The sequence below is a fragment of the Eretmochelys imbricata genome, chromosome 22 (assembly GCF_965152235.1).
Source record: "Eretmochelys imbricata isolate rEreImb1 chromosome 22, rEreImb1.hap1, whole genome shotgun sequence".
Taxonomy (NCBI): domain Eukaryota; kingdom Metazoa; phylum Chordata; order Testudines; family Cheloniidae; genus Eretmochelys; species Eretmochelys imbricata.
Genome location: NC_135593.1, coordinates 3420376 through 3539390, shown reverse-complemented (window position 1 = coordinate 3539390; position 119015 = coordinate 3420376). Strand labels below are relative to the sequence as shown.

Sequence of the window (119015 nt, the reverse complement as noted above, 5' to 3'; positions counted from 1 at the left end):
CACGCGGCTGGTGTGGAGCTCGGCGAGGGCTCTGCACTGCCCCATCTGCCTGGCCCTTGGTGAATGCTCCCCCTCAGTGTGTGGGGCAGGCTGGGGAATCCTTTTCCCATGGGATCGCAGCCCACGTTGGGGGAAGCGGCTACGGCCTTCCATCAGGGATGCTGTTGTCAATGACCAGGAGCCAGGCGTGTCTAGCAGGCACCGGGGGTGGGCTCAGTAGTAGCCGAGCGCTCGCCCTCAGGCCCACGGTGCCCCAAGAGTCTCCCTGGGCTTTGGGCATCCCAGACGTCGTGCCCGCCTGGTACAGAATGTGTTCAGCTTTCTATGCCTGGACTTCTGTCGCCCCCGCATCCATCGGCTGCAGAGCAACCCTGGTCGTCTCTCCCTTCCTGGGAATGGCAGAGCTGCTTGGCATGGGACTGTGGGCAGCAGGGCAGGGGGCCTGGCACTCCCCCACCGCCCCCGCAGCAGGGCTGCTGGACTCCGACATGCAGGCACCTGGAAAGGAATCACCTTTTACGCACAGCGAGCAGCAGGGGCCGAGCAGGCTCAGAGTGTCACTCCGCCATCCACAGGCAGACCAGGCCTGGCATGGGGACCCCAGCCCTGGGCAGAGCAACCCCTCCCGAGGGGACAAGGGGAATTTTCCTTCTTCACAAGGAGACCATTTGTACTGTGTTCCTGAGTCAAGGCCCAGTGGGGCTCAGAGGAAAGAAACCCGCTGGCCTGTTTGGGAGTCAGGCGCTGATGACAAGGGGCACTCTGAGCCCCTGGCGAACGAGCTTGTTTCCTTGCGAGATGGGCACGACGGCCGGGCTTGCCACGCAGGGCCATGGCATCTCCAGCTGGCACAGGGCAGGGGAGTGCCCAGAGGCAAATCTGCAGGTTGAGGGGCTGGAAGGGCCGGGTCTGTCCTATTACCTGCACAGAGCACTCAGCGACACACCAAGGGCAGCGGGGCCAGGAGACAGCCTCACCTCCCCTCCCCAGGCACCCCACCCGCTCCGGGATGATGGCCAGGAGCTGAGAGAGGCCTACCCGGGAACGGAAGGCCGCTGTGCAGGACGCACCAGAGCGTCGAGGATCCGGGCCAAAATGCACCTGGCACTGCGCCTGGCCTTGGATCAAACCTTCTCCTCTACCCCATCCAGACCCCATGGATTCAGGCATCGCTACCCCGTCACACACGTGTCCCAGTGCCCCTTGCCCTTCACTAGCCTGACCCCAGCTCCCACAGCACTGCCCAAAGCGGCCTTGCCTCACCCTCACCCCAAGGGGTGCCCATATCAGCCAGTCACCTCCCCCAGTATCCTGGGACTCAGAGCCAGCTCCCTCTGGGAGCTAATCACTGCACGCAGTCCAGTGCAGTGCCCCAGGGACGGACAGGCTCTGTGGGGAGTGGCAGTCCGGCTGGGGGCAATGTGGGGGGGCTGGGCTGTGGAGCGCCAGGGCAGGGACAAGGCCACCAGAGGCTTTGCAAGTCCAGGTTATTTTGTGTGGAGCTGGCATCCCTGAGCTGCACCCAGAGCGCGTTTCTGCTTGAACCAGTCCCTCGGGAGCCTGCCCGCCCCCAGCCCACGCTGCACAGGGCTGGGGAGAAGCGTCCCACAGGGCAGGTTATTCCAAAATTCACTAAAATTTGCACCTGCCTCCAGATCAGCTGGCCGGGCCAGTGTCCCAGCCCGGGGAGGCCTGGCCTGGCGGGCTCACTGGCTTGTTCCAGCGTGGCCACTCCTGAGGCCAGGCCGGCATGAGATGGGACAAGGCGCCAGTGATCACTAAGAGGAAGAGGCTAGCTTCTTTCCTGCCGCTGCCCTCGCTGTCAACCCCCAGCCCAGCGAGGCGAGGCTCCAGTGTGGCTGCCGGGGGCGGGGGGGGGGAGCAGGCTGCCCTGGAGCCGTCTCTCGCCGAGCATCTCACCTGCTCACTGAAGCATGCAGGTGTGTGAGGCTGGAGAGGTGGGGGAGGGGGGTGATGCTGGCAGGCCAGGTGCCAGCTCATGCCAAGGTCCCCATGTCTCTACTGGACACTGACAGATCCAGGGCTGGAATCACTGTAGCTCACATGGGGGTGAATACTGATCAAACAGGTCTGAGGATGATAAGGACATGTTTAGTGGTTGGCCTCTAGTGAATGCCTGGTAGTTGCAGCCTGCATTGATCTGTCTTCCACACAATTGGAGCGGGTGGAGGGTGAGCCTCAAGGAATCGCCATATCGGAGAGGCTGCTAATTAGTGTGACGAGCTGCTCTTCTGCGGAAGTTGTTGCACCCCCTCCTGAGGGAGGAGACCCAGCGATACCAGACAGGCTCTGGCGGGAGCCTACATCCGGATTGAGAAACGAAGCGCTCCCCATCCTGCTCTCCTCCCCGTAAAGATGAGGCATGCGAGTGGACTCCTCCACCAGCTGAGTTTGCAGCGGAGAGCACATGGCCGGAGGGGGATAAGCCGCCCAGACAAAAGGAACTAGGTATCTGTGCTGCTTGGACTTGGGGGCGGGAGAGGGAGGAAGGCGTTTCCTAGGCATAAGCAAGGGATCCCCAGTGCTTAGCCTGGGTTAGCCCTAAAGGACAATAGAACTTGCTGATTATAGACGCCTTTGTTACACTGTGAAAGCCAAGACTGTACCTCATTGGTGTGTCTCTATTCGCTTGCTTTAACCTTGTAAATAACTCTCTAGTTTTCTTCTCCTAGGTAATAAATCTTCATACAGTTTATTAGAGGATTGGCCACAAGCGTTGTCCTTGGTGTGAGACCTAACATGCAATCGGCCTGGGGCAAGTGGGTATCTGACTATTGCTGTGATTCTTGGTCGGAAGGGTCACCTGTCAGGGCGATACGTTCCCATGGGTGGCAAGCCGGAGCGGAGTACCCTAGGGCTGGCGGGGCTCCGTGTTCAGCCTGTCAGAGTGCTGGGGCAGTTTGTACTTGGGGCAGTTGGTTGGTTCGAAGTTCAGGGGTTCGTGCCCAGGGTTTTTATCAGTCTGCCCTGAGGGTGGCACTCACACTTGGGAGCGATATGGGGCAGAGGGCGTTTGGTAGCAGGAAGGAGCTGGGGCACTTATCCAAGGGGGTCGCCGGAGGGGGCTGTTTGGGGACTTTTTCCTGGGTTAGGTGGGGAACTCTCCTCCCTTTCCTAGCTGCTAGGAGAAGCGGGCTCCAGGACTATCTCCCTTCTCTCCTGGGGAGTCTCCCAGCGGTTTTTTCTCGGTGCTCCCTATGAGCCTTGGTGGCTCCCAGCCCCTGCTCTAGGGGTGAGTGGAGGGTGCTCCTGTGTCTGGCCGACTGGCTCCCCGCCTAGGCACTGTGTGCCCGCTGGTGTGTGTCACAGGGAGCTCTGCAGATGACTGCAGGAACCTGTTCCAGCCCCAGCGTGGGCGCAAGGCCTGGAGCCCGGGCTCTGGGACCCTGCCAGGAGGAAGGGACCCAGAGCTCAGGCTGCAGCCCGCGCCTGAACGTCTACACCACAATGAAACAGCCCCGCAGCCCGAGTCAGCTGGCAGGGGCCAGCCACAGGGTCTCAGTGTAGACGTGCCCTGAAGGGCCCAGGGACACTAAGGGCTCTGGCTGATTTCCTGGCCAAGTGCTGCCCAGGAGGGGGCGAGTCCAGGGCTACCCAGAGAGCGCAGTGCCCGAGCAGGCTAAGGCCACCCTCGGGCACCATGGTGCATGTGGCTGGCCCCAGGAGCGGCCCGGCAGGTGGGGCCTGGGCTCCCCTGGCTGGGGAGGATGCAGGGCTGCAATGCCAGGGCAGGCCGGCCCACCAGCGTCCCACTCGCCCCGTGCCAGGCAGCATGGGCACTAACACTTGCCGTTTGGCCCAGGCCCAGGGGCAGGGCGGGTCCGGGTCCTGTTCAGTGCTGCCTTCCCCTCTGGCTTCTCAGCGGCAGGAGTCCCCTCGGGCCTCTGGGAGTACTTGGCCTCCATCTCCTCCAGCCAGCCAGTGCCCCACTCCCAGGTGGGCAGGGGAAGGGGCTCTGCTCCAGCCCACGCCGCGCCCTCCCACCGCTCGGGAGGGGGAAGGAGCCCATCCAGCGGGGAGGCGGGCGGCGAGAAGTCTGTGGGAAAAAGCAACCCCCGAGTTACGCTGAGAGGCTCAGGGAGGGGGTGGGCGCGAGTCGGTGACCCCAGGGACCCCCGGGCTGGCCCCACGCCGCTCCCCACCATCACTAGGGGTGACCCTGGCGCAGCAGAAGGGCTGAGCAGCGCGGGACGAAGGGCCAGGCCATTCCCATGCCAGTGTTCAGCGGGTGGAGCAGAGATCAGAGCCCACTCCACGGGCTGCCAGGGCACGGGCTTCTCAGAGCAGGGACGGGCGGGACCCTGACGCCTGGCCACTGAACGGGGACAGACCTGTTCAGGTCTGGCCTCAGGGCCGCGCTCGCTCACGTGGCCCCCCCAGCCCAGGGCAGGTGGCCTCTCTCTGCTAGTGGTTTTTCCTTAAAAGTTGAGAAGTGGTGCGAGGGGCTGGCCTCATTTCCACCTCGCTGGACCGCGCGGGGCTGGTGTCCCATCCACGGTGCTGGGACCTCAGGCAGCCAGGCCTCTCCTCAGAGCCTGCTCCCTTTGCAGCTTCCTGCAGGGCCCCTGGTCTACAGCAGCCTCCTGCCCCCCGCCCCCGGTGTTGCGGACCCCTCTGGCTCCCATCCAGCCGCGCCCTGGGGCCAGCTCTGGCTCTGCCCACCAGGCACAGTGCAGGCCGAGTGGCAGCCGTGCTGGAGCAAGGCTGCGAGTGACGCACAGGGCTGGGGCTGCAGCGGGCGCTGGCGGCTGGAGGAGCGGCACCTTGGGCCAGCGAAGCTGTTTCAGTTGGACCAGGTGCAAGCAGCCCGGAGAGGAGCCAGCCCAGCTGGTTCCCGCTGGGCTCCTGGAGGACGGCTGCCTGTGGATGAGGTGTGAGTCGTGTACACGTGGGCGCCATAAGGCATGGCTGAGCTCAGCGCATCAAACACCCTGCAGAGCCCTCCCGCCCTCAGTGAGGGGCACGTGGGCGTCCGAGAGCCCCCGCCCTCAGTGAGGGGCACCCGGGCACCCGAGTCCCCGCCCTCAGTGAGGGGCACGTGGGCATCCGAGAGCCCCCACCCTCGGTGAGGGGAAGGTGGGTACCCAAGAACCCCCCGCCCTCGGTGAGGGGCACGTGGGCACCCGAGACCCCCCCTCAGTGAGGGGCACGTGGGCACTCGAGAGCCCCACCCTCAGTGAGGGGCACGTGGGCACTCGAGAGCCCCCCGCCCTCAGTGAGGGGCACGTGGGTACCCGAGAGCCCACCGCCCTCGGTGAGGGGCATGTGGACACCCGAGAGTCCCCCACCCTCGGTGAAGGGCACATGGGTACCTGAGAGCCCCCTGCCCTCGGTGAGGGGCATGTTGGTACCTGAGAGTCCCTCACCCCCAGTCGTCGGCAAGCAGGATCCAACCAGGGACCCCTAGAGCTTAATGCATGAGCCTCTACTGCGTGAGCTAAAAGCTAGCTGGCTGGTAGCTAAGGGTGTAGAGCAGACTCATTAATCCCTCTCTCTAAGTGGTCTTGGTGCCACCGGATGGGACAGAACCCCACACCCAGGAGCTGTGTGGGTCACACTAGCAGTGGGTTACTACATGAGCAGCTCTTCGGCTGGCCGGGCAGAGCCATGTGCTCTGGGAGGTGAGTCAATGCCGCTTGGGGCATCAGAACCAGCATTCCCAGCCCCTGAGAACCGACGTCCCTCAGGCGCCCGCCAAAGCTGGGCAGACAGAAACCTGCCCGCACTGGTCACGCAGGGCAGGGCACTGGCTGTAATGCAATGGGGAGGCTGTGTCTGAACAATCCCCCTGCCCTCCCCAGGGAAGTGCCCCTATTGTGGGGGCAAGCAGGGATCCCCCGGCTGCAGCTGCCAGCCACCGGGACGCTGATTTGCAGCATAGGGCCAGACAAGTGCAATGGCCACGCAGGTGTCTGCCCTGCCAGTGGGCGCGCGAGTCCTGGACCAGCCCAGCCCAACCTGCCCTGGCCAGCCTGGGGGTGTAAAATCAGGCCCCAGTGTCCTCTCTAAATTCAACCTCCCCGCAAAGAGGAGCGGCCGTGCTGGGTGCCGGCACACACAGCTGCACTGCTGGATCCGTGTGCCCGAGGCCCCATAGTGCAGGCAGGGGCTGAGGAGGAGGAGGGGATGCCAGCACAGCCCCGCGCTGACTGGAGGAGCAGGATCCCCTAGCCCTGTCAGCTCCAGGGTACGGATTTCATTCCAGACCTTGCTCTACTCTGCCGGCCGGCACAGAGGCTGGTGCTGGGGGGACGCCTTGGCCAGCTTGGCCCAGAAGCCGGGTTGCCCTCCCCACCCAGTGACTTTCCCAGGAGTTAGGTGCAGCGGTTCTTCAGAGCCCCCATTAATTAACATCTGCAGCCCCCTCTCCAGGGCAGGCCAAAGGTTTGATTGGCATTCTCGGTCCTAAGAGAAACAGAAAATTAACCTGCCCCTGCCCCCCTCCAGCTGCACCCAAGGCTTGGCGCAGACAGCAGGGCCTAGTGCAAGGGCTTTGAGGCCTCTCCCCCGGGCTCTGGGCACGGGCGGGATCCATGTACCTGGGCAGGCCTGCTCAGCCTCGCTCTGGCTCAGCCCGAAGCAGAAGCTGTCGACGGCCACGGCCAGGGCCCGGGCGAAGTTGGCGTCCACGAGAAAGGAGCCGTCGGAGGAGCTGACCAGGCTGCAGCGCGTGCTGGTGAAGTTCTCCTCGGAGACCGAGCCCCAGCCGTTGAGCAGGGAGCCGCCCAGTGAGCCCTCGGCCTCGCTGCGGCTGGACGAGGGCGTCCGGCAGTACCGGCGCAAGAAGGGCATGGACTGGCAGCCGCCCCCCTCCGCAGCGGGGTCGTCGTCCTCTTCGGGGGCAGGTCCCACCCCCAGCTCGGAACGCAGTGGGCCGCAGATGTAGCCGTAGGTGTGCGGGGGGGAGAAGGCCCAGGGGGCGGAGGAGGTGCTCTCCTGACGGTGCCTTTGGAGCGAGAACGTGGAGCTGGCATTGACGTGGGCAGTTGCCTTAGAAGGGAACTCGCAGCCCCAGGGCAGAGAAGGCAGGGCCTGGGCTCCCTGGGGGGCTCCGATCCCTGCCGCGGCAAAGCCTCGCTCCTGGGGGGGTTCACGGCCAGCCCTGCACTTCCCAGTGACACCCGGTCCAGGGTCCCACCCATGCTCCCCGGGGCCCATTCAGAGGCCAGGTTCCAGCCCGAGCCTATTGACATGTTCTCAGCCGTCCAACCTGCAGGGTGTGACCCCAGCTCGTGGAGCGTAGCCGTGACTGAAATGGGGGGACACCTCCACTAGAGCTGAGGGGCTGTGAAGCCTGCTGTAGCTCGATGCAATGGGGCTGTGTGCAGGGGGGTCTGATGGGGAGGGGTTCGAGTCCTGGCTGACGTCCCCTTAGAGCTGTATGGCTCCATGTACCAGCTGGTAGGTTTTGTTTTTCAATCACAGACACTGTTTAAATCCGGCCGGCCTTGTTTTCTAGCAGATCTGCGCTAGGAATTGTCTGGGGCAGGGCTCTGGCCTGTGCTGTGCAAGGGGGCCAGGCGAGACGACCACAGTGGTCCCTTCTGGCCCTGGCGTCTATGACATAAACCCATTAAAACACCCTGTTGAGCCTTACAGCGCTAAGGCTGCCCTGACCCCGCCCAGCTGGAGCACACAGGCTCATCCTTGCGCTGCGGGCAAACCCCTCCCCCTGCCCGTGGATCAGCGGGGGATTTGGCACCCTGGGCCAGGGGTTACACCCCCATTTGCTGTGCAGAGCAGGAATCCCAAGGCTAGCTCCACACCGGGGGCTTGGTGTGATCATTGCAACAGTTAACTCCCCGGCACCCTGCTGCCTAGTGACACCCTCAGCAGCGAGCCCAGGCTCCCCCTACAATGCAGGGGAGAGAGGGGCAGCTAAGTGAGGGATCCCCAAAAGCCAGCCAGCTGTGTGGGGAGCCGCTGAAGCCAGCCAGTGGGAGATGCTGAGGAGATGGGTGGTGTGTGTGTGTGTGTGTATGAGTGTGCAGGGGTGGGTGGGTGTGAAGGTAGGTGTGTGTTTGTGTGCAGGTGTGTGTGTGTGTTTGTGGTGGTGAGTGTGCAGGCATGTAGGTGTGTGCGTGAGTGTGTATGTGGGTGAGTGTGCAGGCAGCTGTGTGTTTGTGCAGGTGCGGTTCTGTGGGTGAGTGTGCACATGGGTGTGTGCATGCAGGGTGACTGTGCAGACGTGTGCAGGCAGGTGTGTGCTTGTGTGAGAGTACAGGTCTTTGTGCATGTGTAGCTATGTGAGTGTACAGGTGTGTGTGTGTGTTTGTGTGGGCGTGTGTGCAGGCAGGTGTATGTGAGTGGGTGAGTTTGAGACACGTGTGTGCTTGTGTGGGTGAGTGTGCAAGAAGGGTTGTGGGGGTGAGTGTGCAGGCAGGTGTGTGTGTGTGTGTGAGTGTGCAGGTGTGTGCGTGTGCAGGTGTCTGTGAGTGTGCAGGGGGTGTGCAGGGTGCTCGGCGAGTGTGCAGGCAGACATGCAGGGTGCTCGGCGAGTGTGCAAGGGGTGTGCAGGGTGCTCGGCGAGTGTGCAGGCAGACATGCAGGGTGCTCGGCGAGTGTGCAGGGGGTGTGCAGGGTGCTCGGCGAGTATGCGGGGGTGTGCAGGTGTCTGTGTGCGTGTGCGGGGTGTGTGCAGGTGTCTGTGTGCGTGTGCGGGGTGTGTGCAGGTGTCTGTGAGTGTGCAGGCAGACGTGCAGGGTGCTCGGCGAGTGTGCAGGCAGACGTGCAGGGTGCTCGGCGAGTGTGCGGGGGGTGTGCAGGGTGCTCGGCGAGTGTGCGGGCAGACGTGCAGGGTGCTCGGCGAGTGTGCGGGGGGTGTACAGGGTGCTCGGCGAGTGTGCAGGCAGACGTGCAGGGTGCTCGGCGAGTGTGCAGGCAGACGTGCAGGGTGCTCGGCGAGTGTGCGGGGGGTGTGCAGGGTGCTCGGCGAGTGTGCAGGGGACGTGCAGGGTGCTCGGCGAGTGTGCAGGCAGACGTGCAGGGTGCTCGGCGAGTGTGCAGGCAGACGTGCAGGGTGCTCGCCGAGTGTGCGGGGGGTGTGCAGGGTGCTCGGCGAGTGTGCAGGCAGACGTGCAGGGTGCTCGGCGAGTGTGCGGGGGGTGTACAGGGTGCTCGGCGAGTGTGCAGGCAGACGTGCAGGGTGCTCGGCGAGTGTGCAGGCAGACGTGCAGGGTGCTCGGCGAGTGTGCGGGGGGTGTGCAGGGTGCTCGGCGAGTGTGCAGGGGACGTGCAGGGTGCTCGGCGAGTGTGCAGGCAGACGTGCAGGGTGCTCGGCGAGTGTGCAGGCAGACGTGCAGGGTGCTCGGCGAGTGTGCGGGGGGTGTGCAGGGTGCTCGGCGAGTGTGCAGGCAGACGTGCAGGGTGCTCGGCGAGTGTGCAGGCAGACGTGCAGGGTGCTCGGCGAGTGTGCGGGGGGTGTGCAGGGTGCTCGGCGAGTGTGCAGGCAGACGTGCAGGGTGCTCGGCGAGTGTGCGGGGGGTGTGCAGGGTGCTCGGCGAGTGTGCGGGGGGTGTGCAGGGTGCTCGGCGAGTGTGCAGGCAGACGTGCAGGGTGCTCGGCGAGTGTGCAGGCAGACGTGCAGGGTGCTCGGCGGCTGCTGGTGCAGCCTGCTCAGTAGCACACGGGGAGGGTGTGGTACGAGGGGGGCGCGGCGAGAGGTTGTGCCCGGCCTCTGGGCCTTGCAGCAGGCTGGGGAGGGGATTCCCTGGTGTAGGCCCCAGGCAGTTGCCCAAGCCCTCTCCGGGCCTGGCTGAAGCGCCCTGCCGGAGCCCTTACCTCTGGCACTCGGCCTCCGCACTGAGCTCCAGGTACGCAGCCACCTGGTCGGGGCGTGAGCACGGCCTCCCCGTCGTCGCCGAGTGAGGGTGCGGGAGACGCAGCGGCGAGGCGGCGGTAGGGCAGCGGGGGTGAAGGCAGCCCCCCCCGGAGGGTGTTCTCCGCGCTCGGCTGCAGCTCTCCAGCCGGGAACGGCCTGGCTGCCTCCCCACCGTCTCTGCTCCTGTAGGCACAGACACCAGCCGCATGGGGAGCCTGCCATGCTGGGCCTCATGCCCTCGCCTGCCCTGCCTCCCCCAGGCCTGCTGAGCACTGGAGCCCCCCAGTGCCATTTCAGACCCATGGGCTCCCGCGGCAGTGAGAGGCTCCTCGCCCCGCAGCGGGAAGCCCAGGACTTGCGGCAAACCTCCAGGGGCCGCTGTCAGCTGGGTGTTGGACAAAGCCCTCCATCCTCCAAACACAGAAACACGGTACCCGTACTTCTGTCCCCGAGGCCGGCTAGCTCAGGGCACCTGTGGGCCCATTAGCCCGGCCTGCCAGCGCCTCCCGCCCCCCTACAGAGGGCACTGACCCTCATGCCTGGAGGGCCAGGAAGGAGGAACCGGGAGGTTCCTAACCGCATTTGACAAGTAGCAAAATGAATCCTCATGGGAAAGGAGAACCAACCTGTAGACAGCGAGGGGGGATTCCTGCCCCGCTCCGGAACTGACCCATAGACAGCGAGGGGGGATTCCCGCGCCGCTCCAGAACCGACCCATAGACAGCGAGGGGGGATTCCCGCCCCTCTCCGAAACTCATCTGTAGACAGCGAGTGGGGGATTCCCGCCCCACTCCGGAACCGACCCATAGACAGCGAGGGGGGATTCCCACCCCACTCCGAAACTCATCTGTAGATAGCGAATGGGGGATTCCTGCCCCGCTCCGGAACCGACCCATAGACAGCGAGGGGGGATTCCCACCCCGCTCCAGAACCAACCTATAAACAGTAAGGGGGGATTCCAGCCCCGCTCCGAAACTCATCTGTAGACAGCGAGTGGGGGATTCCCACCCTGCTCTGGAACTGAACTTTGCCATTTTAAGCAAAAGGAGGTAGAAGGCCTGGATTTCCACCTCCATGGCCCCTACACACACTGCCTGCACCAGCTTCAGGGCTGTGGGGGCAGCAGGTGACGTTCTAGGTGCTGCCGGAGGAGTGGGCATGGGGGGTGCTGGGCGCTAGACCGGCTGTGCTCTCCCCATCAGAGATTTGTGCTTGGTACTCGGTGGGGTGAGGTAACACTCAAGCACCAGGAAGGATCCCGTGAGTCAGACACCGCCACCTTTGGCTCTGAGCCCCCCACGGGCCCCATCCCCATCGGAATCCAGATGTCAGGGCCTGAGCCGGAATGAGGAGAGGGACTGGGTCTGTCTAGCACAGTCTGGCACTCGCCTGCTGCTTGTTGTCCACACCCAGCTGAGCAGCTGTGAGAGGAGGCAGGAAACAGGCGTCTCTCCGAAGCAGGTCAGGCGAACCCGCTGGAGGTGTGCATGACTCCTCCTCGGATTGATTTGCCTTTACACTCCCTCTGGCCACAGTCGGTGATTGGGCCTCAAGAGCATTTGTTAGGAAGAAACCCCAAGTGCAGGCAAACAAGTGGCTGCCCCTTTCGGCAGTGCCGGGCCCAGGGTGGCTGGGTCACAGAGTTCTGCCCTTCCGAGGGGTGCACTCCAGAGGGGCTGAAGGAGCTCTAAAGTGCAGTTCACCTGGCAGGCAAGGCGGGATGAACGGGCACTTAAAATAAAACCAGAAGGCCCTTACTCTGGCTGTACGCCCTGGCCCTGGGGGCTGTGCAGAGCGGGAAGAGCCAGAGGGGGGGGCAACGTGCCAGGTACGTGCAGTGAACCTCTGGACTGCAGCAGCTTCGGGGAGCTGAAGGTTTTCAGCACTTTGGCACCCTCTCCTAGGAAAAAAAACTTGAGAAAAATGATCAGCCAGCTATCCAGATCCCTGCCACCCACCCACCCGTCCCACCTGCCAATCACCACCTGGCCCCAGCCTCCGTCACCCACCCACCGAACCCCCCTGCCATCCCTCCCAGCCCACCCCCCAACCAACATCCCTCCAGCCCCACCAACCAACACCCCACCACCCCAACCAACCCAACAGACCCAATCCACCCACCCCAACAAGATACACTGGCTGGAAGCTGATGCTAGACAAATTCAAAAGAGCAAATTAACAGTGAAGGGTGATTAACCAATGGAACAATTTACCAGGAGTCATGGTGGATTCTCCATCAGGCAATTTTTAAATCAAGACTGGGTGTTTTTCTAAAAGATCTGCTCTAGTTTAAGCAAGAGAATCCAGGGAAGCCCTACGGCCTGTGCTGTACAGATCAGATAAATTGATCACAGCGGTCCCTTCAAATCTATGAATTCATCCACACAGCGACACTAACCAATTCCCTCCTCCCCCTGCCAACCTGTCCTGCGATGCATTCACCAGCTCCCAGCGAACCAACTCCACAGTTAATCCACCCACGTCCCTGAACCTACCAACCAACTCTCCAGCTGCCCAAACCTCCCAACCAGCACCAACCAACGCCCCAGTGCCTCAACCCTTCCATCAGCTCCCAATTAACCAGCTCCCCAGCCCCATCCTGAACGACTGACCACCAGCCCTTCACCAAGGCCTCTATTGCCTACTGGCCAACTGATCCTCACCCAGCCTTCACCACATCCCCAGGCCCAAAGAAACCAACTGACCCATCAGCCATGCCCCATCAACTTCACCAACTCCCCACCCAATGTCCCAGTCCACTTACCTGCAATCAACTCTTCACTCCCAAGAGACTGACCTACCTATAGTCACCAAACACCCAATTCCCACTCCACAAACCACTAACCTACCCACCGGCCCCAAGGCTACTAACCTACCCACAAGCTTCCTGACACCCATTAACCTACCCACCAGCTCCCCACAACCCACTAACCGACCCACCAGTCCCCTAGCCCACTTCCTACCCACCAGCCCCCAACCCACTAACCGACCCACCTGCTCCCAAGTAACCCCTTCATCCCCCAGTCAAGCCACCTCCTGACCCGGTTCCAGCAGCTCAGCTCCCCAGTGCCGCAGGCTGAAAGCCAGGTCAGCAGCCGAGCCAACGGACCCTCAGCCACCGCACACAGCTGACACGGAGGCTGTTCGGAGGTCTGGGGGCAGGCAGGCTACAAACTCTTATAACCTTTTCATTCGGGGCAATGGGAAGCCCAGGACTGGCCCCTGGCGGCCAGGAACTGTTGGCCTGTTGGTTGGGAGCCAGCTTGACGTGGGTCTCGCTCACACAGCCCTCTCCACAGGCTTATGGCTGGCGAGCTGCGCTAGGCCTCCTCCGACCTAGTGTGGGCCTTTCCCAGTGCCAATTTCCCGCTGGGACCCTCTCCGCTCCCACAGCACAGGATCTGCCCCACATGCCGGCAGCCTGCTCCCAGCACAGACACATGCAGAGGGTGGACGCAATACAAGGCGCCAACCCCGTGGGTGCACCGGGGTTCAAGCACCCACAGGAAAAGAAAGGGTGCTCAGCACCCACCAGCCAGAGCTATTTGGCAGGGCCACCGATCAGCTGTTTTGCGGCTGGCCGGTGGCGTTTGGGAGAGGGCAGACTGCCTCGGGGGCGGAGCCAGGGCAGGAAGAGGCGGATCAAGGGCAGGGCGGCAGGGGAGGGGCGAGAAGAGGGAGGGGCTCAGGGGAAGGGGCAGAGTGGGGCCAGGGACTCAGGGTGGCGCGGGGGTGCGCCACCCATGGGGAAAAATAAAAGTCAGTGCCTGTGGGTGCAACTTACTGCACAGGGGTGGGGTAACAGGCCCCCCAACCTCCTCCCTATGACGCACAGGTGGTCATGCCGCCCCTCCAAGAGCGGGCGGCAAAGCCCTCGGTGAGGTGGGGATCCGAATGGCCTCACATGCCGGGCGATTTGGAGGTTCTCAAAGCATATAAAGAAACGAGACAGCTGAGCTATGCCCAGAGTGGAGCCAACGGGCATTGGGGGAAGAGATTCTGAATCCCTGCTTGGGGGAGCCTCCTCCCTCTGAGGATTTGTATTCCCCCTCAGAGAGGCAGCATGGGCCAGTGGGTAGAGCGCTAGCCTGGCTCTTGGGAGCCCTGGGGTCAGCTCCCAGCTCTGCACAGACTGCCCTGGGGGAGCATTTCAAGCCCTCAGTTCCAGGGCCGGCCCACAAGATTTTGGCACCTGAGGCAGGGAGCTCAAATGACGCCCCCCCATACCCCCTCGCTTGGGCCAAAACTTTGAAAAGTCGCCATTCTGCCTTCTTCCCATTCTACTCCTCTCATGGTACTGCTCTGCTACCTACCCCAATAAAGGAGAACTAACAACTTAAAATGCCTTGTTCAAAAATGTTAAGTAACACTTAACTTTCAAACACCTGAACAGCAAATGTAACTTTCCTTGTCTGCAGAGTAAACACTGCCATTTGTATCTGTTTGAATAATTAAAGTGGGGCTTTCCAGTGCCTTCTTGGTTGCAAAGATTTGAACTGCTTCCTGCTGAAGGTCCACAGTCTGGGCCAGCTCCTGCTCTGTTGAGATGGTTGCAAGGCCGACCAGCCTCTCCCGTGTCACTGTGGAGCGTAGATGTGTTCTTATTAACTTCAGCTTGGAGAAGCTGCATTCTCCACTGGGAATTGTTACAGGAAGGGTTAGAAGTATGCGCAGAGCAACAAAAGCATTTGGAAAGAGGGTGGTTGTCTTATTTGTGCACATATATTCCAGAACAGCCTTGGAGTTGAACCTGCTGAAATATATCTTGAAAGGGCTCTCGGTTCTTCACCTAAATCACTCACATCAATATCGCGCATGTCATCATGTGTCAACACTGTCTCCAGTGCCCTGCATTGCTGGTGTCGGTCTTCTTCAGGTATAGTGAGGAGTTCTGGAATATCAGACAACATCCCAAATGTACTGCTGTGTTCCTTGAGCTGCAGGAAACGTTCTTCAACTGACTGTATTGCACAATCTAGCACCTGGTTAAAGAATTCAACTTTGAATTGTTGTTTGGGGTCTCTTATGGGATTATCCCATGCCTCCTAATCAAAATGCCGTCTTCTTCGGTGACTCTTGTATTCTTGAATGGGTGGGAAAATCGCTTCAGTGTGAAATTTCTCTGCCAACTTCTGTGCACTCTTCAGAACATTTTGAAATCCCTCATCTGACTGGTAAGACTGTAGGTATGACTATGCTTTGTCCAATTGTTCCATTGCTCCAGATATATCAAGGTCAACACCTTGGAGTATCTTGCTTACAATATTTATTTCAAACACTATGTCATGCCACAACACTAAGCCACACAGAAATTTGAAGTTATGTATGTTTCTGGTGATTCCATTTCCCTTTGCCACTGTTCTCCCATGAACAGTTCCTGTCACAGCATTATCCTCCATAATGGCAACTATGGCATCATCTATCTTCCCAATTTGGTGTTTGATAGGCTTTATCGCCTCCACTCGACTTTCCCATCGTGTGGCACTCAGTGGTTTCAGTGTCAGAGAGGATCTTCCCAGATGTTGCTTCAAAATTTGCCACGGATGAGTTGATGCAGAGAAAAATACAGAGATGCTTTGAATTACATTAAAAAATTCAGCAGCCTCACTAGAAGCTGATGCTGCATCGTTGACCACCAAGGTCAATGAATGAGAACTGAACAGGACAAAAAAAGCTTGAGGGGTTTAACTCTTGGATCCGTGTCTGCACTGCTCTGTTCTGTCCTCTCATGTTGGCACCATTACCGTAGCCCTGACCTCTCATTCAGCTGTCGCAATTCCCGTCTCTTCCAGCTTTTTAAGAAGCACATTTGTCATACCAGCTCCTGTAGTATCATCAATGTCAATAAATTCTAGAAAATGCTCTGACAGTCACCATTGCAGGGACATTGTCACTAGGTTCTGTTGTGGTTACAAAACGCTCCATTAAAGTCATTTGTTCCATATGACTGATGTCAGGTGCGCAGTCCAGAATAACAGAGTAAGATCTTGCTGACTTCAGATCTGCCCCAATCTTCTGTTTGACTTTTGTTGCCAGTGACTGTATAATCTCATTTTGAATTGTTTTTCCAAGGTAGTGGTGTGTGTACATTTCTTGGGTGGTGACTCTTCTTAGATGCTCCTGGAGTACAGCATCAAACTCAGCCATCAGCTCCACAGCCTTAAGGAAGTTTCCATTGTTTGGCACATACAGCTGATCTGAAGTGCCACGCAGGGCTAGGATTTGGGTAGCAAGCTTTCTCACAATGGCAAAGAGCCTTTTCAGAACATTTTGCCAGTAAAGAGACTCTGATCCAATCTTCTCTTGATGCTGATCATCTATGGTGGCCTTTAACCTTACTCTCATCTCAAGCTCTTTCCACCTATGGAATGCTCTCTGGTGATTTGCTGCCTTCTCATGGCATGCCAGATTTCTAGCCAGTTTTTTCCAGTCCTTTGTTCCTGTAGAACCCAATGTGGCTGGAACATTAGACTGGAAGAGTTTGCAACAAAACCAGTATGCAGCATTCTGGGTTTTTGAGTACATAAGCCATGGCCTCTTCACTTTGTCACCATTGGGGATTTCACACCAGTAATGTGTTGGATGGAAACTTCTATTTTCATTGTCTTTGGGGAACATGAAGTTTTTCACTTGCTGTGGCCCGTGCAGTACAAGGAAGTCCCTCGGGCTACTGCTCAAGTGGGTCCAGAGTCCTGGATCATCTAGACTTAAGGAACTAAACTCAGCAGCAGCTGTTTCTTGTGCCTCCACCATACTCTTCTCTGATCTGCACTTTTCCTCAGGACTGTGCATGGTTACATCCATTTGAGATGGAGATATGGATCCTGCAGCAGCTGCCAGGTCACCTGCACTCTGACTAACTGGAAGATCAGGCCTCTCCTCACCACTCACATCCTTACTGGGGCCGGAAGGCTCACGGTGAACATTTGTGCCTATGTATCTCAGGAGAGCTCCTTCCTGCTTAGATAGAAAAGCTTCCTTTGCTTTATTTCTTTTTCTGAGTGCTGCCCCAGAGGGGCATTTTCTTCTTTCACTCATGGCTGCTGTTCTGGGCCAGCTATAGTGGCTCTCAACACTCAGTTGAAGGGGACAAATAAGCAGGCTGGTAGCAGGGCCTGAGTGAGGGAAGGTATCAGCGTCTTAGGGCCTAACTGGCTCCTACTACTGCAGTTGACGGCCTTTTCTCCTCAAGTGGATCTCGGGAAGCAGCAGGACACAGGGAGCTCCCTGAGAAGCTGGGGTTAATCAGTCCAGGCTCCTGGGGGTGCTAGCGAGGGACATAAGAGGCTCCTCCCCCTCTCTCTCCCTGCAGCTCCTGCTGCTTTCTGTGATTCCTGCTCCCCTGTTCTCCTGCCTGCCTGTTCTGTCTCTTGCGCCCTCCTTCCTCCAGCCCAGCACTCCCCCATCTCTGTGCATCCAGAGCAGGGAGAATCGAGATGCACCAGCAGCAGACACCATTTTCTACACGCTGGGTCCTAGTGGCGCCCCCCCCCGCCCAGTCTGGCACCTGAGGCAGCCGCCTCGGTTCGCCTCATGGTGGGGCCAGCCCTGCTCAGGTCACTGGCTGGGACAGAATGTAGCCGATCGCGGTAACACCGGGCGAGGTTGGAGCAAGGGTTACATAAAACCTGTGGATGTGTTTGAGATATCCACACCCTCAACCCGCCAGCTAAACACCCTCCCTGCCAGGGATCGCTACGGCAGGGAGCGGGGGCTGAACCTCCCAGCCCACGTTTCTCTTGTGGGCCGTGGTGCCAGTGTGAGAGCAGCACTATACTGGCCTCGGCTGCAGGGGTCTCGTGGCGATGCGCAGCCCTGCGGCCATGGAGCCGGGCACAGCAGCCACGGTGGAAGGGGCGCTGACCTGCAAACCAGAGGCCATGTGCCAGCGGTTACTGTTACTATTTCTGTGCCCTTCACTGCCCTGATTCTGAGCCAAGGTTCCACATCTCACCAGTCGGACAGAGACGCCACCGGTCAGCTTGTCCATGGTCCCCGCAGGCAGAGCCGGGAGAAGCCAAGTCTTTAATATACCCGAGCCAAAGCCCGGCTGCTCTGCCACACAGCATTTCCGAAGGAGCATGTCACGTTAGGCACTTTTCTAACCTCCCGAACACAGCGTGGGCCTGGAGCACGCGACCACAGAGCGAGGGCGGTGCCTTTACTCCTCCCTCCAGGCGCGAGTGCAGCCAGCAGACGCTCGTGCTGTTCTGAGTTCAGCCCCACGCCGGGCCATCGGTACGTTTGGGTGGGGCGCCTGCTCGAAACCAGGGACACGCCCCATCCCCCTGCTGGCTCAGAAACCCTCGGGCCGTAGCTGCACCATGCAGGAACCGGCCCCCACAGGATAACAGCATGCTCGCTCCCCAGCCATCGCTCTGCAGCTGGAGTGGAGGAGAGGGCTGTGCTGTACTGCTAAAGGGGGGAAGGGAGGGGCAACTCCTGCCAATGACCCAGGTGGGGGTAAAAAATATTCCCCTTTGCATAACAGCTGGGTCAAGGCCCTGCTTTACTGCTGGAGGGGTTTTCCATCACACAGCACTGTGAGCTGATGGGACGTGGGATGTTGCATTAATGCTGGTTTTCCCATTGCATGTTTAGTGGTTGTAGCCTGGTTCCTGGGGCTGCGCTGGGGTGGGGGCAGACAGTGTTTGCGGCTGAAAGTGCCCAGGGGGGCATGCAGGGTGGGACAGCCCCTGCCCGGTGAGCCCCAGGAGGGACAGAAGCAGATTTAATACGTGTAGTGTTCTCTCAGTGGACTGGTTGTGCCTGCAGGGGAAGGGCTGCCTAAGGGCATTGCTGCCGGGCTATGAGCCTTTCCCCTGGAGGGCACGGCATTGAGTCCAGCCCAGCTCAGCAGGGCGCAGACTGTTCCCGGCCTGGGGGCCAGCCCCTCATCACAGGATTTCTCTTTGTTAAAAATATCATGATGTGGGGGTCAGTGTCTGATGTCTGGGGCCTGACTTGGGGTTTGGACCTTTTGGGGCTGAAACTGAGCTAGACCCAGCCTGGACCCATTAATCAGTCCCAGCCCCGCCTTGTCAGAGCAGGCGGGCCCAGCAGCCCAGCCCGCCCTGCCTTTGGGGGTGCAAGCCCCACTCCCAGCCACGGGGTGTGCCAAATGGGGGAGCAGCCCTGGTGAGCGGCTGGAGGGGCAGCGCCCAGCACAGTGCCCCCCCCCAGCCTCCTGGTCCCTGCCTGCAGCACGCGCCTGCAGCCACTCTGCATCCCCACGGCCGTGGGGCAGAGCTGGGGTGCAGCAGGATGAGCACTGGGCAGGGCAGGGCCGGGGGATTCTTATCCCGACCGAAGAGCCCAGCTGGCGGTTGTGTGTGGGGCGCTGGTGCCCCCTGCTGCCAACTCTCTAGTAACGCAAGCCCTGGCAGAACTCAGAGCCATTCCGGCTGGTCCTTCGGCTGGGCAGTGATGCCCTACGTGGCTGGGCAGTGAGATCTAGACATGCCCACCCTGGCTGGCTCAGTGCCACACGGAGAGCAGGAGAGGCAATGGGTTGCCAAACTGTTCACAGCAGCCCTGGCATGGGGACGGTCAGGAAGGGGGTAACAGACTCCAGCCCTGTCCCCAGGCACTTGCTGTCCCCCGGACAGGCCTGGAGCCCCAGGGATGTGGCTTACAGAATTCCCTCCTTTTCTCCTGCCAGTCTCCTCGTCTTGCCTAGGCCTGGCTGCTGCCAGCTCTGCCCTAGGCCAGCCCAGGCTGCCATCTCAGAGGTGCCTCTGGGTAGGGTGGCTCTGCTCAGTGTGGTCCCTGGTGTTGGAGGAAGCAGCTGGGGCAAGAGATGCTCCAAGGAAGGAATCCACCTCACTCAGTGACCAGGGTGTCCCACTGTCCCTCGCTGGGGCACGGGCTGTGGATGGCAGCACCTGGCCATGGTTCCCAGTGCAGATCCCCAGGCCATGCAGGCCCCACAAGGCTCCCTCACCTTCCCCTTGCCTGCCCCCAGCCTCCAGGAGAGTGGGGCCAGGGCGGCGGAGGGGGCCCAGCCCTGGGGGATAAGGTGGAGCAGGAGCATGTGGACGGTGAGGGGGCAAGTGTTGAGGGAGCAGGGCAGCTGGGGGAGCCCGAGTGCCTGGCAGTGTGAGGGGGTGGAGGGTGGGGTGTACTGAGGAGCAGGAGAGGGGTCTGGGGGTACCTGAGTGCAGAGATGGGGGGCCTGTGAGAGTCCCTAGGGAGCGGCAGAGGCGGCTGAGTTTCCAGGCCCCAGACAAGCCCAGCCTTTGTGTTCTCTGACCAGGCATGAGCCCCAATGGGGGCCAAGTAGGCTGGCCCCCCCATGTCTCCACCAGCCAGCGGGGAAGCGATGCCAGCAAATGGCTCCAGCCAGCCACAGTGTCTGGAGGGGGAAGGCCCTGGCTTCATGGCCAGAGGTTCATGGAAGACCAGGGAATATTACATCCCCCACCCCCCACCAGAGAGCTCCACAGGGTAACACAGCCCCCCCACCTAGAGACTCCCCCACTAACGCAGCCCCCCAAACACTCCCCAGCCCAAGAGCTCCAGAGGGTAACACAGATCCCCAGAAACACCCTTGCTAATGCAGCCCCCAACCCCCACTAACACAGACCCCCAGACCTCCCATTAACAAAGTGCCCAGATACTCCTGCCACTAACGGAGCCCTCCAGCACCACCTTCCCCCGCTAAGACAGCCTCACCCCGCAGAGAGCCACATAGGCTAGCAGCCCCCCAGTGCACCTCCCAGACTATGACAGGGCCCCATGGGTGAACCCAATCTCCCCCAAACTTCCCGCAGTGCTCCGCAAGGTCCCAAAGCACTCGCAGGCCTGCAGAGCACCCAGGAAATTCTCCTGAACACCCTGCTCCCTTCCAGCCCCCCAGCTACTGGGGAAGGGCAGCCTGGCCTGGTGCTGCAGCCCCAACGCTCTGGGACCAGGGCTGGAGGAAGGTCCATGGGGCAGGCTGCGGCTTTGCTCACCTTTGCTTGCATGGCGCTTTCCTGAGCTGCCAGTGCCGGGCACACTGCTAGGGCTGGTGGAGTACGCCGGGAGGCTGGGCGACAGCACGGGGGTGCTCTGTACCTGCTGTAGCTCTGGGGGAGAAGGAGAGGAGGGGTGAACCGTGGGACAGTTGAGGTGGGGGGGGATAACCAGAGCTGCACCTCTCCTCCGGGCCCCTCTCAGGCCAGACCAGCTCTCAGCTGGAGCCGTGCAGATGGGCGCGAACCCACTGAAGCCAGTGTCCAGCCTGCGACAGTGGCTGCTGCATTGGACTTGTCGCCGAGCGCGGAGGAGCCTGTGAGGAGGTTTTGGACCCAGTCCCCACTCGCATGCGAGCCCCTGACATCACTCTGCGACCGAGCCTGGGAATCCCGGCCTGCCCTGCTCTGCTCCCAGCACCACTGGGATGGGGGGGGGGGGTGCACGCTGCACCACAGTGATTCGCTTCCCAGGGCCCCCAGGCTGGGGGTACAGCTACACTGCAGAGACTGGTTTCAGAGTAACAGCCGTGTTAGTCTGTATCTGCAAAAAGAAGAGGAGGACTTGTGGCACCTTAGAGACTAACCAATTTATTTGAGCATGAGCTTTTGTGAGCTACAGCTCACTTCATCAGATGCATACTGTGGAAACTGACTACACCAGCACAGCTGTGCACCAGAGCTATCCTGGCAGAGCCGTGCCACGTAGATGCAGCCAGCATCGGCAGAAGAGAACATTAGCTATGTGTGTGACGCTGCCAGGCCAGGTGCCAGCTCATGCCAAGGCCCCCCCGGCCTCCCTGACAAAGGCACAGCTGGAAACCAGCCAGGCTCACCACTGTGTTTGTGTTGTTATAACATGCTAGCGTTACCATGTGTTCAGAGTTGGGACTTTATGACATACTTGTGAGTTGCTGCAGGTATTAATCTCACATATAATATCTGCATCCCACATTACAGGGCACCATTTAAGTATTTTCTTTGTAACTATAAAAGCATTTGCTATGAACCTGCAAAGCCCCGAGTCAGGAGGAAGCACGGCCAGGTGTGAAATACTCGTTTACCACAAGAGGTGTCACGTCCTGCACACACAAAAGGTCTACAGACACCAGACAAGCCATTGTGGGACATCACTGCACAAAAGACTTCGCTGATTGCTCCCCTCATGCCCCTGAAGAGGAGACGTGCTCGTCCCACCCCTTCGAACTCCGGGGGGAGGGAATAAAAGTGCCTGGCCAGAAGGAACTTTATGTCTATACTGCTTGAACTCTGCAGGGCAAAGACTGTGAAGCGTATGCAAGAGAGAGGCCATATAGAGCTTGCAGATTATAGAAGCTTCTGTTACCTTTTAGAACCTAAGACTGTAACTCATTTGTGGGTGTGTTTACTGCTTTAACCCTGTCAATAACTCTCATTCCTTTTTCTTATCCAATAAACCTTTAGTTAGTTTATTATAGGATTGGCTATAGGCGTTTTCTTGGGTTTCAGATCTGAGGTGTCATTGACCTCGGGTAACTGACTGGTCCTTTGGGACTAGAGGTAACCTGAGTGTTGTGGTTTGTGGTATAAGGGACCATCTTACACAAAAGCAAGATAGACTGGAGTGCCCAAGGGGACTGTCTGTGACGCCATGGTTTTGCTGTAACAGTGTCAGAGGAGTTCACACTTGTTACTGGGTTGGTGAATTCTAATTGTGGAACATACTACCAGTTTGGGGTTTGTGCCAGTTGCCCGGGGGTTGGCACTCATGGTGGTGAGCCACTCCACACAGCCTGACAATGTCAATGGAAGCCCTCTTCCGCCAGCATAGCTGTGTCTGCTCCGGGGGTTAGGTGGGCAGAGCTACCCGGGTCAGGGTGTGGTTGGTTCACACGCCTTACTGACGTAGCTATGCCAATGTCACTTTCAAGCCAATGAATCTGTCTACCCTGCAGCTGCAGGTGTGTTTGCAGAAAGGGCCGATCTAGCGAGATCAAGGCAAGCTTGGGTAACAGCAGCAGGGAAGCCATGGCAGCAGGGGGTAGCACAGGCTAGCCCTGCCCACCCAGGGCCCCGGGGACTTTCTGAAGCAGCGCTGCCTGATCTGCTGCAACTTGGCTGGGGCTGTTACCCGAGGGAGCTTTGATCTAGCTAGCTGGGGGGGGGGGGGGCAGGGTAGCTCAGTGGTTTGAGCATTGGCCTGCTAAACCCAGGGTCTTGAGTTCAATCCTTGAGTGGGCCATTTAGGGATCTGGGGCAAAACTTGGGGATTGGTCCTGCTTTGAGCAGGGGGTTGGACTAGATGCCCTCCTGAGGTCCCTTCCAACCCTGATATTCTATGATGAGCTCTGCCTATACTGCAATCGCACCACAGACATCCCCTTACACTGGTGCTGAGCAGGGCCACGCGGAGTCTTAGAGTCATGGATTTGAAGACCAGAAGGGATCATTGCGATTGTCTAGTAACTTGGCCAGCATAGAGATCACTGAATGTGTTTGCAACTCCATGATGAGCCAAATCTGGTGCGTGACAGGGCAGAATGCCAGTGAGGGACAGGTGTCTGTCGACAGCATCCAACCATCGTGTTGTAGGCCCTCCAGGGCGTCCTTTCCATCCAGCTCCAAGTCGAAGATGATTTTTGCAGGGAAGCTAGTAGGCATTCAGAGCAGATGACCATGTCCCCTAGAACACTGGGGCAACTGTCTGAGAGAGCGGGACCTGTGCAGCTAGGAAATGGCTCTCTTCATTCAACTTGAGTTTGAACTATTTGATATTTTTGATTATTCAGAGATGCTTCATCTGACTGGTGTCCAGCTTCTTTTCAGTCTTGTTTCAGTCCTTGTTTCGTGCATTGCTTAATTACAAATGTTATTTACCTTACAACATGTGACCATATCATCTCCCAAATGAGCGATGCAACACTGTTCAAACACAGCTAAGGTATTAATGGAGATCCAGGGCTTCTTAGCCATTTTAGGGGCCAAGGACAGTCATAGCAATATGACCACAAAGCTCTTATGGGAGTCAAAGCCATCGCCCTCAAGGAATCTTCTGCCAGGAACGACGTGGCTTCCTTCTATAAACACTTGTGGCACTCACCCCCAAGAAAGATCTTTCATTTGGTGTGGTCAACTCCAGTTCTGATCAGCTGCTCAATGCAGAGGTGGAGGGTACATGTCAGTCAGCTGGTAAATGCACTCTCAGCTTTGCTGGACCCTGACATTAAGGCTGCTGCTGAGTTGACCCATTCCATGCAAAACGATCCTGGTGAATCCACCAAAATCCACAGAGATGTAAAGACACATAAGGGAAACCAGGCAGCAAGAATCTGTGGCGTTCCTGTGGAACTGTTATCTGGGATCTGAAGCCCGTCCAGGTGGAGAGAGAATCAGTATACTTTGGCAATCTCAAACCTGTTTGAGATTTCAACTGCACAGCGGTTTCAAATGCTATCGAAATTTAGGTCAGAGCATTTGAATTCTGGTAACCCAATCATTGCTTTGCCAGTGCTCGTTAATCTAAGAAAGAAACGCGCAGAGACTAATTAGTGGTTGCTGTTGCCAGGCTTGGCAGACCAATAAGATCTGCAGTTGCTGATGGACGATTTCCAGCTATGAGAGATTAGGAACTCAATCATCTTCTTTGTTCAACCGTCCTTCCTCGACCAAGGAAATTGGTGAATTCGCTTACTATGAAACCAGGTGTCGGAAGTGCGGAAGCAATTTTTATAGTGGGGGTGCGGAAGGTGAAAACCATGTGTTTAGGTTGTTATTACTACTTCAAGCCAGGGGGTGCTGCAGCACCCCCAGCACGCTTAGTTCCAGCACCTAGGCTAGGTGTTCGTAGCAGCATGGGGCTGAAAGATCTAGGCTCAGCGCCCAGTCAAACACCAACTAGTGGGCTAGATGCCGTGGCACCTGGATGAGGGTCTCTGGGAAGTCAGAGCAGGTGATCCCGATGGACCTTAAATTCTCTGGATCTCTGTAGGGCTGGAGGGATGGGGTGTGACACTGCACCCCATATTCTTCATAGTGATATTATTATGACATGATTATGGCATAATTATGGTGCATTTTGTACCAGACGGGTCATGTGAGGTGCCATTGGAAAAGTTATGATTTGCTGAATATGATTATCCTATTTGTATACACATATCATTTTTGTATGTGAAGTTGTGAATATTGACTATGTATCTGTATTTCAATTGTGCTTACGCTGGGTGACACCCACAACTAGCCTTTCTGGTACAACAATGAAGAAGCCAGACAGTGCTGATGGCACATCAGCAAAGACAATGGACCCTGGAAGAACTTAACTTTCCTTTGAACATTCCAGACAGCCTGTAAGTAATGGCTGCTATAACTCAGAAAGGTATGCAAGGGCATGTAACCAGGCCACATGACTCTGGACTCCATCTTGGGATGTCTGTGTTTTTCCACAAACTGAGTTTGGGACAAAGGGTTCCTGACATATGCTAAAGCTCTATAAGGCAGGGAGTGACATAATCTGTTGTTCTTCACTCCCCACACAAGAGGACTCCTGAAAACACCTGCGGATAAAAGACTGAACTGGAGAAGTGCTGGACCCAGGGTAAAGGGATTTCTAGCCTGTGTATGAAAACCCTGGAGATTCCAAGCTGCAAAGTAAATGTAGCTTGTGCCTTAAGAATCTGCCAACCTGCTTGTATCATCAGCCTGGGTGAGAATTTGCTAATTCATATCCTATCTTTCTAGTGCTTAGTTTGCATTTTTGTTTATTTGCTAGGTGATCTGCTTTGATCTGTTTGCTATCACTTATAATCACTTAAAATCTATCTTTTTGTACTTAATACACTTGTTTTATGTTTTAATCTAAACCAGTAAGTTTGGAGTGAAGTGCTTGGGAATCTTAGCTCAAGGGGCGGGGGCTGTTGCATTTCCTCTCCACACTGAGGAAGGCGAACTCTATGAGCTTGCACTGTACAGTCCCCTGTGCAGCACAGACAGTATAATTTTGAGTTTATATTCCAGGGAGTGGGAGGGGCTCCTAGGCTGGGAAGCTGGTGGTTATTTTAGCTGTATCCTCTCTATTGTTGGTTCATGCAGTGGCTGGTCAGAGAGCCTGCATGTAACTGCAGCTGCCTGTGTCCCTACCTGTGTGAATGCTAGTGGAAGTGTAGGACCAGGAGCGGGTCTGCCGCTTGTCACAGCAGCACAGTGGGAGAGACATCCCAGGCTCGTGAGTCAGAGGGCTCAGGGTACCCAGCCCGAGGTGGCACCCCGGGGGGATCCCATCATACAGGGATCAGACTCCACTAACAATCCTGCACTAAGTGGCCAGGCCTGCTGTCCTGGGGTGAGGTGTTGGCTCCCCACAGCGTTTAGTGTCCCTGCTGCCCACTCAAGCGCAGGTGTCTGGGGCAGGGGCCAGAGTCACTCCCCAGTGCCGCCTCCCCCACCCCCACTGGGCTCGGCTACACTCGGCTTGGCTGGAATCCCCAGAGGCAGAGCAGCTGGGGCCCAAGCTGCAGACAGCGCCTGGGATGGAGGAGCGGCTACGCTGTCGCCCCCTGCCCCGTGCTCCAGCACGGCACAGCTCCCTGGGGCAGCTCAGGGAGGGAGCACTCACCGCACAGCTCGTGGCAAGTAAACAGGGTCCATTGGCTTTCTCTGACCTTCATGGCGCCGGTTTGTCCTAAACTCTGGAGATAATGAAATCCCAGCCTCCCTCAGCACCCCTCCCACAGTAGCTTCCCTCCCCCACATTGGCAGCCCCTCTGTAGGCAGTGAAGCTGCTGGGGTTAGCACGTGTTTCCCTTCCTGGGGTTTGCCAGGAGCTGGGGACTGGAGGCTGGACGCAAGGAGAGTGGTGGTGGTCGGCTCAGGCTGAGGGGGCGCAGGGCAGGGCTGTTGCTGAGGGCATGGGGGGTGTACGATGCCAGCAACCCTTTGCGCTGCCCAAGGGCTGTTCAGCCATTGGACTCAGAGCACAAAGGTGCAGGGGGGAAGGAGTGGGAGGGCTCCGGTCCCCACGGCTTAGCATGGGACAAGCCCAGACAGGGGCACACACAGAACCCAGCAGCCCTGGTTTTTGTGTCTGCCCCCTGCTGCTGGACTGGGCACCTCATCCCCTGCTGTCAGTGTGGTCCTGGCCCCCTCCTGTGCTCCCACAGCCAGTGCCGCAGCGAGCCAGACAGCACTTGCCAGGGCTCCCGCTGCTCCCCTCCTCCTGCACCCTCTCGTGCCGCTGGGCCAGTGTGCTGCCCCTCCCCTGACACCCTGCGGGGAGCCATGCTGGAGCTCACAGGGCTTGTCCCGGGTGCGGAACCCGACCCCGGCGTGAAGCCAGGACCAGGGCAAAGAATGAACATAGGCCATGGCCAACCACCGGGGCAGGGGAGCGCCCAGGTGAAGGTCCCCTCCATGGGCAGGCCCAGTCGGGCTGTGATGCCAGCAGAACAGCCACAGGGTTGCTCTGGGGAGAAGGCCCCTGCCCCGGCCCTGGGGGCAGGAGGGCGGGGCACTAGGGAATGCCAGGGGCACGGCACTGGGCTGTGGCCGGGCTGTTTGGTGGGGCTCATGCCCAGTGGGATGGCAGACACTGCAGCTGTTCCCTGTGCCCATTTTCTGGCCACGCTGAGGAAAGACTGATCTGGCTGGGGCCTACGGCAAGCTAAGGTCGATGGCGGTCCTGCCATCGGGGCTGGTGTCAGCACGTGCAGGGCGCAGCGTAGCAGGGCAGCACGTTGCCACGGGCTCAGCGGATCAGGAGGGAAACGCCAACCCTTCCCGCGGGGCTTGTGTGCCCGCATGGCACCCTGCAGCCCCTGAATGCAGGCCCAGGCACCCTGAGGTCAGAGCCCCTAGCTCCCAGCTGGGACTTCCTGCGGCCCTTACCTCTTTTGCTGCTGCCCTCCCAGGGACCCTGCAAGGTGAGCCTGGGGGGTCCGGGGCCCGCTGGCTTCCACAGCCCTCTCTTTTCGGTTCCCCCCGCACAGCCGCTCTCCATGCCGATGCTCTGCCTGTAACGGGGCCCGAGCCTGGGGTCGGTGGGTCGCCCGGGCTCCGCAGCTCTGCAGTGAGGGCCAGGGGTGCTGGGCACAGGGGGGCGGTGGAAGGTTTGCATGTGCTTGGCGGGAAGGTCGACATAGAGCATCCTGTACAGGCTGCTGCTGTCGGGCCCCCGGGGGACAGCCGGGATCTGGGAGCTCTGGCTCGGCCTGTCAAAGGACACGGCTGCAGAGGGAAAGGAGAGAGACACGGTGTATTAGTCCCCAGGCCCTCGAGGCTCCATGAGTCCCACCCACCCCCAGCGCTCCCCCGCCCCACGCGCCCCCAGACACACCCAGCCCCCAGCGCTCCCCCGCCCCACGCACCCGCAGACACACCCAGCCCGCAGCGCTCCCCCCGCCCCACGCACCCCCAGACACACCCAGCCCGCAGCGCTCCCCCCGCCCCACGCACCCCCAGACACACCCAGCCCGCAGCGCTCCCCCCGCCCCACGTACCCCCAGACACACCCAGCCCCCAGCGCTCCCCCCGCCCCACGCACCCCCAGACACACCCAGCCCGCAGCGCTCCCCCCGCCCCACGCACCCCCAGACACACCCAGCCCCCAGCGCTCCCCCGCCCCACGCACCCCCACACACACCCAGCCCGCAGAGCTCCCCCGCCCCACGCGCCCCCACACACACCCAGCCCGCAGCGCTCCCCCGCCCCACGCGCCCCCAGACACACCCAGCCCGCAGAGCTCCCCCGCCCCACGCGCCCCCAGACACACCCAGCCCGCAGCGCTCCCCCCGCCCCACGCACCCCCAGACACACCCAGCCCCCAGCGCTCCCCCGCCCCACGCGCCCCCAGACACACCCAGCCCCCAGCGCTCCCCCCGCCCCACGCACCCCCAGACACACCCAGCCCCCAGCGCTCCCCCCGCCCCACGCACCCCCAGACACACCCAGCCCCCAGCGCTCCCCCCGCCCCACGCACCCCCAGACACACCCAGCCCGCAGCGCTCCCCCGCCCCACGCACCCCCAGACACACCCAGCCCCCAGCGCTCCCCCCGCCCCACGCACCCCCAGACACACCCAGCCCCCAGCGCTCCCCCCGCCCCACGCACCCCCAGACACACCCAGCCCCCAGCGCTCCCCCGCCCCACGCACCCCCAGACACACCCAGCCCCCAGCGCTCCCCCCGCCCCAGCTGGCCCGCGGCTCCCGGGATCCCACCCAGGGAGCTCAGCGGGCCTCGGCTGGGGTGTGAAGATGTGACACAGCAGGGAGGGGGGAGTGTTGACCTGGGAATGTGCCCTGGGGATGGGAGACCTGAGAGCCTGTCACCTGAGCCAGGAGGGGGAGGTAACACCTCTGCCAGGAATGTGAACAGAGGCTGCAGAAGGGAACCTGCTGGGTGGGTTTAGTTTCAGTTTGGGGCTGGGTGCAGGAACGCAGGGAACCCCAGGGCTGGGGTCTAAGCTCCCTGCTCCCCCAGAAGGACTTGACTGTGGGGTCCTGGGTGTACCCACAACCTCTGTTTTGGACTGTGTTCCTGTTGTCCAATAAACCTTCTGTTTTACTGGCTGGCTGAGAGTCTCAGTGAATCCCAGGAAGAGGGGTGCAGGGCCTGGACTGCCCCACACTCCAGGACACCCGGCTCCCGGGATCCCGCACAGGGAGCTCAGCTGGCCCGCGGCTGGGTTTCGGGGATCCCGCACAGGGAGCTCAGCCGGTCCGCGGCCGGGTTCCCGGGATCCCGCACAGGGAGCTCAGCCGGTCCGCGGCCCGGCTCCCGGTATCCCGCACAGGGAGCTCAGCCGGCCCGCGGCCCAGCTCCCGGGATCCCATGCAGGGAGCTCAGCCGGTCCGCGGCCGGGTTCCCGGGATCCCGCACAGGGAGCTCAGCCGGTCCGCGGCCCGGCTCCCGGGATTCCGTGCAGGGAGCTCAGCCGGCCCGCGGCCGGGTTCCCGGGATCCCGCACAGGGAGGTCAGCCGGCCCGCGGCCCAGCTCCCGGGATCCCATGCAGGGAGCTCAGCCGGCCCGCGGCCCAGCTCCCGGGATCCCATGCAGGGAGCTCAGCTGGTCTGCGGCCGGGTTCCCGGGATCCCGCACAGGGAGCTCAGCCGGTCCGCGGCCCGGCTCCCGGGATCCCGCACAGGGAGCTCAGCCGGACTGCGGCCCAGCTCCCGGGATCCCGCACAGGGAGCTCAGCCGGCCCGCGGCCCAGCTCCCGGGATCCCATGCAGGGAGCTCAGCTGGTCCGCGGCCGGGTTCCCGGGATCCCGCACAGGGAGCTCAGCCGGTCCGCGGCCCGGCTCCCGGGATCCCGCACAGGGAGGTCAGCCGGCCCGCGGCCCAGCTCCCGGGATCCCATGCAGGGAGCTCAGCTGGTCCGCGGCCGGGTTCCCGGGATCCCGCACAGGGAACGTCACCTTCCCTGCAGAACGTCCTGACTTTGCCCTGAAGGTGCAGCGAGAGGTGTGGGCTGGTCAGCGCGGGAGCCTCTGTCCGGGCAGGGAACGGCCAGGAGCAGAGTGGCGCGGCAGGGACTCACTGGAGCAGTGGAAGTCCAGGCTGTCTTTGGTCTCGGCCCACAGGAGCTGGCTGCTCGACCTGCTGCTGCTGCTGCTGAAGGTCTTGGAGCAGGAGGTGGCTTTCCAGCTGTCAGCCAGCCACGGGGAGTCACTCACGTCCATCCTGGGGTTGGGGAGGGGAGGAGACGTACAGGTGAGGGCACCGGGAGGGGGCTTTGCTCTCACCGGCAGCAGCTCTGGAGAGCCCCGGCACTGCCGGCTGGGTGAGTCTGTGGCACCTTCCTCCTGTGTCTGCGTGGAGGGGGCTAGGGCAGGGCTAGTGCCCCGCTCCAGCCCTGGCCATGGGAAGGGAGCACTGTGACTGGGCCAGGCTCGTGGGCCAGCACCATTCCCTTTGTGCTCTCAGGCAGTGCAGAGGGAGTGGAAAAGGTTGGGAGTTCAATCCTTGAGGGGGCCATTTAGGGATCTGGGGCAAAAATTGGGGATTGGTCCTGCTTTGAGCAGGGGGTTGGACTAGGTGACCTCCTGAGGTCCCTTCCAACCTTGATATTCTATGACATTTCTATGAAAGATCCTCTGCATTCCCAGCATCGGGAGCCCTAGCAGGTCCAGCCTGCCTCCCCCGGCAGGGGTGTGTCAGGGTGGGCAGGGGGCAGGTTCTGGCTCCCTCCTGCTGGCAGGTGCTGCGTAGCACCCACACGAGCGGGGGATCTGTTGTAGGGGAAGGCCCCAGAGTGCTGTGTAACTCACAGCACCCTGGGCACCTGCCTCTCTCCAGGATCAGGAAGCACCAGGGGTGTTAGCTTGGCAGCCTCTCATCACAGAGCCATCACATGCCCCAGCAGAGACCAGCCGGCTCAGCTCCCCCTCCAGCCTGCCCTCATCCCCTTTGCCCACAGGACCATCACAGGGCACAGGTGGGGCTGGTAGGGGCTGCTGCAGACTGTAAGCTGTTTGGTGTCTTACAGAGGGCCATGTGTGGGGCCCAGGGCTGGGATAGCAGGGGGCTGGGGGTCAGGATTGAGGGGCTCTGGCACAGCTGAGTGTGAGGAGGAGCCCAGGGCTGGGGTACCAGGGGCTGCGGTTTGTGATTGAGGGGCATTGGCAGAGCTGTGTGTGGGGAGCCCAGGGCTGGGATAGCAGGGACTGTGGGTCGGGATTGAGGGGCTCTGGCAGAGCTGAGTGTGAGAAGAAGCCCAGGGCTGGGATAGCAGGGGGCTGTGTGTCGGGATTGAGGGGCTCTGGCAGAGCTGAGTGTGAGGGGGGGCCCAGGGCTGGGATAGCAGGGGGCTGCAGGTCAGGAATAAAGCAGGCATCTTCCCTGTCAGTGGGCCACCCTGGGGCTTGCTGAGCGGGGATACAGGCCAGCCCATGCCATGGGGGTTCGCAACCGTTTTCTCCAGGCCGTCACTCACCTGTGCTTGACAATGGTGTCTTCGCTGGCATATCGGCACAGACCTGGGAGCAAGGCAGGGAGGTTGTTAGTTGCACAGCAATGGCTCCTTGCAATGACCAGGGTGCAGACCATCCTGAGCTGCATGGCACCCGTTTGCTGCCCCTCTTGGCCACCTTTCTCATCAGGCCCCCATCTTCCCCTGCCTGAGTTTCATCTCATCCCCGCTGCTGATTGCAACCCGGTCTTGCCATCCTGGGGGCTCTGCCAGCTCCTCACCGGTCCCAGCACCAGTCTCTGGATAACCCCTGGGCATGCTCCCACAGCACTGAGATAGGGAACCCCTGGGGTTCACCCCAGACCACCCGGCATGGACCCTACTGATCTCCTGCACTGACGGGCCCCTTTCTGGGGCCATCCCCCAGGGTAGCGCTTGGGCAGAAATCAGAGCCGTCTAAGACCAATCCCCAGTGTAATGTCCAGCCTGTGGGGGGGCTGCAGGGCCCAGTGAGCGGGGGTGAGGTTGGGGAGCCCTGCTTTAGCTGGACTGGCCCAGGACCCTAAGGGCTGGGGTTTCTCAAACTCACCGAGCCCAGGCATACCGTGTCGTTCCAGGGCCCCTGCTGCCCCCCACCTCCATGCTAGAGACTGCTGGTAGACAGCTGGGCTCGCAGTTCCATAGCCCCAGTTTCACGCTCACCTTTGCCTGTGGCATGCTGCTGTTCTTGGCTGTAATGCCCGGCGTGGTGCTGGCACAGGTAGAGAGCCAGCACCATCAGCACGAGCCAGAGCAGCGAGCCCACACTAGCGATGAAGACAGGCTGGCGGATCACTGCCAGGATGTGGCTGACGGAGCGCACAGCCGGGGTCCTGGCCATCTTTCCCACCAGGGGCTCTGGGAAGGAAGGGGTGGATCAGAGGTGGAGGTGACAGGCGGAGCTCGTTCAACGCAGAGCGACGCCCCCGGGAGAGCTGACCTGCTCATCCGCCTGCCCACAGGACACCGAAAGGTTAATAGCAAAGGCCCAGCTGCAGCAGGAGATTGGGCCAGGCTCCAGTCCCTTTGCTACCATGGAGTCTGCTCCCCCCAGAAACACCTGGGCTGCCGCTCGGAGGGGCACCAGAGCCTCCTGCCTGCACAGTGCCAGGACTGGAGTCCACCCTCGGCACGGGCGTCGCTGCGGAGCCTGGCTGAGAGCTGGGATAATGCTGGGGGCAGGCGTCAGCTGGGAGGAGGAGAGACTGGCCCAGCTGGCAGAGGGAGCCAGCCTGAGGGGCTGGGAGGGTCCCAGCACACCCCCAGGGCCTGTGGGCTGGAGCCCTGCGAGCGGCACACCTGGCAGAAAGGGAGAAGGATGGGCCATGGCCAAGGTGACCCAATGAAAGGCAGGCAGAGCCGGGAACAGAACCGGATTCCAGACGGCCAGCTCTCGGCTCGAACCATCAGCCAACTTTCCCTCGTCCCAGCGGAAAGCCAGCCTAGCCCCCGCGGAAAGCCAGCACTGTGCTCACGTGAAATGAGTCAAATGCAGAGAAGAAAAATGTCCCTCCCAAGGGCTGGCTGAACCAGGGGTCCACTGGGCAGGCGTCAGAGAAGGGAAACAGGCCAAGGAGCGTGATCTCCGTGCTGCTCCCCAGAGGGTCCCTGCAGTCCAAGGGGTCACACACTTCCCTAAGCCTCCAGTCTGGCCAGCTGGCAACGGTGCCAAGGGTCCAGGTGACTGAACCCGGGTTTCTAAGGGAAGCAAGTGAGCGCAGCCAGCAGGCCAGTGTGCCAGCTTGGGGAGCCAGAACGTCAAAGGGAGGGCAAGCGAGCAAGCAATCTGTCTGTCCCAGCATCCCCAACTGGCTCTCTGATCACAGGGCTCCCCCGCTCCCCTTGGGCCCATCACGGGGCGCCTGAGGGTTTCCGGCTGGACAAAGAGCTCTACGAACAAAACATCATTTCTGACCTACGCTGCTGCATGTGGCATTGCTGGGCACCCCGAGCCCAGCTCCATTGAAGGCTGCCACCTGGATACAGTATTTAACCCCAGCCGGCAGCATGACCGTTTCCAGACTGTGCGTCCCTCCATCCACGGTCCTGTTGGAGCGATGGTGAGTTTCATTGCCCAGGTACCAGACCTGTAACACACCCAGACAGAGCTAACACGGCTGTGATAAACCCAGACCAAGAGACAGGACGCCTGTCATACACCCAGACACAGATACAATCAGATACACCTCCACTGCCCCAGGCCCCATGGACAGCTGTGACCCCCTAGATGAATAGATGACCTCCTGAGGTCCCTTCCAACCCTGATATTCTATGATTCTATGACCCCCACTTCCCTGGGCCCACAGACAGCTATGACTTCCACTGCCTCAGGCCTCATGGACAGATGTGACCCCCACGGCCCCAGGCCCCACAGACAGCTGTGATCTGCTCTGCCCTGGGCCCCCTGAATAGCTGTGATTCCCACTGCCCCAGGCCCCATGGATAGCTGTGACCCCCACTGCCCCGGGCCCCATGGATAGCTGTGACCTGCTCCACCCCAAGCCCCACAGATAACTGTGACTCCCACTGACCAAAGTCCCACAGACAGCTGTGACCCTCACTGCCCTGAGCCCCATGGACAGCTGTGACCCCCTCTGCCCCAGGCCCCATGGATAGCTGTGACCCCCACTGCCTCTGGCCCCACGGATAACTGTGACCTGCTCCACCCCGAGCCTCACAGATAACTGTGACTCCCACTGCCCCAAGCCCCATGGACAGCTGTGACCCACACCACCCTGGCCACATGGACAGCTGTGACCCCCACCACCCTGGCCACATGGAAGAGCTGTGACCTGCACTGCCCCAGGCCCCATGGACAGCTCTGACCCCCACCTCCGTGGCCCCATGGACAGTGTGACCCGCACTGCCCCAGGCCCCATGGACAGCTCTGACCCCCACCACCCTGGCCCCATGGACAGCTGTGACCCGCACTGCCCCAGGCCCCATGGACAGCTCTGACCCCCACCACCCTGGCCCCATGGACAGCTGTGACCCACAGTGCCCCAGGCCCCATGGACAGCTCTGACCCCCACCTCCGTGGTCCCATGGACAGCTGTGACCCGTACTGCCCCAGGCCCCACAAGAAGCCCCAGGAACTCCAAGCAAAAGCTGCTCCAAAGACACGACCGCATAGGCATGGAGGGGGCCTCAGCTGGTGCGGCTCCTCTGCCAGGCCCCCCAGGTCCTGTGTAAGGGGCATCGCTCACTGCAGCTCTGCCCAGCTGGCACACGGCCCCTAGGGGCTGCTCCCAGAGCAGAGCAGAGCAGCCCCCGAGATCCCTGCACAAACCAACACTGACTCCTGTGAATGCTCCTGAGAGTGACCGAGAGCCCGTGTCACTCTGGCAGGGTGCAGCCCAGCCCGGCAGCGCTCCCAGGGCACACGGCCCTGCCCCCCGGCACCCTTCTGGTTACCTCCCCACCTTCGGGCGAGATCCCTCCGCGAGCCGGAGCTCCCGCCAGGTTCCTACGAGCTGCAGCCTGGCCAAGCCAGGCCGATTTAGCTCTTTACCCTCCGTCCCCACTGTGAGTGCCGAGCACGTCAGTGTCGTGCGGGGCCTGAGCCGTCGCCCTGGCACATCCTCACCTTGTAGCCCCGGATGATGCCGTTATGTGCGGGGTGGGGAGGGGGGTCCCAGCTGATGAGCACGGTGCCATTCCCATCCTCCACTGCCGTGATGGTGACACGCTGAGGAGCTGCACTAGGCACTGAGGACAAGAGAGAACCACTGAAAACCGCCTTGGGCAGCCCGGGGCTGGGCTGCTCTCCAGACACGGAGCCTGGGGTCCCTAGAGCCAGGCCCCGCACTCCGAGCACTGGAGTGTGAGGGGGAGGGCAGCGGAGCTGTGGTCCCTGAGGTCTCCCACCAGCACCAAGATGCCCATCGGGGCTTCAGGCAGGTATCGCTAGAGAGGCAGGGCAGGTCATGGGGCCATGCACAGTGGGGGTGACTGCAGATGAAGGTACCGAGCTGGGCTCCTGGGGAGGGAACCTGGTGCCCAGGGGTCCTGTGAGATTGTGCATGGTGCTGCTCCTCCTCCCCCTCTTCCCTCCCTGTCCCCTCTAGCAGGACGGTGACAGACCCCAGCCTTGGCACTTCCCCACATGGCCCCACACATGGGCCCTGGACGGTGCAGCCTTGGGGTGCCAGGGCACACTGGGCACCTGCCGTGCCGTTCACCCAGGGGGTGCACAGCAGCTGACTGGGCAGGTTTCCGTCCGCTGCAGCGGGACCCCCTGCCCATGCTCCCCCTGGCAAGGCATGGGCCTTGTAAGGAGCAGCACCATGTAGAAGGGCCTGCAGGCAGCCACGCGCCAAGCCCTCAAACCCACCCAGCACGTCACTCACGGACTCCCTGCCAGGCCTGCAGCCTCTCTAGGTCCCCCATGAGACCTTGCTCTGCAGAGCAAGCTGAGTCAGGCCCTGGAGCTGGAGGGACTGGGGGTGCCTCGGGCTGTACCTTCCTCCGGGATCCAGAGATGCCTGATGTTGCTGTCCAGGCCATGGACCTTCCCAGCATAGGGCCGAACCTTGAACTCATACTTGTAGCCTCTCTTGAGGGCTGGGATGATGATGCTGTGCTCCCTGGGCACCTTCCGTTCAACCCAGTCCACGCTGACCGGCAGCAGGGAGCGGTACAGCACAGCATGTCCCTCAGTGTGCTGGGATGGGCGGATCACCTGAAAGGCAACCGTGGTCAGTGAGGGCACAGGACAGGCCAGCCGAGATCTGCCCAACCCCCCAGCCTGCCTGTGTCCAAGTCTCCTATTGTCCTTCTGCCCAGGATGGTGCTTGCCTTGGGCAAGAGGCTTGAGGACAGGCTGCCAGAGCTGCATCAGCAGGACTATGCGCTGGGAGAAGCCAGCTGAGAGAGCGGTTGCTATGGCAGAAAGCGCTGTATAAATGTTGATAGATGGGAGGGCGGGAGGACAGGCCAGTGGATGGATGAGTTGGTAGATGGGTGGCTGGGGGGATGGGAGGGTCAGAGGGTGGATGACTGGTTGGATTCAGTGGATGAGATGAACAGATGGGTGGGAGAGTCAGTGGATGGGTAAGTAGCTGTGGGTGGGATGGATGGGTGGTTAGATGGATGGGTTGTAGAGTCGGTGGGTGGGTAAGTAGCTGGGGATGGGATGGGTGGGTGGTTAGATGGATGGGTGGGAGGGAGAGTCGGTGGGTGGGTAAGTAGCTGGGGGTGGGATGGATGGGTGGTTAGATGGATGGGTGGGAGGGAGAGTCGGTGGGTGGGTAAGTAGCTGGGGGTTGGATGGATGGGTGGTTAGATGGATGGGTGGGAGGGAGAGTCGGTGGGTGGGTAAGTAGCTGGGGGTTGGATGGATGGGTGGTTAGATGGATGGGTGGGAGGGAGAGTCGGTGGGTGGGTAAGTAGCTGGGGGTGGGATGGATGGGTAGTTAGATGGATGGGTGGGAGGGAGAGTCGGTGGGTGGGTAAGTAGCTGTGGGTGGGATGGATGGGTAGTTAGATGGATGGGTTGTAGAGTCGGTGGGTGGGTAAGTAGCTGGGGGTGGGATGGATGGGTGGTTAGATGGATGGGTGGGAGGGAGAGTCGGTGGGTGGGTAAGTAGCTGGGGGTGGGATGGATGGGTGGTTAGATGGATGGGTGGGAGGGAGAGTCGGTGGGTGGGTAAGTAGCTGGGGGTGGGATGGAGGGGTAGTTAGATGGATGGGTGGGAGGGAGAGTCGGTGGGTGGGTAAGTAGCTGTGGGTGGGATGGAGGGGTAGTTAGATGGATGGGTGGGAGGGAGAGTCGGTGGGTGGGTAAGTAGCTGTGGGTGGGATGGATGGGTGGTTAGATGGATGGGTGGGAGGGAGAGTCGGTGGGTGGGTAAGTAGCTGGGGGTTGGATGGATGGGTAGTTAGATGGATGGGTTGTAGAGTCGGTGGGTGGGTAAGTAGCTGTGGGTGGGATGGGTGGGTGGTTAGATGGATAGGTGGGAGAGTCGGTGGGTGGGTAAGTAGTTGGGGGTGGGATGGGTGGTTAGATAGATGGGTGGGAGAGTCGGTGGGTGGGTAAGTAGCTGGGGATGGGATGGGTGGGTGGTTAGATGGATGGGTGGGAAGGAAAGTTGGTGGGTGGGTAAGTAGCTGGGGGTGGGATGGATTTGCAATGGTGTCTCACTCAGTTTCCAGGTGCCTGCCACCCCTGGGCAGCGCCGCTGCCAGACGCTGCCGAGCACAGGCCCAACTGTGTGGGGGAACATGCCAGTGGTGAGCCCGGGGGGTCTGCCTGGCCCTGCTGGAGAGGCCTTGCAGCACTTGGCTACCACCCTTCGGGCCTCGCAGCCTCTCGCTGGGGGGTCCTGTCCTTGTGTCCCTTTCACAGGCAGGTATCACAGCAGAGCCAAAGCCCCTCAGTCCTGCCTGCAACCTGCCCAATGGCCTGGACGGCATTCGTGCGTTACCCACGATCCCCTCTACGAGGGACGATGCTTTCAAGGCTGCTGTCCCCAGGCCGCTCTGCCGGTGGAGCTGGGGGATCCTGCCACTGCTCTCCAGTCAGCACTCCGCTCTCCTCGCTGAGCCTGTCCGTGCACACTGGGAATGGTGGGGGATCTGAGCAGCACTGGGGCAGGGCAAGGTCTAGCCCGGCCAGGCTGTCCAGGGGGACAGAGCTCAGTGGGGCCCTGCTGGAAGGGGCTGGGTGTGGGCAGCGCTTTCCCATTCACAGTCTGGGAGTGCAGGGGCAGCTCTCCATTCCCTCCTGCTCCTTCGGCACACGGTGTAATTCCTGGTGCCCTGGTGGGGTGCTGGGCTTGTCCTGGGTGACACATTCCCTGGACTTCTCCTCTGCTTTTGAACTCTGGGGCCGTTTGCGGGCCAGGGATCACTGTGCTGCGCCCATCCCTGCGAGGGGGGCTGCCAGATGGGCAGAAGCAGACCATGTTGCCTGCGACTGTCTCGGCTCCCTGCCCTGTGCAAATGCACTGCAGCATGGCGAGGTGCTCGCCCTTCCAGCACGGGGTTGGCTCGGACAGGCCCTGAGCTGCTTCGGGACCAGCACAAGCCCAGGCAGGGCCTGGGGTGAGAACAGGCAATGGGAACACAAAGGCTGTATGTTCCCCTGGCTGCCTCAGTTCCCACATACATTAAGCATTGGGAGCTGACACAAGGAATCCCCGTTTCCATACGAAGGCAACATGAGGATGTGAAAACATGAAGTCAGCACACCAGGGACAGACCCTGGGGGCCATCCAGACTCTGGAGATCAGCAGTGGATTTGGGGGGATATAAGGAGAAGGCAGAAGACCCCTTGTTATCCTGCACTGGGGAAGGAAAAAGGACAGAGCTCTTTACATTCACGAAGGCGGGATCCTGGCCAGGTTGGCTGGAGACACTGGGAGATTGCCTTGGAGAGAAAAACTACTTCATACAAGGGTTTGGCCAGGTACAGTTCAGCGGAGACTCTAGGAAGCGGGTTATACCTTTTGGTTTCTATGGAACCATTTCTGACTCTATGATCATTACTTATGAGTAAGGCTAAGTCTTTGTCACGGCTATTTTTAGTAAAAGTCAGGGACAGGTCACGGGCAATAAACAAAAATTCATGGAGCCAGTGACCTGTTCATGACTTTACTAAAAATAACCAGGGGGCAGGGCTAGATGGGGGGAGGAATGGAGTCCCGTGGGGGAGGGGACTGACAGGCTGAGCTCGGCTCTAGCAGCCACAGCAGGCGGGGGGGCGGGGGGGTGCAGCCACGGCAGCCACACAGCCCATGCTCCAGAGCTGGCTGCAGCTGCGGGACAGGGGCATGTGACCCCAACTACAGCCCCCGCCAGCCCTGGCCACAGCCGGATGGGCGTGCACAGCCCTGGAAAGGCACAAGGGGGGTGCGTGGCCCCGGCTGCAGCCCCTGTTGGAAGTCGCAGGGCTGAGGCACACGGCCCAGCCTCCACCAAGCCCAGGATGCCACAGGGCTAGGGCTCACAGCCCCAGCGGAAGCCGCAGGGCAGGGGCGCGTGACCCTGGCTGCAGCCCCCGGTGGACAGGGCAGGGGCCCAGTCCTGCCTCCTCCTCCTGAAGCGTGGACGTCACTGAGGTCCAGTAAAGTCACAGAATCCGCCTCACTTGTTAGCTCTTGAATCTGGGGTTTTGATGCTAAACTCATGACTGGGTCGCTATCAGTTGGCTGTGATGTTCCAAAGGCCCTGGCCCTGAGCTATAACAGTCCACCTGTGTGTACACCGTGCCCTGCAGACAGCCGGCCAGGAACGTCTGTGCGTGTCCAGTGGACACGGGCTGGGCACCACAGGGAGCACTCTGAGGACTCGCGGGTTTATAGATTCTCAGGGTGGGAAGGGACCTCAGGAGGTCATCTAGTCCCACCCCCTGCTCAAAGCAGGACCAATCCCCAAGTTTTGCCACAGACCCCTAAGTGGCCCCCTCAAGGATTGAGCTCACAACCCTGGGTTTCAGGCCAATGCTCAAACCACTGAGCTGTCCCGCCCCCCCAATTTTGGGGGGGGGGGGGAAAGGATCCCTTCTTTACCTGACCAGGGACGTGAACTCTGGACCCTCAGATTAAAAGTCTGACACTCTTCCAACTGAGCTAGCCAGGCAGGGTTGGTGCCTACCGCTCGCCCACACCAAGAGGGTGAGGCCGGGGAAGGCCTGTCAGCTAGGGCTTGTGGGGCCAGAGGCTGCTGCTTTCAGGGAGCCGAGCTAGAGCAGGCACAGACAAGCCCACTTCACACCCCCTGGGGAGTGCCACCCCCACCCCGCCCTCCCCTTCACCCCACGCGTCCCGGAGCCAGGCAGCGGGGCCGCCCAGGGCTCCCTGGCAGGCACTCCAGGCCGGGGTCCCAGTGCACTCAGCATTAGCGGAGACTGCTCACTGACCTTCCAGTGCAGGTAGACGGCGGACGAGGAGGGGAGCACGGTGCTGTTGTCCAGGTACAGCTGGACGTCCATCGTCTCCCGTGGGACGTCCTTCGGCCACTCCCTCTGCCCGGTGTCCAGGGGGTCTACGGGCAAGAAAGGGGCAAGCGTGGGGTTGGGGACATGGGCAACAGGAGCTCCCCAGAGCAATACCACTCACAGTGAGCACCTTTAGACGTTGCTCCCTCTCCCCTCTGACAACCCCGCCTACGGGCTGTTACCATGTGCTGGCAGCCCAGACACCCAGCTAATGGACACTGCAGGGCCCCCAGCCCGGACATCTCTAACGCACAGTCCCCCCTACACCGTGGGAGGGTCTCTCTCTTGTTCAGGGCGATGTCCAGCCCGTGGGGAAGGGGGTCTGTGACTCAGGGCCCCTCCCGGTCGGAGCTGTCCCACAGAGGTCAGGGCAGAGCGCCCACCAGAGGCGGAGCCGTCCCTGGCCTGGGGATCCGGGCAGTTACACAGATCAGAGGAGCTGGCTCTTTTGTCTCCCGAGCCAGCGGTGTACCATGGGCTGAGGCATGCTGGGCCCTTGGGCACCCGGCTGCCAGGGGGGCCATCTGGAGGGCTCGGGGCTTTCCCCCATGCGGGGCTGGTCTGGTCACTGCCACAGGCCTATCGGGTTACATGGTTTCAATGCCTGCTCACTGCTAGATTGTACCTCAGCCCTGTGGCCATCCGGGAGACTGGGGGGGCAGGCCCTCTCCCTGCATCCCTGAGCTGCCTGCTGGCTCTGGGAGAGGGCGGGTGCTGCTGGCCCATGACCCCCAGCAGGTGCGGGGAGTGGGGCTCACTGTACCCCTCCCCCTAGGCCAGCCAGCCCGCTGCGGAAAGGAGCACTGTGTTACGGGCATACGCCAGAAGCATGGGGCTGCCCACTGAAGCGGGGTTGCCGGCCTGACCCGCCTGCGCTGGGCAGGCTGGAGGCAGAGCCACCAGGGGAAGGCACGGTACAAACTCAGCGCGCTGAGAGTCCTGCTCTGCCCTGTGGCTGGGCACAACTCCAGCCCAGGCGAGGGCTCCCTGGCAGGGTGCGCAGGCCTGCAGGGATGGGGGGCAGGGCTGGAGGCCGGATGCCAGAGGGAACATCAGGGGAGCGCTATTTCGCTCCCTTCCCCTCACCAGCACTCGCTGGGATGGGCGGCAGTCCAGGATCCTGCAGCTGGGAGTGGCACTACCCAGGAGGGCCTAAGCAATGGGATTTCTGGGGCCAACCCCCCTCCTGTAGCCCAGGGTGAACGTGGCCCATCAGTGAGAAGGGCTCATCTGCTATTGTCTGTGCCCCAGGCCCTTGGCAGGTCTGGGAAGCCAGGCTAATGCTCGTCCAGCTCTTGGGGGCCTCCCTGCCTTCAGAGCCCCATGCCTGCCGGAGACACAGGGAACAGCCCTCAGGAAAGGCCAGTGGCAGGGTGACCAGGTGTCTGGTTATCGACCAGAACACCCAGTCGAAAGGGGATACTGGCGGCTCCGGTCAGCACCGCTGACTGGGCCACTGACCGTCCGGTTGGCAGTGCCGCGCAGCAGGGTTAAGGCAGGCTCCCTGCTAGCCTCTGTGCTGCGTGGATCCCGGGAAGCCGCTGGTATGTTTGTCTCCTCTCTGACTCCTATGCGTAGGGGCAGCCAGGGGGCTCTGCACAGTGCCCCTACCACAAGCGCTGCCTCCGCAGCTCCCAATGGGAGCTGCGGGGGTGGCACCTGTGGATGGGGCAGTGCGCAGGGCCACCTGGCTGTGCCTCCATGTAGGAGCCGCAGGGGGCATGCTGCTGCTACTGGGAGCTGCTTGAGGTAAGCGCCACCCGGAGCCTTCACCCCTGCCCCCCTCCCAGGCCCCAACCCCCTGCCCCAGCCCTGATCCTCCTCCCGCCCTCCAAACCTCTCGATCCCAGCCTAGAGCACCCTTCTGCACCCCAAACCCCTCATCCCCAGCCCTACCCCAGAGTCTGCACCCCCAGCCAGAGCCCTCACCCACCTTGCACCCCAACTCCCTGCCCCAGCCCAGAGCCCCCTCCCACACTCCGAACCCCTCAGTCCCAGCCTGAAGCCTCCTCCTGCACCCCAAACCCTTCATCCCTGGCCCCACCCCAGAGCCCACATCCCCAGCTGGAGCCTTCACCCCCCACACCCCAACCCCCTGAGCCAGCCTGGTTAAATGAGCTAGTGAGGGTGGGGAGAGTGAGCGACAGAGGGAGGGGGGATGGAGTGAGTGGGGGCAGGGCCTTGGAGAAGGGGCAGGGTATGGGCGGGCTTTGGAGGAGGGGTGGGGCAGGGGCGAGGCAAGGGTGCTCGGTTTTGTGTGAGTAGAAAGTTGACAACCCTAGCCAGAGGGGAGACCACAGGTCCCAGGAATCGAACAGGAAGCCGGGAATTGTGAACGGAGCCGAGCCGGGGGAGACTCTGCTGTAGCTTCAACCCCCTCCATGAAGCAAACCCCCAGAGAGGCAGAGCTGGAGGGGGCAGGGGCTGGTCCAGCCAAGAAGTGATGGGCCCAATCCTGCACACACTCAAGCAGCTGAGTCACTTGAGCCAGGTGAGGCACGCTTCCCAGGTGTGTCTGCAGGATCGGGCCCTGCCAAGGAAGAGGCAGGAGTTCCCAGCAGCCAAGGGCATTGTCTCCTGATGGAGCATCCGAGTGCTACTGTGCCCCGATCCCTGGGCCTGTGGTACCGCAAGGGTAAGAAGCACAGAAAGGGGTTTTCTTGGCGCTCATGTGGGGCGGTTTCAGGCAATTCAGGGCACTGGCCTGCCCCTCTCCAGATGCGGGGACCCCAGCCTGTCAAGTCTTGGGGAGAAGAGGAGAGAATCGCTCCAGGGCTGCTCGGAGAGGGCCAGAGCCGATGGGGCTGGTGGGTGGGTAGGGCAGGGACGTTACGTGTGCCCAGTTGCAGGTGACAGCTTTCTGCCTCCCCCGGTTCCCGGGGCACGCAGGAAGCAGGGTGTGCAGGGCACTACGGTCTCGCTGCTGCCCGTGGGCACGGACCAGTCCTGGCGTGCTGTGAAGGCTGCTTCATGGAGCATGGAGCTGCTTACCCTGCACAGTGAGCGAGGCCTGGGCCGAGATGGTGCCCACCTGGTTCTGGGCCGTGCAGATGTACCTGCCGGAGTCAAGCGTCGTCACATAATGAATCCGCAAGGTGTTCTCCTCATCCACCTCGTACCTGGGCGTGTAAGACAGAACAGCTGCTGTGAGCAGGGGTAGGGACTGGCGGCCACTCAGTGTTTGTGCCAAGCCCTGTCCTGGCTGGCCCTTAGGCCCCATCATAACGCACATGACTCATAACAACAATAAACCATGGGTGAGCAGGACATGGGCAGCAGGGCTCTGGGCCCCGGGCCCCAAACACAGGGGGCTCCCAGCTGCCTGGGCCCCTGGGCCGGAGCCTGGGATCTTGCATTTGCAGCGACCACTGAAATGTGGTTCCCTCTGCCCCCTCAGAGCCAGTGGAACTGCTATTCCAAGGGGTGGGAATTGCTCGTACTCATGACCAGCGGCCCCGGTAACAATACCAGGGTGTACCCCACTCTGTCCACCTCCAGGAGAACGGGAACAGGTGACAGGCTGGGTTTGCCTCCATTGATCCTGCTGGGTGCTGTATCGAACAGGCACACAGTTCCCCCTCTCTCCCGTGGCCTGTGCAGTGTTGTTAAGTGAGCCTGGCATCCTCTACCTACCTTGCAACAATGAGCTATGGGAATGAGTCGGTGCTTGGAGTGCCTCAGTGCCATGTATTCGGATACCAGGGAAAATGCTGACAGAGAGATCAGCCCCAAAGCTCAGAAGCTTCCGAATGTACACCACATACCTGCCCCAGGGCAGCTCGCCGGGCTCCTTCCGCCACCATACTTTGGGCATTGGGTCCCCCTGAACACCACAGCCCAGCTGGACGGTGCTGCCAAATTTGGCCACAATATCACTGGGTCTGCGAGTGAATGTTGGCTTTTCTGGGGAGGGAGAAGCAGAGATCTCAGTGACGCATCCCCGCCCTGCCGGGAGATGGAGCTCTGGGCTGCGAGAATTGGAGTCAGTGCCACGTGTTACAGGATCCAAGCCCCACAACCTCCTGTGCCCCCAGGAGGTCTCCACCCCCTACCATAGAGGTCCTCAAACTTTTGAGCGTCATGCCCCCCTTACCCTGTCCGTGCCCCCTCCCCTGCAGAGGTGGGGCTGGGAGTGGCGGGGGGAAGGACATGGACAGGGGTAAGGGGGCTGAGGCTGGAGCTGCAGCTAGGGCTGGGGCTGGGAGCGGGGCCGGGAATGGAGCCGCGGCCAGGGGCTGAGGCAGAGGGCGGGGTCGGGGCAGGGCTGGGAGCAGAGCAGCAGCTGGGCCATGGTGGGGGCAGGCAGCCGGGCCCCTGGCCAGGTTCCAAGCCGTGCCAAGGCTGGGAATGGGACCACGTGCGGGGCCGGGAGCCGAGGCTATGGCTGGGGATGGGGCCAGAGCAGAGCTGGGGAGGGAGGGTGGGGGTGGAAGTTGGGTGATGCTCCCTCCTCGCCCCCTGTGGGAACTGGCCCAGGCCTGCCATGCCCCCCCACCCATGTTCCTCCATGCCACCCTAGGGCGGAGCGCCCCACAGTTTGGAGACCTCTGCCCTACCAGCATGTGCAGCCCTCCGGGAATAAGGACAGCCAGAAAGGGGAAGGACGTGGCTCTCCACAGCCATTGCCTGCGTTGGGAGTTTGCGATAACTGGGTCTACAAATGTATCCTTACTGTGAGCGCAACTGTGAAAGGCAGAGAAAGCTGAGACGATGCGCGCGTACCCTGTAAGAACACAGGTTGAAGGGAACAGCCGCCAAAGGGAGACAGAGACTGAATGTGTCCAAACGAAAAGGCCCCTGACGTAACGCTAGCACTGTCCACAGAACCCACACCTCTAACACGGCCACCCCAACCTCAGCCACGCTGCCTTCCGCAACGCATGTGCCAAATCTGTGCGCTAAATTGGTTAGTCTCTAAGATGCCACAAGTCCTCCTTTTCCCTATGCACTGCAGTTAGCCTGCCTCCGACCACTACCTCCCAGGCCCTTCTCAGAGTCAGGATTCCTGAGCTCCGCCAGCCTACTGCTGTCCAGCAAATCGTTGTGTAACCCATTGAGAAAGTGTGTGCCAGGCCCCCCTCTAGCAGCAGGTCCACAACACACATGGCAACTGTTGCTGTAGCTCCCAGGGTGGGGTCAGTCCAAGGGGTTGCGTGTGCTACTGCTCTGGGTGATAAGCTTTGGCTTCAGCGTTTAGTTCACTGAGGGAGGAACCATCCTTAAAAATGGGTTTCGTAGTTTAAAACAGCCTGTCAATTGTGGTGTGCCAGAATGCAGGCGTTCCCCATTTCAGTCATTTCTCTCCCATTCAGTTGCCCGTTGCCAGGGCAGAAGGTGTGTGTGCGGGGGCTGGGAGAGGCCCTGTCCACACTGCTGTCGGTAAGCTTGGAAATGGTTTCCCATGTGGCTGAACTGGGAGGAAGTGACACAGCAACTCCGAGAGCCTGGAGAGGTTGGAGTTCAAACGGAGCCATTTCCTGGAAATCTGTAGCTAAGGCAGGAACTTTTCTCTAGGGAAAGCAATTTGGGAGGGAAGCCAGTCCAGTGAGTCTCTAAACCATGCACTGGCTTGTGGTTCTGCGTAGTTGTCACAAGAGTCCTGCTGCTTGAATCAGGCCCAGGGACTGTTTTTGGAAGCCTCTTATATTCTCCAGGACTCGGGGTGCAGGCTCCAAACCAGGAGCCATGGAGTGAAACTGCAAATGGAGCAAGCTCCCAGGGAGAGACCCATGTGTTCAGAGGGGCCAGGCTGCCCCCAGGAAGGGTTCTCAAAGGATGGAGACATTCTAGGTCAAGGAGGCTGGGCACCAAGGAGGGGCCTCAGGGCCGCCTGCCTCCTGCTCTCCCAGCACATCCTGGCCATTATGGCAGAGAACGCCAGGGACCACTTGGCTAGGAATCTCCTCCCCCAAGGGGAATGTCCCTTTCCATGCAGGGAGCCCCTGTCGCCAGGGATTCCCTGCAGCCGGCAGCACTCCTGGGCACTTGGCTTCACAAGCTCCAGGGAGCGTCGCCTGGGTCCCCGGCAGCCTGAACTGGTCCCCTCGCCCTGGGGAGCAGAATTCCTTGGGTGCTCTCCTCAAACCTCCTGCTGCCCTGAGAGGGGGAGCTGCTGTTAGGGTTGAGGAGAACCAGTCCCTCTCATGGGTGCTGACCTGCTATTAATGCCCCTCAGATGGTGACCACACTGGACATGCCGGGCACAGGCCATGTGGATCCAACCAGTGGTCTCATTGGTCAGAAATATGTCAACTGGCCAGTTTTCTGGCACCCCATGTGTGACAAAGTGGGGATTTTTCATAACGTTTTGTATGAATACTGTGTGTGCCTCAGTTTCCCCCGATGTGCTGCATGGTTAACTAGGTGAGGAGGAAAGGTTGTTTACTTTTTGCAGAGATCCAGGTGAGACTGACCCTGGTTGTCTGGGGCCTGAGCCCAGGGAGAGTTTCTGAAGACAACGGCCACTCCAATTCCCTGGATATTTGGCACCTAGCAACTAACGACCATGGATGGCTCAACCTCCTTAGGAAGCCAGTCGGGTGTGACCATCTGGAGAACAAAGGGCTAGGGGGGAGGCCGGTGACTTTGCTTGCCTGGAAACAAGGACAAAGGACTGAGGAGGGGCCAGGTGGGTTGTTAAAGGTGGACTGCTGGAAGTGTGTGTGGGGGAGTCGCTTCTGGACTGGGACTACAGAGCCTCAGAGGGGCTCTCGACTCTGCACTAACCCAGCTGGACTTTGCTGTCACTTCCCATTCGCTGTGTTAACTAAGGACGTCCTGCACTCTGTTCCTGCTGTCACACTGCTGGCTGGGTGTCACTCGTGTCAGGAAGCTGAGGGCGTATTGCTAACTTTGAGTGTGCAAGTCCTTCTCAGGTGGACTGGCTCCAGGAAGCTCATGGCATGAAGCTGGGGGGCTGAAAGCTCTGAGGTTCGGTCCCAGGAGGCAGGGAAGCCAAGGGGCTTACCCCAGTGAGAGAGTGACCCTAAGGGGGCTGACGCGCTGAAGGGGTCCTCCCAGGGACTGTCCCAGAGCTGTGGGTCCGTGACACCATAGCAGCTGCTTGGATATCAGCTGAGCACCAGGCCCAGTGGGCAAGGCCCAAGGAGGGGACTGTCTCCTCACCCAGGACAGACACCAGGGCCGGTTTGCTCTCTCGTTGTCCTGCCTGGTTGGAAGCCACACACACATACAGCCCTGCATCACTCCTCTCAGCGCGCACCATCAGGAGCTTCCCGCTGGAGACCTGCAAGGAGGGAGAGAGGGAGTCAGGGCCCCATGTCTCGCCTAGCCACAGCCAGCCCCAGTGCAGGAACTCGGCATGTGGGGGGAGCTTGGCTTGTGCCCCCATGCACTGGGCCAGCAACAAGAATGGCAGCACCCCACCAAGTCCAGTACAACGTAGAAATGGCTGAAAGAGTGAGAGAGTGCGTATCTGGGCTAGAGAGTGACAGGCCTGACTGCCCACACAGGGCCGAGGAGCTCCGTCCTAGCCCTGGGAAGAGGGGGCCAAAGCGGCTCTGTTCAAACCCTGGGACAAGAAGCTGGGGGCTGAGGCGACTCCACCCGTCTACAGGCAGCGAACACCGTGAGGCTTGGTGCTCTAGCATGCAACCATGCCCCCTGCACGGTGCTGGAGGTGGGGAGATAGGAAAAGCCTGTGGGCAGGGTAGGGTCTGAGGAGGGGGGAGAGTATGGCATTCAGTTTTGGGCCCCGCACTAAAAGAAAGGATGTGGACAAATTGAAGAGAGTCCAGCGGACGGCTACGAAAATGATCAGCGGGCTGGGGCACATGACTTACGAGGAGAGGCTGAGGGAACTGGGCGTTTTTAGTCTGCAGAAAAGCAGAGTGAGGAGGGATTTGATAGCAGCCTTCAACTACCTGAAGGGGGGTTCCAAAGAGGATGGAGCTCGGCTGTTCTCAGTGGTTGCAGATGACAGAACAAGGAGTAATGGTCTCAAGTTGCAGTGGGGGAGGTCTAGGTTGGATATCAGGAAACACTATTTCACTAGGAGGGTGGTGAAGCACTGGAATGGGTTACCTAGGGAGGTGGTGGAATCTCCATCCTGAGCGGTTTTTAAGGCCCGGTTTGACAAAGCCCTGGCTGGGATGATTTAGCTGGGGTTGGTCCTGCTTTGAGCAGAGGGTTGGACTAGATGACCTCCTGAGGTCTCTTCCAACCCTGATATTCTATGATTCTATGACCGAGCTTACCTCGTAATGGCCAGCTTTCTGGCTTATGGGGACCCCGTCCTTCTTCCAGGAGATGGTGGGCTCGGGATGCCCCCTCGGGGGCACACACTCTAACAGCACCTGCTCCCCCACCGTCACCAGCAGGTTGCTGGGCTGCAGCCGGAAATCTTCCCGCAGCGCTGCAAGGAGACCAAATATAAGCCAAACCACAGGGCAAGGCCTCCAGCCCTCCTGCTGCCCCGGCCTGAGAGGCAGAATCTGGCCCAGCGACTCCCCCGGCATTGAGCCCCTTTTCTCTTTTGGCACATCCGCCTGTTCCTGCCAGTGGGTAGAGCCTGTGGGGGAAGGGGCACATGGACTGCTCCTTGGACCCAGGCTGGGGCCTGCTGGGGCCCTCTCACACCTGGGATGGCTTCTGCTCCTCACTAGGATTTGCCCAGGGTTTTGTGAACATCTGGCTGAAAATCCATGAGCCAGAAATAGCAGAGCAGCGAATGGAAAGTGGCCCCGTCCCTCATGTCTATTCAGCCAGCTGCCCCATAGCCAAGCTAGGCCCCCTCCGGCCTCCTGCTCTTCCCTGAGCCCCTGCTGTCATGGTCCTGTACCAGGTAAGGACGGGCTATGGAGCTTCCTTCTGAGTGAGCCCCCCAACTGTGTTCAGCATCAGCCCCTCTGATGCTCTGCCCCATGGCTCAGGGGAGCTGAAATACGGTACGTCACAGACGGCGCAACCAAGTGGCTGAACAGTATTACACAGTTTAGCATGCCATTTACAGGATGAGGCTGTCTTTGAACTTCCCTATCAATCAGTCTGTTAAGCGTCTCTGAATCACACTGGTTTTCTTATTACACGACACAAACCCGTAACGACGTGGTCATCTGGCTGTCCAGTCATTACAAGAGGTGGCTGTGGTCAGTCCGGAATCATTGAGTCTTCCTTTCCTTGTTTTGCATCCGCCAGCTGCAGAGTTTGCTCTGTTGTTGATTGTGGGACCATGCAGGGGGAATGCAGGACCAGGCAGCCTTCGCTAAGGGTGCCAGAACCTTTGTAGAAGTGGGGAGCCACCAGCACTAGAACTGGGGGAGGCAGGGGACCATGCACCCCACTTTTAAACATGGGCATAGTTTGGGGGGCAGGAGGGAGGCGTTGCCCCCCAAAACTATACCTATATTAAAAAGTGTTGGGAGGTTATGGCCCCCCGCCGAGTTCGGCCTGCGTTGGCTTAGCCACGCCAGCCCCATCTCCAGCAAGCTCCTCTCATGCCTGTGCCTGGCGAGGAGGAGAAAGTGGACAGTGCTTCACCAGGCCAGCACGTCATACAACAAGCCAGGACTTTACCAAGGGCTTCATTAGTGTTGCTAATAAAAGCATCTCCCAACCCAGGTTTGCCTGTAGGAATATTTTAACCTGCAGACACCAAGAAAGGCCCTGGTCTGAGCTGTGGGAACCGGAGACTTAATGGAGCCTGATCGGTAACGAAGTGTTAATTGGAAAGGCTCTGGGCCTGCCCAGCAGAGAGGATTGCATTGCATCACTAATGAAATGTGGGTTATTGTGCTGGGCAACACTTGCAAGAGGAAATATTGTGGGGGAAGGGGGGACCCGCTGCGACAGTCCAGAGCTGCAGCTGCAGACAGCCAAAAATGCAGACAGTCCCCTTACATGGGGGTGCAAGCAGCAGACATGCAGTGAGGGAGCAGTGAGCTTGCGGCAGGGGAGCAGCGAGCAGGTGCGGCTCGTCTGGCCCAGAGCAGAGACTTTCCTCCAGGATTTCACCTGCCAGGTCCCGTGACGATGGGAATGTCCAGGTCACTTTACCCCATTGCAGGAAGCCAGGAGCCAGCTGATCTTCAACACATGACGGACAATGACCACCGTGATGCTGGAATCGGTGGGCGGGGATGGGAGGGCACCGGGTTTCAGTGAACCCATGACTGTGGGTGTGAGATGGGCGAGAGCTCGCCTTGCTGCTGCAGGCAGACACAGCGCCCTGCCCCGTGGGCCCAGGCAGATGCAGCCCCCGGCTAGCTACATTTTCAGAGACTGAGTTGGGGCTGGAAATCCCTTGGCCCTTTCAGAGGGTGGTTTATTCACCGCAAGGCTGATACCATTCTTAGACTGGCATTGAGCTCGCCGAATCGTTTCTACTGACCTGAGGAGGCTGCACTGTTTTGGTAATGAGGAGAGGAAACGGTTCGATAGCTTTCAACCCACACAGGATCGCTTTGGTTTTCAGGCATTTGCGAAAAGCCAGTGACCGGCTTCACAAACCAGCCGGAGGATGAGCCACCACCCTCCTAGGCACAAGGCTGGTGGTTAGCGCGCTCCCTGGACATGGTGAGCTTGGGGTCAATTCCTGCTTCCGCTGAGGTGGAGAAGTCTCTCCCACTTCAGGCCAGGCCCTAGCCCAGGCGTGGGCGAACTACATCCGGCCCTCCAGACATTTTAATCCAGCCCTCGAGGTTCCGCTGGGGAGTGGGGTCCGGGGCTTGCCCTGCTTGAGCTGGGGAGCAGGGTTGGGGGCTTGCCGCCCTCTGCATGGCTCCTGGAAGCAGTGACATGTCCCCACTCTGGCTCCTATGCATAGGGGCTGCCAGGGGGCTCCTCATGCTCCCTGCCTCCTACCTCCGCCCCGCCCCTGGGAACCACGGCCAAAGGGAGCTGCAGGGGCGGCGCCTGCGGACGGGGGCAGGGCACAGAGCTGCCTGGCCATGCCTTTGCAGAGGAGCTGGACATGCCGCTGCTTCTGGGAGCTGTTTGAGGTAAGCGCTGCCTGAAGCCTGCACCCCTGACCCCCTCCCACGGCCCAACCCCTTGCCCCAGCTCTGATCCCCCTCCTGCCCTCCGAACCCCTCAGTCCCAGCCTGGAGCACCCTCCTGTACCCCCAACCCCATCCCCACCCCAGAACCCGCACCCCCAGCCAGAGCGCTCACCCCCTCCCGCACCCCCAATTTCATGAGCATTCATAGCCCGCTACACAATTTCCATACCCAGATGTGGCCCTTGGGCCAAAAAGTTTGCCCACCCCTGCCCTAGCCTCTGGGCTACAGGGGCCTTCTTAGCCTTGCCACTTTTCATAAATAACGACAGCCTCATTGGAGCAGGGGCTTCAATCTGAGTCTCCCACAGCCAAGGTGAGCACCTGGCCTGCCTGCTCTTTTCCTGGCCAAAGGACTAGCCAGGGTATGTCATAGTAGCAAGCCATAGTCATTTATGATGACAATGAATACCCATGGCTCTTCCTCACTCCCCACCCGCTCTCTGCCCTTCCCACACCTGCGCAGGGTGGGGACTGTCAGGCACTACCCGTTAGCTCCCTCTGCAGTTGAATAGCCTAGGGCACAGTCCAGCCTTTAGACTAGAAGCTGCTCACGACAGCTACTGCTAGAGCCGGGTGACATCTCCCTGTTTTGCCACAAGTTTTTTCGATTTTTGTTTGGGGCCTGGTTTCAGTTGGAAATTTGGTTTGAAAGTCTCATTTTGATTTTTTGATTTTTAAGGGTGTTTCTATTTTAAATCTTGCCAGATTTTTCAAAAAGCAAGTGCGTAAAAGGTCAAAAAACACACAACATGGCCAAAATTGAAATGAAAAATTTAAAGAAACCAAGTTTTGAGTCGACCGAGTCGACTAAAGGAAAAAACAACGAAAACAAAAAACATTTCTGGTCAACTGAAAATGTCTTGGTCAATTTGAGACTCACTTTTTTTTGGTGTGTTTTCTGATTAAGTGAAAAAGATTGTTTTGGTTCAAGTCAAACCAGACTGGGGGGGTGGGATTTTTCATTTTGGCCTCTGTGATAAATGAAGGGTCGGAGATAGCTCCCTTTTATGGACCCAGCAAGCCAATTAGCTATAAAATCCCTCTTGGTAGCTGTTCTCTACTTGCTTTACCTGTAAAGGGTTAAAAAGTCTGACTGCATACATAGGTAAAAGGAAGTGAATGGGCACCTGGCCAAAAAAGCCAGTGGGAAGGCTAAAACTTTTTAAAATTAAAACAAGACTCCCCTTTTGTCTGTCTGTGGTTGTTCTCCGGAAAGAGGAGACACAGAGCAGCAATGCTGTAAAAAACTTTAAGCCAGGTATAAAAAAATCATCAAATCATACCTAGGAACTACTTACCTGAAACCCCAGATATGTAAGTAGATCAGGAAATGTCTAGAAAGTCGCAATTAGGTTTCTCTCTTTTATTTCTGTAAGGCTTGTGGACTCCTGTGTGCTAACCCCAGATGCTTTTGTTTTGTTTGTAACCATTAAGCTGGACCCCAAGCAAGCTATCTTGATGCTTAATTGTTTTTTTTTTTTAAATCTAGCAAAAAGCCTAAGTTCCAAATATATTTTCTTCTTTTTTGTTTTTAATAAAATTTACCTTTTTTAAGACCAGGATTGGGTTTTTGTGTCCTAGGAGGTCTGTGCCCATATTGTTTCATTAGCTGGCGGCAACAACTGATTGCCTTTGTTTTCTTTCTCTTCTCTTCCCCGGAGTGTGGGGTGAAAGGGCTTGAGGGTACCCCAGAAGGAGGAATTCCCAAGTGCGCCCTCCTGGGTCCAAAGGGGTTTTTTTTTCACTTGGGTGGTGGCAGCATCTACCCATCCAAGATCAAAGAGAAGCTGTAACCTTGGGAATTTAATACAAGCCTGGAGTGGCCAGTATTAATTTTTAGAATACTTGCGGGCCCCCACCTTCTACACTCGAAGTGCCAGAGTGGGGAATCAGCCTTGACAGCCCCTGAACCAAAAAATTCATTAGTCACTCAGCTCTACTTCCTACTAACCTGCAAAGAGTCCCCAACTCTGCGGGCACTGAGTGAATAACCATCATCCCCATGGCATGGGGGCCTTGGAAAGCTACCTTATAAATACTGGGAGAGTTGCCTGTGGATTTCAGCACATCCTTCCCAGTCCAGTTGCAATGAGCATCTCCCTGAGCTTTACTCAGGTTCCAGACAGAGAGACAACGTACCCAGACAGCAGTGCCTGGGCCAGAGGTCCAGATGCTGCAGGAAATTGGCTCCTTTGCCTTCCCATCCAGGCACAGACTAGATAAAGAGAAGTACCCTCCAGTCAATACATTCCTCTTCTCCAACCAAAGCCCAGTGCAAGGGCATACTTGGAAGGCCGTGCTTTAGGGAGCTGGCATGCAGGTGTCTCATAGCGGTGACATGGGGACCTCTCAACATATTTGTGTCACTCAGCCTAAGCAGGGGCTAAGAGGCTGCAGCTACCTACCACCCACAACTCTCAATTTCCAGCTTTCGCTTCATTTCTTGTGTGAAAACTCTTGATGGGCCCAACCTTACTTCAGTAGAAGTTGAGGGTGCTTCAGGTTAGGCCCCCTGTGGCTACCCCTGAGCAGGACATGGGAAATTGCTGTTGGCATTATTTATCCTCTTTCACTGGTGCGTCATGGGTTAATATTGTTTGTTCCCCAGCTGATATGTTTGGTTAAATCAAAGAGCGGGCAGGAAAGCGGTGGTCATTGTTAGCAGGCTCAGCAAAGCACTGAAAGCAAAGGTTGCCCGGTAAGCACGGCCATTTCCAGGCACTCAAGCCAGCGAGCAGCTCCCAACACCTTACCGGCAATATAGAGGGACGCATTCTTGCTGCTGGCTGTGCCCAAGTGGTTCGTGGCTACACAGGTGTACACCCCTTCGTCAGACTGGCCCTTCCGCTGGTTGAGGCGGAGGAAGAAGAGTGACCCATCGGGCAGAAGGGTGCGCTGGGAATAAACGTTGTCTTTGCTCGTTTCCACATACTCCCCATTGCGGTACCACTCAATAGAGGGTGCCGGACTCCCTGCCACACGGCAGTTCAGGGTGGCAGGCTGGTCCCAACGCACCACCAAGTCTGTTGGGTGATCAATGATGTAGGGCGGGAACTCCTCCGAATGGGACTTTGACCCTAGGGATAAAATGGCAGAACGTGACATCATCCAACTTCCCAACGCTCCCCCATCACGCGGCCACCCCACGTCACATCACTTGCCCACCAGCGGCAAGCCCTGGCCAGTCATTCTCTTACACCCTTTCTAAAGCCGCTCTTTGAGGGGTTTCCAGGGGCTAGACTGAGTGGGTTTAGATTCTGAGATCCCAGCAACCAAACGTCCCCCAACCCTCCTCCAGCTCAGCTCCAGCATTTCTGTGGGAGATGGCGGCTGCCTGAGCTAATCTCTGGTGACAAGCTGCCATTTCCGGGAGGGCCCCTGGAGGAGAGCAATTCCCACCATCTTCCCCCCAGCCCCTTCAGTCCTGCAGCAGCAGGATATTAATTATTAACAGTATTATTGTCTGCATTGCCATAGACCTCGGCACAGGAGCGGACTTTCTTCTTTCGGGGTGGGTGTTCCACCCCTGCTCCGCTCCAAGGCCCCGTCTCCATCCCGCCCCTTCCCCCCAGGCCCCACCCTCGCTCCGCCCCTTCCCGCTGCCGAACCGCGGATGGGAGGGGGGGCTGGTGGGTGCTGAGCACCCCCTAATTTTTTCCTGTGGGTGCTCCAGCCCCAGAGCACCCATGGAGTCGGTGCCTATGGACATAGGAGACCCAGCCATGGGCCTGAGCCCCATCGTACTAGGGGCTGTAGAAACAACGTAAAAAGACAGTCCCCACACCAAAGAACTTCCAAGCTAAGTCAGGCGCAGGATACCCCTCCCCAGGCACGCGCCGCTCGCATTCGCTGGACACTGGCCCAAGGGGCAGGGTTACAGCGCAACTGCCATCGATCCCTTCTCTTTGGCTCAGAGGGATAGAAGCACCACAGACAGGGTCATGACACATCCCCAAGACGATGGCAGGTTGTCATGGTGCCAGCTGGGATCTGCAAGCTCCGAACTTCCTAACACACTGGCCAAAAATGTCCGCTCTGGCGGGCAGGAGCTGGACCTTCCTGGCAGCCCAGAGAGTGCTGAGCGCTGCTGGACTGCCCAGGGTCCATAACAGCAACGGGTCCCGCCTGAGCCAATCTTCGTGAGAGCCTGGAATCATCTGCAAGGGGCAGATTTGGCTCCCAGTTCCATGGCTGTAAATCAGGGTTACTTGGCCCTGGAGGATCTACACCACCGATATCACTGAAACCAGGAGCTGCCCCACAGACTGTCATCGCCGGGGTTACGAGAACTAAGTTGGGATGCAGTGATGGGAATGGCTGAAGGATGTGAAGACCGCGGTTTGGGCAAGGAGTTGGGAGTCCCGACAGTAAGACTCAGTCACTGTGTTTTCCCCTGGACTCACATTTTGTGATAAATTATTCCTTTTTACTGTCAAGGACTGAAGGATTTTAATTCAGGGCACAAGAGACCAGGGCAGCTACTCTAAGTTCCTGATGTCAGTGGGAGTTGGGGTGTGCAAGGAAAGGGCCCTCAGGGACCCCATGAGCCCTGGGACAGTGAGCGCTGAGTGTGGTGCTCCTGGGTCACACCTCTTTAACTGGCTTAGAAGCCCTTTAGTTGCTCCCCCTCCCCACGGCTTCGATTGCAGAAGCCACCAGAACATGACCAAGCAACACTGCATATTAAAGCGGGACTGGGCAGCATCACGTGGGGTTAAGGTGCCCAACACTTCCCAACGTAAGACCCTGGTTTCATTTCTTTACAACTTCGTCAAACTCTAACCATTCAGGCTGAAACTTTCCATGCCAGCTGTCTGCCTCGGATGGAATTTGTAGGGAAACTTTCAACCAAACCATGGGGGATCCAAATCCGACGCTCCAGCCACGTAGAGCACGACTGCAGAGCAAGCAGGAAAAACACACTGGAGAGAAAATCCTGCTCTGACATCTTGCTGCCCTCCAGGGAAGAAGCGAGGGCCGCGGGCTCAGGGGTGTGTGCGCCGTGCCCTGTGTGTCCCTGGCAGGGTGGGGTGAGGAGGGAGCTCAGAGCTGCAGGGGCAAGGGAATCAGAGAGTTGGCACGCTGGCTGGGGGAACAAGCCCAAAGAGCAGCCTGAGCTCTTGGTCCCGTGAGCCCGCCACGCTGCACAGAGGACTCGGCCACAGCTCCAGGGGAAGGAGATGCCTGAAAGATGGCTGGGGGTGCTGGGGCGGTGTGTGGCCGACCAAGGTGACTGCTGCTGATACAGCCGAGAACGGTGTTGGAGCGAGTCCTGGGTGGGAGTTAAAACCCACCGTTGGCATGGGGAGTTCCCACCTGTCAGTGCTGTCTGTGGCCATCTCTAACACCGCCCCAGCTTCCCTCTGGCTGGTTTCCCTTTGCACGGAGGAGCCAGGCAGCAAAGCCTCTGTCTCCGTTCTCACTAGCACTAGGCCTGCTGGCCACTGCCACAGAAAAAAGAGCAACACACAAGAGGGCCGGTTCTCCCCTGCTTGAAATGAGCTACTGCCATGCAAGTCATACACACCAGTTCCTGGGCGGCCGGCGGCTGGCTGGCCCACTGGAGCAAAGCTGAGCCACACCAGCTGGGAGACCAGCCGCCCCAGCGCTGTTCAGACACGACCCCGCGGGCAGTGAGGCCAGGCCCCTGGCTGGGCTGACACTGGGGGGCGGGTCCAGTGTACGCGTTGGGGGATGGCAGGAAGACATGGCGATGCTGAACAGTGGGTCACCGCCCCTGGGGCTGCAGCTCTCACCTTGGGGAAAGCCAGCACTGCTGCAACCTTCCCCCTGCTCTACAGCGTCTGCCTCCTCTCGCACAGACCCAGGTGCAGCTTGCTGTCGCGTAGCCCCTACGTGGCAGAGAGGCGCAGGCCTGGGAGGGGGCTGAGGCTGGGGGGGCGGGGGGGGGAACGGCTGTCCTTTGCCCATTGCTGCTGGCCTCCTCTCTGAACTCTGGCAAGAAGCAGCTCGTCTCCCCGGTGCTGGCTGGGCAGCTGGAGGGCAGCCCCGCGTCCCAAGGCATGGGCTCCCCGGGGAGTAGCAGTATGCGAGGGAGCGCAGTGGATGAGGATGTTCAGCCAGCAGGTGGCGCTGTTCACGTCCATGGTCACAGCCCCACCCCTAAAGTTGAGCAGGTTTTTGCTCACTCCTTTAATGGGGTTTTGATTTTCCGCAGAATGGGGAGGCTGAAAAGCGTTCACAGTGGGCGAGAACAAACCCGCGTGAGCTGCCACTGCCCAGTGCTAGGGGCCTGGGGGCAGCAAGGTCTAGTGGACAGGGCCCAGCACAGGGGCCAGCAATGGCCTCCATTCCTGCCGCTGACACCTAACAACCCTGGAGGTGCTGCATGTCAATCCCCTTCCCCGGGGACTGCCAGGAAACTAGCACTCAGAAAGGCTAACAGAGTGACTCTGCCACCCCAGGAGCAGCCGTTAGCGCTCCAGGCCAATGCCGGAGCTCCTGGAGCACCAGCTCCTTCCTCCGCTCACAGCACCCATGGCCTCTCAGCCCCTCTCCTGCAGCCGACAGTGTCTGGTTCGCATGCAGTGGATGCGGCTTGCGGTGGGCTCCCTGGCCCGTGTGGCTGTCCTGGGGTCTGGGCTGGTGTCTGGGACAGTCGGGACATCACGGTGCTGTGGCTGGGACACTCAGTGGCCCAAATGCTGTCATGCACCACATACACCCCAAAAGCTATTGCAGAAGGAGAACAGACAGAGGCTTCGCGGCGAGCTGGGCTGGAGGGGGAGCCCGAGGCCTGGGGCTCGTGTAGTTCACTGGACAGACCCACACCCTCCCCGTCGGGCTGGCCTAGGGCTGTCATCTTCTCTCTGCAGGGCCCAAGCTCCGTGGAAGCAAAACTGCTCTGAAAATGGCAAGTCAAGTGGCAGGGAGTGGCCAGGACGGGGTTTGTGAACAGCGAGTCCTAGTCTCCAAATTGGAGCTGCATTCCTGAGCCGCTGTGCAGAGTCCCTGGCTGAAGGTGCTCTCCCCTGGGGGCTGGTCCCCGTCCCCCCCCCCCCCGCAGCTTTTCTCTCCTTCCCTCTTTGTCAGGGAACTTTTCCATGTGAATGTGTCTGCAGAAAGTGACCCGCCCTGGGAGCAGGGCTGCACAATCGCAGCATTGTCCTGCCTGGAGAACAACCCTGACAGGCAGTGAATGGCACACAGCCCCACAGAACCACAGCCCGGGGGGAGGCTCCAGAAAACAAAGCAGGGGCCATTGATCCCTGGGTGCGATCCCTCCCCAGGAGCACAGGCCCCTCCTGGCACAACGCAAGGACGCGTCCCGGACCCACCCCCTGGCGTCAGCCCAGCCAGGGCAGGGTTACAGCGAGGCTGGGGCCTGGCCTCACTGACCGCAGGGTCGAGTCTGAACAGCTCTGGGGCGGCTGTTGTCAGCAGGTCACCAGAGAGCTCGTTTCATGATGTACATGAACCCCTCACCAGAACCCATGTGGGGTGTCACAAACAATTACAACCCATCTCGGGACCCACACAGCTACATCTACTCTGACCTCCTGTGTGGCACAGGCCAGAGGCCTGCCCCAAATAATCCCTAGAGCGGAGCTTTTAGAAAAACAACCCATCTTGAATTCAACATTGTCACTTGTCAGTGATGGAGACTCCACCACGATCCTTGGTAAATTGTTCCAAAGGTTACTTACTCTCACCGTGAAAAACTCACGCCTTATTTGCAATCTGAATTTGTCTAGCTTTAACTGCCAGCCACTGGCTCACATTAGACCTTTCTCTGCTAGGCTGAAGAGCCCATTATTACGTTTGTTCCTCATGTAGGTACCTATAGACTGTGATCAAGTCACCCCTTCACCTTCTTTGTTCAGCTAAATAGACTGAGCTCTTTGAGTCTCTCACTCTAAGGCAGGTTTTCTAATTCTTTAATCATTCTGGTGGCTCCTCTCTGACCCCTCTCCAATTTATCACCATCCTTCTTGAATTGCGAGCACAGAACTGGACACAGAACTCCAGGAGCCGTAGCACCAGTGCCAAATTCAGAGGTCAAATAACTTCTCTGCTCGTCCTTGAGATTCTCCTTTATGCATCCCAGGATCGCATTAGCTCTTTGGCCACAGCGTTGCATTGGGAGCTCAGATTCAGTTGATTATCCACCATGACCCCTAAATCTTTTTCAGAGTCACTGCATCCCAGGATAGAGTCATCCTGTAAATATGGCCTAGGGCCTACCATCTTGATTCCTAAATGCACACGTTTACATTTAGTTGTATTACAACGCATATTGTTTGCTTGCACCTAGCTTACCAAATGACCAGATCACGCTGAATCAGTGACCTGTCCTTTTCGTTATTTATCACTCCCCCAATTTCTGTGCCGTCTGCAAACTTTATCTGTGATGATTTTATGTTTTCTTCCAGGCCATTGATAAAAACATTAAATAGTGTAGGGCCAAGAACCTAACCCTGCAGGACCCCACTCGAAACACACCCAGTCAGTGATGATACCCTGTTCACAGTTACATTTTGAGACTTATCAGACAGCCAGCTTTTAATCCATTTAATATGTGCCATGTTAATTGTAAATTGTTTCAGTGTTCTAATCAAAACGTTGTGTGGTGCTAAGTGAAATGCCTGACAGGAGTCTAAGTATATCCCATGACCACTGTTACCTTTATCAGCAAAACTTGCAGTCTCATAAAAAAAAAGATATAGTTAGTTTGACAGGATTTATTTTCTATAAGCCTATATTGATTGTTCTTAACTCTGCTTGCCATAGATTTTTCTTGGTATCCCTTTGCTTCCCTTATCAAATTACTACAATTCCTAACTTCTGATTTATATTAATTACTATCAACTTCCAACTATCCACTGGCAGATCCCATTATCCAGAAAACCCCTTGTTGGGATGTGTCATTCCAAATCCCACCCTTTGGCCTTCACAAGGCACCGAGGCTACTGCAGCATTCAGTGAACCAGGGGGTGGGTCTCCCCAGTCACAGCAGCAGAGAGCAGCAGAGGTCAATGGTGCACAGCAGTGAGCCCAGGGCTGGAAGCCAGCACCTGCTGTGTCTGCAGCTGCCAGAGATGCACACAAGGGCCATAATATTAGAACAGAACATAAGAACGGCCATATTGGGACAGACCAATGGTTCATCTAGCCCAGTGTCCTGTCTTCTAACAATGGTCAGTGCCAGGTGCTTTACAGCGAATGAACAGAACAGGGCAATTTATCGAGTGATCCATCCCCTTTCATACAGTCCCAGCTTCTGGCAGTCAGAGGTTTCGGGTCACCCAGAGCATAGGGTTGCATCCCTGCCCATCTTGACTAATAGCCATTGATGGACCTATCCTCCATGAACTTATCTCATTCTTTTTTTATCTCAGTTATCCTTTGGGCTTTTGCAATGTCCACTGGCAATGAGTTCCACAGGTTAACTATACATTTTGTGTGAAGAAATACTTCCTTATGTTTGTTTTAAATTTGCTGCCTATTAATTTCATTGGCAGACTCCTGATTCTTGTGTTATGTGATGGGGTAAATAGCACTTCCTTATTCACTTTCTCCACACCGGTCATGATTTTATAGACTGCTATCATATTCCCCCTTAGTCATCTCTTTTCCAACCTGAACATTCCCAGATTTTTTAATCTCTCCTCATATGGGAGGTGTTCCAAACCCCTAATCATTTCTGTTGCCCTTCTCTGCACCTTTTCCAATTCTAATATATATATTTTTGAGATGGGGCGACCACATTTGCATGCAGTATTCAAAAGTACCATGGATTTATATAGTGGCATTATGATATTTTCTGTATTATTGTCTATCCCTTTCCTAATGGTTCCGAACATTGTTTGCTTTTTTGACTGCCACTGCACACTGAGTGGATGTTTTCAGAGAACTATCCACAACAACTGCAAGATCTCTTTCTTGAGTGGTAATGGCTAATTTAGACCCCATCATTTTATATGTGCAATTGGGATTATGTTTTCCAATGTGCAGTACTTTGCATTTATCAACACTGAATGTCATCTGCCATTTTGTTGCCCAGTCACCCAGTTTTGTGAGATCCCTTTGTATGTCTTCACAGTCAGCTTTGGACTTAACTATCTTGAGCAGTTCTGTATCATCTGCAAACTTTGCCACCTCACTGTTCACCCCTTTTCCCAGATCACTTATGAATATGCTGATCAGTACTGTTCCCAGTACAGACCCCTGGGGGACACTGCTATTTATCTTTCTTCATGGTGAAAACTGACCATTTATTCCTACCCTTTGTTTCCAGTCTTTTAACCAGTTACCAATCCATGAGAGGACCTGTCCTCTTATCCCATGAAAGCTGAGTTTTCCTAAGAGCCTTAGGTGGGACCTTATCAAAGGCTTTCTGAAAGTCCAAGTACACACATCAGTCACTAAAAGCCCATAGTGCCAAAGAGCAGGACAGTGGCCCCAGTGCCTGGGTCCCAGGCGCAGCCCGGGCTCCCTGAGGGCCCAACGAGAGCCACACAACCTGCAGACCCTTGGGTGAGATTGAGCCCTGGGTGTGATGGGGTGGAGGTGACACTGGAGCTGGCTGCAGCAGGGCTCCAAGGGGCAGTAGTTCTCCCCCACCTTGTAGAGTGTCATGTGCTCTCAGCCAGCTCTGGCAGCCATCAGCCCCAGCCTGACCCCACTGCCAGGCCTGCAGCTTGCTGCAGGGACCACCTGCCCCACTGGAACTGGGGAGGCCTGTGTGACGAAGTGGGACTGTTCTTAATGTTTCCTCTGAATAGTGTGGGGGTGCCTCAGTTTCCCTATGGCAGTTCTTAAGTATCTAGGTGGTGGGGTAAGGGTGTATGATCATTGCAGAGCCCTAGAGGGCAGGTGTGTGCAGGAGTCTGGACACAGAGAATGGCCGACACCCTGTTTCCTGGCAACTGATGGCCTGGGCCCTTCCCCCCTGCAAGGTGAGAGCTAAAGGGTTGGAGAACAAAGAAATCAGGTGACCTCCTGGCCCGGGAAAGGAACAAAGCCCAGAGGAGGAGGGGCTGGAGGGAGTTTCAGTTTGGGGCTGGCTGGGACATGGAGTGAAGGGCAGACGGGGTTGTCTGGCTCACTGCCCCCCAAAATGGACGCAGCTGAGGAGTCCGGTTCTCTGCACCTACAAGCTCTGTGTTAGACCATGTTCCTGTCGTCTAATAAACCTCTGTTTTACTGGCTGGCTGAGAGTCACGTCTGACTGCGGAGTTGGGGGGCAGGACCCTCTGGCTTCCCCAGGAACCCCGCCTGGGTGGACTCACTGTGGGAAGCACATGGAGGGGCAGAGGATGCTGAATGCTCCGAGGTCAGGCCCAGGAAGGTGGAAGCTGTGTGAGCTGTGTGTCCTGAAGACAGGCTGCTCACAGAAAGGAGACTTCCCCAGAGTCCTGACTGGCTTCGTAGGGAGCAGTTCCAGAGCATCACCCAGGGACTCCGTGACAACTAACCTCTAGGGCTCTGCAGTGATTATACACCCTTACCCCACCACCTAGATACTTTAGAACTGCCATGGGGAAACTGAGGCACCCCCACACTATTCAGAGGAAACATTAAGAACAGTCCCACTTCGTCACAGCCTGACAGGGGAGAGGGGGACTTTCGGACCCACTTGCACAGTGGACAGCAAGAATCTGGCACCAGGGTCCATTCGGCTCCCAGAGACACGGAGGCTTCTTATCTAGCATCAGGTAGAGCTGCAAAATCCCAGAGGCCTCAGCCCAGGCAAGAAGGGTTGATGCTGCGGTGCTGGGTGATGCCAAGAGAGCAGGGAACTGCTGGAGGAGCAAAGAAGCTGAAGGGCGCCCCACAGTTAGAGGAGAAGAAGGCTAGAGCCTGCCACAGAGACAACTGGAGTCAAGTCCCTGCTGCCCCCAGGCTTCCTGTGTGTCTCTAGGCCGTCCTCTTCCTCACCCCAACCAAACAGACACTTCTGTCCCAAGCAGAGCTCTGCTCTGGCCCTGTAAAGGGAGAAATGCCAGAGCCTCCATGGAGTCCACTAGGGACTTTGCTAGTGATTTCCCCTGGAAGGCGTTCAGGTACTCCAGTGATGGGTGGCAGGACAAAACCCTAACCCAGAGAGCAAGCTAGTTCACCAGGGTAACTGGGGTTAACAGCACGGCCCTAGCTCACGGGGGCTGTGTGGATAAATACAGCCAAATCTGTCCAGCACTCCAATCCCATGACAATGGGGCCATGTCAGTACCAGAGACATGGGATATGATCCTGCCACTCATATGTGAGCATTCCTTCCTTACAGGACTAGGGTTGTTGCCACCTTTCCAATTGCTGGTAACTGGCCCCCGAAGTCCCCCCAACCTTTTCCCCCAAGGCTCCACCCCCATTGCTCACTCACCTCTTCCCCCCCCTCCCCCCGCCCCCAATCACTTGGCTCCCTCTGCTCCGGGGCTTGGACAGGAGCTGTTGCAGTCTGACAAAGAGCCTGCTTGCAGGTAGGAAGGGGCCCTGGCTGAGCAAGGGCTGGCACAGGTTAATGACCTGGTGCCTGCCCCCACCCCACGGTAACCGGACTTTTGGTGTCCAGTCAATACATCTGACCAGACACTGCCAGGTCCCCTTTTCAACTGGCCTTTCTGGTCGAAACCTGGCTACCCTAAATGACACTTGGACACAGAAGCCAAAAACTGGACTGTCCAGGTAAACTCAGATGGGTGACAACCCTACACAGGCCTGGTGTCCCAGGGACTGTCTCACGAGTAGGGAGCCTGGCATGAACAAGGGTGGCAGAAGCAGAACCAGGAGCATGAGACATATGGCTGACATGGCAGACGGTGAAATGTTATGTTTGCTATTGCGTTCTGCTGTAGAACATGGGCACCCTGCGATATGCACCAGGGCTGGTCTGGGTGCGTTCACCGCCCGGCGTGGGATTCAGTAGAGCCCGGCCACACCAGCAGTGGGTGACGAGGAGGCTGCCAGAATGAAAAGATTGGGAAGCACTTGCCTTCTACAAGGTGCTGGCACTACAAGGGCAGAGTTAAGGGTATTGGACTCAGCATTTCCATGTTTGTGTGTGTGTGTGTCTGTGTCTGTGTAACATTACCTTTGAATTTCCTCCTTTTCAGCCGTTTATGTTATTTTAAAACACACCAGTGCTGCATTCTGCTTTCGTTCCCTTCTCGCTCCGGATTCCTGTTTACAGCCCTAACTGCAGGGAATGAAGGCGCTTTTGTCTGCGAATTACCCCCCGTCCTGTACAGTAGCTGCAGGGTCCGACCCCTGGAGCGAATGCTCAGCGACACCAGCCAGGACAGCGGTGGGAGCTTGGCCGTTGGGAACGTTTCGAGCCCGTGTGAAAGAGAGGATAATTTGCAGTGACTCAAAGCGGCATTGTCCCTATTCAGAGTTCCAGAACCGCTCTGCCTAAGTGTTTCCAAGGCTTCCTTCACCCGCCTGTGAAGGGATAAAAAGCAGCTTTGCCAGCTCTGTGAGCAGAGACTGAGCCGGCTGGTCGGTCTGGGCCGACCCCAGGCAGACCCGGCTGCACCCCAGCTCTGCGCTCAGAGCACTGAGCTGCCAGCATTGGCACCCGAGCTGAACACCGAGCGATGCAGAGAGAGAAAAGCTCCCTCTGACCCCGAGGCACTCGCAGTTTGAGATGCACAAAAGCAAAGGAAAGAGGTGGCAAGACAATGGCTCCGTCCCAAGGAATCAACATTTCCCTGCTTGGTCTGCCCTGGTGTTCGGAGCTGCTCAGCAACCAGCTGATGGGCCAGACCCAGGAGCTGTGCTACATGGGGAAGAACCCCAATAAAATGGGGTTCAAGACAACCCCAGCCTTGCCGAATGCTGGCTATAGGCTGTCCTCCCACGGCCACGCCCGATGGCCACTGCGCATTGCCCGGCTCTCTTGTGCCGATCTCAGGGAAAAGGCAATTCCAGGCAAGAGGAAATAGCTCGCCCAGGGCAGGGTGAGCACTCGCTCCTCCGCGGACAGCAGCAGGGGGTTCCCATCTTACCCACAGTCAGTGCAGAGAACGGAAGTAACAGACTGCCCCCCAGAAATCCCTGCCTGCCCTGGTCAGCCCTTCGGCTAGAACCCGCCACAAGGCCAGTGCCAGAGGCAGGGCCCTGGGAAGGAACTCACCTTCCAGCTGCAGCAAGGCTGCACCCAGCAATAGCCCCTGCACTGCAATCCACGCTGCTGCCATGCTCTCCCAGGTCACGAGGACGCTCAATGCGGATGGCCTCGAGGCGAAGGTGAACCTAGTTCACTCGCCCCTGAGCTGCTGCGCTGCCCCTGGGCCTTAGGCTCTGCAGCTCCCACCGGGTAGTCGCCCACACACCGCAGAAGGCTCCTCTCCCTGCCGGGTGCCGGCTGGTGCCTGTTTGCTGAGTGGAGGGGAGTGTGTGTGAACTCCAGCTTTGTTGCCTGCAACTTCAGTTTGAAAATAGGGCTGCTTAATGAGCCCTCCTCAGAGCGCAGGCAGGAGGGGGTGAGCACAAACCTTCCTGTTTCCTGCCGCATGGCAGGAGAGCTGGGATCCGCCCCGGCAAGCCAGCGCTGCAGACAAACAAGCCCCTCGCCATAGGAATTCTCTTTTTTAAATTCCTTAAACGTTAACTGGCTGCCTGCCTCCAGCCCCCAGGCCCAGGACCCGTTGTATTTACAGCTCATGTCCTGGGCTGTGTCCCTGTCTAAAGGAGCGGGCGCAAAATGAGAGAAGGTTGCTTCTCTGCTCCACCCTTCCCCGGATCCCTGGTCTGCCAGACTAAACAAGCAGGAGCATTTGCTGCACGACAGACAGAGAGACAGACAGACTTTTATCAGGGTGCCAGGCCCAGGCTGGGACCACGCTTTACCGTACCGTTGAGCTTTACGCATAGGCAGAGTTTTGTAGCTTTCCATCCCTTGAATACAGGGTATAGCGTTGCCTAGCAGTGAGATCGCAGACTCACTCCTTAGCAGGAGTAGGCTGTAGTCTCAGCTCCATCAGGCGTGTGCTGCTCCAGGCTGGTAGGACTGACCTACCGCACTGGCAGGGCTTCTTCACTCACGCTGGTGAAGCGCTTTGAGATCCTCGGATGGAAAGTGCCGAAGTGCAAATCAATGCGAGAGGTAGGCAAAGGGCTGGATGGGCCACAAGACTGGTGCTATGCCAATGTCAGCGTATGCCTCATTGTGGCTAGCCCTGGGCTGCCCCAGGTCCCAGTCACATGGCATATCCAGGCACCTCATCCAGAGAGCCAAGGCCACCCTGCTAGGCAGAGACTGGTCTCAGAGCACGCCCAGAGCTCGGCACACTGCTGCTCGCAGGGAGGCGATCAGCAGCGCGGGGCCAATAACTGACTGGCAGTTTTGACACATCAGACACAAGGCTCCCTTTGGGTCAAACCAAACCCAAATTTTTTTTAAAATGTCGACAAATTGGAAACACCATTGTTTTGTTTTGGGCATTTTTAACAAAAACAAAGGAACTAAGGGCTAGTCATAGACTTGGAGGAGGGCAAGGAGGTGGTGGTCCTGTGCCCCCTGGCACCCTTCAGTCCAGTGGTTAGAGCACTCACCACGTTGGTATCCCCACTCTAGAGAGGGACTTGAGCCCAGCTCTGCCCCCTGCTAGGTGAGTAGCCCAACCCCCGGGCCGCAGTGGGTGCCTCTCACCTTCTCTTGTTGTCGCTGTTCCACATGGCATCAAATCCTTGCCCAGGCCTTGGGCCGGAGCGAGACACTGAAAATGACTCTGTAGCCCAGAAGGCAGGGCACTCAGCTGCGGGGCGGGGGACAAGCCTGGGTTCCAGTTCCTGCTCCCCTGAATACTGAATTATTCTACAAAGTGAAACAGCTTCAACAGGAGAGCCTGAGAGTGACCACCCGCCAGTAGTCCCAAGCTGGTGTTTAGCACTGCTCCAGAGGGGGGTCTGAACATGGGTGCGCTAACCACTGGCTAAGGGTCACGGAAGGGAGTGGGACTGGAATGCCCTTGGGAATCCAGTCCAAAGCTCCAAGACACTTCACTTGGGAACTATTGAAGCCCCACACATCCCAAAACCAGGAGTCCAGCCCCCAAAGCATGAGACCTGCTTCAAATCAGGAGATTCCGAAAAATAATACCCTGCGGGGTGGGGGTGGGGCTTTGCTTTCTGGGGTCCAGGCACGGAGGTTGCACTTGGGCCCCATTTTCCGCATCTCTCCACTCCCAGAGGCTGGAACCAGGCTCCCTTTTCCAATGAAAGCCGAGGTTTATTCTCCTGGTTCCAGGCGTGGGAACTTCAAGAAAAACGCCAACTGTCACGAGATTTGAGATAAAATTGCAAGAGTTGGTGATGCCTTGGATCGATGAGAAGTTGCCTAAGGCAGGACTGCATGTTGGAGACCCGTGTTGTAATGTGGCCCTGCACGACCTAGCTGTGTCCAGTGCAGGGCCGAGGCTGGGAGACGCTGTGCTGCCCGCAGGCTGTATCTGCACTTGATTTTGCACCATTTCCACTCGGAGGCAGGGTGGTCCCAGACCTTCCAATCAGTGTCATTGAACCCTGTGTGGCACCGGACAAGGTAAAATATTGAAGGCTGTCGGTGTTTTTCTAAGCCAGCGCAGAGCTGCGCCAGTGACAATGGGAGATTGGAGGGAAAGAGGCGAGTGCAGACAAGGCCCCGAGTGCACGGAGTGGCCCTGGGATGTTCGGCCAGGCCCTACCCTGGGAAACGCCCCGCTCAGAGCACGCGCAGCACTCCTGCTGCAGAACCAGACTGCGGAGAGGGCCCCTGCGCCGAGGGCACTGGAGACTGGGTCACAACACGGGGGCAGGAAGGACAGGAGGAGTTTGCATCATCCCTTTTTAAATGGTCACTAACAAGGTTTGATCCCAAGGACTATTCCTATGGTTCACCCTGTGAAACTGTCCCCATGGCAGGACTTGGCAGGGAGCTGGGGCTCACAATAGCAGGACATTCCAGAGCGGGCAGGAAGTGCTGCAATGAACGTAAACAGAACATGCTTAAGGAGAACACGGCTGCCTAGTAGGAGAGGCGCTGGGACAGCTCTAGCCTGCCCTGGTTTGGTTCTCAGACTCTCTCTCACTCCCTAGCTCCCAGCTCTCAGCCCCGGGCAGTCAGGGCGTCCCTCAGATGGCTTCAGAAATCCACCCCTTCCTCCTGGCCAGGGCATGAGCTTGCGGTGCAGGATCCTACAGGGAGGGACCAGAGGGGAGGGACTGGGTGAGTGCGAGTGTGTGTGTGCATCAGCGAGGTACTTGTTGGGGAGACAGTGAACCCTTGTCCTTTGTCACCTGCCACTAGCAGGGTCTGATCCATCGATGGCAGCTCTGGGGAGGGCAACTGGAGACTGCTGTGCAGTGTGCACCTGCACTGAGCATGATGTTTAATACATCCCCCTCTGCGCTAGCCTTCCCACTGGGGGAAGAGACGGTTGACATTTTTGGCAGCAAAGCCCATTGTAACTGAAGCCTGAGAGATGCTGGTCACTGGAGAATGACAACAGCATTGTCAGAGGTGTGTTAACTGGCCATCGGACAAGACAGAGCGGTGCAGGGAAACGTGGCCTTGATTACAAGGAGGAGTTTGTTTAGAAGCACTCACAAGAGAATCCTTTTATAGAACTGATCCACCCCAGCACACGGCAGCCACAGTCAGACTGGGGCAATTCGAAAGAGGGTAATGGGCTTTTGGGAGATGCTCCTCTAACACCCGCTCTCAATTTGGTCCATAACAGGCAGGGGTCAGTGCAAGGAGGATGCATCTGCAGCATGGTGCAGTTGCAAACGAATGGAAATAAGCAGCACGGGCAATTGGAAGGACGGAGTTTTCATATAAAAGTGGGGCCCCAGTCTGAGAACGATACCCAAGTCTGCCACGTGCGTGTGCAGGTGTCACACACACTGTAGCAGGGAGAGGGGACTGTGCTTGCATCTCTTTGCTCACTAACATAGACCTCTTGTCCTGTCTGGGCCGTTCGGTGTGTAATGTCTGTGCCTCTCACAGCTCCTGATCCCCTCAACCTCTGCACCCACCGAAAGAACCTCCAAGCTTCTCCTAGATGCTCTGTAATCGGGGCGGGGCAAGCCTGGTGCACGTTCCTCTTGCTCTGTAGGAACTTGACCTTCTGCCGTGTCATTGGCAGGTGATTTACCTGGGCCGAGCAATGCATTCTGTGGCCTCTCTGCATTGACCGTGACATTAGATATGCGGAACTTCTCACCTCAACGAGGAAGATTGTGGCTAAGGAGCAACATGGGTCCCGGTTTGGCTGCTGACCTCAACTGAACTTGAACTCCTGACCCTGGAAGGCTGAGCCATCTCCCCTGGACATGCCATTTCCTTCAGCTGCTCCCTGGCACTCACTGCCATGCTTGAGCTGTGCTGAGCCTTTAACCTGAACAATACCCGGCAGGTGTGGCTGGGCGAAACCTCCTGTGACCAGAAGTGCTCCTTACCTCCCTGTTCTGTAGTGTGGGGTTTGTACACCCCATCTCAGTCTGACACCACACTCCTCTAACAGGCCTTATCCAGCTCTGACACCCCCTCACACCGCCAAACCCCAACACCTGCAACAACCTACACTGACACTAATCCAACCCCCATTCTACCCCCCAACCCTGACACCAGAACCCCTTTTACCCCCAGACACCAACCGACCAAACCACAAACCCAAACAAACCCTGAAAATCCATGGTAAGAAAATACATTAATAACACTGAACTATCAATATTTAACCTTGCCCCTCCCCAGAAGAAATTTTACCCCAAAAAGGGAGAAGTGCCACAAACTCCACGAAGTTCACTAAGAACTTTGCTGTTGGTCTTGATTTCATAGAATCATAGAATATCAGGGTTGGAAGGGACCTCAAGACGTCATCTAGCCCAACCCCCTGCTCAAAGCAGGACCAATCCCCAATTTTTGCCCCAGATCTCTAAAAGGGCCCCTCAAGGATTGAACTCACAACCCTGGGTTTAGCAGGCCAATGCTCAAACCACTGAGCTACCCCTCCCCTGCATTTGGCATGGAAGGTGGCATAATAAAGCCCTGCAATAGACAGACTGACTGACCTGAAGACAAGCTCTGCATGGCTCGAAAGCGTGTCTCTCTCACCAATGGAAGTTGGTTCAATGAAAGCTATTACCTCACCAACCTTGTCTTTCTAATATCCTGGGACCCAGACGGCTACAATGACACTGCATATGACAGACCGACAGACAGACAGATCAGACAAAGGCAGAACAAGAGTCGATGCCTGGAAGCTGGAGTCAGCCAAGTTCAAACAGGAAATAGGACGCAATGGCTACCAGAGAGGGGAATTCCCAGATTGCAAGGGATGGGGCGGGGGTTCCCTTGCTGCAGAATGCTCTGCTCTCACCTGTCCGAGCGACAAGCTTGGTGCAGAAATCTTGGGGTGAAGTTCTGTGCCGGCAGGTCAGCCTGGATGATCAGACCAGTCCTTCCGGCCCAGAGCTCGCCACATCTCCATGCTCTGCCTGCGGAGGTCCTTGAGGGAGCCGGGGAGGCAGCACTAATTGCTATAAAGGGCAAAAGGATTTTTTCACCCTCTCAAGATCCCGGATGGGCTGAGAGGACTGGGGGGAAACCCCCAAAGTTCAGCTGTGGGCAGAAAGGTGCTGGCTTCCCTGGGCCTCACGCAGAGACTTAGGCACTGCTGGGCTGGGGCCCCGGGGCGGCAGGGACTTGCCCAGGGGCACATGGGGAATCAGTGGCAGCGTTTGTCTGTTTGGGTTTCTGCGTTGATCAAAGTGTAGTCCAGGGCTCCCAGCGTCCTGCCCCAACCCGCCTGAGAGACACCTGCTCACCCCAGGGTGCCCTGCCGCCCAAGGAAAGGAGCTGCCGGTCGGCACCACAGCGAGGGGACCATTAGAAAGAGTCCCTCAATGCTCTGCTACGGTTGGCGGGCTATTCAGCCAAAGGCTGGGGATGCTACCCAGGTAGGGGCACTGCCATTGTGATTGGGGCACAGGGCGGGGGAGGAGAGACGAGCTTTACCCTGGTCTTATTCTCCTGTTTTCTGGCATGCTCAGGACCCCCGTCTCCCCAGCCCCATCCCTCCACAACACGTGCTTCTCCTTGGAGCGCAGGTGACGGCCGCTTTGAGGGAGAGTGGCTCATTGTTCTGCATGGTGTAGGTCAGGAGCTGAGCCTGGGGCCTCAGGCGTGGGAGCTGCTGGCCCGTCCTGGGGGGCTGGAAGGGGCCCGATGAGAAAGGCCAGGATTGCCAGATGACTCATGTTTCCAGCTCCCATTGTGTTCGATCCAGCCCACTGTTGCCATTAGATGATCTGCTGAGTGTGGCTTAGCAGATCAGGGCTGGGACAGGAAGTGTCCCTGTCGCCTCTCCATCCTGGGGTCGCTGGGGAGCCGCGGGAGCGGAGTGGGGGTGGGGGGACTGGCAGCTGCAGGCAGGATTTCTATATCTGGTAAAGGCTGCGGGGGGGAGGACACAACTGAAGCTGCAGGCCCCCCCCACCGGATACAGAACTGAGGCCATGGAGGGACTCCCTACCCAGCACAGAACTGAGGCTGTTGGGGGGAGCCCCCACCCAGCTCAGAAGCGAGGCCATGGGGGGTCCAATCCATCACAGAACCCCCCAATCCACTGCCCCACACACACCCAGACCCACTCACCCCAAGGTCTGTTGCTCCCTCACCCAAATACGAGTTACCCTGTATTCAAATCCATACTAGGCCTCTCTCCCCTGCTCCCAGCCCTATTGTGTCCCTCCCCAGAGCCATTCTGTGCCCCTGCTCCTTAACCGAGAAGGGCCACGGCTGAGCCGTGTTGGGCCTATGAGGGAGGCGGCTCAGGGTCTGAAAATCATGAGATTAGCTTACAAATTACGAGACTGTACACGCCGAACAACACCGGCTCTTGTCCTTTGCCTTCTGGGGCCTGCGCTGTTGGGGGATGGAGCAGGTTCAGGACTGACTTATTCTTTGCAAAGGAAGCGGAGATTCTCATGCCATCCCCTGACTCCAGGCACTGGCGCTTTGGGGAAACACCGGGTACGGCGAGACTCTCCATGCAATTGACAGTGCAGGCGATACTGGAATGCTGTCTGCAGATGGGGGCACAGGGAGCTGGGGGGCCTGGTCTGTGAAGTTACAGTAGCAACTCTCTGGCAGACTGGAGCAGCAATCTGCCCAGGCCGCAGGGCAGCTGCTCAACAGGGTTCCAGCTAGGCCAGCCCATGGGCACACCTGGCCCACCTGCCCGCTATGCTGTAGATGTGTGAAAGTGCACACGTCCTGGGCATGGCCACATGAGCTGCTGACTCCCTCCGGGAAAGGAGCTGGAGCGGAGACCAGAGCCTGCAGCAGCAGGACAGGGCCAGGTCACTTCTCATGGTCAGCTAGAAGACGTGGGCAGATGGGCCAGCTACTGAGGGGGACGGAGAGTTTTGCCGTGGCGTATATTGACGGCATCTGTGTCTTTAGTCAGACCTGGGAGGACCATGTGTCCCAGGTTAGACAAGTGCTGGACCGACTCCAGGGGGCTGGGCTGACCGTAAAAGCTGAGAAGTGCAAGGTGGGGATGGCAGAAGTATCTTACCTGGGCCATCGGGTGGGGAGCGGCTGCCTAAAGCTGGAACCAGCCAAGGTGGAGGTGATCAGAGACTGGCCCGCTCCCCAAACCAAAAAGCAGGTCCAAGCCTTTATTGGGATGGCGGGGTACTATTGAAGATTTGTGCCCCACTTTAGCCACCCCCATCACTGGGCTATGCAGGAAGTGAAAGCCAGACAAGGTGGTCTGGACCGAGCAGTGCCAGGAGGCTTTCCGGGCGCTGAAGGAGGCTCTGGTCAGTGGCCCAGTCCTGGCAAACCCAGACTTTGACAAGCCCTTTGTGGTGTTCACCGACGCCTCAGACACGGGACTGGGGGCGGTGTTAATGCAGGAGGATGAAAAGGGGGAGAGACACCCCATCGTGTACCTGAGCAAGAAGTTGCTACCCCGGGAGCAACACTACGCGGCCATCGAGAAGGAGTGTCTGGCCATGGTGTGGGCCCTCAAGACACTAGAGCCCTATCTCTTCGGGCGACACTTCACCGTCTACACCGATCACTCTCCCCTGACCTGGCTGCACCAGATGAAAGGAGCCAACGCCAAGCTCCTGAGGTGGAGCCTGCTCCTGCAGGATTACGACATGGACGTGGTCCATGTGAAGGGAAGTGCCAACCTGATAGTGGATGCGCTGTCCCAGAGAGGCGGCCCCGAACTTCCCCAGGTCATGGGTCAGAGTGACCCCGCTCAGTTCAGTCTCAAAGTGGGGAGAGATGTGACGCAGTAGGGAGCAGGCTGGGTTGACCGGGGAATGCCATCTAGTTCTGCTGGGTCTGTCTGCATGGGGGATGACTCCACTTGAGTGAGAATACTTGAGCCTGTAACCTGAGCTGGGAGGGGGTTGGACCCAGGTGACACTTTTGCCCGGGAAGCTGGACAAAGGCTGGAGGAGGAGCTGGGGGAAGGAGGAGTGAGACTGTGGGAGGGGGGTTTTTTGGTTTCAGTTTAGTGCTGGGTGGTCAAATGCAGGGAACCCCAAGGCTGGGGTCTAAGCTCCTTGCCCCCTAGAAGGACTTGACTGAGGGGTCCTGGTTGTACCCACAAGCTCTGTTTTAGACTGTGTTCCTATTGTCCAATAAACCTTCCGTTTTACTGGCTGGATGAGAGTCACGGTGAATCCCAGGAAGAGGGGTGCAGGGCCTGGACTCCCCCACACTCCGTGACAGAGATAAAAAGGCACCTTTTAAAAAGTGGAAGTCAAATCCTAGTGAGGTAAATAGAAAGGAGCATAAACACTGCCAAATTAAATGTAAAAATGTAATAAGAAAAGCCAAAAAGGAGTTTGAAGAACAGCTAGCCAAAAACTCAAAAGGTAATAACAAAATGTTTTTTAAGTACATCAAAAGCCTGCTGAACAACTAGTGGGGCCCCTGGATGATCAAGATACAAAAGGAGCACTTAAAGACGATAAAGTCATTGCAGAGAAACTAAATGAATTCTTTGCTTCAGTCTTCATGGCTGAGGATGTTAGTGAGATTCCCAAACCTGAGTCGTCCTTTGTAGGTGACAAATCTGAGGAATTGTTACAGATTGAAATGTCACTAGAGGAGGCTTTAGAATTAATTGAGAAACTGAACAGGAACAAGTCACCAGGACCAGATGGCACTCGCCCAAGAGCTCTGAAAGAACTCAAATGTGAAATTGCAGAACTATTAACTATGGTTTGTAACCTGTCCTTTAAATCAGCTACTGTACCCAATGACTGGAAGACAGCGAATGTAACGCCAATATTTAAGAAGGGCTCTAGAGGTGATCCTGGCAATTACAGACCGGTAAGTCTAATGTCAGTACCGGGCAAAGTAGTTGAAACAATAGTAAAGAATAAAATTGTCAGACACATAAATTGAACATAAATTGTTGGGCAAAAGTCAACATGGTTTCTGTAAAAGGAGATCATGTCTTACTAATCTATTAGAGTTCTTTGAGGGGGTCAACAAACATGTGGGCAAGGGGGGTCCAGTAGACATAGTGTACTTAGATTTCCAGAAAGCCTTTGACAAGGTCCCTCACCAAAGGCTCTTATGTAAATTGTCATGGGATAAGAGGGAAGATCCTATCATGGATTGAGAACTGGTTAAAAGATAGGGAACACAGGGTAGGAATAAATGGTAACTTTTCAGAATGGAGAGGGGTAACTAGTGGTTTTCCCCAAGGGTCAGTTCTAGGACCAATCCTATTCAACTTATTCATAAATGATCTGGAGAAAGGGGTAAACAGTGAGGTGGCAAAGTTTGCAGATGATACTAAACTGCTCAAGATAGTTAAGACCAAAGCAGACTGTAAAGAACTTCAAAAAGATTTCACAAAACTAAGTGATTGGGCAACAAAATGGCAAATGAAATTTAATGTGGATAAATTTAATGTGGATAAATGTGGACAGTAATGCACATTGGAAAAAATAACCCCAACTATACATACAATATGATGGGGGCTAATTTAGCTACAACTAATCAGGAGAAAGATCTTAGAGTCATCATGGATAGTTCTCTGAAGATGTCCACGCAGTGTGCAGTGGAGGTCAAAAAAGCAAACGGGATGTTAGGAATCATTAAAAAAGGGATAGAGAATAAGATGGAGAATATCTTATTGCCCTTATATAAATCCATGGTATGCCCACATCTTGAATACTGCATAGAGATGTGGTCTCAAAAAAGATATACTGGCATTAGAAAAGGTTCAGAGAAGGGCAACGAAAATGATTAGGGGTTTAGAACGGGTCCCATATGAGGAGAGATTAAAGAGGCTAGGACTTTCAGCTTGGAAGATAGGAGACTAAGGGGGGATGTGACAGAAGTCTATAAAATCATGAGTGGTGTGAAGAAAGTGAATAAGGAAAAGTTATTTACTTGTTCCCATAGTATAAGAACTAGGGGCCACCAAATGAAATTAATGGGTAGCAGGTTTAAAACAAATAAAAGGAAGTTCTCCTTCACTCAGCGCACAGTCAACCTGTGGAACTCCTTGCCTGAGGAGGTTGTGAAGGCTAGGACTATAACAGGGTTTAAAAGAGAACTGGATAAATTCATGGAGGTTAAGTCCATTAATGGCTATTAGCCAGGATGGGTAAGGAATGGTGTCCCTAGCCTCTGTTTGTCAGAGGGTGGAGATGGATGGCAGGAGAGAGATCACTGATCATTACCTGTTAGGTTCACTCCCTCTGGGGCACCTGGCCTTGGCCACTGTCGGTGACAGGATACTGGGCTGGATGGACCTTGGGTCTGACCCAGTACGGCCGTTCTTATGTTCTTATGACATCACGGCCTTGACCACAGCCAGAATTGCTGGGCTAAGGCAAAACTTTCCCAGAAATCCCTATGCCAGGGGACTCTGCCCCCCCTTAGGACTCAAAGTGAGATGGGCTAAGAAAGGACCTGGGGCTGGGCTCTGTGGATAGTGGCTGGGGCTTGGGCGTCCGTGGAGTATTTTGAATAAAATATAAAATGTGTTTTGAAATCCAGTGCCCGGTCACGGCTCCAAGTGCATGGTGCCATGCATGCTTCTCCCTGGGCGCTGGACGGAAATGCACCAACAACAGTCTGGTGTAAGTTCCCAATTCCCACGGGGCTGCCGGAGACATCCCACAAACAGGGCTATGGCACAGTGTGGACAGCAGACAAAAGCGCCATTTGCCCCTAGCTCTGCTGTAGTAAACGTGCTAAATCACAGAATGGTTTTGACACAGTTACACACAGACGCCACGAAAGGCACAGAATTAAGGTAGCCAAGCCAAGCGCTTCAAAGTCAGGAACTGCCAGAAGGAAGGTCACCTGAGCAACCTGACTCAGACCCTTGTGCTTATGCGCCCAACCTTTAGTTACATCAGCACATACCAGCTTTTCCAGAGGACTCCTCCTCATCAGTGCCCAGGCTGGGCTGTGCTCACTGAACCAGGCAGCTGGTCCCCTTCCTTATTTACTGCCCACTGTTCAGACCCCGCTCTGAAGGCAGGGGAATCCTTTGCTCCTGGGTCTCATTATGGCACTCATCACTGGAGCATCAGAGTACTTCCCAAACATTAGTGTACTCCTCTTCCCAACTGTAAGGATAAGGCCTTTGTCTGCAGCCATATTGTAAGGCCTAAAGCCTAAGGCCTTTGTCTGCAGCCAGATTAAAAGAGCAGCCAAGCAGCAGCCTTTAGCTGAGAAGCAGGAAGTCACATCCTCACAGTCCATCTAAATTATATTAAAACAATGTAATAGGCTGGTAAGAAGGAGATCCTGTCCGAATGGCCCCCACTATCACCAGATTAAGAAGCAGATCTTAAGATGGTTAAAGAAAACTTAGTTTGATAGCATCCTGTCTGGCAAGAAATCACTTCTCAGTAGTTGTGGTTGTGAAATCCTCATTTCTTTATTGTTTTTTCACTATGGTCCCCACTTCCCTATTGTTTATCTGTATGGTCTCGGTCTGGTTCTTTAATGATTTTTGTCTGTTATATAATTAATTTTGCTAGAGGTAAATTAATTAAGATGGTGGGGTAGGATTGGTTGGAGAATTTTGCTACACTATGTTAGGATTGGTTAATAAAATTTTAGTATAATGATTGGTTAAGGAATAGCTAAACAGGACTCAAATTTCACTGTATAAACTGGAGTCCAAAAGGAAGTTCTTTGGGAACCAACTCCAGGACACACCCCTAAAGATCAGAGCTGCCAGACACCAACACTCTGCCAATGACACCAGTCAGAAACTGGAGTCCCCCAGATGGAGCTGATCCTGATGGCCATCAAGAAAAGTTCATCTGTTTTATTGGGAGTGGTGAGCACTCTATGTGTAGCATGTGCATTCTGTTGTTGGTGATCGTTAATAAATAGAGGTTAAGTAGGATATTACTGAGTAAGGCTCCTTTACGTATTGGGAAAGGGTGTGGGTACTTACATTGACCAGATTAGTTACACCCTGAGCCCTACGAATTGGGTATGTGTGGCCCTGAGCCCTGCAAATTGGGTAAGGGTAGGTGGTTTTCGCCTGGAGCCCTATGAATTGGGAAAAGGTGGGGTGCCCTAATGTGTGCAGGTAACACAAAATCCCAGGCGGTGAGTGGGTGCTATATCCCCATTTGACGGATGGAAGCTGAGGACAAGAGAGATTAAGGCTGAAGTGGTCACTGTTCTGGGTGCCCAATGTGAGATACCCCGGCTTGATTGTTCAGTCTTTAGCATTACACAGCACTTCAAAGTCCAGCCCCCAGTGACTTTGGGTGCAGCTGCGAGTGCTTGGCACTTCTGCAGTTCAGACTGCAGACCGAGCCAGACTGCGACCAGAGCCACACAGATACTGAGTCGCAGCTAGCAGGGGATGTGAAGGGGAACAAGAAGGGTTTCTACAGGTACGTTGGCAACAAGAAGAAGATCAGGGAAAGTGTGGGCCCCTTACTGAATGGGGGAGGCAATCTAGTGACAGATGATGTGGAAAAAGCTGAAGTACTCAATGCTTTTCTTGCCTCGGTCTTCACAGACTTGGTCAGCTCCCAGACTGCTGCACTGGGCAGCACAGTATGGGGAGGAGGTGAGCAGCCCTCAGTGATGGAAGAACAGGTTAAGGACTATTTAGAAAAGCTGGACATGCACAAGTCCGTGGGGCCGGATGAAATGCATCCAAGGGTGCTGAGGGAGTTGGCTGATGTAATTGCAGAGCTATTGTCCATTATCTTTGAAAACTCGTGGCAATCGGGGGAGGTCCTGGATGATTGGAAAAAGCCAAATATAGTATCCATCTTTTAAAAAAGGGAAGAAGGAGAACCTGGGCAACTACAGCCTCACTTCAGTCCCTGGAAAAATCATGGAGCAGGTCCTCAAGGAATCCATTTTGAAGCACTTGGAGGAGAGGAAGGTGATCAGGAACAGTCAACATGGATTCACCAAGGGCAAGTCATGCCTGACCAACCTGATTGCCTTCTATGATGAGATAACTGGCTCTGTGGATATGGGGAAAGCAGTGGACATGATATACCTTGACTTTAGCAAAGCTTTCGATTCAGTCTCCCACAGTATTCTTGCCAGCAAGTTAAAGAAGTATGGATTGGATGAATGGACTATAAGGTGGATAGAAAGCTGGCTAGATTGTCGAGCTCAACGGGTAGTGATCAACAGCTTGATGTCTAGTTGGCAGCCAGTCTCAAGCAGAGTGTCCCAAGGGTCAGTCCTGAGGCCCGTTTTGTTCAACGTCTTCATTAATGATCTGGATGTTGGCATGAACTGCACTGTCAGCAAGTTTGTGGATGAAACTAAACTGGGGGGAAAGGTATATATGCTGGAGGGTAGGGATAGGGTCCAGAGTGACCTAGACATATTGGAGGATTGGGCCAAAAGAAATCTGATGAGCTTCAACAAGGACAAGTGCAGAGTCCTGCACTTGGGATGGAAGAACCCCATGCACTGCTACAGGCTGGAGACCGACTGGCTAAGCAGCAGTTCTGCAGAAAAGGACCTGGGGATTACAGTGGATGAGAAGCTGGATATGAGTCAACAGTGTGCCTTTGTTGCCAAGGAGGCTAACGGCATATTGGGTTGCGTTAGTAGGAGCATTGCCAGCAGATCAAGGTAAATTTTTATTCCCTCTATTCAGTACTGGTGAGGCCATATCTGGAGTATTGCATCCAGTTTTGGGCCCCCCACTACAGAAAGGATGTGGACAAATTGGATAGAGTCCAGAAAAGGGCAACGAAAATGATCAGGGGGCTGGGGCACATGACTTATGAGGAGAGGCTGACGGAACTGGGGTTATTTAGTCTGCAGAAGAGAAGAGTGAGGGGGGGATTTGATAGCAGCCTTCAGCTACCTGAAGGGGGGTTCCAAAGAGGATGGAGCTTGGCTGTTACCAATGGTGGCAGATGACAGAACAAGGAGAATGGTCTCAAGTTGCAGTGGGGGAGATCTAGGTTGGATATCAGGAAACACTATTTCACTAGGAGGGTGGTGAAGCACTGGAATGAGTTACCTAGGGAGGTGGTGGAATCTCCATGCTCAGAGGTTTTTAAGGCCTGGCTTGACAAAGCCCTGGCTGGGATGATTTAGTTGGGGATCGGTCCTGCTTTGAGCGGGGGATTGGACTAGATGACCTCCTGAGGTCTCTTCTACCCCTAATCTTCTATGATTCTGTGACTTGGAGACCCATCTCTCCACACCCTCTGACAGTATCCTAACAAACTGGCAGCTTGGATTCAGCGCAATGGCTGGCCAGACTGTTGACAACAAGGGCCGGTTTCCTGAGCATGAGCCTCAAAGGAAGTCAGTGACCTACTTTTCTCTGCTGAGGACCTGACAACCTTCACCACCGATGGACCCAGTTCTCCCTTGCTGGCCTTCTCAAGCCAGGGCGGATGTGGGTACAGAGCACAGGTTGTTGCATAACTTATTCCCAGCAGCTCCAGTCCCTCACCAAGGCCTTCGCATTCGTCGCTCGCGGTAGCAGTCTGCTGCCACAGAAACAGAGAGCCATCTCCACCGCTGCTATTCTAGTCACAAAGCGACAAGAGCTCCCTTGCAATAGATGCCACAGAAAGCAGACAGCTCGAATCCCTGAGGGAGACTCCATGGATGCATCTGGAATCTGCTCTTTGGGGCCCGTCTAAAATAAATACATGTGAGAGGGGTCGCGTAGATCATCATTGCCTCACTGCTACCCTAATCCTCCCCACTGCTTCTTGTACCACCTGCCATGTCTTGTGTTACACATCACAGAGCCATGGCTTCCAAGGCCAGAAGGGACCATTATGATACTCCAGTCTGACCTCCTGTGTAACCCAGGGCAAAGAATTTCATCCATATTCCTGCATCCAAGCCCAATAATTTCTGCTTGCAATAGAGCAGGTCTCTTACAAAGAGACCCACAATCTTGATGTAAAGACCTCAAGTGATGGAGACTCACCTCCCCCCACCCCCATCCCTGGGTGATCTGTTCCAATGGTTAATCTTCCTCACTGTAACAATGAGCATAAGAACATAAGAACATCCATATTGGGTCAGATCAAAGTATCCTGTCTTCTGACAGTGGCCAATGCCAGGTGCCCCAGAGGGAATGAACAGAATGGGTAATCATCCAGTGATCCATCTCCTGTTGCCCATTCCCAGCTTCTGGCAAACAAAGGATAGGGGCACCATCCCTGCCCATCCTGGCGAATAGCCATTGATGGACCTATTCTTCATGAACTTATCTAGTTCTTTTTTGAACCCTGTTATAGACTTAGCCTTCACAAGATCCTCTGGCCAGGAGTTCCATAGATTGACTGTGTGTTGTGTGAAAAAATACTTCCTTTTGTTTGTTTTAAACCTGCTATCTATTAATTTCATTTGGTGACCCCTAGTTCTTGTGTTATGAGAAGGAGTAAATAACAGTTCCTTATTCACTTTCTCCACTCCCGTCATGATTTTATAGACCTCTATCATATACCCACACAGACGACTCTTTTCCAAGCTGAAAAGTCCCAGTCTTATTAATCTCTCCTCATATTGAAGCCGTTCCATACCCCTAATAATTTTTGTTGCCCTTTTCTGAACCTTTTCCAATTCCAATATATCCTTTTTGAGTTGAGGCGACCACATGTGCATGCAGTATTCAAGATGTGGGTGTACCATGGATTTATACAGAGGCAATATGATATTTTCTGTCTCATTATCCATCCCTTTCTTAATGATTCCCAACATTCTGTTCATTTTTTGCCTGCCGCTGCACATTGAGTGGATGTTTTCAGGGGACTATCCACAATGACTCCAAGATCTCTTTCTTGAATGGTAACAAGCCAATTTAAACCCCATCATTTTACATGTATAGTTGGGATTATGTTTCCACTGTGCATTACTTTGCATTTATCAACATTGAATTTCATCTGCCATTTTGTTGCCAAGTCACCCAGTTTTGAGAGATCCTTTTGTAGCTCTTTGCAGTCTGCCTAGGACTTAACTATCTTGAGCAATTTTGTATCATCTGCAAATTTTGCCATCTCACTGTTTACCCCTTTTTCCAGATCATTTATGAATATATTGAATAGGACTGGGCCCAGTACAGACCCCTGGGGACACCACTATTTACCTCTCTCCATTCTGAAAACCGACCATTTATTCCTACTCTTTGTTTCCTATCTTTTAACCAGTTACCAATCCCTGAGAGGACCTTCCCTCTTATCTCATGACAGCTTACTTTGCTTAAGAACCTTTGGTGTGGGATCTTGTCAAAGGCTTTCTGAAAATCTAAGTACTCTGTCTCCGCTGGATCCCCTTTGTCCACATGCTTGTTGACACCCGCAAAGAATTCTAGTAGATTGGTGAGGCATGATTTCCCTTTACAAAAACCATGTTGACTCTTCCCCAACAAATTATGTTCGTCTCTGTGTCTGACAATTTTGTTCTTTATTATAGTTTCAACCAGTTTGCCCGGTAGTGAAGTCAGGCTTACCGGCATGTAATTGCCAGGATCATCTCTGGAGCCCTTTTAAATAATTGGCATCACATTAGCTACCCTCCAATCATTTGGTACAGAAGCTGATTTAAATAATAGGTTACAGACGACAGTTAGTAGTTCTGCAATTTCACATCTGAGTTCCTTCAGAACTCTTGGGTGATGCCGTCTGGCCCTGGGGACTTGTCACTGTTCAGTTTATCAATTTGTTCCAAAACATCCTCTCACGACACCTCGATCTGTGACAGTTCCTCAGATTTGTCACCTGAAAAGAATGTGCACAACATTTTCTGTTTGAATGTGTCAAACTTCAGCTGCCAGCCACTGGATCTTTTCTGCCTTGATCTCCCAGAGGGAAGAGCTCTTTACCAGCAGAAATATCCCTCCTGCATAGGGGATTGTGATTGTTATCAAGTTACCTCTTCCCCGTCACTTTGATAAGATAGAGACACTGAACTTCATAATCCTCTTGGATTTTGAGCTGTCTGGGACAGGGACACGATTTCGTCATGTGCGTGTGCAGCTATATGAATAACAGCGATCCTACCAGAGCGGGAGCTTTCCTGCAGGGCCTCTCTCCTAAGCCTTTACTCTTGTTCAGGAAGATCGTACCCTTAAATAAGCAATGCCCTGTCCCACTGCCATCCATCGGAGTATGCAAACATGATCACTGTGAGATGTGAGCTCCTTAGGGAGGGACTGGCTTCATTCGTGTCTTCTCCAGGGCTGAGCACATGGTCAGAGGTAAGAACTCACACCTGACCAGTAGTCATAGGAATAAATACTAAAGAACCCAGTTCCCATGTGTGGGTGCCAGATGGCATCCGGAGCCCAAGTCCCACTGAGAGTCATGGAGACCTGTGCCCCTAAGTCCCACAACTCCTTTTGAGGATCCTGCTGTGAAGGACTCTGTCCTCTTGCATAGACAATGAGTCAGTAAATTCACCCCCTCTGAAACTTGACTCTGTGTCGACTGTCACTCAGCGATGCCCTAGAGGCCCAGTTGCTAAAGTCTCTCTAACGCACACACAGTCAGAAATCCTGCTGGAGGAATATCCCATAAAGACATGTTCTCAGCACACCCAGCCCCAAACAACCAAGTGCTGCTCCAGCTGCAAGCCAACAAGTCACAAAAGAACTCTGAAAAAAGAAAAGCTGACAGCGTTTCACACACAGAGCAGAGTCTTTCCTTTTGTCGTCAGCCAGCCAGGCTCCCCGTACCTTTACATACAGACAGAGAGGATTATTCCAATGGCAGGCATTCACTGCATGAACAGACCTGACTCTGTGCAGCCTCTCCTTAGTTACAAAAATCAGCCACGAGTACAAAGCACACATCTCCCAGCTATCGGTGATAACAATAAAGATGCTATTTAATCTCAGCCAGTTACACTGATGCATAATATAGAAAATAAGGCAGGTGCAACTTAAATTCTTAGAGAGGAGTTTCTTATCTAGGAAATATGGGGCAGGTGAGAAGAAGTTGGTGTGATGGGTTCCTCCTGGGGTGCCACCTGGAACTGGGGTACCACTGAGCCCACTGACTCACCAGCCTGGGCTCCCTCTCAGCACTGCACTGCTGTGACAATCTGCAGACCACTCTGGGTCCTACACTCCCACCAGCATTCACTCAGGCAGGGACACACCCAGCTGCAGTTACATGCAGGTTCTGACCAGCCACTGAATGAACCAACAATAGAGAGGCTACAGCCAAGATGCCCCCAGCTTCCCAGCCTTGTACCCCAGAGCTCTATCATCCTGCCCTGGTCAAAACCCCGACCAGTATGAATTTATTACTCAGTTTTCCCCTCCCTCAATGTGGAGAGGAATATGCACACTTGTGTTAACCACACTGAGATTTCCCCCCAGACACTTCACTCAAAAACACACTGATTTAGATAAAGCAAAAAATCCCCAAGTTTATTAACTACAAAAATATAGATTTTAAGTGATTATAGCAAACAGATCAAAGCAGATTATCTAGCAAATAAACAAAACTAAAAACTAAGCCTAAGATACCAGAAAGACTGGATATGAATTAGCAAATTCTTACCCTGGCTGATGACACAAGCAGTCCACCAGGTTTCCATACACAGGCTAGACATCCTTTTAGCCTGGGACCAGCACTTCCCCCAGTTCAGTCTTTGTTTCTCAGATGTTTCCAGGAGTGTTCTTGTGTGGGGAGTGAGGTCCCCAGGTGATGTCACACCCCACCTAATATAGCTTTACTATATGGCGGGAACCCTTTGTTCCAAATTCAGTTCCCAGCCCAGTTTGTGGAAAAATACAGGTACCCAAAATGGAGTTCAGTGTCATGTGGTCTGGTCACATACCCTTGCTGAGTCATAGCAGCCATTACTTACAGGGCAGCTGAAACATTTACAGGAAGGCTAAGTCCTTTCATAGCCCATTGTCTTTGCTGATGGGCCATCAGCCCTGTCTAGCTTCTTCATTGTTGTACCTGAAAGGCTAGCTGTGGGTGTTACTCAGAGTAGGCACGTTTGGAATACAGATACATAGTCAGTATTCATAACTTCAGATACAAAAGGGATACATGCATACAAATAGGATAACCATATTTAGCAAATCATAACTTTTCCAATGACACCTCACATGACCCGTCTTGTACAAAATGCATCACAATAATGTCATAATTACATCATAATCATACAACTGTGAAGAATATGGGCTGCAGTGTCACAGTCAGTATTTATAAACACAGTAAGTTCATTAACTTTCTTACACAACCAGAATGATGTATGGATCCTGTAATCCTGGACGCACATGAGTCGTCCTTCCTCCCATGTGCAGGGCTTGGAAAGGGTTTCACTTCAGGATTCATCCACAATCAGTTGCAAAGTGTTACAAGAGCTCTAAGCTTTAAGCCACCCTCTGTGATCATGTTCCCACTGCAAGGGCCTGCGTCTCCGCATGCAGGACATGACAAACATCCGCTGCTTTTGGTCTACTCGGAGCCTGCAGGGCGGGGCAGCAGGCTCCAGGAATGGGGAGCAGGAGAATAGCTGTCTGTGATCCAGCTGCAGACTAACGTGGCAGAGCTGCTGGAGTCAGGGAAGCCCATTCTGCATTTAAGACTCTTGATCTTCATGCACAATGGACCAAAGTGATTCTGGAGGAGGCAGCTGCCATTCCTAGCAGAATGCTAGACGGTATTACATGGTTCAGCCACTAGGTGATGCAGCGCGTAAAAAACTTAGTAAGCGAATCTCCAGTGAGCACGTCTGGTGAGCATCTCTCTGGGAAGGGAGCTCTGTAGTCAGTCTGTACCTGCTATTGTAGCCCTGCAACCTACTGTGTACAAGGTCCCAGATCTCAAACCAAACATGCGCAGTCTCTGGCTTTAAACCCGGTGCTAGGAATGTCCATGAGCAGAGCTGGAGTCTCCAAACCACCAGTGTGGGTGGCCAGGTCACCTCCTGGGGCGGGGCTAGTTCCTTTCCTTTGCCAAACCTATCCCTAAAGGAAGGAAGCCCACTACCACAGTGGACAAGAACTGGTGCCCCCTGCTCTCCTGCCAGTCATCTATGATCGTCCTCTGATGTCACATACCGGCCAATGCAGGGCAAGGAGGGCCAGGCAGCCACAGCCTGGAGCGTTGATATTTAGAGGCCACAGGAATAGATAGCTGAAAAATGGTCTAAGGAGTACCTCAGACATGCAGCAAGGCAAACAGTGCTGTGCTGTTGCATTACACCTGCAATGTGACTCAGACACAGGCTTTGGATTGGCAGAAGTCAGCTTTTCCAGTCTGCAGAAAAAAGAAATTATGCCAGGGTGCTTGAGGGGTCGGCTGATTCACCCTGCTGGGTGCACGCTGTGTGTGCACTGTGCACACCATCTGTGTGAAAGCCAAGCTGGGTGGCAGCATTTGTGCACATGTCCCAGAGGAAAACGTTCCCGCGTTCTGTCCAATAGCAGTGTTTTCTCCTGCTGTTAGTTTCTGAGGGCGTAAAGTAGTAGTCTCAAACTTTTGTATTGGTGACCCCTTTTGCACCGCAAGCCTCTGAGTGTGACCCTCCCCTTATAAATTGAAAACACATTTTTTATATTTAACACTACTGTAAATGCCGGAGGCGAAGCAGGGAGTGGGATAGAGGCTGACAGCTCACGTCCCCCATGTAATAACCTTGTGACCCCTGAGGGGTCACAACCCCCAGCTTGAGAACCCCTGATATAAAGGATCTGTGTGAGCCCCCTGGAAGTTCTTGGGGCTTGGGTCACAAGTACAGCTCTGAAATCAGGTGATCTGAGCTTTGGGGGATCAGCTTTGAAAGCCATGAAGAATAAAGAGAAGGTCCTGGCTGGTCACTGACTTTCAGGACAGAGACTGACCTAGGCAACTGGTTAGTGATTGGTCAGTACAAATGGGAAACACTTCCTCCTGTCTGACCGCCTCGGTCTCTTCTAACATGGCATGGTAATTACACCTCTCTTCTCCAGTTGTCCCCCAGACCCCGGTCATTAGTTTGATCACCATTTTACTGGGAAGTGTCAGGCTCTTGAAACTTTGCTGAGAAACAGTGCATTGATTCACCTACTTGGCTTTTAACTGAAGAGCTACTAGGAAACAAGGGAAAGAGATGCAGTATCTATGAGGATTGGAGGTGGCGGCAGTGGGAACACCGACGGGGTCAACATAGACTCAAGGACAAATATGATCAAATCCCCCTCAAAACACCTCTGTGGTGCCCACCAGTTTTGAGTTCCTCCCTCTCCGAGTTATTTCTTCCCCTGGATTTCCCAGTACATCCTGTCTCCCAGCTTGTAAGTTCTTTGGGGCAGGGACTGTCTGTTTGCCATGAATGGCTCTGAGCACTGGTATCTAACAAAGAATAAATAATAATAACAAACGAGCAGCTTTCCTCCCTGCGCTTGGAGAATCAGCACCACCACACCAGATCTCCCAGTGCAGTCACTACTCCTACCCCCATCACCAGTCCTCACCCCCATTACTATATCAACCCCAATCATTGCTCCGACCCACGCCGATCACCCAGACCTCCCTTTCTGTCCCTTCAGCCATTGCTTGCACATACCGGCGGAGACAAGCTTTTACAAGGAGGTAAATATTTGGAGTCTCTTTCACCAGCCTCTAAATCCCTGGGGTGCAGCATCCTCTCAGCCAAATGATTCCCCAGAGGTGAGAGGAAGTAAAAGAACCATCCCTCAGCCTGGCGGCTCTCCCCACAGGCGCTGCGGTGATAACAGCCCCTTGGGGCAGCCAGGTGTTGGTGGGGCGTGCTGCTCCGCGGCTTGCCTGCCTCGAGCCAAGCCGGCTGTGGGACTCAGGAGTCTGGTGAAAGGCGCTTACCTCGCAGCCGGTGCCGGTGCCCAGGCTGGTGGTGCTGGAGCTGCCTCGTCTGCCTGTTGGGCCCCTGCAGGCCCCTCCTGCCCTGTCCCTCTGGCCAGGTGCAGGGACACGGGCACACCTGGGAGCCCCAGCCCCAGGGGAGGGAAGCCAAGCCCAGCAGGAGGAGTGCCGAGAGCATCTCGAGGAGAAACGCTCCCAGCCAGATCCTGGCTCCGAGAAGCAACTTCCCACAAGAAATTCTTTCCAGTCAAAGGATCCAAAGGCGAGGCTCCTGCCCCCGCCCTGCCTGCGCGGCTCTCCCCTCTGCCTGGCTCCAGCCCCTCCGCTGGGGAAGGTATTGGGAATTTGTTATGAAGCATGTTTTTCAGCTGCTTTTGTACTTTTTTTCCTCCTTTTTTTCCCCCCTTCTTCTTTTTGAAGTGGTGGACAATGGGGGAGGAAGGCATGTAGGCCCCATGCTGTGAGGGGGCTGCGTGGCACCACGGGGGCTGCTTTCTCCGCACCATCTGTGACATCAGAACAGCGAGGGGGGGCAGCACCACCAGGAGTTGGGCGCAATATTGTGAAGAACTAAATTAACTGATCAGTGGAGAAAAGGCAAACAGCGTCTTTGTGGTTCCTTCTCAGCACCAGCCATCTCTGCCTTTAACCCCTTTCTCTGCCGTGCCTGTGCTCTCAGCCGGCCCAGCGAGACTGGCTCCATAAAGGAATGCCTCCTGCTTTAGAAAAGGCTGTTTTCAAACAAAATTGACCGTCCCCTGATAGATTTAACCGCTTGTCGGCTGCTCCTTTGTCAAACTGGTGTGAGACGGGGCAGCTTGGAGGGGGCCTGCGACATGTTCATTTGTCACAAGGAGACAGGCATTTTAAATGGTTACAATTACAGTTATTGCACTGGCTGCAATTATTTCATCATTCCACTGCTGAAAATCATGGGGGCTCCTTTTGTTCTTATGGCTCAACCCAGTTTCTCTCCAGCCCATTTTCCCTTTTCCCTTGTTTTCTGGGACTTTTTATTCACTCAGAAAGATTTAACAAAGATAATTAAATGAAAGAGATTTGTACCCAGTTAGCTCCTGTGCAAAGCCATCTATCTTCCCAGCTCCTCCGAGCTCCTCCCCACCCAGCCATCCGCCCACCCAGAATGCAGACGCCCAACAAGCAAAGCCCTCTCCTCTGGGCGCCTGCCTGCCCCCAGCGAGCAGAGCCATCAGCACCCCACCTCAGCTCCAGAGGCAGAGCCGCCTCACCTCATCTCTGTGGCTTAGCACCTTCAGGGCTGACCCCAAACTTGAAAGTGCCCAAAGCGTGGGGCTGCTGGACCGCACAACTCCAGCGTGGCCCGTGAACAGACAAGGGCCTGTCAGAAGCTTCCTTCCCCATCGCCCAGGGCTGCCCAGTTGTGGGTTTGGTTTGGGCCCATCGTGACACAGCCAAACAATGCACAGAAGGAGTCACAGCCTGGCTGATAGATGTCTGCGGTGAGTTCAGTGCACTCCTGTTGATTCAGAGCTGACAAGGCCCAAAGGGCCCATCCAGACCATCCAGTCTGACCCTCTGCATAGCCCAGGCCAGAGACATCTCTCCTCCCCCCACACTGATTCCTGCCTCCAGCCCAGCACTTGTGGATGAGCTAGAGCGGAGCTTTCATAGAATCATAGAATCATAGAATATCAGGGTTGGAAGGGACCCCTGAAGGTCATCTAGTCCAACCCCCTGCTCGAAGCAGGACCAATTCCCATTTAAATCATCCCAGCCAGGGCTTTGTCAAGCCTGACCTTAAAAACTTCCAAGGAAGGAGATTCCACCACCTCCCTAGGCAACGCATTCCAGTGTTTCACCACCCTCTTAGTGAAAAAGTTTTTCCTAATATCCAATCTAAACCTCCCCCACTGCAACTTGAGGCCATTACTCCTCGTTCTGTCATCTGCTACCATTGAGAACAGTCTAGAGCCATCCTCTTTGGAACCCCTTTCAGGTAGTTGAAAGCAGCTATCAAATCCCCCCTCATTCTTCTCTTCTGCAGGCTAAACAATCCCAGCTCCCTCAGCCTCTCCTCATAAGTCATGTGTTCTAGACCCCTAATCATTTTTGTTGCCCTTCGCTGGACTCTCTCCAATTTATCCACATCCTTCTTGTAGTGTGGGGCCCAAAACTGGACACAGCACTCCAGATGAGGCCTAACCAATGTCGAATAGAGGGGGACGATCACGTCCCTCGATCTGCTCGCTATGCCCCTACGTATACATCCCAAAATGCCATTGGCCTTCTTGGCAACAAGGGCACACTGCTGACTCATATCCAGCTTCTCGTCCACTGTCACCCCTAGGTCCTTTTCCGCAGAACTGCTGCCTAGCCATTCGGTCCCTAGTCTGTAGCGGTGCATTGGATTCTTCCGTCCTAAGTGCAGGACCCTGCACTTATCCTTATTGAACCTCATCAGATTTCTTTTGGCCCAATCCTCCAATTTGTCTAGGTCCTTCTGTATCCTATCCCTCCCCTCCAGCGTATCTACCACTCCTCCCAGTTTAGTATCGTCCGCAAATTTGCTGAGAGTGCAATCCACACCATCCTCCAGATCATTTATGAAGATATTGAACAAAAAACATTTCACACAGGGACACCTGATCTTGAGGTAAAGGTTTCCGGAGATGGAGCCTTAGCTGCATTGCTGGGTAAGCTGTTCCAGTGACTAATTCCCCTCACTGTGAAACACTTATTTCCAGTTTGCATTTGTCCAGAATCAGCGTCCAGCTATTGGCTCAATTCTGCCTTTGCTGGGAGATTAGAGAGTTGTCTACTTTCAGAAATTTCCTCCCCGCATAGGCACGTGTAGATCCCAACCAAAGCGCATCTTAGTCTTCCCGTTGTTAAGCTAAATAGATTGAGCCCCTTCAATCTCTCTCACTATCGGGCATTCATTCTTGTGGTTCTTCTGTGAACCTGCTCCAATTTATCAATATCCTCTGGCTGTGTGGATGCCATTTCAGTAATGGTCTCACTAGTGCCCAATACAGAGCTAACCCCCAACTCCCTGCTGCTGCTTGATTTCCCTTTTATGCATCCCAGGGTCACGTCAGCGCCTTTTGTCACAATGCTGCACTGGGAGCTTGTGCTTGGCCGATTATCAGCAATGACCTCAATTGTCTTTGGTACTCACCAAAAGTCAGAGTCTCATGAACTTTAGCCCCAGTGTGAGTGGGACGGTGTTGCTAATTACTCTCCTGCTTAAGAAGCGTCTGTAGTCCGGTCAGAGAGCAGACACAGGACTAAGTGGCTGGCCACATGCTACAAATAATGAAGAGGAACTTGCTGGAGTGAATGGGGGCTACAGTTGTCCACAGGAAAGACTTGGTGAATACTTATGAGTAACGAAGAGGCTCCTAGAGACCAGGATCAGGACATGAAGAGACAAAAATGATTTATACAAATGGAATCATTCTACCGGATCTAATTACAGCAACGACCGTGGAGTGTGTCTGTGAGACTGAGCAATGCAAAGCCCTCCTGTGACGTGTGGGGGAGGGCTGAGCTGTGGTTGCTGCTGGAGCATCACCACCTGACCTTACAGCAGACTTACGGTCTGAAAAGGGACGCTATAAAAATGGCATCATGGGCTCTGTGTGGGCCTTGTCTCTCGGTGTCTCCACATCCATCACAGGGCTGCTTTTCCAACTGCCTGCCCTGCAAACTCGCCCTGGAGCTGAAAGTCAAACTCTGTTCTTTCTGAGGCTCAGTCTAACTAGGAGGGCTTTGCCAGTTTAGCTACATTGGTCCATCCACTGATAGCCATGGAAGTGGCAAACCCTCACATCCACGCCACTTTCATGGCTATCAGTGCTGGCTAACATTGCGCCGGCAAATATTTGACAAGATGCTGCGACAGCTAGGGAGTACATAGAGATCCTGGCAAATCCCACACGACCAGCCCACCCTGACCGAGAATGGCCTCCTTGCCACCGACCCAAATCAAGAAAACCCATCTGGTCTTGTGGCCCAACCCTCCTTGTGGAAGAGAAGGATGTTCACAGAAGATGGTCTGAAGTCTGAACAGCTGCCAATGCACCAAACAAAAATCTAATCAATGACCCAACTGTGCAAGTGCCGGGCTTTCCTCCCCCGGCACGTACAGACAGCTCTAACCTGTGCATGCTTACTCCATAGAGGGAAAGTGAGGGAATTGCCGAATGGCGACTGTGGCATGGTGCAAACTGTCGGACACATCACAGACAACTGGCCAATCCATGTTCACCCTGGAAGTGTCGGAGCCATTCACATGGCTACCCCCTCTGCTCTGGACTGGATAAGAGACCTTAAGATCCAACTGGAGCCACTCCATTGCTTTCACTGTTCCACTATCACATATGAAAGAAGATGATGGGCAAACTCTCCTCATGCAGACAGAGCTTACACTGGCAAGACCACTTGTGCTGGTATAGCTTATACCTTGAACCCAAATGGATACACTGTACCGATGTCACAGGATCGGTGCCATGCCCCAGCTTTTCAATAATGTCTTGGAGGAACCCCTGCCATGTGGCAGCCCTGCTGAGGAGCCCAACTCATCCTTCAGGGCAGGCCACACTCCTAGGCTCCAGCACTCCGGCTTCACACTGTGAGCTCCACCCAGCACATCCAATGGAGACAGGCTCCTGGTGGATACTTGTATACACTTCACACGTCAGGGACTAGTGCACCTCAGCCAGTATTTTCAGTGACACCCGCGCTGCGTTTTCCAGACACAGTCGGGTTTAGTAGCCAGCATAGCCCAGTCTGGTCACGCCAGAGCAGGTCACCAGCCAAGCTGTAGAGAACTCCATGTCAATTGTAGCAGGCCTTGGCCTTTGCATGGCTCTTCCTTTTTGTCTGTTGCATCTTCTCCCCCGGCTGGTTGTAGTAATGCCGGAGCTTTCAGCGCTAAGGGTGTGACGGCTCGGCTAGGGGAGAGACTCCCCTCCCTTTGCCCCATTTGTGGAGGTAATCCCCCAGCTGACTCACCACCTCCATAGAAGTCATCCCCTTATTCTTTTGAATGCCCTGAAGCCTTGTCCTATCAGCCTCTGGAGTCAGTTCAGATTTAAGCAGCAACGCCACTTGAAGTTGCTCATAATCCCTGCAGTCTGAGCCATCCATGTGGCTGTAGGCGTCTACAGCTTTGCCCCAATAAGGGGGGAGAAAATGGAGGGAACCCGATTCAAGTCACAAGGCTTTTCAAAGGCGGGGAGATAGGCAGCAATATGTCCCCCTCCTTAAACTGGGCAACAGCTGAGCATCTCTGCTGACGGCAAAGTTAGCATGACATGCCCTGCCCCTGCTTATCGGTTCCCCAGATCTCTGGCTCCTCATATGCTCAAGGGCCAGCTCCTGCTTTGTCTGTCAGTCTTGCTTTGGTGCTGTGCCACCTTGGGCTGGTGTTCTCTAGCACACCCAGAAAGCGGCTTCTCTTCATGCTGTTGGGGCCAGTCCCACTCTGCGCTCTCCCACGCATAATCACTCAGCCTCTGCCACTCCGACTTCGCTTTCCTTAGCTGCAGTTTTTCCCACGGCAGACGTGGGGCGCTGTGACTGGATGGGGCTTGGTCACTGCTCTGGTCACTGCATATGCTCCTGACATCCTCCTGCACACCTCCCTCTGGCACCTCATTGCAGCCTTGCCATCCCTGCTGGTCCATTATGGCCTGTGTCTCCTAGGGCACCAGCATGCCCTGCAAGAGAGCCGGGACCCTCTCCCAGCTCCTGGCCCGCTCTGCCTTTGGACAGCTTCGTGCAGCAAAGCTCTGTCCTTTTAAGCTCTCCAGAGTTTAGTTTAGAGGGGGAAGAGCAGTGGATGACTTTAGCAAAGCTTTTGTTACAGTCTCCCACAGTATTCTTGCCAGCAAGTTAAAGAAGTATGGGCTGGATAAATGGACTATAAGGTGGATAGAAAGCTGGCTAGATAGTCGGGCTCAAGGGGTAGTGATCAATGGCTCCATGTCTAGTTGGCAGCCGGTATCAAGTGGAGTGCCCCAAGGGTCAGTCCTCGGGCCGGTTTTGTTCAATATCTTCATTAATGATCTGGAGGATGGCGTGGATTGCACCCTCAGCAAGTTTGCAGATGACACTAAACTGGAAGGAGAGGTAGATACGCTGGAGGGTAGGGATAGGATACAGACGAATCTAGACAAATTGGAGGATTGGGCCAAAAGAAATCTGATGAGGTTCAACAAGGACAAGTGCAGAGTCCTGCACTTGGGACGGAAGAACCCCATGCACCGCTACAGACTAGGGACCGAATGGCTCGGCAGCAGTTCTGCAGAAAAGGACCTAGGGGTTACAGTGGACGAGAAGCTGGATATGAGTCAACAGTGTGCCCTTGTTGCCAAGAAGGCCAATGGCATTTTGGGCTGTATAAGTAGGGGCATTGCCAGCAGATCGAGGGACTTGATCATTCCCCTCTATTTGACATTGGCGAGGCCTCATCTGGAGTGCTGTGTCCAGTTTTGGGCCCCAAACTACAAGAAGGATGTGGAAAAATTGGAAAGCATCCAGCGGAGGGCAACAAAAATGATTAGGGGGCTGGAGCACATGACTTATGAGGAGAGGCTGAGGGAACTGGGATTGTTTAGTCTACAGAAGAGAAGAGCGAGGGGGGATTTGATAGCTGTTTTCAACTACCTGAAAGGGGGTTCCAAAGAGGACGGATCTAGTCTGTTCTCAGTGGTACCAGATGACAGAACAAGGAGTAATGATCTCAAGTCACAGTGGGGGAGGTTTACATTGGATGTTAGGAAAAACTTTTTTCACTAGGAGGGTGTTGAAGCACTGGAATGGGTTACCTAGGGAGGTGGTGGAATCTCCTTCCATTGAGGTTTTCAAGGTCAGGCTTGACAAAGCTCTGGCTGGGATGATTTAGTTGGGGTTGGTCCTGCTTTGAGCAGGGGTTTAGACTAAATGACCTCCTGAGGTCCCTTCCAACCCTGATAGTCTGTGATTCTATGATTCCCTGGACAGCTCCCCTAGCTCCTCTTCCCTGAGGTGTTCACAACTCACCGTCTGTCGGTCCTGTTCTCTTCTCTCAAAGAGAACATTTTTCTCTTGTATTTCTCTTGTGTTTCACAACCCAGGGCTGTGAGTTCAATCCTTGAGGGAGCCATTTAGGGATCTGGGACAAAAATTGGGGATTGGTCCTGCTTTGAGCAGGGGGTTGGACTAGATGACCTCCTGAGGTCCCTTCCAACCCTGATATTCTATGATTCTATGATTCTTTCTACAATACTTGTTTCTACTGCTGTCATCACGTGCTGGAACTTCACCACTTTCCTGTTCCACATGCACTGCCACCGAGATGTCCCCGTTACTGGACTCACTGGACCTCTGGCTTCACTGAGTGCAGCCTCGCAGTGTCGGGCCTCCTGCTCTCACCTGTCCCAGGACAGAATGCTACAGCTCTCTCACCCTTAGCACGGGCCTTGGGCTACTGCACCCTTGGTATCCACCAGGCTTCTCCAGCAGGGCTGACGGGGGTCAGCACCAGGGGTGCCGGAACAAGGGGGCCAGGGCCCCATCACTTTTAAAAATGGGAGGGCTATGCCCTTCCACCTGTTATCAGCTGTAAGGGTGAGGGAGGGAGGAATACAGATGTAGGGGCCTGGCAGAGCTGGTATGGCTGGTCACTAAGGGGTTAAAGGAAGGTGTCAGTCAGCAAAGTCTTGATTAATATGGAGTCCCTTGGAGTTACACACATGGGAGGCTGCCTTGGTTGCTGATTCCCAGGAAGGAGCCAACTTTCCAGCAGCCCCCTCTTGTGTTGCTTCAGTTTCCCATAGTCAGCATGTCCCATTGCCTGGCCATCTAAGGCTGGGCTGGGTTCCCCAAGGGGACGGTCGGTACATTGGGCAGCTCCCAGGAGCTGAGAGCGCCTGTTCCCCCCTTTGACGCCATGAGCCCATAAATCACCATGGGATGGAGTGACACTAACGCTGGGTGGCAAATTTCAACAAAACCCATTTCTTGTTCATTTTTGTCTAAATGTTCATTTCCCTCTGAAGCTGCCCACCGAAAGTCTCTGGCTGCGAGCAGGCACTTCCCCTGCAAATCTTTGCTTCACCGGAAACCCATTTGCCACTGAGAAGCGCCAATGAAAACATTTTGAACAGCCCTAACTGACACCATGTGACTCAGCCTGAGTGAGGAGCCGTGCAGCTCCGCACTGGCCCAGGAGCACAGCTGGGGCATCATAGGGCCCTGGAGCATCTGAGATTGGGCCCAGCTTCCCCTCTGCTCCGTGGGGCAAATACACTGCACTAACCCTTCTCCTTGTCAAGCTCCCTTCCACCTCCACACCTGCTCCACTGCACTGGCCAGTGCAGGGACAAGGCAGAGGGGCCTTAGCCTGCTCCCCCCTCCCCTCACTGTTCCTTCTGCACACAGCCTGATGATGCAGGTGGCCAGTACAGGGCAGGAAGGGAGCACCGTAGGGTCCCAAGTGAGTGCGCTAAACTCAGTGAAAAACCATTCTCAGCTGGGAACATTTTCCACTCAGTTTGCACTGGTGTAAATTCACAAGGTGCAGGGCAATGGAGAATCACGCCCTTTGTGTCAGCAGCTTGTACAGGGAAGTTGCTGTGCAAAGGGCTTTGTGCACCTCAAAGTTTCTAGGTTAGACAGCTGTGAAGGAGAACACGGCAGTAATGGAATTGTGGAAGAAATCAAATCCTCTCTCTCTGTTTGGACGCAGTAAGTCAGAGATGAGTTTTATTTCAAGCAATTGCAGGGGGAGACTGCAAGGCAGGAGTTACCCTGGCCTTAGACAAGTCTCCGAACAACAAGCGGTTTATCACAAATATTTATAGTTTTCATTACATACATTGACAAATAGCAATTGCACTTTGTTCATACATTGTCCTTCCTGATATCTTATTATTATTAATGATTTTCTGCTACCACTACATTCTATTTTGTCTAAAAACAAGGTCAGACAGCTTAGCAATTTTCTGTATGCTTTCCCCAGTCCTGCCTTTGCAAGTTTCATGTTATTAGGGTTATAGTTAGCCTAACTTTTGCTCTGTTTCTACAGAACCAAGGTGGCTACACAAAAATCTCTTTCTCTCATTTCCTACTTCCACAGAACATTCTGTAAGTTGGGGGCCCTGCTGTCTTCCATCAGTGTGATGCACACAACTGCAGATAGACAGCACGTGCAGCTATGCACACAACCCAGTATGTGCCACACACATCCAGCAGGTGCAGGTATGCTGTCTGTCTGTCTGTCCTGGCTCATCTCTGTGTATTGCTGTCTGTCTGTCTGTCCGGGCTCATTACTGCGTACTGCTGTCTGTCTTTCTGTCCCGGGATCATCACTGTGCTATAGCCCCTTCCAGCAGAGGATCTCCAAACACTCACAGGCCCATGTCATTCTCATGCTGCAGTGGGGAAGTTGAGCCCCGGAGGGGCTGAGTGACGTGCCCAGGTTCTCACAGGGAGTAAGCAGCTGAGCCAGGAATTGAACCTGCGACCTGACTGCCAGCTCTGCCCACTAGGCACACCCTCACTCCCACCCTCCCCGACTGACACAAAGGACGGTGCATGGATCCGTTACCCATAACCCGCAGTGAGGGCTGGAGGCTGTACAGGCCTTTGTGCCCCGCCCCGACTGGGGCTGGCAGCGGAAGGGGCTCCCTCCCCGTCTGATCGTTCTCAGCCCAGCTGCCGCCTGCCCAGGAGCACGTCCGCCCCCCCCCCCCCCCCCGGCTTTCACCGGTGAACCGGCACGGTGGGGGCTGTGCAGACACACTCCTGCCTGCCCCGCACAGCGCCGAGCAGCAGGGGCCCTTTTTAATCCGGGGTCGACCTTTAAATTGGTCCCTAATCATCCCCCCGGGAGGACGGGGCCTTTCGGATGCCTCCCGAGGAGCGGCCGTTTGCCCAGAGCCGCCGGCCTTTGTTGGCCTGGTGCGCGCCGACAGCTCGCGAGGGAAGGGAAAGCCCCCCCCTGCAGGTGAGCGCGTTGGGGGGGCGCCTTTCTTCCCCAGGAGCTTACTGTTCCCATGACGACCGATGGGCCACCCCCGGCCGCTGGCCCAGTCACCTCCCCGCTGCCACGCCGGCGCCCTGAAAGGAAGGGTGGAGTGCGGGGATGTTTCCCGGAGTTGGTTAACAGAGAACGGCCGCCTCATGCGCAGGCTGCCCAGTCCAGGGGGGCACGTCGGGGAGGGGGCGAGCCACCCGGTGGGGTGGGGGGCTTGTGCTTCAACAAAGAGCAAAGCCAGGCAGCGAGGCTACGACCGACTTCTGCTTGACTGCAGCTCAATGGAGGTGGCCTGGGCTGCAGGGAAGGGGCTTCTCTTTGTGCCTCGTCCCCAGCTGGCACCTGACAAAGGGGGCTGCTCCGAGCCCCCAGTGAAATACTGCTCCAGCCCCGCTTTGTTCCACTGATTTTCCCACTCGTCTGGGGGAGTGGCGGGGGGGAGGGGAGGTGTGTGAACGAGGCAGGGCGCTGCGGAGCCGGGGGAGCTGCTACGCTGGAGATGGGCTGGTGAAGGTGGAGCCAGGAGAATGGCTGTGTGGGCCTGCAGCCGCCAATTGCTGCGCAGCCTCTGAGATCGCTCCAGGGCCCCCCCAGCCTGCCTCCGCAGTGACCCAGGCTGCCCCTGGGGCATTTAACCCTCCTAGCTTTCCCCACCAGGGCCCATTCCCAATGCCGGGGTCTAGGCAAAGCCCCGTGGGCTGCAGGCTCGCTGTACAGCTGAGGCCTGCTCTCCTGGGGCACACGGCAGGGACTGGCTCCAGACCAGCTCTCTGGATTCTGGGGTTCATCTCACTTCCTCCCTGGGGCAGAGCTGGGGCTGATGTGGGTGGTAATCCTGCAGGGGTAGATGCCCTAGACTAGAAATCGGTTTAGATGCCTCAGTTGAGCCACATTCCTTGGAGCTTTTCCACCTCCGGTGCCCAAGGATCCCGGTCCAATAATGGTTTAAGCAAAGGGCCCTGGTGTGGCCATGGGGACACTAACCCAGGCCACATAGCCATGGCAGTGCTCAGGGCCTGAGTCTCTGCACCTATGGCAGGAACAGAGCGGAATTGGCTTTAAGCCAGCTTGGGGCTTCCCCTATTCTGGAGCTTGACCCTGGCACAAATTAGAGCAACTGCAGCCCCGATGCCTGTGTCCCCAAAGAGCCCTTCCAGCAACTGGGACTAGCTGGAACCCAGCAGCGCTGCAGCCATGCTGCCCTGGTTCCTGCCACAGCCCCTGCAGAGCCCCAGCCCAGGCTGGGGGGACGGGGTGGCTGGTGAGCAGAGGCCCCTGTCTAGGGCTGGGCGCAGAGAGTGCCCCCTCGGCCCTGACTGCATGGAGGAGGGGCCAGGCCCCCTTCACCAGTGCTTGGCCTCTCTGCTGGGCCTGTCGCCAGGGGCCACCTGGGGAGGTAGAGCTGGGGATATGGACACCTGTCCGCTAGGAGCTGGACTGAGAGGCACAAACTCAGATCACACAGCCCCCCCCAACAGCCAGCCCCTAGTCACTGCCACCTGCAGCCAGATCTGAACCGGTGACGTTGGGGTGGAGGCCTCCATACCCTGTTACCTCACACAGAGCTTGGTAACCAGGTGAAGCTAGGAACCAGCACTGGCTGTGAGCGGCTGGCTCCTGCGCTGAGCCCTGAGCAATGGAGGGCCAGGAAAGGCGCCCCTCCCATCTCCTGAAAATGACCCCTTCCAGCTGGAGATGGTGCCACGCGCACTCTGCCCTAGGGCCCTGCAGAGAGGCAACAAGAGCTGGGAGCTCAGGGGACTGGGCCAGGTGAGCAGTGGAGCACAGCCGTGCTCTCAGGGGTGCGTTCTTTCCACAGGGCCCTGCAGGGGAGGGCAGGAGCATCCTGGCCCTGGCCATGGGGGCAGACACTAGGGAGCGTTTCTTCCTGGCGGAAACTTGCTCTGGACGCTTGTGGCCCAGTGACTGCGCTGGGCTTAGAATGAATCAGTCCAACTCACTTTTCCTGCTGTCCTGCCCCGTCGCCTTTGCTCCTCTCTCCTCTCTGCTCCCATGGAGCCCAGGGGGTGGAGAAGATCGAGGGGCAGTTTAGAATCCATGGGAGCACAGGGGCTGTGAATGCCATACACATTCCCATCCGCACCTCCCTGATTGTCCGGCCCAGGCCTCCAGCCCATCCATGGTGTTTTGAGGCATCTGCCCATTCTGAAGCGCCTATAGGAGCTGAGGAAAACCATGAGAGGGCTCCCTGGACTAGAGGAGTGATCTCTGCAGCAGGGAGGCCAGCCCGTTAGCCCAGGACAGGCACAAGGAGGTAAAGGTACCCTGGTCTCCTCACACAGAGCCTTCCAGCTGCTCCTCACAGTCATTCCAAACACCTACAGGTGCAAGAGAAATGTGAGCGTCAATGGAGGCACCAAGGGACATGGGAAAGCTATAAAGGGCTGAGGGTAGAATTTACAGGGTGCTACAAGAGATTAACACCCCATTTATTATTAGGTTAGATGAGGTTTTTGATCAGCATAGTCTCCACTCTCCCTACCCCCACATGAGGCTAGAATTAGGAGTAGCCCCAAGCCAGAGGCAAACCCACAGCTGTGCTTTGTCTCTATTCTTCGGCCGCACTTGCTAACCTTTGGGCTAGCAGACGTGAAGGGCTTTAACCTGCTGCAATAAATCAAGCTCCTGCAGCAGAGCCAGGTATCCTAGCCACCAGCCCGCACACCTCTCATTAGCTACCTAATATACTCTTTACAGCTGCAGAAAAAGTGTTTCACTGCATACAGTGGCATTCTTTACTGCTGATCACAGAGGAGTTTGATTCTGGAGCAGTTTTTTTCAGCAGATCACAAAGCTCCATGTGCCTCAAACTCCCTACCTCACACCACGTGGGCTTGGGGCCTCTAGGTTTAGCTGGGAAGAGGAAGCACCACCCCTTCCTCCATCGCTATCGGTTATGGTGGTAGCACCTCTGGCAGCTGCAAAATGGTAAGGAGAGGGAAGGGACGGTCCTGGGGTTAACAGAGCCCGGAATAGGGGTCACTTGACGTTGGTGACCTTCTAGTCTCCATTCCCAATACAACCAACACCCAAATTGCTTCAACAGCGAGACAAGAGTTGGGGCTATAAAATGAACCTCTCAGAATCAGCCATTCCTCTTATGTGGGAGCTCTGCTTCTTCCAGTGGGAATCCATTTTCCATTCTGAATTGCCTGGGGAGCCATAAAACATTTAGTTATATGGGCCCAGCCAACCTTAAAGTGTTTGATTTAAAGGTAAAAGCTTCCTGAGACAGAGCAGCAGGAGAGACAGGCGGATGAAGAGATCAGCCATTAACCTTCAGGGGCAGACATGCGGTGACCCTGCTCCAAATATGTTGTACACAGTATGTGTGTAATTAACCCTGCAGGACAGCTCTCCTCTGCACAACCCATTTCACTGCAGGGAAGAGGGCAGCAGGTAATGCCCCTAAGGAGAGAGGGAGAGAGATGGGTAGGAAAATGATGTCTAATACGGACCCGGAGCACGGTGATACCACGTGCTAGCAGACCAAGTAGGGACTGGGAGTAAGTCCCATTAAAATTCGATCCCTGTCTGCCATTAACTCCTGATGTGCTTCATGCCTCAGTTTCTCCACCAGTGACAGGGGGATAATGATACCCACCCATGTAGAGCACTGGGAAATTCTCCGACGATGGCTGCTCTGTAAATGCTCTGTAAATGCACATGATTCCTTCCCTTTGTTTATCATTTTGAAATGATCCCAGTTCCTGTGTCCCCTTGAGCACAGGCCAGACTCACAAGTGTCACCCAAAGCAGTGTGTGGATGCACACACCGAACAAGCACCAACAGGGCTCATTTTCCTTCACTCCCCAACCAACGTTGACTCAAAAACCATCTCCTTTCGCATGAGACCAGAACGAGCAATTTCAGCCCCCAGAGTAAATGTGGGATTTGAACGACAGTACTTCCTCCTCCATAGCTACAACGTGGTGTGACCGCTTAAGTCTCCACTGGGTAAGGTGGTGCCAGCCATGTGCCACATCACTGTGGAGTCACATTAGGGATCCATCTGTCTCACAGTCATGGCATAGGCTGCAGCCCCCTGGAGAAAGGCTAAGTGTCTCGGCATTCTCTGGCTGGCAGAGACGCTGGGAGCCATGTTTAAGCCGCTGAGATTCCCCCTACTTCTGATGCGAAACAGATGGTTGTTGCATTCTGTCCAAACCAGAGACTGTCCCCAGGCGGGACTGGGGACGAACTTAACCGAGCTTCACATTACCTGTCCCCGCTGCCCTTTGACTGAGTATCTGTGAATGCCCCTGCTGGCTTTTTATTAAACCACCCAGACTGGCTTCAAATTTACTTCATTCTGCAAATAAAGGCTGGTCAACAACTTCCCAGCCGTCTGTGGGGGCGGAGGGGAGCAGGCATCGCATTCGCACCTGCCAGCCATCCAGTTCAGTGTGGCTTCAGCCCTGCAGTAAAACAAAGCGTTTCATGCCCTAAGAATCCTGGCCTGGGCTCTGTACCCAGGACTCTGTACCCAGGGCTGTTTACTGGAAAGACAGAGATGTGTCAGAAATTCAGCCCCAGCACAAGAGCCTCCTGATCCCATGACATTCACTTCAGTGTCTCCATGCTCAGAAACAATGCAGTCATTCTTGGCATGGCCAACAAAGCAGCTCCAGGTCAGTGCATCCTAATATACCCTCAGCTGCCGCTGGGGGAAGGGCTAATCATGGGCAGCTTTCCAGGGAGTTACACACGGGACAGCCAGGATGGGCTGGGGAGCACCCACTGAAGACATGGGCAAAGAGGAAGTGCTCATTTTCCTGGGATGGTGATGGAGGTTCCAACTTCCTTAAAACTTAGATAATCATAATAGTTCCTTCTAGCCTTAAAAATCTACATCTATTGTCTCCCTCAGGAGATCATCCACCTTCCATGGCACGGCACTCAGTACAGCTCCTCAGTTGGTAAGCAAGGTTTAAAACCCCTGCAGTACAAAAAGGGACACCCAAGAAGCATCGTCTAACTATGTCACAGATTTACCATACATCTGCTTAGTCCACCTACATTTCAGGTCTTCTTCACAAGACCGCATGTGCCTGGCATTTGCTCATACATAGAAGAGAAGATTTATGCAGCTGCAGAGAACCATACATTGGTCTCAGACTTTGGCACCCCGGTTGCAGTGCACAACGGAAAGCCTAACGTAACACAGCCACCGAAGAGAAACAGAACCTGACGGAGCCCTTCGGAGCAGCAGGGCTAATCCAACTGGAGCAAAGATCGTGACCCATCAACTGACAAAATGGTGATGCAAATATCAGTAAGACTGAAAACAGAAGGTTAAGAGGTGACTTGATCACAATCTGTCAGTATCTACAGGGGGAGACAAGATTTCTGTGCTCTCCACTCTAGCAGACAGGCAGAACGCAAGCCAACAGCTGGAAACTGAAGCTAGCCAAATTCACAGGGGAAATAAGATGCAAATTTTAACAATGAGGGTAACGAACCACTGGAACAATTTAGCAAGGGATATGGTAGATTCTGATCATAGAATATCAGGGTTGGAAGAGACCTCAGGAGGTCATCTAGTCCAACCCCCTGCTCAAAGCAGGACCAATCCCCAACTAAATCATCCCAGCCAGGGCTTTGTCAAGCCTGATCTTAAAAACCGCTACGGAAGGAGATTCCACCACCTCCCTAGGGAACTCATTCCAGTGCTTCACCACCCTCCTAGTGAAAAAGTTTTTCCTAATATCCAACCTAAACCTCCCCCACTGCAACTTGAGACCATTACTCCTTGTTCTGTCATCTGCCACCACTGAGAACAGTCTAGATCCATCCTCTTTGGATCCACCTTTCAGGTAGTTGAAAGCAGCTATCAAATCCCCTCATTCTTCTCTTCTGCAGACTAAACAATCCCAGTTCTCTCAGCCTCTCCGCATAAGTCATGTGCTCCAGCCCCCTAATCATTTTTGTTGCCCTCCGCTGGACGCTTTCCAAACTTTTTTCCAATACGTGGCGGGTGCACTAGCTGGGTCTAGCAGGGTGGTTATCCCACGCTGGCCCTGAAGGGGTTAAAGCAGCCCTGGAGAGGGCTATGGCTAGGAACAGCTAGGCTGATTGGGGGAAGCAGTCACAGCTGAGGCCACGCCTCAATCAGGCCACAGCTGACCCTTACAAGAGGGCTGTGGGCCAGAAGCTGGAGGAGTCTGACTCTAGCCCTGGAGTGGGAAGGGCTAGCTGCCTGGGAGCAAGATATCTGAAGCAGAGCAGTGCTGGAGAAGTGCATGGGGAGCCCCAGCCTGGTAAACCCCCAGGCTGCAGGCCTTATTAAAGGCCCCAAAAGATACTGGGGCTGCAGAGGGGCAGCCCGAGGATAGGCAAAGGCAGCAGGTCCTAACCTCCTTGCCAATGATGAGTGGTTTACAGACGGCAGTCTGCCCCAGTGAGTGGGGGCTAGATGATGACTGGCAGTAGCCACTGAGGCAAGGTGGGTTTAGAGCGTTGGGGTTCCCCTGGGAGGGGAGATGCAGAGCGAGGGGGTACTGCTGGGGCAGAACCCTGAGGGAAAGGGGCACTGGGGTCCGGGAGGGACACGGGGCCAGCGGCAGGCAAGACGCTGGGGCCTGCAGAGGGCGCTCCATATGCTGGACAGCTAATTCCCAGGATGACCAGCAGGAGGCGCCACACCAGGGAGTCATCGTGTCGCTACACCGGGGTACGTGGCGGGTGCACTAGCTGGGGTAGGGGAGGAGATGTCACCATTAGCCCTCGAGCACTGACACAAGTTTACTGACAAGCAATGGGGAAAAGAATCTGTCACCACCCTGTGAAGGGGGCCATCGCCTTCATTTGGCATTTGAAGCTCTTGACCAAAACGCAGCTAAACCCCTTTAAAAATCCTCCTGAGCAGATGGTCTCCTCGTTGTTCAAGTTTGGACCTAAACCAGGAAGTGGTTCATTTCATTACAATTCAGTTTTTCCCACTCTTCAGCTTATAGCCATGGTGAGTGCCTTCCTTTCTCCCCCTCCTGCCCTGTCCTCTACCTCCAAGCCATCTAGGCCGGAACTAATAGGATTGACTCTGTTTCATTCATTCCCTTTTCTGTTGCCTGGTTGGATTTCCACCACACGTAGCCCCATCTTTCCCAACATTTATCAAGGCTTAAGGAATGCAGGGAGCCAATGTGCCTAGCAATAGCAATTGGTCTGCAAGTCGAGGTGACTCATGTTTGCAAAGAGATCCTTACAGGAGACGACTGAGTGCTGTGTTTTGCTGCTGTCCCTTCACACATGCAGCCACCTTGTGAGCTGGACTTTCAGAATACTCTTGTTGGCCTGGCTCCTGGCAGGGAAGCGTTTTGTGAGGCAGGTGGGACATTCTAATGAGCTGGAAAACAGGTGAGGCATCACCGCTAGAACTGGGCGTTTCATGGCACCCTGTGTCTGGACAGCACAGGAGTTTGCTGGAGTGGAGCCCAGGAATAGTGGCACCAACGCTCTTCTGGCTTTTGGTGCCTTGCGTTTCTGGGAGGGGATGGTGGCAGGTGACTGCCATGCCAGGCTTTCGCTCTGATGCAGAGCTGGGCTGGGGCACATCTTTGTTAATTCCAGCCCAGTAACTGCCTGGAAGCAAGAGTGACTAAGAGGGCAATAAATACACCAGGGGACAGACACCTAGGAGAGGATCCTCTGACAAACTGCGTTAGGTACCTGGGTCTCCAGCCACCTCGTCTGTGGCCCGACCACCCTCAGACCCAGAACTCTTGAACTCATCTGGCCTCTCCTTGTATAACCTGGCTGGCCTCCACTGTGGATTTCCCTCCGAAGGCAAACACCGCCCCAGTGCAAGGAGCAGCCAGAAGGAGCATGTGTTAAACAAAAGGAAGAGACCAGAGATAGCGGGAAAGAAGCAAGGCTGGAGGACAGCTGACCTACAGCAGCAGCCGCATCGCCAGAGACGACAGGGCTGGAGAGCTCCCTGCCTGTTGTGTTGCTTTGCTGCAGAAGCCGAGAGCCTGTTCTGTGGCCTGCTAACCAAGGAAGGCCCCTGAGGAGTGGTCCAGTTCCTGGGGCAGGACACAGGGTCAGACATCTGAGCCCTGGGGCGTCTGTCTGAAAGGTGCCGGAACCAGCAAAGCCCAGCTCTGCAGTGAGACTGACTCCAGCCCCCTGGGAGCTCTTGCTGTTAGGGACCTGCCGTTACCATCATGGCAGAGATTTATCCAAACAGCTCCTTGCTCTGAGCTTGCTGCGTGAGATGCAGCCCTGGGGGCGTCCCCCCACTGGCCTCAGCAATACAGTTAAAGCCAGTCAGGGGAAGAAATGAAATATGGTGTAGAAAGGCCAGCAAGATGGAGGCAGTGCTCTCACTGGGACTACAGGCATGCCCAGGGGGAAAGGGCCCAGGACAAGGTTACGATGAAGGGAGGGCAACTAGCTGGGCCCCGTTGAGGTGCCTTGCCATCCCAAAATGGTGAGGGGTTGCCAGAGGCAGAAAGCAGGGCCAAGCACCGTTCCTCCATGTTCAGTTACACAGACCAAACACACTGGGGAAGACAATCCAGACAGTGTGATTGTGCAGACCTGCTGAGAGGAGGGCAGCCTGTGACATGGGCCTTGCACCCGGCGCCGAGGAAGTGCATCTAGATGCCCATGGGGATACTGGCCGTTTCACAGTAAATGGGAGCGAATGGAAACTGAAACTTGTTCCCACCAGCATTGAAAGAAAGAAATCACGAGAATGAGGATCTGGGCATCTCCGAAGAAGCTGGCGAGTCAGCGACAGGAGGGTCTCTGCAGCATGTTAAAAGGGTTTGTGGTTTCTTCTTCACCAGCGTGGGGAAAACACCCTCCTTTCCTAGCTTCCAAAGACTGGGCTTGTCTTTGCGCTTTCAAGCTGTTCCCATTTGCTCTCATGGTTCCTCATTGTTTGTTTGCTTTTCCTGGGCTGGACAATGGGTAGGTGCTTGAAGCCAGGCTGGGTGGGTGAGGAAGTAGCCCCTCCCTGCCTGATTGCTTCATTCTCTGTTGTGAGGTGATGCTAACATCACACACAGGCCCCATAACCTGTGTACGTATCTCATCATGACTATGAGTTCTGTGCATTACAAGCTTGCATAAAAGATCTTACCTTTTACATTATTACAGTAAAATAACATAGCATGAAATCAGCTGGTTTAACTGCTTATTTTTCTGGATTTAGACCTTCTGTTCTCCCCTGGGTATGTCTGGACTCTGACTGTCACATACTCGCCTACATGGGTTTCACTCTTATCCCTTTCCCCACTCCTGCTGCTAACATGATCAGCAGTTAAATAGAAAAGGAGGACTTGTGGCACCTACTTGTTAGAGACTAACAAACTTATTTGAGCATAAGCTTTCATGAAAGAAGCTCACGAAAGCTTATGCTCAAATAAGTTTGTTAGTCTCTAAGGCGCCACAAGTCCTCCTGTTCTTTTTGTGGCTACAGACTAACACAGCTGCTACTCTGACGAGCAGTTAAATAGTTATTGCTTATATTCAAGTGTCATCAGTGGTCTTAGGCATTAACACCCCAGAGAGATCAATGGGCAGAAGAGATGGTTGCACCTCTCACAGCAATTGTTTCAGGCTGTTTGCAGACTCAGGCAGACGTTGCAGCATCAGATGACCTTGTGTACAGGGGAATGTTTGTTTGGTGTGCTTTTCTGCTCGAATGCTACTGGTCTAACTATACAGTGCATCCCCACCGCTTTGTTTATGCAACTTAAGGTCCTTCCTGTGTATTGTGTTCACACAGCTCTGTGCCTTTTCATTCTGTGCAGATATCCCACGGTGCAATGTTTCATTGTTAAGCTCAGTGAATTCTGGGATTTTCCTTGTGGTGCATTGTGGGATACCTACGGGAGCCAGCTGGAACTCTAGGTCTAATTAACAAACTCTCCTGATATCTTTCGTGGTATCCCATGATTCATCTGGCTTCAGCGATCCAGCAACATTTTCAAACTGTTGTCAGATAGCAGGGAGAAAACACTGCTGAGTGCCATGATCCATGCAGGTATTGACGTGAACAGGCTGCTCCAGTCGATGTACTGGCAGCCAGGATGCTTTGAATGAGTTGAGTGCATTCACCGGCATAGCCACTGTGATGCTGGGTGGCTCCTGCTCGAGGAGAAAGAGAATGACATTGAGCAGGTACTTCTGCAGGGCATTCTCCTGGAGCAGCTGCACTCAGTGGAGTGTCGCGTCCAGGCTTGGCCACCCACCGCCACCCGGTCAGACAGGCCAGTGCTGCAGGATGCAGAAGGCTACTTTCCTGGAGATCTGAGCCGAGCTCACGCCAGAGCAGCAGAACACCGACATGAGAGCCCCCCTCAGCACTGGGATACCATATTTCAAGTTCCCAAATCGAGGACACTGCTGGGGAATGGGGAGTTCGAGGCCCAGGCTCCTTCTCGCCTCCAGTGGGGTGGCAGAGGGGCAGGCTGGGCAGTGTTTTCTGAGGAGCCACTCAAGGACCTCACACCACGGCTGTGCTACACACTGGGCACTTGTTCCACTCCATGTTTCCTGCCTGGCCGACGCCAGCCAGAGCAGCATAAATCGCCACACGTGCTTTTTGGAAATGTCTCCCAGTGGCTGGCCGGTTTGGTGAATGGCGAAGATCCGCCGGTCCCGCCCCCGACAGCTGCTTACCCCCAGGCATGTTCCCATACACGGCCGCCAGGTCCCCAGCACCCCCCTTGGTTTGAATGACACGGGCAGAGAGTGAGCCCAAAGCCCGGCACCAGCCTGTACCCTGGGCACAGGAACAGCAGACTCTCAGGCCACCCAGCTCGGAAGGCAACGCAGAAGTAAGGGTGTGGGAGCGGGGGCTATTGCAAGGGGCTCCCGCCTGGTGCTCATGGTTCACTAGGGTGGCTGTCACGCCTAGCAGTGATAATCCAAGGAGGCGGCTGTCCTGTCTAGTGGCAATAGTTCCCTAGAGCGGCCGTCCTGCCTAGTGGCAATAATTCAAGGTGGTGACAGTCCTGCCTAATGGCTGTCACCTGGGCAGGAGCAGGGGAGCTTGGGCCCTCCCTACTTCACTGGGTTCTGACCCAGGGTCCTGTGAAGCTGACTCGGCTGCTCACCTGGCTTCATCTGCTTTTCAGCTTCCCTGGGTCGCTTCCTGCTCCAGGACAGCTCCCATCTGGCTGCTGCACGACTCTGGGGAGCGTTGCCTTCTGGCTCCTCCGCTGGGTGCTGCAGCTCCCGTCACTCACCAGCTCGATACTGGCTCCATTCCAGTCCTTCTGGGGAGCTCCCAGGGCGCATCCTGATCCCTGGCTTACCAGCCCCAGCCTGAGCTGCTGGCTGGCTTTTAAACCTGTCCTCCGGTCTGAGCATGCCCCGCGTGGGGGTGGGGCCTCATTAGCCCATAAGCGTTCCTTAACCCTGTGATTGGGGGATGTTTCGGGGACTCCTGCCTAGTAAGGGGGTCTTACACCCCATCACAAGGTGGCAATGCCTTCAGAGCTGGGCACCTGGCCAGGAGTTGCTGCTCTCTAGCCGCCCAGCTCAGAATCACGGACACGTGTTCAGATTTCAAAAATCCACCTGGACGGAGATTGGAGGACCATAGAGGTCATGTCTGGGAAACCCGGACGTGTGGGAACCCTACTTCCGCATGGAGACGCATGTGGCCGCCTGGATGCTCATCCCCCTCAACTGCCCATGAGTAGCTAAACGGTTTGGTGGGGGTAGATCACGTATCATGGAGGTGTTCTGCTGTGAAGAGGGTGCCGCTGTGCCAGGCCAGAAAGCTGGGTAGTACCCAGGAGGTTACTGACGGATTTGTACATTGGGGTTCCTGAATTGTATAGGGGCCATTGATGGGCTCCCTGTACCTGACCTTTGCCCCTCAAAACAGGCCTTGGCGTTCATCAACTGGAAGGGGAGTTGCCCCCTTATGCTGCAAGGCCTGGCTGATCGGTGCTGCAGGTTCACCAGCACTGATATGGGTTAGGCTCCATGCTACCATGATCTTTAGAAACTCAGCCCTGTTTTAGGCAAGGAAAAGTGGAACTTTTACTTCCCAGGCCACTATAGACATTGACAGGAGGAATCACTCCACCATTAGATGGGGGGCCTCAGTTTCCCCTCTGCTTCTCTGCCTTATCAAACCATTTACTTGTCACTTGGACAGGAGAAAAGAGCTGTCTGACTGTTCCCCATGTGGCTGCAGACAGAAGGGAAGGTGGAGGTTTCTCATGACAAGGCTGGAGGGCTCTGAGCAGTCTCTGTCTCCCTGGAAAGTTGTGTGCTGTGCTTTGCACAACAGCTGTGAGACCAAGAAAGCCAGTTTCCCTGAGGGCTGGGAGTCGGAGAGCTGGCCTGGGCTTGCAGAGAGGCTGCCTCATGGCTGGTCAGGGAAGCGTTGTGCTGTACTCTCAGGCCAGGGTGGAGTGCAGAAAACCAAGGAAATGAGCAGAATAGATGTGCTTTGTATGGCAATGCTATTAGGAATGGCCATTGCTCAGGGGGGCTGAGCCTCAGAGGGTTGTAAATACAAACCCTCTGCTGATCGACCTGAGAACACGGGGCACAGTGAAAGCCGATGGAACTGGGCAGGCCTGCCCCGAGTCGGAGCCACTCGTTGTCGGGTGGGTGGCAGGTGCTAGAGGACAGAGGCACACACGTCGTTATTGTCCCAGTCCCAGGCTCCAGGCCAGCAATGATGATAAAGCATTGCTTTTTTCTCCGTTTTGGAATTCCTTCCTCTTCCGCTCTCCCAGGCTGCGGTGCCTTGGAGATAGTCAGAGGTTTCCATCTTATTTCTCCCTTACACAGGCCCCATATACCAGTACTGGGCAGCTGGGCTTGGGAGGGAAGGACGGGGCCACCCAGGGGCAGTTAGTAACTGCATGTGAACCTCTGCAGGCCGGGGGTGTCACAGAAACCCCGTTTCCTCCCAAGGTGTCAGCACCGGCTCCAGCCCCTGACCGAGCTCACACGCTAAGCGTAGAAGTGAAGTTGTGGAGGCGGGGGGGGACGGACTCGTTGCCTCAGTACAATCCCATCTAAGGCCGCAGTTACGTACAGGGGCAGCTGGACCCCCCCCAGCGCTCCCACCCCCATGACACCGCTCCTGTTTCCCGTTCGGGCAGACTACCTCGATCAGCGCTAGCCCAGGTGTGGGCGTGAGCTGGCAATGACCCGCAGGAGGTAACGCCCTGGCGCCAGCCAAGGCAGAGCTGCAGGCCAGGCAGCGGAGGAGAGCTCCGCAGGGGAAGTCTGGGAGCCGTTTGTCTATTGTCTGCAAGGATGCGAATCTCTGCCTGTTGGCAGGGCAGACTCTGCTAGCTGCAATCCCAGGGTCACGGTGGCTAATTGGTGAATTATTCACTGTTAAATCCCACAGGACTTTCCTACTGGGAACCCCTGCACAGAGCTGACAACCGGCTTCGACAATAGCAAGTACACCCTGTGAGGTCCATGGAAGGAGCAGCCCTGCACCAAACCTTGCCAGTCCCTCGCATTGCTCCCGTCCCCTCTGGCTCCCCATGGATCCAGCCCATCTCTCTCTGGGGCAGGGACCGCGTCCCCTCCCGTCTGTAAAGCACCTTGCACTGGTATAGCAGAGCCATCTCTCAGAGGGGCGCTGACTTCTCTGGGGATTTCCTGTAAGTGCACATGTGGCCTGCAGGGCTGGAGCAAGAGCCTCAGCTCACAGATCCCTCGATTCCAAGGCCAGAAGGGATGCCTGTGATCATCTAGTCTGACCCCCCTGCACAGCACAGGCCAGAGCACAGGTGCCGGCTTCCAACTTACCCCAGGGCGGCTCAACCCCTATCCCAATTAACGCTTAGAGCAGATCATTTTGAAGGACATCCCACCTGGATTTTAGCATTGCCAGTGAAGGAGAACCCCCCATGACCCTTGGTTAATCCCAGATGCTGAGGAGCAGACCTCTCAGCCATAGCTCCATTCCCAGCCATGCAGAAACTTTCCCAGTGCTTTGCCCTGCGTAGCTTTCAGTGAGTCAGGATACGAGCTTCCTGTTGCTCCCCAGACCAGCAGATCTCCCCTTCCTGGAGCCTGCAGTGACTTTTGCTGCATCCCGTTCTCCTTATGACTCTCCGGTGCAGGGAGAAGAGGTTCCCAGGTTACAGCTGCTGCCAGCCAGTGCAGGGCGTGGTGTCAGGGTGCTGCTCTCAGACCTGCTCTGCCGTTGGTCACCCGCTTCTCTGCTGCTGCATCCCTGGACAGGCCGAGCTGAGCAAACAGAACCTCCCCCGCCAGCTCCCAGCCCCCTGATACCAACAAATGCTTCCCAGCCAGTCGTAATGTGTGGGGCCTAGTTCAGCCCCCTTGGGGCTCTTCTTGCTCTGTGAGATGGGCAAGAGCTGGTGTCACAACCTCGGCTGTGAAACACAAGCCCAGGCCTGCTGCTTTTGAATCCCCAAAGTCTGATGTGTGAAAAAGTTCTTCTGCACAACCAGCCTGAGGAGGCCCTTTCTCTACACGCCCTACACGGCAGCGTGCCGGTCCTGGGGCAACAGTGCCAGGGGGGTCCGATGGGGGCCTGCCGGAATGCCCCTGCCACTTGTGCCCTCGGCGTGACCCCCACACCCTTGCAGCCCTTCCTGATGTTGGGGTGTGCGACAGCCCCTCCTCCTGTTAACACTGGAGAATTAAAACATTTTATTCAGTAACAAACGTCCCCTACACACTTTGCTGCTGCTAAGTCAGCGTGGCGCTGTGCTGGGTGCATGCTGCAGGGCTGGGACACACTCTCTGCTCTCTCTGCGCGAGCTAGGGGCGAATACTGCCCTGTCGCTGCACCATGGGGCTTGTCACCTGGATTGATTTTTCCTCCTTTTAACATTGTGGCCCTCAGGAATCCATTGGGCCCAATTCTGTGCAGCCCTGCCCTGGTGCAAAGCGAGCAAGCCAGCGCTCGCCCCACCACACCCGGTGGTCGGAGAGGGCCGAGGTGCCAGGCAGGGGACACAGGCCCTGCTTCGATTCTGTGTCTGGCAGGCCCGTGTCAGTGCGTCTCTCTGGGGCGGTTGAGAGCTGCCATGCCAGAGTGGGGTCCAGCCGTGCCTGTGAGTGCCATTGGAGGGTATGGACATGCCCTGTCCCACTGGCATTCGGGGCGCGGGGGGGTGGTGGTGCTGGGGGCTGACTCTGACACTGGGGAAAAATGGCCGTTGTTCCAGATGACCATTTATGTGAAATTGCCCTGTTTTTTCTGACTCCTCCCCCTTCCCCTGGCATTCGGGGAGGCGTGGGCTAGGGGGGCTGGCTGGGCCCACTCGGCCACACTCGGGGCTTGTTCCAGCCAACACTGGCATTCTCAGAAATGCCCACTTAAGAAACAGCAGGGTTGGCCATTCTGTGGGAAACACGAACCAGCCCGATGCTGGGCCTAGACCTGCGCTGACGGGATCGACGGGCTGGGGCCAGCCCATGGCCTTTCAGCTCCATCCGGCGGCTTACCAGACTGCACACGCTGCTTCCAGACCCACGCGGCCCTGCCCCGCACGCCGTGCTCTCCTGACCCACCCCCTCGGCTATCACAGCTAGCCCTGTCTAAGGAGGCCCTGCCGACTTGCTCGGGTCCAAGGGGCTATCGATGGGTGTCTCAGAGGGGTTCCGGTAAGAACCTCCAGCGGGGTCTAATAACCCAGTGCTTCCCAAATGTCCCAACCTGCCCAAGGCCCAAATTCATGGCGGGGCAGGGTGGGAGGAGGCCCAAACTCATAGGCCAGCATCCTTCTCTTCTGCCACCACCTCCTTGCCCACCGAGGGGGCACCACCCCTCCCGTCCGCACCAGCACCCACTGTCTGGCACCGCAGCCCCAATTCCCTCTTGTCCACGTCCGCTCTAAGGTGCTGATCCCAATCGTTTCCACCTCTCTCTCCAGGAGAGCTTTTCCACGGCCTTGATCTTGGTCCTCACCCGCCTCTAAACCCCATCTAAAGAAAACGACAGCGTGGTAGCAAAATCGCTCATCTGAGACCATCTAGACAAAAGCAAAAGCTGGCAGACGTGCATCCTGTGCATTTCCTTTAGGGGTTTTAATTGCTGTGTCTCACTTTACAATATACTGTACCCTTTCTACATCAGTACAGCTGGGAACAGAAACTGGGACACACAGAAAGGGGCCTGTTTTCCTGCTATAGCAAAGTTAGTCTCATAATGAGGAAAGTGCAAGGAGGAGTGACACGTACGTTGCCATGGAGAGCGGAGCTGATGACATGGGGAGAGGCAGGCAGGTCCATCTCTCAGGCCAGTGCGGCAGGCCACAATCCAGCTGAAAGAGACGTGTGACTGGACAGGGTCCCTACCCCACACTTCATAATGCATTCATTTTAAAAGAAGGAAGCTACCCAAGCACCCTTTCCAGCAGAAATCCCCCCTGCTCCTCCCATGGCCCAAAGGAGGACTAGTGCGACTTTTACTTCTCCTCTATGATGGGAGAAGTCGGCCTCAGGCTTTTACTGCAAACCCAGATTTTTCTGTCTGATTTACCCTAAGAATTGGCCTCTGCCTTCAGCATTGCCGCAGTGACTGTCCACTCAGTATCTGAGTGCTGATTAGGATCTGGAGAGGAGCCCTCCAGGAGCTGCACCCGTCCAGCGGAGTGGAGCCTCAAACAGTCCAATTGCCCCAACGATTCTAATCACATGCTGAGCCCAAAGTGATTCCACTTTGCAGCCATCTCTATGACTGGGAAAGGGCCAGAAAGGGCCCACCAACCAGCAAACAAGCGTTTGCACCACAGCTCACCTACGACTGGCTCCAACCACCCCCTGCATGCTCAACACCAGGGCGGGAGTGACGGGGTGAGCACCAGTCCCTGGCTATTAGAGATGCCAGACGTTGTTCCTCAAGAAGGGCCATTCCTCTCCTTCTGGCGGGGTTCGTGCCTCTTTCTCTTCAGTGTGTTGAACAAACATCTCTATGAACTGCTTCCCCAGATTCTGAATCAGCTCATCCTTCAAGCACTAGCCTTGGGGTCATGAGCTGGCCAGTCCTGTGGGGCAGGCAAGGAAGGGACTTGGTTCATGCCACACCCAGTTACAGCAGGGCCCTCGTTCTCGGTGCACTGTAAGATGCATTCTGTCCCGAGGGGCACTCTACAGCGGCAGAGGCTCGCAGATGAGCGATTCGCCATTGCTTGCTCACAAGGCACTGGGGCTATTGCTTGGCTTCGGCATGACACAGTTGGCTGAGGATTGTTCTGCCTGGAGCCAACCTTAGAATTAACCATCAGAGCTGGGCGAAATCTTCCGGGCCAGCTTTCTTTTCTTCCACCAAAACCACAGATTTGGATTGGTGGAAACATTTCACAAATCTGGGTTGAATTTGCCTAATAAACAAAAAACCACCCCAAAACCCAAAATAAAAATTCTGGAAAAAATCACACCTTTCTGTTGGTTTATTTGACTTCAGTTGTTTGTTTGAAAAAGATTAAAAACCTTCGACCTGAAGGGCTTTGTTTCAGGCTGAACAAAGCGTTTCATTCATCTGGGGGCAATTCAATTTTTTTCAACTATTTCAGTTCACTGAAAAAAATTTCATTTTGAGCCAACCTGAAACAAATTTCTCCCTCGCCCCAAATTTTTCACTCTGCCCAGCGAACTGGAAGCCCAGCTTTGTGTACAGCTCCAGGCACGTTAGGCCTGGCCTGGCTCCCTGGCGTCTCAGAAGCTGCCACTGGGAGGAGAGGGGTGCTGGGGCTCCGGCACGGGTTTCCTTTAACCGAAGCGTTAATGAGTCGTTGGCGTTAAATGCCTGGTACCAGCGAATGGGCCCCAGGGGGTTCACGGCCTGGTGACAGTCCCCCACCAGTGCTGCCGCTTGCCTCCTGCAGCGTCGTCAGTGTCCGGTCTCTGCTCCCAACACAGTTTTCCAGCCTAGACCGGACCTGAGTTTCTAGTGTAAAAAATCAAGTGAAATTGAAGGGTCCTGGGACCCCCTCTTCATGCGGAGGGCACAAGGCCTGGTGGCCCCCGGCAGCACATACAAGGCAGCTGCTGGCTGCAGAGCTGGGTTTGTGGGGCTCAAAGGAGAGGGGGCAGAGCCACTGGGAGCCTTGGGGGGTGGCAGAGCCATTCACATGACCCCAGCCCAGGCGTTGGGACTAAATGTTTTTTTTGGGGGGGGGGGCGGGTTCTGCTGTTACTTGGTCTTGTCCCAGCTCCCACAGGTGCCCGCACTCCTCTCCGCCCTGGGCACCAGTTGCTCCCTTGGCAGCAGCCTGCCAAGGTGATGGGGCCCCAGGGGCTCAGACACTGACCCCGGGCCCCTTGGATCTGCCCTGAGCGGTGGAGTCGACCCGGCTGTGCTCAGGCTCTGCCTGCCCCGTGCTTTGGGCTGGGGCATGGCACACAGGATGGACTTTGCCCCCTCCTTCCCCTCACACTCTTTAATTGCGGGGTGGGGGGGCTCACTGTCCCCTCCCAGGGGTTGCCACCTGACCAGGTTTTCCCAGGATCACCCCTCTTTCGAGGGACATGTCCCAGGAAATCTGCCCGGGGCTGAGCACTCCTGGTTAGTTGTCCAGTTCTGTGGGCTCAGGATCCTCCCGGATGTGCCGGGCTCAGAGATGGCAGCTCCTCCCGCAGGGTCTGTCTTCACTGCAGTTCGCCTGGCTCTCCCCAGGCTCCACCCCACCCCCACCCCAAGCGGGGTGGTGCTTTGAGCCCCGGCCAGCTGGCCTGGCTGGGAGGTGGGCTGGAGTCTGGGCACCGCTCTCCCTAGAGCTGAGTGACCTGCCCTCTTTGCAGAGAGGATGCAGGTTAAATCATTCCAGTGCCGATAGTCCTCCAGTGCTTTCCCACAATCCCCCCAGGAGGTCAGACGAGTTCTCTGACTGTTCACCGGGGAAGAGTCGTAGAGCGGGTTGCTCCGTGCAGCACAACGCACCCTGGGATGTGCCCCCAGCAGACCGAGCGACACACATCAGGGCATGCAGCCGCCAAGAGGATGCAGTAACTTGGGCAGGGCTTTGCAGTGCAGTTGGGCTGCACTGACTCAGTGCTCAGACCTGGGTGCTGATCACCTGGATTACCTCTGCAGTGAAGACTGCCCCCCCAGGGATGGAGTGCCCCCCAATCCGAGTTCCTCCACGGGTCTTACATAACTGCCGGTGCAGGAGTCACTCCTGGTCTACTCTGGCCTGGCTGAGAACTGGGTCAGGCTGTGAGCCTGCAAAGCTCCCTCCTTCAGAGAGTGAGACGTTTTTCTGAGCCTTCAGCTCAGCACCAAGGAGCAGAAAGTGCCTGACCTGAGAGGTGCGTTGGTCATGTTTGGCCTCGAAAGCTGTTCCACAGTGGGCTAAAGGTGCTGAGGAGTCTTAAAATCACCCTAAAGCTTTTCCTCAACTGTTTCTAGGTGTTGAAGGTGAGGCCCCAGGTCCCGGCCCGGCCAGACCCGCCTGTCTGCGATGCGCACAGCTTGGGCGCCAGGTTTTGTTTGGCAGTGGTGGCAGATGAATGGAGCAAAGCAGCCAGGCTGGAGGGTAGTAGGTTTAGTTTATTAGTCAACAGTGTCTGCTCTTACAGGGATGCAGTACAAGCTCTTGGGTGTGAGGAGGACGTGGGACCCTGACCCTTCCTGGCTAGATGGCAGCTTCTCTCACCACACATTGTTGGGGGTGGGATGCACGTCTCCATGCCACCGTCCCCAGAGAAGTCCAACATGAATATGTACCAGTGTCACGTCTGAACGTCCGTGTAAAGAACAGGCCATTTTCACAGAAAATAAAGACATGGCAGAGCTGGCGGGGGAAGGGAAGACAGCAGTCGGGCTAACTAAACACTTGTCAGGCAAATCCCAGGGCCCAGCGTGCTAGAAGCAAGCAGACTGCGAGGAAACGTGGTCCGTGCAGCTGTATGTGACGGGACGTAGAGCTATTTCACAGCAAAAGAACACACCCCAAGCTGTGCTAGTGACCTGGAGTTCAAGTCCGGGCCCTCGAAAGTCCCCCGTCCCCTCCGCCTGGGGGGGCTGCCTGCAGGAAGTCAGTGACAGTCCGTGGAGCTGACCCTGCAGGCAGCAGGGTGTCACACGCCAGCCTGCACCTCTAGCTTCGCCACGGGGCGGCGCTGTGGAGGGAACAGGGCGGCTCCCGTTGGGCTGGCAAAGCTGCCCCGCTCTGCTGCCCCAAGCAGAGATGAGATGAGGCTGAGGCTGAGGCTGGGGGCCTGGTGGGGCCAGGACTCACATCTGCGCTCGCTGAAGCAGTGACTTCGTGCAGCTGTTTTGGGCCCTCTGCGCTGCTCTGGCGGGGCAAAGGGCTGGAAACTGCAGGTTCCCCTCAGCTGAGGAGTCCCCGTGGCATAGGTGTGGTATGGAGAAGGGTCCCAACTGGAATAGCCAGCTCCTAAGCTGGCCCCTGGGGCAGCCCTGGGCATATGCACGGCCGGAAGGTTACTGCCCTGGCTCTTCTCAGCGAGCATGTTGCCCTCTTGGGGCCACAGCCAGCCAGAAAATTTTGATCTGAGGCTGCTTTAAAGTAGGCTGTGGCTGGGGCCTCCTGTAACTGGTCCCATGATCAGGGACCCGCAGTGAGCTTCTTTGTGGCTGTCAGCTCCACCCAGTGGCCGTCTACTTTGCTTTTGTCAAATGGAAGGACAGAGCATGCTTAATTCTGGGACGGCTCTTGTCAGCGGCCGGTGCGTGTTCACACGCAACGAACACACTGCCGGCTGGGGGGCACGCTCACGCATCAGAGGAGTCTCTGCAGTCCTGCTCATTTGGGGCACGTTTAAATCCAGCTTGCTGAGACTCAGATGCAGAAAAGCAGGTAAGGGGGAGCGCAGACATCACTGACCGGCCAAAGTGTCGGCTTCTTGGAGGGGGTCATGTCCTTTTCTGGATTAAGCCCTGTTCAAAGGCCTGGTGAATCAGGTCTGGAATGTGATCTACCCTAACGTCCAGGTCTGGAATGTGATCTACCCTGTGTTTGGCTTGAGGGGAAAGTGGCACAGCCCAACCCCCTGCATTCAGCGGCCGGGTGACTCCACTGAGCACAGCCATCAAGCCTAACTCCGGCACAAGCATGGACTAGCTTCAGCAGCATGCTGCCTCTGACGGGCCTTCCAGCCTCGCACCAAGCCCT

General features: G+C 56.2%; 1 protein-coding gene and 1 non-coding gene across 2 annotated transcripts; both read right to left on the bottom strand.

The window, feature by feature from the left end:
- Positions 1-322: 322 nt before the first annotated feature.
- ROBO4 (roundabout guidance receptor 4) lies at positions 323-88109 on the bottom strand. The gene is given in 21 exon segments (XM_077839936.1): positions 323-498; positions 3812-4057; positions 6561-6967; positions 9802-9854; positions 9856-10024; positions 11600-11741; positions 20797-20910; positions 27652-27990; positions 30305-30447; positions 31700-31742; positions 32378-32572; positions 33630-33801; positions 35301-35422; positions 36176-36395; positions 40575-40699; positions 43644-43771; positions 44417-44555; positions 47778-47898; positions 48869-49026; positions 54424-54747; positions 87932-88109. Coding segments are annotated over 21 exon segments (3714 nt in total).
- On the bottom strand, positions 40222-40294 carry TRNAK-UUU (transfer RNA lysine (anticodon UUU)). Its single transcript has one exon. It is a non-coding gene; the product is annotated as a tRNA-Lys (tRNA).
- Positions 88110-119015: the final 30906 nt, after the last annotated feature.